Source organism: Anguilla rostrata, chromosome 4 (genome assembly GCF_018555375.3).
Source record: "Anguilla rostrata isolate EN2019 chromosome 4, ASM1855537v3, whole genome shotgun sequence".
In the NCBI taxonomy this organism is placed as follows: Eukaryota; Metazoa; Chordata; class Actinopteri; order Anguilliformes; family Anguillidae; genus Anguilla; species Anguilla rostrata.
In genome coordinates, this window is record NC_057936.1 from 30212553 (window position 1) to 30322315 (window position 109763).

Sequence of the window (109763 nt, forward strand, 5' to 3'; positions counted from 1 at the left end):
CGACTGTTCTTGATACAACCTATGCAAATTATCCCATAACTGCTCTAAAGAGTTTTCGCAGCCTTTTCTCACCTCCCGACTAATAGCAAATCCAATGTGTTTGAATTATTATTTTCCTTTAATTTTGCTTACGCACACTAAATCACGAATTTTAGATCGATGCCTACTTGCTATAGATAGGTGATAACAAGCGCAAAAATACATTCGAAAATCTAAGCATAAATTAAATAAAGAAAACATAATTCCGGTTGACTAAATCGCATTCTGTGAAACTTTATGTAGAAATTCAGCTGGCTCATGTTTAACAATTAAACAATTAAACAGAGTACACATTTACCCTAGTACTTACTTCGCATAGTCGCGTTTGCAGTAAAGTTTCTTCTCTTTCAGAAAGCAAGTGTTTTGGAGCGGTTCTCTGCAAGCCGCACAATGGACACATCGCTCGTGCCAGAAGCCGTCATTGACGCGGAGCAGGTACTTATCACGGATGAGACGGTGACATCCCTCGCACACCGCTTTCTGTGTCAAATCTGAGTAGGAAATGCGGAAAACTTAACTTTGAGGAAACTTTCTATTTTGTGTGTGTGTGTGTGCGTGCGTGCGTGTGTGTGTACGCACGCACGCACACACAGTTCTAAATGCATTACCACTTCAGCACAAACAAAGCTAATTCGTGAGTAAAAAATAGAAAATTTTGGCTAATATGGTTATTATTGGTAATTTGACCCAAGCATTGCCGCACCATTGCTTGAGTATAGGCTATGTGGTTGAAAAGTTACAACAACAAAAAAAAATTATCACCCACTTTCCGCCTTGAAAATGAAAAAAATAAATAAAAAATAGAACCAGTATGTTCAAATTTACGAGTTATTCTGCCTTTTTAAAATTGTTTTTAAATTTGTTTTATAGTTTAAACATATTTTAACGCAGAAACTTCAAAGTCTTACCAAAAGTTGTATTAATTTTTATCCAGCCAAATGTTAGCCTATATATTGTTCCTGAGAAAAAGCTCAATGAAAAAGCCAATTACCTCAACGCTACATGATAGAACAACAAATAGGTACGTACTACCGCCTAACGTTATTTCATCTTTATATCTTAATATTCGTACTCACCGATAATTGATGTTGGCATACTGTCGTCCATTTTACAACCCAACATCTGTGAAATCACACATAATAACTTCCGTTAAACGATTAGGCCACTGATCAAATACAACTATTCTATGGAGCTTATTCTCACATTATGATTTTACATATAGGCTAGGCTACGCAATAAAACATCAGTGACAGCAACACAGCAATATTGGGGAAAACATCGCATAGGCTATATATACGCTAGAAGAATTCCACCACATTGTGCTCATGCTACAGAAAGCGTTTTTGACATTACCTGTGAACGATCCAAGTTCCCCAAATTTGTTCAGAAATAGTTATTGAGATTCATCGCCGTATTAACGCAATGGTGAGGAATGTTGTTTAGCGAAAAGATGAAGTTCATGAAAAAAAAAGTTTTCACTCTGACCGATGCGATTAACTTCCTGGTCCTCATAAAGCTATTTATTGACCACCTATCAATTAACCCATTAGTCCACCAGAGCGATGACTGCCCGCGTCCCCACCTAGAAGTAGTTTGAGGGTTTTTCCTCATTACACCAGTACCTCTCCACTGCTGCGTTCCCCTCCCATCTCTGCTACAGCCATCGTATGCTGTGCCAGTGCAGGCTAAAACTTCAGATAACTCGCTCGACCACAAAGTCGCATCTTTAAAAGGGTCTATACGATAGGATTTTAATAGCTCTGTTTAAGGAACAACGTGAGTGTTCTATTGTCATCTGAGAGTAATTAACCCAAATGTTACTTGTGAGCATATACAATAACGGTAAGTTTAATACTTGCATGTTCTGAGAATTGATGAAGTCATAAGCCTTAAAACAAACCTTAAGAAGCCTTCAGAAAAAAGTTCATCTGAAATTGGCAATTAATACGTTCATAGTTCAGCTGAAGGATAATAGTTTTTGCCAACTCCTAACATTTTAGTAGAGTATGGCAAATTTTGAAATTTGTGTATATTATACTATTATTTTTAAGTAGATGATTGAACTACTACAGGACTAAATTGTGAAATACGTTATAAAGGAAATACGTTATAAAGACAATAGACATTTAAACAAGGAGGAGACGACTATATTAACTCAAATTTCAATAATCGGTGTATATACAATATAACATATCGAATGTCTCGGCTACTATGCAATAAAGCCGAATCTTTCAGGTCCTAGGTGAACACTAACTGTAGTGATCTGAAGGTACTGGTATTACGCGTCAGAAATATAGCACATACATAGCCGTTGAGGTGTAATAAAGAAGAATGTGGGATACAGTTGCATAGCCAGCATTTAATCCTGTGCAACCTAAAAGTAGCTACCGTGCCCGATTAAAATATGTGGCCTACACCTGACATTCATATGGCATACACCGACTTATATATACAGATCAGTATTAGGTTTATATCTTGTGCCAATTGTGTCAATAAGCGAGTGAAACCACCTGTGACAAATACATGGGCCCCTATTTACACAATAGTCAATACGACTATCTGACCTCTTCTTTAAAAAAATAAAAATAAAAAACACAGGTCATCTGTTGTAAGCGTAATTGCAGGACAGGCTGAATAGTGTTACAGCTGGCCAAAATTAAACACATTGGTTATGCGGTGCAATTTCTGAGATTCACACATGAAAATACTCGTGAGACAATTTTACGTGGTGTGTGAGAATTGGGACCAGGTTCGCCATGGGAGGTTAGGCAAGCCTCATTGACCGATGCCAATCTGGTGTTACTGGTACGATTCCCGTTGTCACGAAGGACATCAAATCATACACTTTCTGTGAAGTATTCCTTGTTACAGACACTTCATTGGATACGCTTATCTACAGGGACTCATACAGTACTGTGCCGCTTAAATAATCTTTAGCCTACTTAATGCAGGTACAAACTTTTGTGGTAGATGAGGGTTATCTAGCGTTAACTACAACTTATTTTTAAAACATAATTCAATAATGTTAACTTTTTAGAGTATGAATGATCTCTCGATCTGTGCAACCAAGAGACCGTATAATCTTGTCATTTTTCTGATTTACAAAGGTTGTAATTAGTACAATTACTAGTAGTGGAACTTTGGGTGTTATAGTTTTTGAAATACATTTCCTTATAGTGGATTGCCTCATTCCTCATTTTTTATCTTGGTATTTTTTTTGTTTTCCCAACAGTGCCATCTAGTGGTGAAACTATGAAAGTGTGTGGGTATTGAATAATTATCATTTTGTTTTATATTCGCAGCGGAAAAATGATGCTAAAAAACCATTTTAAATTACTTTATTTTGACAGAATTCTATTGTATATTTTCAAAGGTGGTGACAGTTTCTGTATTTACCAATTAATAAAATTAGATTTTATCTTGCAGAAGGTAGCAGTTAAATTGAATATTTGGAATGACCTATTTACAGCAAAAAGAAAGAAAAGAATCTTTGACATTTCTATTAAATTCATTTAGACAGTGTACCTTTAACCCCCCACCCTGCCTGCCCTCTCCCATACAAATTTTTCACATTAATAATTGTGCTTGGTACAAAATATGTAGTTTACAACTTAATCATTTTTTATCTTTATATCAATTACATGGGGTTGGGATTATTTACAAAGGGTGCCAGCTTGTGTCATGTGATCTGGTGCGGAGCCTCGAGCATTTCCATCAGGAAGGTATCGATGGGAGTGTCTCCAATCAGCTTGAAGAAGAAGAGGTGCTCCAGACACTTCAGCCCAATAGAGCGGAGGGCTGGCAGGCGGAGCAAGAGTTTGGCAAACCTGGGGAAAAGGAAGAAAGCAACCAGTGTCTGTCATTGATACTGTACTCAGAGTAGGCATGGAACTAATGTCAGGCATTACACTGGTCAAAGGCAGAGGGACACTCTGAGCTACTAGAGTGAAGAGTGAAAAAAGCTAGCGGTTTTAACGATGACGGGGGACGAGAGTCCGAAACCCACCGGCCAGGCTGGTCAGGATATTTCTGCTTGGTGTAAGATTCCAGGGACGCGTAAACCTTTTCCCTCAAACCCTCCACCTCAGACGGGTTCGATAAACCCTTCGCATCTGCAAAGAACATATATTTACCCCATTAAGATGCTGTTAAGCGCAGTCATTAGGAAGCAACTAGAGGGAGAAACTGTATACACACTAGCTTACTCATTCAACAACAGGACTGCGAGCACCAAATAAATACCAAAAATGGCACGACCAAGTGACCTGGATTAAAGAGGACAATCGCCCGGAGACAGCCCAGCTCCGTCTTATCCATCTGCATGTCTTTCATCTTGGACACCAGCTCTGTCAGGACTCTGCAGAGGAATCAACAAGAAAATATCCCTTTTTATGACAGGCACTGTAATTTTGACCACAGAATGTATGCGTTATATCTTACTTTTATCTCTTTAAAAAGGATTATCCATAATTATAACGCAGTGGCGCATTCGTTTAAGTCGTCACGCTGTGGTGAAAGGATGAGCCCTGTTTCATCACTAGCGACCCCTGCTGGTCAGGCGGGGCGCCTGCAGGCTGCATGCTGAAGTCGCATATGAGATTCCGCCGACTCCACTCGAGTGCGTCCCCTTACTTTTCATTCCTCGCCTCCTTTCCTCCGCTCCCCCACTACCACTCGTCTCCCACCCGGAAGTACGTGGAGGAAAGGAGGGGAGGAAAGAGTTTGAAGCCGCTTCGCCCATACAGTTCTGCACGCTTCGCTCGTCTCCTCCAATATTGGGAGACTGGAGGGAGGACACTAAGATCGGTTTCTGGGGCACGGAGGAAACGAGGCGGCGGGGGGGGGAAGAAGGAAGCCTTTCTCGAGTGTCGGGACACACCCTGTGAGGGCTCGGCTGTGGGCTGCACTGCAAAAAGAAGCGCGCTGGTGACACCATGTGTTTAGGAGGGGAACTGCGCATGACTCAACTCTCCGGAACCAGCAGAAGATTTTGTGCGTGAACGTGGTTGCGAATAGCTGGACATACCAAATTAGCATGGGAATTAGATGGCCAGCCCCACGTTTGAAACTGATATTTATTTTCTTTCATTTTAAAGAGGTGAGAAAGCAAAAGACACTTTTCAACACACTCGCACTTCATTTCAACACGCTTGCATGTCGTGTTCAATACACTGAAGGACCACCGGCTATGTCAGAGACATAATAAAATTTTTCGGACATTCTGCACATTCTGCACTGTAACACAAAGCATTTCTAACAGAAATGATTATATAAGGCTGCCACAGCGAAATACTGTAGATTCACTGTGTTTGGCCATTCTTCTATGCGCTTTATTATCATTTTACTTTGAAAATAAAAAAAAACTGCCCAGGATATCTGCCTTCTGTTCACACAAACTAAAATATTCATATCACAATAGATATCCTGACCTTATTATGGTGCAATACAGTGAGGACTTTCTCCTTTTATTTACCAGTGTCACTGGAGCTCAGGCATTTGCTTTGCAAAACAGACGTACAAGAGATGTACTGTCAGGAGTAGACAGGAGCATGTAGCTCCCCTCTGAGTGGATAAATTTCAGTGGCACAATTGTGATGTTTTGTTACATTGAAGTGTTGAATCAGTTTGGGGAATTTGTACCATTTTCTGTGTATAATGTACATCCACAATAGACTGCAAAAGACTGAATATCTACCAAAATTACTGCTACCCAATTTGTCCTTGGGAAATTGGCCACAGATATGTTTAATTTTTTAGCTAGTAGTATTATTCACACGTTAAAGGGCGAGAGCAGGAATTTGACTGTTGGTCCACACATTCCTTTCCTAGGGAAAATTTATTTACTGCCTAACTTTTATACTTGTTACAAATTGACAGGAGGAACATCCATGTATTCTAATTCCAGACATAATTTGGGATGCCATTTTTAAATCCACACATGGCACACATCCACACATGCTTAAAATGTGTTTAAAATCACTGCCTTGATTGCTTTATAATGTGTATTTTTCTACGTGAGCATATGTGTGTGAGTGCATAGGTTATTTGATTGGGAGGAGGGGTGACAAATTGAAGGGAACCATAAACATTTATGTAAAAAAAAAAGTCACATGACCCAGGGAATTAGCAGGGGGGTGTGGCCAGGCTGACCTGTCAAAGATGGAGCCCACCCCCGCACTGTGGGCGCTGCTTCGATGGACGTGCAGGCCGGTGGCCAGGAGGATGCCGTCTTTCACCGTGACCGAGCGGTGAGAGAACGAGGCTATGAGCAGCTCGTTCCAGCCTGAAACACACCCACAAACACTGCGGTCAGACCCGGTCCCTTTTCGGTCACACACAACAGAGAACAGAACCACACTCCCGTTCATCTGTTCAGGTCACTGGGATACTCCTTCACTTTCTCATGTGGAATCCATCTGGACATTTCATAGCACAAAAGCCTAATCTTGTCCGCTTCTGGAGTCCCCTATAAACTTGCACTTCACGGACGAAGATAGCAGTGGGTTGAAGGAGATTGTACTGACTTCGGGCAGTGTTTTTCATTAAAGCACACATCTTTTTTCAGCTGACCTACGTTATGGGAAGCGAGCGCTCTTTGACTGGGCCGGTGGGCTAGCGTACCTGCCCGTAGCAGAATGACTTGATCGTCCAGCGGCAGCTCAGAGAAGTGCGGGATCCTCTTTGCCCACTCCACCAGGGTGAAGAGCTGCTTGTCCGCTGCTTGGCAAATGTTAGTGACGGGGTCGTTAGTCTGCCGGAGAGAGAGAGAGAGAGAGAGAGAGAGAGAGAGAGAGCAGCGTTACCAACAGCAACTTCAAAAGCTTCCCACAATCGACGATTGCAGTACTATACAGTGTATATCTTCAACGACCTGGGAACAATGCCATACGTGATATAATAGTAAGTGTGATTGTACAAAATCAGTTTGAGCAATAAACGTTTAAATTTTTCAGAATAAAAGTCCTAGACTAATTTGCCAAAAAGAATATATGTTCAGTCGCTACATTGTCAGATCTTTAAAGTGGGATTCCTTAATTTTTTCAAATGAAAAAATGCCATATTTGATATGTCATGCTGACATATTTGTATCAATATCAATGCAATGTGTGTTTGCATTCTGAAATTTTTCCTCCATATGCTATTTCCCGCTGGAGGTGTCGGGTGTGAAAATCCCACCAAGTATTCAAATGTAATGACACGCGCACAGGAACTTGAATGCCAAATATGAAAGAGCAAGCGACTAAAATGCAAAAAGCATCTTTAAAATCAGGTTTGATATGTTGCTCAATATTACCGTGTCAGACAACATTGTTGGTTGTCTCTTGGGTTCTTTCTCCAAAATATGCTATCACTGGATTATCTTCCAAAAAAAAATAAGAACTCAATATTTTCCAAGTAATAGCTTCGTTTCGAATGGAACTCTGGTACTTGGGAGTGTGAAGACAAACCTTTGTGACCACCGGTCACCACAGATGTTGCCAAATCCACCAAAACTAAAAAATTAAGGATAGCCACTTTAAGGTATCAATGAGGTTGACAATATGTTGTATGCTGTGCTGTGTCACATTATAGTATCAGTGTTCAGGTGTTAGGCAATGTTGACAATACGTGGCCAATACTGTGCTGTTGCATCTCGGACCACACCAATGTTCAGTAGGGTCAATAACCCAGCTCATACTGTGCTATGTCTCAACTGGCTACACACCCAAGTGTAGCTCCAGCACCCAGGTGTTCAGTTAAGAGTGCTCTGCGTCTGACCTCACACCCCCAGCTGCAGCTCTAGCGTCGTAATGATCAGACGGTACTGCAACGCGCAAGGCGCTAACCGAGTTGCTAGGGCTGCCGTCGACGTAGGTCTCGGTCTTTGGCTCCACGGCCAGCTCAGCGTCCAGGATCTTGTCCACAGGCATTTCCTCGTTAAAGCAGCTGGTGGACTCCACCTCGCTATCGCTCCGCTCCTTCCCTCTCTGCCTCTCCTCCTGCACCGCTGAAAACACACACACCGCATCAACACGTCACCTCAACACAGGGCGCACAGGTCACTGCCCTCAACGCAAACTCATCAGCAGATATGAGAAACAAAACCATATATGACATTCACAATAGGCCTAAATATAGTAATAATAAAAATAAAAATACAAATAAAAATGTAAATAAACGGTTGTGGGACTTGGTAATTGGTAAATGGACTGCATTTATATAGCGATTTTATCCAAAGCGCTTTACAATTGATGCCTCTCATTCACCCATTCACACACACACTCACACACTAACGGTGAAAGGCTGCCATGTAAGGTACCAATCAGCTCAATGGGAGAAATTAGGGGTTAGGTGTCTTGCTCAGGGACCCTTCGACACGCCCAGGGTAGGGGATCGAACCGGTAACCCTCCGACTGCCAGACAACCGCTCTTACCTCCTGAGCTATGTCGCCCCTGGCAAATATGAAAATATCTGCCTGAGGGCAAGGCGGGATTTGATCCTTCAGTCTCAGGCTTACCAGTCTATAACTTTGTTAGTGCACCACCATGACTGTCTTATTGCACTAATTTTAATGGGTTTGGCAGTTGCATGTGTCATAAAGTCGAGGAACTGGAGCTTTTATAACTAAACCCTATCTAACAATGGAAAAGCAAATAGGTACTGAACCTGTTCTTTCTTAATGAAGAAGCTTTCATTAATCACAAATTGTATTTAGACTGCATACATTAAAACACATTTGTGCAGCAGGGTTTGAGGATATAGTGCTAAATGTAGGCTAGTAAACACTAAATTAAGGTGAGCGTTGGTTGAAGCAAGAGACAGTGTAAACAGGTGTGTTTTCTTTCTGAGCCAGAATTGCGCTGGTGCAGTGACTGGGCTGTCCTTACAGAAGTAGAGAGCTCATTCCACCACTGGGGGGCAGAGTAGAGCAGCAATGTGCAATGTCCGTTAAAGGAGAGGAGTAAATGGTGTGTGTGTGTGCCCGGTGAGTCCCTCCAGGGTGTAATCCTGCCTCTCGGCCAATAAATGCTGGGATAGGCTCCAGCATCCCCCTGCGACCCAGGAATAAGTGGGTATAGATAATGAATGGATGGACAGCAAAGCAATTATAGAATGTGGGGTGTTTATAAATACAAACTACTACTTCTTATTCTAATTATGATTATTACTATTGTTTTGGCACATCCTAAGGTAATTTCGGATACTTTTTTCCAGTGAATAATTTCAATGTTTACAGCGATTCTGTTGATTTAACCAGCTGAGTCGTCAAACCTGGCGTTGATCAGCGCCCTCAGCCCCCCCCTCCCCACCACCAGCTCACCTTCCCTCTTCATGCCCATGGCCAGACACTTCTGGTAGCGGCAGTACTGGCAGCGGTTGCGCTGCCGCTTGTCGATCAGGCACTCCTTGCTGTCCCGGCACGTGTAAGTGAGGTCTTTCCTGATGGTGCGCTTGAAGAAGCCTTTGCAGCCTTCACAGCTGTACACGCCGTAGTGCTTTCCTGGTCGCCCGCGGAAACAGAGCAGCTTTCACTTCACGACCCCCGACACTTAATCAGAGACTCACGGTCTAGTGGAGTAACTCAAATGTGACCAATTCATTGAGACTCGTTTACGTTTTATTCAGCCATCCTAAATAGCAAACGCTTGAATAAACAGTGGTGTATGGTCATGTATGTCTCTCATTGTGCGCGTGTGTCTGCGGTTGTGCACAAAGGCTGCATAAAAGACAATTCATTGACCATTTAAAGGTACAGGAAGTTGTGTGTGAATTATTGCCCTTTTCACAAGGCAGCGGAGTTGCTGAGGACAGGAGGAGTGCCCTGTTACCTGAGGAGCGGTCCCCACAGATAGCGCACAGGTGCTTGGACATGGACCCTGGGCTGGTGCACTGGTAGCTCATGTTGCCCAGGCCCGTCAGCCCAGGGGGAGGTTTGATGTCCTCCGTGCTGCTCACATTGTTCATGGAGTTCATCTGTTGGACAGAAGAAGAACAGAGCATCGAGACCACTTCTTTTACACTTTTACTCACCCTCACCCCACACCCACCCGCCGTCAGCCATCACCCCCGCACCCCCCCCCCCTCACCCGTCACCCCCCAACCCCCCTCACCCTCTTCAGCGGTCAGACAAGCCGGCGAGCTGCGGACGTTCCCCCGTTTGGAGGACGCGCAAGCGACTGTGTCACGGGTTATATGAACTCCTATTCAACTGCCAAGTCAGCGACTGTTAACTCTCCACGTGACGGCCCGTGTTATGCATGTTGAATGTTGAAACGAGAGGGTGTTAAGTAAGTTCATCTTCAAGTAGGTCGTAGTTCTGCTTGCGGCCAGTAGATGGAAGCAGGTTCATTATGGACAAAATGCTTGTACGTCAATTTACCACTGAACTGGAGGAAATGCACTTGGCTCGACACTTTTTGAAGTAAAAGAAGTCATCCACGATTAGCCTGTACTTGTAAAAAGCTACTTCAGGTTAATTATACATTATAAATTGCCCAGGTTAAATTTACTTTCTAAAAATGTTGAGGTTAAATCATAGACTGTATAAAAAGGGTTAAATGTGCATTATAAGCATATCCAAGTTAAATCAACATAAAAACAAAAGAATCTGGGTTGAATCTACATTATAAACATGTCCAAGTTAATCTACATTCTGAAAGGCCCTGGTTACATCTAAATGATAAAAATCTATATATACAGATTAAATCTATATTAACAAGTTTAGTGTAAATTGACATTATAGATATGCTGATGTTAAATCAACATTACTCACAACATTACTTTTAACTCCTTCTGAAGAGCCCCCCTTTTTTGAAACAAGCCTGAAAACAACATACACAAAATACAATAGGTTACTATTCTTGAACTCGTTTAACTACAGGCATAATCCTGATCTCTTTTGAAAGGTAACCCTTGGGAGTTTGTTTTCCAAGAGTCTGAACTGTTCTACATATTACTGAAAAAAAGTAAAAGAAGCTCAAACACAGTGGAAGTTTTTTCTCACCTAAAAGATTTGTTTTGAGTGGATACAGATGCCTGTGGCTGGTGGGCTCATAAACACAATGGAGCCACAATGCAGGACAAACCCTGGTTCAAATTTGATGACAATACCACCAATAATGAGTATTCTGCATTGTTTTGCTAAGCTATGTCTAGGTGGATTTCCAAAAAGGCAATTTGGAGACTCCAAAAGGACATCTGGTAACCAAATTATATTATGGGTCCTTAGAGGTGTAAAATACTAGCCTATACATTATACTCTACATTCTTGCCTGTAACCCTCCACCCCCCTTGCCACCTCTGTCAGCAGCAAGTCTGAGAGATTAGAGAAAATAACCACATTAGCCATCTAGTTTACAAATCCATTGATTGAGGTCCAATGATTGAAGAAATACCCCACCCCCTTCAACATATTTCACATGCCACCTTTATTGTTCAAAATTAAGCCTACTGCTCATTTATAATCTTACTGAATAATGATAAAGATAAAATATTTTCAGAATTTATTTAAATGCACACTGATATAACATGAGATATAACAATTCCTTCATTTAACATGCCCTCTGCTGTGGAGTCGACACCATTTTCACTGTCTTCCACAGAAATATTCACTCAGGCGAGTGATTTCTTCCAAGGCTTCCAAATGCTGAATCTTATGTTTAGACTTAAGCATTGCTAAATAAATTTTTGTTTTAAAACAACGACCTTTAGGCATAAATGTTCAAGAACTTTTTTACCGGAGCATAACATTCTCAGTATGCATACTGAAAAAGTAGTGGTTTGTTTATGCAAGAGAAACAATCAGTGAGTTTACATGCACAGTTGATATTGAATATATTAATAGCTTGATTTGGCCAAAGATGAGATTTAATTGGACTTGATTGTCGTTGTCCCAATATACATGACTCGGAGAGATTTATTGACCGAGGTGTGTCTGAAGAAGACTTTCTTCCGGTTGACCTTTTGCGTCAAATAGTGGAACCAAAACAAAACAACAGGTAGCTAGTAGCAAGTGGCGCCCTCGTCAAACGGCGGACTTTAGTTGGTTTTGTCTGTGCCTGGACTATTAAAGACAAAAAATGGACAACTTTACAGCGCTGTACATTTCGTAGGTTCTATACGCTTCAGTTTTGGTACAAATGAGATGCACACTATCCCTGGTGCTTATGGTGATTTCGCCATGATACCTCCTCAACTGTGTGCTCGCTGTTCAACTTCCAGGTTAATTATAACTGTCGCAGTGGAACCTCTAACCTACGGAATATGCGCAGAACGCCTAGGCGTTTGGCCTATTTAAGCGTATATATGCCGTAGTAAATCGACCCCCAACGGCATTATCTAGGTATGTTATTCCGACTCTGAAAAAATGGACTCAGTACGATTTCAGTCGGACTAAAACAATAAATCGACTTTTTAAAACATCATGTAAACCCACTGAATGAGTGTCCTTTTATGCAAGCCTAGCAAACTATAAACTATTAGAAACATAATTTAATTGGCTAAAATGCTTCTCAGTGGTCATTATAATACCTTGCCATTGGCTGGCTGTGTCTGGGCAGAAGTTATACTGTCCATGACAAGTCGTTGCTTAAGCATGGTGGGTCCCATCGGATATACTGAGGGACTGCTTGGCCAGTACTGGCCAGAGAACTATGTAGGTGGGCTCATCTTGTTCCAGAGAATCTCTACAAATCGGAGATAATAACATTCGTATGTACACAGTACTTTTGGTGTGCATGCCACGGCAAAATGGACAACAACAAAAATTCCTCCGGGGAATTGCTAAGCAAACAAAGGACAATCCATCAATGTTTTGCCGAGTTAGCAAGTTTTTGCGACTACAACTACAGCTGATTTTGCTCACTGGACCCTTGCCATGATAAGGACACTGCCTTTACCATGATTTGTGTTGTCTGTGGATTTCCTAAACACACAGAAGGTGAGGAATCCCCAAGCTTGTTTTTGCCTCCTCATATGTTGCAAAATAAGGAACCATTGTCACTAAAACATTGGCATCATTAAATAGTTTATAGAGATAGAACCATGCGTTTTAACACTTTCAAATGTTATAACGTGTGATCAGAATGAATGCAAATAAACCCACTCCCAGCCGAATATCGGCTGGTGCAACTTAAGGGGTTAAATCCACATTGTTGAGGTTTTAAATTATTATTAAGGGGAAGGATAAAGTCTCAATATCACCATGTCCAGATTAAATCTATATTAAGAAATAGGCAGGAATCTATATGTAGTATATAGCAACAAAAGAAGATGTGAGATTTACAATAAAATCCAAGCAGTAAAGTAGGGGTTCCCAAACTGTGGGTCGCGAGCCCATGTAGATTCACCTGATTAGAGGATGGCTTCCACAGAAAATCTTGGAAAAAATTTTTTTTTTTGTCTCTTTAAAATTTGTGAGTGGTAGGCTACTACATGTCAAACATCACACCAGCCCACTTTAATAAAGCAATAACGCTTAAGAGGTCACAGTTTACCACCAATATAGTCATGACTAGAGGGTGTTGTTGGGCATGAGATGTATGCGGGGTGTTGGGGTAGTGTAAATATGTGGACATTCATTTGGGGTCACATCAGATAAAAGTTGGGGAACCCCTGCAGTACAGGGTGTATAGCACACTCTGCAATAGAATAGGGATGTAGCGGCTGATGTCTGTAGGCTGTTAGACGTGTCCTCCCTCAATTAAAGAGGGAGGCCCACAGTTCACAGGTGCAACAGACTTGAGCCTGTCCATCTCCCTGACTCATTATGAAAATCTTATCAAATATAGAACATCTACATTTGTTCTGAACGCAGGAAAACACCAGCATCCTGTTGAAGAGGGAAATGAGCAGCTGAATTCAAGTAGCATCATGCCAAAAACAATGCCTGTGGGTTGTGCTCCCACATTTCCATCTCAGGGTTGGCGGGTGAAATATTTGGGTCTTTTTCCAGCCCTGCTTGGAAAAGGTGAGCACTGCAGTACATAGAACAGCAGTGAAAAAAGGGGGGGGGGGGGGGTTTGTACGCTGTGGCCTTGAACACGAGTGACCTACATACCGACACTCTCCGGTCCACGTGTCTCATACCGAGCACATCAGCTGTACATTATGGATGCTCTGCTGAATACTTCATATAGTTGATTTACATTCCTGTGGTCTGTTAGGCTAAAATTCCACTATGGAAAAGACACCATATGGGACAGCTGTAGCTGAAAGCTCAAGGAAGCTCTGCTACGGGCTTACAATTCGCCTCTGTGCTTTTAAAACTAAAAAGTGCTCCAATGTACCGTGGCTGTCCCTCACAATACAATAATATCTGCCAGCACTTCAGCAGAGGTTCTTTAGATTACACAGCCAAGCTCAGTGAAGTCTCTCCCTTTTAGTCAGACTGTATTCAAGCAATAGGGCCCTCTGGGCGAAAGCTAGGGAGTGGGCCGCTGTCGCAAATAAATGAGCATCCCATTTCTCTGGTGCGGCCACAGCGAGTCAATGTGGCGTATACAAGTGGCCCACCCACGAACAAATACCACGCCATTTTTTATTATTTACCAAGAAAGACTACTAGAAAGCAGAGATCCACAAAACAAACCATAAATACCAAAGATTCGGCATTTATGTTGCTCAGGGCAGCTCACAAACCTGGCAGTGACAGAAACCCAGTATAGAAAGCGGTACTTCATGCTACAAGCATTGCTGTGAGGTACTGCGGAGAGACCGGGACACAGGTCCATTAGTCGGTGAGCGCCATTGTCCCATAGGTGCTCTCTGTCCCTGCTCGTCAGCAGGGAGTCTCTGAAACGCCTCTCTTCCTCGCTCGGGGGGGCGCGTTTGACACCACGTCGACGGCGGCTTCTGATATCAATTAAAGGCTCACATTCCGCCCACAGCGGACTGTGCTCCGGAGGGAGCCAATCAGGCCCTCGGTAAGGAGTTCACGGAAGGGTAATAGCTTTGTTTTCAGAGCAACGGTACACAGACAAACTGGTGGAATTCCAAACGCTTGGAAAGCTGCATATATGTAAACAAGCCTCCTCATTCCACATCTGCGCCTCATTTCCTCATTACGCTTTGCTGAGGGGGTAACGCTGTTCCACAGAGCGCCCGATATCGCGCGCTGATCTAAGCGGGCAGAGAGAGCTGGGAGAGCAGCAAAAACGCACAGGGATGAATGGAAACCACACGTCCTTCACCACCGGCAGCCTGGAGGGCGAGCTCCTACCTGCAGAGGACTGCTGAGGGCTCCGAAGTTCATTCCCGGCGTGGGGGGCATGGAGATGGTGGGGGACCCCAGAGAGGACGAGATGACGGAGTAGGGCGAGGCCAGCCCGTTCAGTGGGGAGCCCATTGTGCTCATCGGGGAGGGGAGGGGCCGGGAGGGGTTGACTGAAGTGCTGATGACGGAGGGGTGTCGCGCTACGGAGTTCATCTGAGGCTGAGACGAGTTCATGGAAACGGAGGAATCTGCGAACGCAAGGCAGCACAGCGGGTTAAGACAGACAGCAACGACGCCCCCTTTTCTACACCGCGGGGTTCAGATAAAACGAAGTCGCATTCCATTAGAGCCGAGGGTGTTTTCCAGCCCATCCCCCGCCGTCGTCGAGCCGCCCCGCCCCCCCCCCCTCCCGCCGCGTGACAGGGCCCAGGCTTGTCCAATTCCTGCGTGGTGGATCCTACCCCACCAGGGGAGAAAGGCATTCTGTGATCTCGGTCCAACAAGCAGACCTGGCCCGGAGTGACCCGAGCGATGCCATTCTCATGTCGACACGCAGTCCTTACACTTAATTAACCAGCCATAACAGAGCCTTTACACTCCATCTGAGTACCGGCTATAACAAAGGCTTTATTGTCAATCAGACTGTCGGCCATATAAAGCCTTTACACTAGGGATAAACTCGCTAAATGTTTTTTTTCACATTTAAACGACAAGGTTGGGGGAAATGTTTCTCTATACTTATCGCATTTCAATTTAAACCGACGAGCTAGCCAAACCCGAGCCACGATGGTGCTTTTAAATACAACGTTGCGAAAGCAGCCAAAGAGCGGATTTTAAAAGCAAATACTCCAGCCCAAGAGGAAGGAAAAGCACCGTATGATGGGTAGTAACAGGAAACACTCTGAATATTAAACAGAGAAGTCAAAGTTTTCCTCTAATAAGAACATCACCACTTTTTCTCTTCCTAGCAAAGCAGTGTCAGTTTAATTTCGCCACGCACTCAAGCTGACACCGAAGTTATCACTTGACAGTTGATCAAGGAACATTTTTCGATCACTTGACATGTCGATCAGGACTTATACTTTTAACCATGAGCCCACGGCAATCAGTGAGAACAGGACATTGGAAGAGCAAATTGTTAGTGGCGCTTAAAAATGCGTTTAATCGTTTAGAAATGTTCCTTTTACATTTTTGTTAACATCGATTAAACATTTAGAAGTCACACCCCAACTTTATACTCAATCAGTATCAGCCATAACAAAGACTTCATATTCAATCAGTATCAGCCATAACAAAGACTTTATACTAAATCAGTATCAGCCATAACAAAGACGCAGTAACGCAAGCCAAAATTCAATTAAGCACATTTTTGGCAAACAGAGCATTTGGCAAAATATTTTTATGAACGTTTTTTTACAAACAAAAGTCAAGCAAAAAAATGTAAAAATGTAAAACACTTTTTTGTTCAGGCTACCCCTGAAGTAGGCTAAGTTACAGGCGCCACATGAAATTGTCTGCTAATTCTTGTTTTTTATAGCCTATGTATACACCCACACACACACGTTATATATATATATATATATATAATTTTTGCCCCCTTCAAATGTTAAATGACAGTCTGGTATTTACATGAAAAAGCACATTTAGGTGATCTGTCCATCAGAGAGGTAATGGGACGTGACGTTTATGTGAAGCAGAGCCAGCTCATCAGAACGGCCTGAAGCCACACAGAGCGCTCTCACATTACACAGCATGTTCCTCAGTGGGTCGGCCTGGATGTCAGCGGCTTCACCAGCCAGTGTCATCAGGGGAAGACAAGCTTTCATAAATGCAATGGAGCATACCAGAAAGCCAAATCTAATTAATGTGTTTCCTTAGACAACAGATTCTTCTATCCATGCTTTCTTATCCGTACAAAGATCTGACGCAACATTTGTGTAACCTTCAAACTGCATCTCTGGAGCATCTGCTGCTTGCCATGTCTACTGACATTTTGGAATGTTACAAATAATTTGAATTTACAAAGGCAAATTTGGAATCCAGTCAATCACCACAGCAAAGGCTATTTTTAGTCTGAATACTGACACCTCGCTGACTGATGAAGACTAACGGTCACTCGTTATTTGACCAAAGCTATGATGAAACAGGAAATAAGGTGTGCCCAGTACTCACAGTCTAGGCCCTTTGGACACGTTAAGAGTGGTGAACAGGATACATGTTACTTTTGTACATGTTGGATTCATACACAGCTCACCCTTGTTTTTTTATTTTTTATTTGGGTCCACAGCTCAAGTTACAACACCCATGACTCTCTTCTGGGAGGGTACAGGCAGTAGTTAAATGGGGAAACAAACAGCTAGTGATTATGAGTGAATGTGCGCGCATGTGTGTGTCTGTGTGTGTGCATATGTGTGTCTGTGTGTGTGTGCATCCATGTGTGAGTGTGTGTGTGTGTGTGTGTGATTGGGTGAGTGTGTGTGTGTAGGTGTGTGTGTGTGTGTGTGTGCATATGTGCATGTGTGTACACACACTGGAGTAGCCTCACAAGCAGTAAAGTAACCTCAAAACACACACAGGCACACAGGCACACACGCACAACGCTCACACAAACACACACACATGTACACACACCGGCAGCGACACGACCATAATCCTCCACCGCTCTCCGCTAAATGTCACATTCCGACATTCCGGCGAGGAGAAACACCTGCGCCTGCAGCCGCGCTGAAAACGGCCGGAGAGGCCGGCGGGGTGCAGGAGCCACGCGGCACTGCCGGGAAGTCCACCCTCCGCAGCCCGTCTGCTCTTTAACCGAGCGGCCCGGTCGGCCTTCCGGCACGAACCCGAGCCGCGCCAACCACGGTGCTCCCGACATCCGCGGGGCCGCCGTGCGAGTCCTCGCCTCCCTGGCCACCGCGGCGGTCGGCGGACGCCGCAGAGGGCCACGCGCAATGTGCTTAATCCGCAGCGCGCATAGCAGCGGAGAAACTGAGCTCGGCGCGCGGCTTTCCTCCTGAAGGTCATGTTTCCCTTTTGGGCTGACCTTTGCCGGGTCAGAGCTGAAAGGTGCATTTTGTTATTTAAAATAGCGCTTGCTAAAAGTAAACAGACCCGCAAAACCCTGTTCTAGCAAATTCTGAAATAAATTAGTTGCAAGGCTTGTGATTGCTGCACGGAAAGACCTGATAGATTTCAGCAGACCATACATTTATGCACTCATAATGAAATATTGATGAGAACACTGTATTCGGTCAGGAGAAAAACAATTACTCTTGTAGATATTCCTGTCAGTGTTTTTTGGCTCGATATCAGACACACTATAGTAGCTGCATTAAACACAATTGTATATGCACCACAGAAGAATTGTTCATTCATTGTAGAGGGAAATTGATGCTATTTACTCCTTTATAATAACTTTCCCTAATGCTATTATTAATACTGGAGATGAGCATGGTCTTCTCTAACTCTCATTGCCAATCAAGTATTTATTGAGTTTGGCAGGAAAAAGACAACCTGGTTTGTCAGCACTTTGGCATTTAATTTCCAGGGGAATGGTCTTTAAAAGCCATGTCCTAATGATAGACCGAAAACACAGGCAAATTGGGGAACGGGTCCACCTCGTCAGCAGACAACAAGCTCTGAACTGCCCAGCCAGGCCTTGGTGAAAAGTACGCCAACAAAAAAAAAAAGAGAGTGCTTGGGAGGGCTTCCATGGTCACAACGCGGACAGAGCAGGAAACACGACCCCCCGCTGAGCGGGCCGTGGCGACGGGCGGCTATCTGCTCGGGCGTCGGGCCAGCCCAGAGGCGAAAAGCTGCTGACCGTCAGCCCAGAGAGGCACAAATGTGTGGGCCGAGATTTGGCGGCGAAAATTCTTGCAGCAGCAGCCAAGGTCACAGGACAGACGGTGTATGGCCTAGATCGAGAGGGAACGGTTCACGGTAATGGTCCAAGACAGTCACAAGCGAATGTGAAATGCTAACAATAGCACAGGCTATACTGACATGATCATTAATATTATGGTTTAAGAGGTCCTTGGCACCTCTTTTCAGAGAGCCCATTCTTTGAGCTGTATTACAGAACAGTCTGAAAACTCTCATTTCATCAGGTGGTCGAAAGACTTGAGTTATTAACTTAATGGCAAGGATACGGGTTCGTATTCGGAGCAACAATCTGTACCTAACTTTTCATTCTGTCTGACCTTGATTTTCAGAACCTCACTGATGTTCTTTGACCATCAGGGTTCTAACTGAAAAGTCAGATATGCCATGTACCTCAAAATAATCCATATCAGCATTCAAGTGACACAAGACCGTCTCCCTGAAGCATTAGCAATATTTTCCCTTATCATTTAAAACAAATATTGACACGGAGCTTGAAAGGAATCAGAATTTTCCTGGAATATGCTTCCCCGCCCCCCCCACCCTCCAACAAAACCCAGTAAACAAATTGCTGGTTGTGCCAAAAACAATTAAGCAATCACCTTTATAAGCCTCTATTGCACTCAGCAGGCCTACATCTATCTTCGCATTTCTTATGTTCCACACACTTAATATGGAAGAATGTCCTTGAATGACATTAAATAACTAATAGACCTTTGGCATTCTTGTTGGCACATTGGAGGTTCCTGAGCATCTCGTGAATAAAAACAATAGTGCTTCTGTGGGAGGACAGAAACTGTTAAGCAAGGCAGTGCTCACACAGCACTCTAGAATCACCACAGCACTCTAGAACCTTCACATGAAACGCCTGTCTCTAAATGAACCCCTCTAGAACCTTCACATGAAACGCCTGTCTCTCAATGAACCCCTCTAGAACCTTCACGTGAAACGCCTGTCTCTAAATGAACCCCTCTAGAACCTTCACATGAAACGCCTGTCTCTAAATGACCCTCTTTGATCCCTTCACATGAACTCCGGTTCAAAATGACCCCTTTGAACCCCAATGAAGTGTTCTCATGAACTCCTTTAAAAACTATGACATTGAACGTTCTGTCTCTGAAATAACCCTCTTAACCATTTTCACACTAAAACGTGTCTTCTAAAAACCATCTAAAAGCTAATGGATAACGACTCTCAAGATGAACCCTTGCACATTCAACATCACACACAGACTGTTTCATACACGCCGAAACCTTTCTCCGTCTTAATGACATCTAAACCTCACAGTGAAAATTCATGTTTAAATGAATAGAAACCTTCAATAAACGCCTGTCTCTCAAGGAACCCCTCTAGAACCTTCACGTGAAACGCCTGTCTCTCAAGGAACCCCTCTAGAACCTTCACGTGAAACGCCTGTCTCTCAATAGGCCTCAGAAGTCGTGTCGTCATTCCCTTCGGGTTCGTTAGCATTTTCGAGACTTCCGGTTCAAAAAATAGATGCCCCTATGGAACAAATGAATGGGGATTTCCGAATTCCTTTAAAATAAATTATGACATTTGGACGTTTTTTTGTATATGAAAAAATAATGCTTTTTACCCATTTTTTATCATCTAAAAAATTCTGTGTCATTTTAAAAAGCCAATTGCTAACGGCTAAGTGGATAATCACCCGAGATGACCCGTTGCACAATTACAACATCACACACAGAGCTGTTTCGATACACGCACGGAAACCGTTTTCTTCCCGTTGTTAATGGCACAATAAACGCAAACACAGTGAAATTAATTTCATAGGTTTAAAAAAAATGAATGAGAAAATTTTCCTTTCTTTAACTGTGGATCACTGGATGCAAGGAGCTCACCCACATGCTGTAATACAATAAGCCTGTGCCCCAGAAACTAATAATATCCAGTGACTTTAGCCTAGGAGGGTAAGGCAGACCGAACAGCTCTATGGTAGATGTACCCAGCTCCCTCAGTCAGGGAGGTGCGATTTCTAAGAACTACCCACATCAACGATAAAAGTCTCAATACCATCAACAGTAAAAGAAGATTTAAAAACATTTAAAGCGATTACGAAACAAGAAATGGAACTACTTACGATACAGGCCTATTTCATTTTTAGGACTGTAATTTACCCAGGCACAAACCTCGTGCTATGGCTCAGGCCTCACTGCCCCCCCCCCCCCCACACACACCCCAGCCCCTCCTCCCCAAGCCCCTCCGACCCCCACAGTCACAAAATGCATTAATTCGGTCCCTAAATGAGGTTGATGTCTGATCAATCGTGGCAGTAAATCTTCTTATCCCTGGTAAGTATCTCCAATGAGTTTATCTGTCGGCAGGCCAGCTGTCCCAAATGGGGGGGGGGGGCATTGTCCCAGTCAAAGCCTGCCGCCTCCCTAAGTCCCAGGAATGAAGACATTAAACCAGACCTGATTACACATGTGCCTCTAAGCCCCCCGACAAGCTGGTAACATTATATCATAAAACACAACAGCAGCTTGTGTTCTTTCACACTGCTCCTACAGAGCAAACAGGCCGAGAGTGGCACCGTCGCACGGGCATGTGAAATAAACACTGCAGATTTACAGGAAACCTTGGAATTATTCATAATATGACTCCATATTCAACATTCAGAGCTGAACGACTGCGCCCGTTGTTTATCTTACCAGATGCTATAAGGTCACGGCCAGTCTGTCTTTGGTACAAAACCAGGAATTATGGTAAAGGAAATGGACTCTGAACGAGGTGGTTCAAATCCAATGTGGGGTGCCACACTGGAGTACCCTTAAGCAAGGTACTTATCCCAAATTGCTGAAGTAAGTACCAAGCCTAAATGATTACATGCAAATGTAAAACATGCACGTTGATTGGAAAGAGACATCTGCTTCGGTATTTAATAATGAAACTATTGTATAGTTTGTAAAGAAAAGTATAGTTTTTTTACAGTTACCGAATCAAAAAAGGATTATCATCATCACTGGTCTTCACAATAAGACAGCCAATATTTCTTCTTCTCCTTCACTGCATTGGTATTGTAGTATATTTCTGATTGCCCTCAACAATTTTTACTAAATTTGAATGGGATATAAAAATCTAATCATAATAAAACAATGTAAAGTGTCCATGTTCTCTTGGCAGCGGTCACATGTTTCCTCTGGCCCAGTAGACTGCGGTGTCCTTAATTCACCTTTGTAACAGCTGTATCAGTAAAGAAAAAGGAACTGGAACTTGGCCATGCAGTCACGCATGCTAGCGTGACAAATCAGACAACATGATTAATATTCTGAATAACAATAGTCTTAATTCTTCCAATTGCTAGACATTATTTTAATAGTAACGTCTACATGGAAACCTAGATACAGAAAAATGTAATTTTGAATACTCAGATCAAGATTCAACCAAAATAATTTCCAGCTTTAAGCAAACGAAAAGCTAATTCTCTGTATCAAGTGGAACCACAGGGTTGCCATTATACTTCAACAAGAACCTTCTGGCTTCGAGTACATTTTAAAAATGAAATGAGGGGCTGTTGAGTGGCTCATTATGTTAAGCCACTGTTCCAGTGCATGGATGGGCCCCATGGTCTGGTATCGAAACTATGGCTAGCAGCCCCACAAGGAAACACAATTAGTGACATGCGTTCCCCAAAGAGGGCAGGTTTCAGCCGGCCGTGTTGACATCTTATTGCCCACCAGCGACCCCTGCTGGTCAATAAGGTGGTCATATTCCACGGGTTGAGCTGAAGCGGTCGAAACCGGGCTGCGATTTTGAAGCTCGCTTCCTTGACGTTGCTCACTAGCGCCACTGCGGTTGGCTCCAGTATAGTGCCAATGGCAACAATATGGTCAAAATACAAAGTCAATCATTTTTTTGCGCAAGGAAAAGTAGTAGCAACAGGTGTTTTTTCTTCGTCTAATGTCACCCCATATGCCGATTTGTTATTTCATTGTGCTATTTGAAATAAGCTGGTAATGTTTTGTGAACAAATCAGGGACAGTATCACTACCGAGTCACTGTATCTCACATGCTTAGTGGACGACTGGACTACTGGCTCCAATTTGCACAACATGGCGTCGCCCACAAATTACACTTCCCGGGCTTCAAAACCCTTTTCACCAAGCCCATGGGCAGTCAATAGGGTGACGTCACACTGACTTTGTCCATATTTTTATACAGTCTATGGCTGAGCTGCACATGAAAGAAGCAACGGGGACATCATGTACTTCATATTGTCCATATTTTTATACAGTCTATGGCTGAGCTGCACATGAAGTGCACATGAAAGAAGCAACGAGGACATCATGTACTTCATATTGTCCATATTTTTATACAGTCTATGGCTGAGCTGCACATGAAGTGCACATGAAAGAAGCAACAAGGACATCATGTACTTCATATTGTCTATATTTTTATACAGTCTATGGCTGAGCTGCACATGAAAGAAGCAACGGGGACATCATGTACTTCATATTGTCCATATTTTTATACAGTCTATGGCTGAGCTGCACATGAAGTGCACATGAAAGAAGCAACGAGGACATCATGTACTTCATATTGTCCATATTTTTATACAGTCTATGGCTGAGCTGCACATGAAAGAAGCAACGGGGACATCATGTAGCCTACTACAGGGCAGCACATGCTTGTCTTCAGCCCTCACAAATTGCAACGAATGTTGCAAAGTGAGCATGATTGGGTGATCCAAATTGAGAAAAAGCATTTTTAAAAATCCAATGATAGTCTCAACAACACCAGAGCTGCGCTCCAACTTGCAGCGATCATCCGTCTGTTTCAGCAAGGAATGGGCTGTTCCGGACACGTCTGAGAGGCACAAACATTTCAGCCCATAGATAAGGCTCACCGCAAATAATGGCGAAAACAAATGCCGCAGTACAAACGTTCTGAACAAGCAGCTGCGGGAGCCTCTTGTTGCAGTTCTCAGAAAGGCTGAAGGTTGACGTTTGCCAGGGGGTGGGGGCTATTGGGTGAGGGTGGGGGTGGGTGGGCGTGAAGAGAGCTGATCGATTGGTAGGTAAAACAGCATGAGCCATGGCTGGAATTGTACAGAGACAAACCAGCCCCGCTCTCCACCTTCCCCCACCCCTGTACACACACACACAGGGCCACCCCACTGCCTGTCAGCGACCTGGGCTCGTGGTGCATCCGCAGCACCCCACACGGGGAATAACATGAGAGGACATGTGCGAGAATGTTCCAGCAACAAAACAGGCCAGTGATAACTGGAAACAAAACCCAGAATCCTGCTTGACTGAGTGTCACAGAAACTCAGAACTCCTTTCCCAAAAAGCTGTGTTACCCTCGATTTAAAATTCTGAAGGCATTGTACAGTAAACCTAATGCTTATAGCTTTAAGAGGATACACCCCAAAGTAAAAGTACTGAGAGCTGAAATAATGCAATAATGCAAGCAGTGTAACTGAACGCACAAGCTTTCTGAATTCAGCTATAAAAACCTGAGCAAGTGCCATCACCTTCAGATGCAAGGAAGATTCTGGCTCCTCCTATTCAGTCAGCTTACATGAGTTAGCCAGTGAAATAAAGAAGCCACCAATCTGCAGAATTTCTCGATTGAAGGCATTTTTTGAGATGTAGAACTGTAGCCATTTCAGCCAATGTGCAAATGTTACAGAACAAAATCCAAAATTGACCAGTCAGTCCAAATCACACATAAGGTCTTCATCAGCCAACAACAATGAAACCTATGAGCAAAAGAGTGGGAAGCAGAGAAAGAGGGGTGCTCTTGAGAGATCAGAGAGTGGGACAGGCATTTCAACAATATTCTATGGATCTGCGTATAGCCCTGGGGCTAACCATGGCTGAAGCTGGAAGACAAGTTCAGCCTAATTTCTCTATATCAACACTGTCCTCCAACATGCAAAACAGGTAAGTAAGTTCACACAGTACAGAAATACTGTCAAATGTGCTAAATCTCACATCACTGCAACCTCTGTACTCATGTACAGTATTTTGCAAAGCCAGTAATGGATCATTTTTGTAGTCCTGGGACCACAGAAGTCTCTAGTCAACCTGGTGGAAATATCCCCAGGTGTGTTGCCCAGGGTCAAACTTGTGTCACACACCACCGCGCACTTGTAGGTCCCTACAATTTAGACTAATCTCTGAATTTCCTTAGTAGTCTTTTACAGAAGCTCACGGAAACAGTGGTGGAGGAACAACCTCGGAACAACCAAACATCTGGGACAGTGTGGGCTTCCACAGGGATTGTGTATTCATGTGTAGAGAAAAGGCTAGTGACTGAGCCAGGTGTGTCAGTGGTGCTCCCAATACCAGACGCACAATTCCTGACTGCCGCTGAAGAACCTTCTCTGCCTGGAGCAAGGGCACCACCACGGGCCGCATGTACAAGCTTCCCTCCGTCAGGCCATGAATCGAGCCTGTGAGGACATCTATGCGGATGCCTGCTGGGGCAGGAAAGGTCTGGTCCAAGAAAATAAGTTTGGTGGTGTGGATGAAAATCTGTGGCTAGATATGAATATGTACACACTGCCCAAAAGACCTTTTTGTTAGTGCAATTTCAAATTTCAACCACTATTATTTTAGTGCTGCAAATTCATTATTTTGATGTGATTGAACAATTTGGAGGGAATAATGACTATTTTTGACTGCTTGATCAAAGAGATTCCCCTTTTTGAAGCCAATACCTACTTTTGTTAAATGCACTTTTGAAAAAATGGTTAAATTTTGCAAATGCAAAAAACCACAAAGTTTGTGTCTTGTATCAACTATTCTTATAAATTAACCACATAACTTCCTAAAATGATTTCAAGCAAGTGAGAAATACTGTGAAGATGCAGGGGAATGCAAAGCCTTGCTAATTGGGCCCCCAGATTAAATGGGTCAGATGTTGGGAGCACCGCAAAGCCGGCATTAGCACTTCACACCACAACTGGCAGGGGGGAGGGGCGGCGAACGAGGAACACGAGATGGAGCCGACAGCATCCATCACCGCCTGGTGAAACGGGAATTTCCACAGAGGGAGACGCCCACATTGAGTCAGTGATGATGATGATGCATACTGCAGGCCTTCATCTGCTGCCCCTTCAGAGCCATGGCAGTAGATTCAAACCTAGGGCCACAAGAGGCATGGGACCTTTGCTCATTATCTGCATGCGCCAACCTTCCTCTGCCCCCCCCCCCCCCCTTCTTTATGAGGTCACAGTGAAGTGATATTCAGGAATACAACAACAGGGTCGGAACAGAAGGGACAGGTCCAGACATCTGCTTCCTGCTTCAAAGAAAACATCGTATCGACCCCTATTTTCATTACTGGCAAGGACACCCATTCGCAATGCTAAAACACAAGCATATCCTTCAACAGCCGAATTGTGCTAGCAGCAGACAAACTCCTGCTGCAGGGGTGAGTGGGGTGGAGACATCATTATTAATGAGAAAGGGCCTTTCACTGCAGACAGAGCGCACAGTGTAAATGTGGGGCAGCGGACTACAGTTTCCTGGTTCAATGGTCCCCCATTTAATGTAAAACCGAGAGGGTCGCAGAAAGGAAGACCAAACCCGAAGATTAGCCCTCACCTGGGCGCCTCCGTCATTTATACCCATGACTACATTCAGAGCTGTGTACCACCATTCATTAGAGCCTAGTCCAGGCAGGGCACTGGGAACACAGCCAGGGACGAGGCTGCTTTCTCTGTAAACACTACGGTACATCTGTGAAATGGTGAGTGAAAAGTGTCAAATGGCTTTCTAGAGAGAGCAGCATCTACAAAATGATACAAGAAGCATCGGTAAGACATGAACTACAAAAAAAAAAAAAAGATTAATCACAAACTGGTCAGCCATGTTTTCCAAATGCTATTATTAATGTGGTCCACCTGCTATCTGAAAACCAGCAAAACACACCACTTGAATTACATTTCAATTCCAGGCAAACATACCAGCATATTTGTTCAAATACAAAATGGAAACAAAAAAAGCAAACTAATGGAAACAGAAATACAAGTTAGAGTGGTTGGATGGCAATCAAATACTTTTCGAAATAGGAAGAATTCAAATCAAAGAGTAAAAGGGACACACATTTTCCTCCTCCAAATAAGTGTAGATTTGACTACCCAGCGATTTCAGACTAATTTTTAAAGGCAGCTAAAAGCCTGTGGTCTGGCATGGGTATACCACTCACAGCGCCCGTAGCTGATATCTTCAGCGGGACTTTTACCAGTCGGGGACTTGCCCGGGTGCCACAAGGGCCCTCAACCCCCGACAGGTCCAGCAGACAGACTCCGCGACAGCCGTCGATGGAACACAGACGAGGGAGGAGGTAGGAGGTGGGAGGAGACCGCGCCCTTTACCGGATTAGGGAGATTATCGTCAGATCAGTCCTGGAGGAACTGCGCATTGGCCCGGATCAGCTTATTTTTCAGAAGGCTAAGGGTGTCAGTAAAACTATCTGGTCAGGAGCACCTGTTGCAGCAGGGCCATGAGCCTGTAAGACGTTAAAGGAGTCTGCTATGCACCTTGCATATGATTAAAAGCTCCAAATGGACAGATTGCGAACTAGGCTATAACCAAAACGGACTTCGCAAAAAGCTTTGGATTTTGTCTCTCGGGGATCTGGGTGCTGAAGTACAAAGTATTATTTACAGAGAGGATTAGATGTGCTACAACTGAATCAAGGCCCTCTTTTGTAGACGAGAAGGGTCCTGCTTGTTGCTGATATCCTCGAGCTGGCCAGCTTAAATTGTAGCAAACAAATCGCCCGTTAAAAGAACCAAATCAAAGTGCGTTCTTTGTCTAGCACAACGGTTCTAAACCTCAGGGCACATTGTGCGCTGCATGTTATCTAATGGGCACACACTGCCAGGCCTGTCTATTTCTGTCTCTGAAAAGAACACAAAGTAATAACCCTCCCACCCCTCAATAATGAATAATAATAATAATAATAATAATAATTATAATAATAATAATAATTATAATAAATCAGGAATTAGCCTAATTTATAAATTTATAACCTGAATTTATAAACTTAGAGCACACTGTAGTTCACATGAGTAAAATAAAAGCCCATTACAAAGCAGTGTAGTACTTATAGATATTCTTAAATTTTAAATGGGATGAAGGCCACAACAGGTAAAGATTGGAGGCTGCTTGCAATGTTTATTACCTGTTTATGTCACAAAGAATGAAGACAAGGAAATACTACGACACCCCTGCTTTTCAAAGCATCAAAGCTGTCCACTTGAAGGTTTTTTTTTTTTTTTTAAACATTTTTTGTACATTTACATACGCACAAGGTGCACGCACATTCATTGAAAGCAAGCAATGTGTCATGTGGATGTTAGCCAGGAACAAACAAATGCTGTGAGGCCATTCAAGGTGCAACACAATCTCCCTGCCGATGAATCCGTTTATTAACCGTGCGCAGAAAGAAGCTTTCGATGTCAGGAAAACAACACAGGCTTTGTGGGTCCTGTTAAAGGACATCATTAAAACAACTGCTAATGAAACATGAGATACTGCTTCAAAGAGAATAGTATTACCTGAGCACTTCGTGATTAGGCCTCTAGAGAGAATGGCAAAAGCACAGGGCCTTACACAGGCTCATTTCAGACTTAGCCTACATCCGTCCCTAGCTCCCACTGTTAAGACATCACTGGGAGCCTTTTAAAATGACAGCATCCCTTGCTTATCAATACAATAACACAGGGCTACATAAAAGGGCATTAATGTTAATTCTCAGGCCACAGCATAATAGCCATAAGAATTCCAAATCTATAGCGCAGGCCTAGTCAAACATTGCATTAAAAAGTAGCCTGTAGAGTAGAAAACAAGTAGAAAGAGAGATAGAAAGAATGGCTCAACTGTGTCTACAATGAAAAGAACAGAACAAAATTAATTTACTGACATCTATTAGCCTGAAGGCTAATTGTGACATAAAAGAGGAACACAGACCGCTTGACGAGGTTCAGTGCACCAAAATGACACACTGAATCCTAAAAAAGACATCAGTCTTTGAGATTCTGTTTGGGGGTGGCTTAAGGGAATACAACGTGGGTGGCGTGGGTGCGAATAGCAAATTATAACTTGCACAGGACATTTTTCAAGAGATGGCTGCTACACAGCTAAGCATTCAGCTGTTTACTGCACATTTGATGTCCAAGCCCAGCTGAGGTGATTCTGTCTGAAATCACCAAGCTTTTCCCATTACCCCCACACCATACTCCAGTCACATGGCACAATGACCAACAAGGTTTTAAAGAGTGAAAATAATGAAAAATGAAAAGACCATCACAAGCGGTCTCTTTTCAAGTACCAACTATGCTACCCATACATAACTAAATTACATTTGATTGCAATATTATAACTGAATATTACTTTATTCAGAGTAGCTTTAGTGCTCCCCCATTATACATACACACATTAATATGTTGCAAAACAGGTAAAAAGGCTACGTGTCACAGACTTATAAAAATAAAAATAGATGTTGTGTAACTAAATATTTCAATAACACAAGACTGATGCATGTTACTGACCCAGTAAATTCTTTGAATTTACCAAACAATAAGGTTACTCTTTGTGATTGAGGCTAGTCGTGACCCACCTAAAGGGAGTTGTTTTTGCTCTCAATCAATCCAAGACGCAGCAGGAGCCTAGATTCAAACAATTTGCAAGACCAAAGCTGGAATTAAATCAAGATGTTGACCTATCCACTAATCGGTAATTACAGAACATTAGCTTACCAGAAGTCTCCTAACCCACTTTCATCCCAGGATTTTAAAAAAATAAAATAAAAACATGGGTAGAAATTGTCATAGAAAACATTACATGCTAGTAGCATACACAATCTGATGGAAACCCTGTGAGAATTTACATAACATCCATTTTGGGGAAAAGCCTCCCCCATGGTAGTTTCCATCTTAAATATGCTGTTAAGAACAGTCTACCCTATACATGCTGACCAAAAAAATTCTTATGGCTACTTTGAATATATAGGCCATAGCACAATTCCACCTCCTGAGATTTTTGGCTGACCAAGCTTATTTTACTTTCAGTAAATAATAAATGTCCTCGTTTGACCAAGTAACCACCAAGGAACTACCACAATGTACGATGTAGACGGAGAGTACATTAGTGTTCCCCCCCCCCCCCCTCACACATGGTTACTTGGAATAATTTTACAATATATCAGGAATTATGACTGGGATTTTTAAAAAAACTGGATTATAGGTTACTTGTGGGACATCTACAAGCAAATTTATTTTATGCACAGTGTTCACAGAAAACTGTTATTGACTATGGGTTCTTCAGCTACAGGAGAACTAGGCCTATGTGAGTCACAAATTAAAATTAAACAGATGAATTCAAATTAAGCAACTCTAAAATGATAAAGAAACTAAACCACAAAAATAAAGTCAAACAAATCCTTACATTTCAAGCAAGCAACCAAGCTTTCAGGCCTGTATACTAAAATTAGATTAAAAACAAAACTTGCTAATACAGCCTCTATTTCGGAATAATTTTGGATAGGCCAAGTCACAATATTATGGTGTAATGCATGGCTACAAGATTCTCTCACTAACACGTTGCTAACGCAGCTCCAACTCACAGAAGCCCTGGGCCCTCCTCCCAGAACAAATTACTTTTGTACCATATCTTTGCAATATCCATAAACGAGCAAGGTTTAAAAAAATTAAAAAAACAATCCTCAGAAAATAAGTGCAGACTGCACAGGCCTCCAGATCTTCAAACAAAAGCAGGAATATTATTGACACTAGAGGCCAAAGTCCAGAGCATTGCTCCCAAACGCTGGAGATTAACCCAATAGATGAATTCCTATGGTCTCTTCAATCATCAGCACAGCACTGAGCAGAAGGATAACATTTCTCTTTGCTCTCAAAAACAGTTGAAAGAACAATGGAAAATAAGATAAAAACCTGAATATTTAACGTATTTAATATCAGTTGAGTGTGGTGACAATGCAATCGGATTTACTGAATAGTAATAGGCTATTATATGGAGGACTTAACGTGCGAAAATGAAATAAAATTATTTATTTATACATTTATTTATAATTCCACATTTATTTATTTAATTTTTTATTTTGGCACATTTAGTCCAGTATACTATTACATGTGCAAAGAAATATCACACGCACACAGCAACAACGATATCCTGTTGCTACCCTGTGTCTTTTTTTGGAAAAGTGTTTTCATCGGACTGTAAGAACAGTGCTGCATAAATAAAGATATAGCACCCATATTATAGGCAAACGGAAGTATTACGATGGCAAAGTTATATAAAATTGCTGCATGCCACAGAGTAACCTGAAATACAGAGAACGTAAGCCACTGCAGACAATTTCTCAGGCTATTTTAACAAGTGTGAATAGCGCACTCCTGTTTCTTCAGTTCAGGTTTTAAAGGAGTGCGCTATATTCTAAAAGCAAATTGTTTACCATTTCCAGTAGTAAGTAGGGCTATTTTACGCTTCCTTTATAGCAGTGCAAAGAATTTCAACTATCATTTGTCCCTCTGAATGGAACATGTTCAAACACGTAGGCATGCTTCGAGCTTTGAAAAATAAGTTTTAGCGTGATCACATAAGAAAAGCAGGATATTTAATAACAAAAGAAAATTCGTTTCGTATTAATAAAGAAGAAACTTTAACCAAACTACAGTCAACATATAAAGAAACACTTCAATTCCCATCGATTTGCTTAGGAAATGTGTCCAGAAGTGATGAAGTAGGCTAATGTTGTTTTCATTAACACGATTTAAACGGAAACGAAACCAAAAAAGGTTAATTAGCCAGCTAGCTTGTCGGATGGGATCGGGCTGGATCCTTTCGGTCCCACTCCCGATCGCCAGTAGCATACACACGTTGAAGTCTCTCGAGGGACCAAGCCAAAATCTACAAGTATATGTTGTCCTTTGTGGATCACCATTCCAGACTAATAAATAGTCGTTCGGATGCTAAGACTTTAGCAAGAGACGGGCTAGAAAGGCCATAAATTACATAAGCGCAATTAAAGTGCCAACCCCTGACCCTGTCTGAGAGACAGAACTGTGATCACCTGACTTTAGCATTGGCACAGCCTTCTTGTCAATAAACATTGCTGCACGACAAGTGCAAACTAAGCAGATAACGTCCCCATTGGATTTACATTCAGTCTAAAGTTCGCTGGTCCCATTTAGATTTCTAGGCATTGGGACTACAAGAAATACGCCATGTAGCCTACATTAATCCATAGGTATAAGTTAAACAGCGAAACAGCAATGCGCCTAAGAAATAACATTACTTTAATAAAGAAGAAACACTTACTTAGATGTAAATAGGGGTCATTATTATCCATAGTGTGTGAATTATTGCCGTGTCGTTTTCCTATGATTGCTCTAGCTGCGCCGTCCAAGACAGCAGCATCTCTCTGAATTCCTCTTCTCGGGCCGACTGCAACTTTCCCTACTGCAACAACGCTGGCAACAACGTAGGGGCCCCGCTAAGGGGGTGGCGATAGCTCAGATTCTCCCAATGACACCATTATTCAGTATCGTGTGTGTGAGCGGAGGAGAGCAGTTACAATCTTTGGTCCCGACGATGAGCAAAACATAGAAAAGAATCAATTTTTACTAAGAAACCAAAAAAGAAAATCCAAAATGGCGTTCGTAATCCGTCTTACAAGTGCACTTTTTAGCCTATCACTGTAAAATGACGTAGATATATGCGCCAACCTCTTTCTTTTCCCTATTGAAACTGCAGTTGCAGCGCAGCCACGGGGGAATTATTCTTGCATTTGGGTAAACCGTGTATTGTGAAGATGTTATAAAACCCTGGCTGCAGTTTTATAATATAGCTGTGATAAATATTTACGTTTTCTCATCAAGTTCTCCGCAACGCATATCACTTTCTCAAAAGCCTGTTGCTTACAATGTAAACAATGGACTAGGCTTACATAAAAATCGGTTTTTGGCGGTCTGTCTTCGAATGCAATGCATGTATCTTTTTTAGGCCAGTTTACCATGCCAGTTTAGGTATAAATAATGATTGGGAAAATATTTAAAAGCCAGAAAACCGTTTGTTACAATATCTAACAGGTACAAGAATCGTCGTTTGCAAACGCGCAGGGATTTAATCAAAGTCGATGTGTGTGCACACAAAAATGTATAGGCCCTATCAAACACATCGTCTTTGATTAATCCCTGTGCGTTTGCTTCGAGGTAAAAGTTTATATGTTCCTCGAGTTTTGTGAAATTCCGTTTGTAGGTCTGAAGACCCCCTGGAAGCCCCCCAAATCTTTCTTCAGAGTAAGGGGTCATTTAAGGGTGAGCTCTCAGTACCTCAGGAGGTTACACAGGAGTCACCAGCATTCACAGTCTTGAACTCTTGTTGCGGCAGACACTCTGTTAGTGTTGGAGATGACCACTCAATGAGTCTCCCCGCTCTCCAATCTAATGGAAAAGGCTTCCCCTGGCTCCCCTCCTTGTAAAAACGGCCCATAAAAGAACACAGGAGGATGCTAACAAAGATGAATAGATTTTTTTCCAACTCATTCCACACTAATAAGCGCTTTTCATTTGAGTCCCCCATTAGATAATGTAAATTCATTAAAGTCAAAGAAAAGGACTAAAATAGCAATTCATCAACCGCTCCTTTGTATTGCCCTAATGGAGACACATGGTTCTGGGCATTAGTATTGTTTTAATTTTCTCACAATATTTCAGAAAAAAAATCTTTAAAAGCTGCTTAAATATGAGAAAAATATTTCCTATCTGCTGAAAAAAGCGATTATAAAACAAAGCTCTGAAAAATCTAGGCCTTTTTGATCATGAAAAATTGCACATATGTCCATTTTAAATAGCAAATATTCAGCAAAATGAGCAAAGCCACCAACAGTATTGACTTTACATTTCGAAAAAATTTGAATAAAAGCAAAATATCAATTAGAATAACATTGCCATTTGACCACAATAGTTGATGAATGATTCAATATACTGTTTTTTTTAAACCCCTCCCTCACAGCATCCATCATCACCTAAAATCCAAAACACCCTCCCCCACACCACAGTCAATGAGGCGAACCTCCTGCAGTAATCCCTTTGTATTCACAACACCATCCCCAACAAACAATGACCACAACCCTAATCCCTCATCCAGCACAACAAACCTGAACCACCTGCCAGAGGCTAGCTGTGTGGAGCAGGCCAGAGCACAGAGCTGCACTGCTCTCTGCTTGTGCATGCACACAGACACGCACACATACAGACACACACACGCACGCACACATGCACTCACACACATGCACGACCCCATGCACATACACACACACCCACATTCACACACATGCACAAACACATACTTGCAGGGCTGCTTGGGACTGTACACAATAATAAAAGTCTCACTTGCCTGGATCCCTTCTGTGCCCATCTCCAAAACAAGAGATAAAACTATACTATCAATATCTGTTCCTTGATACATTTTCCTTTATTTTGCATGAACATTTTGTTCAGATCTTTTGGTTGTCTGTGTAGTACTGTTGACCTCTTTTCTTTCAGGAGGTAGTGCTTTCCCACACTTCTGATATGACACCATAGTGGCTTAACTAGTTTTCTAACGTCATCATCAGAAAAGGTAAAGGCATAAGTACAGGGCAATTTTACCACTTTCAGAGAACAGAATTTTAGTCAGGTTATAGTTCAATAGAGTTTCAGTTACACAAAGTGCTAGTATGTGTACATCCTACCATATGAAATCACATGAATCTAAATACATTTTACAGAATGTTACAACATATTAACAGGAGGAAATGAATGAACTTTAATATTAAATCAACTTTACAATCCAGCTTTTGACTGTCTCATTGTTAAAGCAATGCTTTTGTCACCAATTTTTTTTATTTAAAGATGCACAATATATGGCAGTGTGTGAAAGCCTTATGCTCTCTCTCACATGCAGTTGGCTCTGGGCAGAAACCATTTTCTCCATCTGCTTTGCACTCATTATTTAGGCCCATCATGCATTATCAAGCCTCTGCAAAAGCCAAGATGATAAGTGAATCTCTGCTCTATGGTCGCTGGGACGAGACACCCAGCACAACGATGTTGTGAATCATCAATCTTTGCAGTCATCAGTCTTGAGGACAAAAGATGAAACATGTTAAGGCCTGCATTGAGGGATCATTGTTTGCGTATATGCACTTTTGTCTTTCTTATTTTTATTTCCTCATAGAAGGTTAAAAATGACAAAAGGTTCCTTTGCCATCCATTCCGGAAGAAGAGCACATTACAGTAAAGACTGTTGTCATGGAATTGTGATGACAGGCTGGTTCAGATCCCAATTTAATTTTTTTTCTCTTGCTCTTCTCCTGGGAAGAGAATCTCTTTCATTTATTTTTCATTTGAGTCCTGACAGCAGTCTGAAGAAGGCTTTTCACACAGCCAGTGGCTGAGTAGGGTTCATTTTTTCTGTGGGACACAGAACAATTAAGAGAATACCCCTCAAGGAACACATCATGGTTAAACATTGGCTGATCTAAAACAGAAAGTTGTAAGGCCGGGTCTACATATCCACAACACATTTTGCTTTGGGGTAGTCCTACTGGTAACAGAAGTCTCATTTAAACCATGCAAAATCATTATTGTCATATGGAAAAGCCTTGTTATTTTGTCTTCAATACAATCACTGCATGTGACACCTTCTTATAAATGCTTGGCATTTATTTTACAATTTCAATAAAATTAAAAAGGGTAGAACACCCAGAGGAATCATCCCAGAGGAAGCAATTAGGAAAGTTACTTGTGTGTTTCTTATATACATATATATATATATATATAATATATAATTTAACTGGATTGGTATAAGACAAACATATTTTCTTAGACAAGAGGCTTGCAACAGGAAGGACTGCTTCGTACTGGTTTGTTGGCACAGGAAGAGAATCGTAAATCATACTCAACAGAACTGACAGTCAAACTCCAGGGACCTGACCTCTGACATTCTGATCAGATCATCTGCAATCCATAGAAGACCAATGGCCAAGCAAACAAAGAATTGTTACCTAAAAGTAACTCATCTCTTTTTCTGAGGAAGGTGGTGAATAACTGGAGAAAATAGCTTGATTTCTGAGACCTAGCTAGTTTTACATGATTATGTAGATAAAAATGCTGCTGTGACTATATTCAGCTAATATACAGAAAGGTGAATCAGCAAACCAGGAAACTAAAACAATAATTGGTGAACATAGTGCACCACATACACTCATTATTGAACACAAACATTTGTTTAGCTATTTTTGAATGGGGGAAACTCAAAGGCAAACAATTGATAAATTAAACAATTAAACATTATGAAACTCTTCAAAAATAGGCATATAATACAGGAGTTGCTAAGAAACACAATTTTGGACACATTTTTTTTACATTAATATATATTTATATGAATATCAATGTATCACCCTCACATGCTTGTCATTTAAGCATATAAACCTGATTTCTTTCTAATTTGATTTGTAAAATGTGACAATGGTTGAGGATTATATAGCTAATGTTATTAAATTGTTTTTAGAGCCTTAAATGATGTAACAAAAAGACATGGCCTTTACATTATATTAGCTTTAAAAAAAAATCTTCAAAAAAAATTTTGTTGCATATTTTAATCAACAGCCAGTGTAAATGTTTTTATTTAATAAAAAAAGAGAAAAAATCACCACCTCAGCCAGCATCATCTGAAACCAGGACAGAACCTTCAATGCGAGGCTGTACACAATGATTGCAGTCATTTAATCTTCTGCTTACAAGATGTTAAGTCACCCCGTGGGAACAATTAATACAAATAGGCTACAAGATATACCATTCTGAAATATTTTAACACTGGCTATTACTGAAGTCAGAATAGCCTAGCATAAAATTACAACTAGACAATCCTTACACAGGTCCACAGGGATATTGTGAAATACTTTTTTACTTTTGTAAACAAACAGTATCTTGGTCAGGCTCCAAAGTTATTCAGTCAGTAAAGGCAATCTCTGGATGTGTATGATTATTGGTAATCTGGTATGGAAAAACAGCCATAATCTAAAGTGCAACAATCTGTTTTAGAGTCAGGACACATTGGCTGTATTGTGGAGCCTAGTCTGCCCACTAACACTGCTTCAGTTATTTTAATCCAGAACTCCAATACTTCACCTTGCTGAAATTTGACTGAGTGAAGCATTGAGTAAATTTTATCATTGCAGCACTGAAACTGTAGAGGAGAGCTTTTGTGTTCAATAGACAAAACAAACTCAACAAAACAATGTCACAGGAGCAATGCACTTTCACATACACTGCAATACTACAATGAATTATTCTGTACTATATGAGTCATTTCTTAAAATAAGAGTGTACAACTGAAAACAAAAACTAGTTTATGCAATTTCCCTATGACAATGCTAGAGTTAATGTCAGAGCTCTTTTCCACTTCATGTAGATGTTTTTATTTATATTTTTTATAAAACTGTCTCTGTATTGCATTAACCTTTTAATTTCCTGTTTGTGTCAAGTATATTGAGGCATATTGAACATATTACACAAAACCTCTCGTTATGATCCAAATATGCTTTATACCTGTTCTATGAGTGCTTTATTTCTCAAGGTAAATTAATTTTGCACTTCCTATTAGATACAGAACAATACATTTGATTTTGTTGCTTGCTGAAACTGAATAACATCAAAGTACATGCGAAAGGCAAATCCCCTTCAAGGCCAAAAAAGATTATATCTCTATCTACCTTTTTGAAAATCTAAATGGACCATGCCTTTGAAGCAATGTTGACATAAGTAGGAACTGAATTCACATGTATGGTGCACACACAACTTCACCATGCAAATATAACACTGTGTACAATCCCTATATTAAATGTATTTGATAAGGAATGGTTACTTAAGTCTTAGGACAATCTCAAGGACTTAAAGAAACATTTACAGAACGTTAGTAGATCAGTCCATGAGAGATTCTGGGAGGTTAAACTGAATCAGAATCAGAATCAGAATCAGAAACACGTTTATTGCCAAGTAGGTTTTCACATACAAGGAATTGGCTTTGGTCTGATGATGCATAACAATAAACATAAAATAAATATACAATAACAAAGTGCATTAAACATAGTGCAAACAATAAACAATAAACATAGTGCAAGGGCAAAAACAGGCAAGTATACGGCAAAATACAGTAACATAAGTGACAAATTAACAATAGAAGATATGAGAAAGTGTTATCAGACTAAGTACAAGTACGTCCGTCGGGGTCAGGATAACAATCAGTGTCAGTGGGGGTCCCGGGCCTTGTTGATGAGGTCAGCTGCAGTCGGGAAGAAACTGTTCTTGTGCCGTGAGGTTTTGGTCCTCATGGACCGCAGCCTCCTGCCAGAGGGGAGTGGTTCAAAGAGTTTGTGTCCAGGGTGGGAGGGGTCGGCCACAATCTTTCCTGCCCGCCTCAGGGCCCTGGAGACACGCAGGTCTTGGAGGGATGGCAGGCTGCAGCCAATCACCCTCTCAGCAGAGCGAATGATACGCTGCAGTCTGCCCTTGTCCCTGGCAGTGGCAGCACCTTACCAGATGGTGATGGAGGAGGTGAGGATGAGCTCAATGATGGCGGTGTAGAAGTGCACCATCATTGGCTTTGGCAGGTTGAACTTCTTCAGCTGCCGCAGGAAGTACATCCTCTGCTGTGCCTTCTTGGTGAGGGAGTTGATGTTCAGCTCCCACTTGAGGTCCTGGGTAATGATGGTGCCTAGGAAGCGGAAGGACTCCACAGTGTCAACTGGGCAGTCACACAGGGTGATGGGGGCAGGTGGGGCTGGGTTCTTTCTGAAGTCCACAACCATCTCCACTGTCTTTAGAGCGTTGAGCTCCAAGTTATTTTGGCTGCACCAGGACACCAGAAGGTCAATCTCCCACCTGTAGGTGGACTCATCCCCACCAGAGATTAGCCCAATGAGGGTAGTGTCGTCTGCAAACTTCAGGAGCTTGACTGACTGATGACTGGAGGTGCAGCTGTTTGTATACAGGGAGAAGAGTAGAGGGGAAAGGACGCAGCCTTGAGGGGAACCGGTGCTGATGGTCCGGGAGTCAGAGACGTGTTTCCCTAGCTTCACGTGCTGCTTCCTGTCAGACAGGAAGTCAGTGATCCACCTGCAGGTGGAGTCACGCATGTGCAGCTGGAAGAGCTTGTCCTGCAGCAGAGCCGGGATGATGGTGTTAAAGGCGGAGCTGAAATCCACTGAAATCCTGGCGTAGGTTCCTGCAGAATCCAGGTGCTAGAGGATGAAGTGGAGGGCCATGTTTACAGCATCGTCCACAGACCTGTTGGCTCTGTAGGTGAACTGCAAGGGGTCCAGGAGTGGGTCCGTAATGGTTTTAAGGTGGGACAGTACAAGGCGCTCAAAAGACTTCATTACCACAGAGGTCAGGGCGACGGGTCTGTCGTCATTGAGTCCTGTGGTCCTTGTTTTTTTGGGGACCAGGGTGATGGTAGAGGTCTTGAAGCAGGCTGGGACGTGACATGTATCCAGTGAGGTGTTAAAAATGTCTGTGAACACCAGAGACAGCTGATCGGCACATTGCTTCAGGGTGGAGGGAGAGACAGAGTCTGGTCTAGCTGCTTTGCAGGGGTTCTGTGTCTCGAACAGCCTGTTATCGTCCCTCTCCAGGATGGAGAGAGTCGTCATTGTGGTAGATGAGGAGGAGGGGGCCTCTGAGGTGGGCAGTTGTGGAAAGTCCCGGGCCCCTGCTGAGGTGGGTGAGGAGGAGCTGGTGGTCTGAAGCTGGTGGATGGAGTCATGGGGGATGGTGTCAGGACTGTCCCATTGTCTTTCAAATCGACAGTCGAACTCATTCAGGTCGTTGGCTAGGCGCAAGTCATTAGTGGAGTGGGGGGCTTTCGGTTTGTAGTTGATCTGTGTTGAGGCCCTTCCAGACAGAGGCCGAGTTGTTTTCTGAGAACTGCTGTTGAAGTTTCTCAGAGTACAGTCGTTTAGCATCTCTCACCGCCTTACTAAACCTGAACCTGTCCTGAGGATACCTACATGATTATATTTTAATCACCGGCTCTTAATCTTCAGGCATCAGCGTGACATGTTTATGTGCCACTTAAGAATCATAGCTTGGTCCAGGGAAAGGACAAAAGAGCAGTTGTCTTCTCACTACCATTTAAACTGCAGTTGCAACACATAGCAACATATTTTAAAATACTTTGTCAATGGATATATAAGGTCAATGTCATCAACTGCATGTAGAATTATAGTAATTAATCCTATCTGTGCATTTTATAGTTCTGCTAAATTGGGCTAGTATGAATAAGTTTCACTCTATGGAATGCACCAGTCCCAGGTTAAAATACTGGGAAGCATTGAAGAGTGCGCTCCCAATTTGAAAGGAATACTTCCCACTGAGTTGACTGCAAGCCTTGTGCCTTGTGTTAATGCATGCATGTGTGTATGTGTGTGTGCACATGCGTGTTTGTTTTGCTATTCAATATTGCAGTATTAAAGTATAAATTAGCAAAGAAGATTCCAAAACTGGAAGAGCAACTTTAAAGGCTAAGGAAGTGCTCAGAAATTGATATCCCACAACAGCTAATGTCAACAAGCAAACTGGCACCCAGGCTAGTTGAATGCACTCAAGCAGGCCAAGATAAATGTTATACCTGAATGCACATCACATCTTATGACATACACCCTTCAATGGTACTATGACAATAAAAACATTCATCAATAGTGCACACCATTTTTGGGAGCGACACAGATTGCACAAAAGGTAATATAACAAAGTACATTAGTGCTGACCCTAATTGAAGTTTGAATGATTATGGTCTTTCAAAAAATTTCGGAACAAAAATGTATAGGTCAGTGTTCAGACATACAGTATATACAAGATGGACATTTTTCCTGCTTCGGGTTTAGTAATTCTAATAAATGAATGCCAATACATGGCAAAATACACTACACAATAGTGTATTGTCATGTCAAAAAGTGATTGGTCAATATACAAATGGTTAGAGCAATAATGAAAAGGGTGAGGAAACTGTTGAATACATTTTGTAAAAAAAAAGAATTCAACTTTTAATTTAATTCTAGCTTTTGGTAATCACAAAACATTCTTTGGATGTGACTTTATATTGCAAAGACACAAATAATCCTGGAGAAAAAATGCTTTCGGACCAGATGTTTCACACCTGTGCAAAGAATACTTTACTACCACCTTGTGGGAACTACATATAACATATTAGAGACTGGTCTGTAGGCTACTGAACTATAGAAAGCCAATCTTCCCATCTCAGTGACTGAGTATTTGTCTTCGGTGAGTTTGTTCATGTTGGCTTAAAAGATCTGTACAATTCCTTTTGATTGGCCACCGCAGCGTGACGTCGGGTTGCGTTACGGCAAAAGTCGCTTCTAGTTCTACTTCCTGCATGTGGTTTTTTTCTGCACCCCATGCGGTCCCCACTGCCGCAGCCTAAACACACAATCCCCTTTCTGAGGAATGGGAAAACTGCCGTTTTTCCCGTATTGACTGATCTGGTCTGAATGCAGCCTCAATCTGCATGTTGCCCTTTCAATAGCCTAATGCATATTTAGGCAGAGTTGGTTGGGTCTTCAACCACCATAATTCTTAGAAGGGGAAGAACAAGCACGTAACCGTCCAGACCCACGGCGCAACTCACTTCCACAGACACATTTAAGCTGGCACCACCTGCGCATGTGTCCCACAAAATGTCCCTCAAAGGTCATCCATGAGTGAGTGATTGACCACAATTTGCTTTTCATAGCGCAGGAACTGTCGCCGTGGGGAAAAGAAGCTGCTACTATAGAATCAGACATGAATACAGCTACCAAGCTTGTTCAGCTGACTAGCTACAGATGAATGAATGGGATGTTGAATAACAGTAGCCCACCATATTGCAAAAGCTGCAAATGTTGCCACCTGCTGTTCTGTTATGCTAACTTTAGCTTGTAAGTCATTGATTGGTTATGGAATCCACACACCATGTTCTCATCAAGAACTTAATTGGTAGCTGATTTAAAGGAAACCACAAAAACCCGTAGACACGGTGGACGCCTTGGGATTCAGTTCGACACATTCCGAGTTGTAGAGCTCTGACTTGGATGTCCTCGGAAAGGGAAATGGGGACAAGAAGACTAGAGACTTAGTCTGAATGTCAGTTCTTCTGCCTAAAATATTTAACTTCAGACATACCAGAACCGCCCTGTAAAGCAGGTTACCTTCTGAAAACCGAACTACATTTTGGTAACACGCTGCACAGGACTGGCCCATTCTGTCTGGCCCAGCGGGTGCAGTCCAGAGCTACATTTTTGCCATCTGTCCTGGGTGCGTCTTGGGGAATCAGCCCGTTCGCAACTCATAATTAGCAGTTCTGTTTCTTCACAGCAGGTTCTCTTATCAGTATCGACGTGCCAGATGCTGGGGCCGGGTACAGTTAATCTTTTTCAATGGAGTTAAATTCTCTTTGGCCATCTTTTAAACAAAGAGGCCCATTTAATTCCTGGAAAATTAAGTAGCACAGCGCTGCGACAGCTGTTGTGCAAACGTCTTAATATCGCTCTTATACTCCAATTGCATGGACCCAGCAAGATGGTAACAAAGGGCAAATAGGCTAGGTCTGCTACTGAACTGTTCTGTGGTGAATACGCAAAATGCAGCCCGAACTGAGGCTGTCACGCCTACCGTTGAAAGGCTCTTCTGTGCAGCTGGTAAAACTGCACACCGCGCACAGACAAACACCTGGTTTATCGGTCATCCGAACATTTCGCATTTAAAACCATAGCGTTGAGAGCATGGGTTAATGGGTTTAGCATAGCCTAGCGTCTAAAATCGGGTGGGTGGGTTCTATTCGCGTGTTGCCTTTTACTCGGTGAGAAACATGCTATACCGTTTCAGCGAAGTCAACAGTTTTTTTTTGTTTTTGTGTTTTCTTTTCTCTCTCATCATTCTCATCAACTCGTTCGGGAATTGCACCAATAACGTCCAACCGAGAACAGCATTCACCGTAGCAGCGACAGTGAATCATTATTAATTACACGTTTCTTGTAAATCACGCTGTTACGTAACATGAATTACACACACTATAATGATTGACAAACTAGTATGAACAATTGTGGGCACTCATGACAGTCCCGGTTGAAAGTTATTCACAATGGTCTGATTGCCCTTCAATCTATCGATCTCCAATAGAACTCAATCGGGTACTCAGATTTGGAACGGTGTACAGGGGACCTGGTCGGTATATGGGCCCCTTCAGCAATTCTGGAGGGTTTTCAGGGATCCCTGAGCCAATCAGAGATGCAAGTGGCCTGTAAGATCACAAAAAGCATACCCTATATCCCATCAAATCTGTGTTCATGCAGTGAAGCCCCAAGTTAGTTGATCAAACAATGTTCATCTTGAAGTGTTCTGAATGAATAATCAGCCTATATAATTTTTTCTTTCTTTGTTTTACCAGCATTTTTTTCCCCAAGGATAGGTCTCAAATGTTTGGAGCACTGAAGGCTGTCAATCCCCCAGCTCAGCAGCAGAACTGCATTTCTTACCTTTCTTCCCAAGATGTACATTAAAAGCCATGGACCTTCCAGTATGACTTTCTATTTTGTTTCTGTGCTCCATTTGGTACATCTTTTTACCATAAACAAAAAACTGTGCATCTCTAGTGCAGAAAATTTTGTCTTTGCTTTGGATAATGCTATCAGTCTAGAAAATAAATAATAGCTGCCATGCAAATGGAAAAATAAGTTCAGTCGCCAAAGTCACACTGTAGGGATAAAACATAGTTTTTAGTGGATAGATCGCAAAATACAAATAATTTCTTCTCAAACCACATAGCTGAATTATGCTGTTTGCAATCCACAACAGACACTGAAAAAATAAAATAAAAAATAACAATTTTATAATTCAAATGATTGTCATTAAATTATTGCTTTCAACATTGCAGTTAATAACTATGTTGTTTGTTATTTGCAAACCACTAAAACTTGTATGATTGATAATATTGCATAAACCATAGATTTTAAAGCAAAAAAAACATCATATTCATTTGATTTCATGAACTGACCATAACACTTTTATGTTTGTAATTTGATTTAAATCAAATAACATTGAAAACCGAGCACAGCCAAAAGCTTTCTTTTTGTTGGATTATGAATTTTTAAAGATAAAAACAGAGAAAATCTTTTTTCCTGATTTTATGTGGATCGACAATATGTGATTCAAAACAAAGGCAGACTCCACTGTAAAAAAATATATATATATTTTGATTTGAGAAAACCTTTACCCATTTGAGAAGGGCAAACTAATATGTTTAGGACACATATTCCGCGGTCTTAACATTATGAGTTAAACTCCTTTGTACTTGTATTTAGTCAAAACGATCTGTTCTATTCTTTGAGACAACTCATGTCAAACTTCTGATGTAACTTTGTGAAATTTCACTTACGGTTTACAAGGCTAACTGCTTTTACACACACACACACACACACACACACACACACAAAACACTGTTTGTCCACCAGAGCTTTCCGTAGTTTAATGAAAAAACATGACGTGTATTATTTTCATCAGAAACAGGAACAGCGTGTGACAGATATGGTCTGGCTGTAGAAGAGATTTAACTTAACAAGTAACGGTAACAGTATACTGAAATTGTATTTGTACCTAATGTATTCAAGAGAGAATGGCGTCAGATTTAATGTTAGACTTCGAAAACCACGTAAACCAACACCACATTGGGATGAATAGCGATACAGGAGATATTTGTATCGACCAAGATGGCGAATGGGGTAAGTAGCACCGGAGGTTGAGGTTATATAACGTTAACGTTTCCTATTAGATTGTTAGCTAGCTAGCCGATGTCTATTTACAGTTTAAGTGCTTGAAACTCGGCTCATCAGTGGCCAACAGCATCCACACAGTTATTAGCTTGCCTTCGTTAGCTAGGTATTCCAAGCCCTTTAAAGTGTAAGATCACAAATATGTGATTATAATTTTCTTAACTGAACGTTATAATGCTGGTGTAACAATCACTAGTGGTAATGGAAAGCAAATAAGTTCTAGAACACTGACTTGGAATGTTGAAAAACATTCCAAAAAACGAACTGTTCACCGGACTAGCTAAGGATAGCTAACATTAAATGACTAGCCAGCAAGATACAATATGGATAATCTAATGTGACACGTAATATTATCCATGTAGCAAACGCTAGCAAGATAACCATCTTAAAACAAGCATTCGAAAATAATAGAACAGTGGCTATATTACCAGTTTAGTGGGAGGTGGCTGCCTATTATTGCTACAAAAGGAAATTTAGTGAGCTTGGCGTCAATGAGAATGACTGTTTTACTGAGTGACTGAAATTGAGGACTATTTTGGAAACATCATGAACCCTACGCAACAACCCAGGTACAAAACGCGTCCAGTTTATGATACTGGAGAATGTGAACAGGTGTTACGAAAGTAACTGAGGTTAACGGCTAGAAATAGAATAAACCTGCAAAGTTGTTGGCTACCTGAAAAAGGTTTGTGTAGTTTATGGATATTTTAATCTAGGTTTCGGAATAAAGTGGAGAAAAAAAACTGATAACAAAATTACAGGGGGTTGGGAAATGGCCCCGGTTGAGTTGTCATTCGATAACCCATGCATATGAAGAAATGTAACATGGGAGTCAGTAACAGTTATATTAAGTAGTGCATTGTGAGATTGCAATGAAATAGCTTATAACACCACCTTTAAATAGCTTTAGATCAAATATAAACGAGAGTATGAAAAACGTGAGCTCATAGACCTGCACATGTTTTCTGGACCCATACTGATATCCAGTACTTGTCCAACGGTATCTGAAGTACAAAATATTAATATTGATTAAGATTGAAATGTAATTTGTCTCAGTTCCCATGCTATTTTATAACCAGGCTATTAAACTGTATCCACTGGGACTATATAATCTATGATAATCCATCTAAGGAGCGGTTTTAAAATCTGGTATGATTTGGGGGGGAGGGTATTTGAATACAGAAGTGCTGAGGAGGAGGTTGTTGTTTGAGAACCAGGTACTGTCAGATGACTGAGAGTGTGGGAGCTTCAGTGGTGAAATATCAAGAGGTTATCAAAGGAAAGTTTGTATTGTGATTTGGGATTGTGACAGTCGGTATAACTGAGAATAATTAAAATATAATTATTACTGAATTTTACTTTCTTTTCAAAACATTATCAAGGTGCATTCAAGATGTTCATTTACTTTGCACCCCATTTATTAAGATTTTTCTGTACATTAAAATTATTGTGCCTTAATAAGCGCTCTTAGATTTGTATGGTACTTTTATTTTTTAGCTGTATTTCCAAATAAATCTTTTAATGCTAGTTGTTGCTAAAACCCTTGACCAATGACTTTTGCAATGCATACTTTATGATAACATTGTGTGGTTTCTGGTCGTCTCTTGGTGCAGACCTCAGCCTTTTTGATGAGCTGGAGGACATGGGGGATGCTGATGAGCTACTGCGAGCCTTGGAGGATGTGGCCTACGTGAGTGTACCAACCACTGAACGCGGTCACAATCTGAGCCCACATGCTTTCAGTATTTTCACATCCGGAATTAAGAATATTTCTCTAATTCTTGCTCTTTAGAGTGCCATCGTAATTTTCAGTGACATTGTACAAGCAGCTTAAGATAACTGTGTTTGATTTGGGTGTTAGAAATGCCAGCAAGCCAACCAGAAAGCAAGCTTCAAACAAAAGAGCAAAACTACATAAATAAGTGTTTGGGTAAAATAAAAACCTTGCTGGTCTCCTTTAGGCTCTGATTATTACAGCTGACAATGAAATGCTGTATGGATTTCTGTATAAAGCAAATTGGAACCGGTATTAATCAGAAAAGTCCCAATGCATTTTGGGATTTGTTTGAGTCCTAGAGAGCATAAAACAGGCAGCAAAACCACCAAAGAAAAACAAATATTAAATGCATTAAAATAAATACATTTTTGGGTGAAGTGTTTCAATGCCGAACCCTATTTTAGAAGAAGTGAGGAACATTTGTTTCTAAATTTATGGTGAAGTTACCCTTGCCTTTATTATTGAATTTGGGTTTTGGTAGTAGAATGAACTACACAGATGCAGGGAATACATCATTTTGTGTGATCTGTAAGGATATCAAAGGAAATAGGACCAAGATTTGCTTGTCCCTCAGGTTGGAGAGGTCCCTGATCTGGACCTGGGCCTGGACCTGCCTCTCTGGACCTCGGGCACTTGTGGAGACACCAGCAGCAGCTGCACAGGTAACTCAACCCCCACCTGCGTAAAACCTGACCAGCGCAGAAGTGGCCGATTGACTGGACTCCTGGCAGCTGCCTTAAGCCGCGTTTCCACCGCAGGAACTATACCCCGGAACTAGGAACCTTTTGAGGAACTCAGTGCGTTTCCACCGCAGGAACTAGGGTCTAAATTTAGTTCTGGGGGCTTTGTTTTACCCCCCAAAACGTTCCTGCTCGGGGGGTAGTACTTTCCGAAAGTACAGGAACCTTTCGGGTGGAGCTTGCAGCGCTGAACATTTCTGATTGGTCGAGTACTCGTAGCATTTGTGTTGTATTTATTTTCCGCCATTACCCGCCATGTTTGAAAATATGCAGCGGCAAACCAATTTATTTTCATAATAACTTCAAATCAAACTTGTATGTTATGCGGCGCAGTAGCCAAACTTTTGGTTATAGCCTGTCAACGTCTTGGAATTATAACGTGTGCTCTTCTGTTCTTTTCTTGCTTTAGTATTCGTTTTATAAAATGCTAAGCATTCGTGCTGGGACAGCATATTACGTAGGCTACCAAAACATTCAAACGGATTAATTCGGTTGCTGAATATTTTCTTCCGGATTTTCTTTGTTAGCCCGTTGTAATTGACTCAAAACGTTTGATACAGTTATGTGATGTATGCGGTAGTTCTGCATAATTAACATTGGTGATACAGTACAAGCAAACTGGAAATCACCATCCGCACTTTTTATCCGGGTAAAATAACAGGTTAATTCAAGTAATCTTCCCTTTAGCTTTTTCAGACTGCCGTAATTTCACTCAATTTTACTGCCATTTTTCAATTCCACGAAAAGACCAGGAAGACTATGGACTCATTTATGGTGCATGGTTCGCATCTGGAGGGCACACTTCGCTGCTCGGCTAGCAGTAACTTCGAAGGAAAGCAAACGGTGGCTGTACCACTACTAATTTACATTTTCACGCAAGTCCGAGTTTTCGTTCTATTCTTGTCATTCTGCGATTAGCCTATATGGAATTGACGACGAGAAAGTAATAAAACAGCAAATTGTTTACAACGTGTGAATGTTTTCTGCTGTTAATGAATGTGTTTGAGAGGATATATGAAAATCAATAAATACAAAAGTAACCATATATAGTCATTGTTGGTAACCCGTTGTATATAAGCGGAATAAACCCCTCCGGGCTGTCCCGGTTATTAGAAAATAATGTAGGCTACTTCGGTGGTAGTATGGGGTTACAGAAGAAATCATATGACAGATGGACCGACGACAACGTTAGTGGGCTAATTTGCCTAATCTTCGCGGTACTTTAGACCCCGGTGGAAACGCAGACAACCATTGGCTGAAGGAACCTTTTAGTTCCTGGTAAAGTAGTTCCTGGGACTGAAAGTTCCGGGTAATTTTGGTGGAAACGCGGCTTAAGACGCACAGAGCCGCACCTGTGCGGGATAAGAGGTGCAGGCCATTGTCCAGTGTTTTATAAGCAACCCTTTAGTGTGACCCAGGAAGAGCTGAGGGAAAGGTGATCTGTAAGGCAATTCCACCGCTGCACATGTTCACAGATGGTGCAGTTGTGAATGTGCTCTGTGTTGCATGCTTCTTGTCTGCTATTGTGTGACTGTTCCGTAGCATAATCAGTAGATAGTGTGCTTGTTGTACACTCTCAGATTTCTAGATTAAAGGTGAGTACTGAAGCTTTACTGTGTAATTAAAAGCGGACTGACGGTTAGGACATGGGAAAGGGATTTCAGTGGCTGACCCCACTGATGTTAAAGAGTAATTGGAACAAAATGTTTCAGTTAAATGTGTGGATGCCATTGAAAAACACTGTATACAATTAATTTTGCATCCTTTTTTTTTGTTTAGGTAAGCTCTTCGTATATCAGCGAAGATAAACATTTTTTATCTATATGCAGTATTGCTACATGCAAATACTATTCAGAATTTACTGCAAGAGCCTCATTTGCTGTCCAATTATAGACGCTTAGCCCTCTTAATTGCATACGCACAGTGACGGTTTCCTCGGTCTCGTTTATACAGATGCCGATATGAGCGTGGGCTCCCTCTCCCCGAACCCCACGCTGAGCTCCGTGTCATCCCCCAGCTCAGTGGAAGCTCTGTCCCCCTGCAGCCTGTCCGTAAGTAGAGCCGCTCCCTCTCTGTCACGTGGCTGTCAGTGTCACCGCCCGCTGGCGAGGCTGGCGTCCTCCAGGAGCCCTCCCAGATGGAGCCCGCCCAGGATTCGCCGGCCTCTGCCAGCTGCTCCTGCGCTCGGAAGGCGGGCGGAATCTGTTACAATGCCCACTTGGTGAGAGTGGCTAATTAAAAGTCTTTGCGCGTTGATTAACGTCTTAATATCTCCTCAACGTATCGTCAGACTAATTAACCGCAGGCCATTTGAGATGTGCCTCCTCATTAATAAAAGGCCTTTGACAACTTGGACAATATTAGCATAATTTGGCGACCAGCTGGATTCGCAGCCTTGTCAAAAAGAGATGATAAAAGCGCGGTCTTCCGGGTGACCCGACCAAATGTGCAGTTTCTTCTTCCCATGCTGTCCAAACGGCCCCGACAGTGAGCGCACAATGACAGTGGTCTGTAAAAGCCTTACAAAGGCACTTTTGAGGCAAAACCATTGGGCCCTAATGAATGTGGACTGAATAGGTATGTTTGTGAAGGTGCTGGAGCAGGACTCTGGAACCGGGGGGCGCTCCTCACGCTCTCTGTGCCCTGTGTCGTGTTCCCACAGGACGAGCTGCTGTCCCCCCAGTCCCAGCCGTTTCCCTCCCAGTCTCAGCCGTCCCCTGCGTCCATGTCCCCTGAGTCCTTCAGTTCCTCCGAATCTGCCCTGGGGAGGAAGCCTCAGAGAAGAGCCGGTCAGTCCAGAGGTGAGGGACATGATGTCCTTCCATCTCCAGCTAACCCTAATCTGCACCACCATCGCTGCTAATGCTGATTTCAAATGGAACCTTCCAGAACCATTTTCACTTCTATCTCTGTTACCCTTATTCTAATTGTTTATGCAATATGAATTTTCACATGCAAGTTGTTTGAAATATGTCAGTACGAATAACCGTGTTCCTTGAAGTGAGCGTAGCCTCATTTCTGGGTCCATGTATCTCAAGTATTTGACCATCAGGTATATTTGTTCGCACAGCGGAAGTCCTCATATTTTCTTCAGAAACAATCTGTGTCAATCTGTGATCGTTTGATTTAAAATGTTTTTGTGCTGTTGCAGTCAAATCCTCACTGCCTCAGAAACGGCCCATTCAGCTGACCCCCAAGGTGTCCATCCGGCCCAAACCGGTCATCATGGCCATGCCCATCCCCCACTCCGCTGCCCCTCTCCAGGCCAAGACCTTCATCATCCAGCCCCTCCAGGCTGTGCTCCCTGTCGCCAAACCAGCCCCTGTCAGCATCCAGCCAGCGCCTCCTGCTGGTAAGAGCCCGCACTCACCCTGCTCCCAGTTCTCAGTCTTGAGGCATTTCTTTGGGAAGAGAACTGAAAATGACGTGGTGTAATGAAGCGCCGGTCTGTCACATACTGCAGTTCATGTCATGCTCATTTATTGGAAATTCTTGTGAACACTCTACTGCTTTTATCTCCTTATTTTGTTCACCGATCCCAGTACTGCTGTCAGGTTTTTCTTGTGGATACCTCTCGTAATGGAAAATGTAACGTACGCCTTATTTTGAAAATAATTTTAATCTTCTGCCTCATGGTGGATGGTGCTTTAGCAGTTAATGTTTACACAGACCTGCCCTCATTAAAGAAAGCTTTATGCTCAGTTTACCATAATTAAATACGGATGATTCTATCTGATTTATTAGTGTATTTGGTATTGTTATTAGTTTGCACCAAAACAATTTAATTCTTGAATTAGTTTGTTTGAGGTCTTCTCATTGAAAGGACATGCTTGTAAGGAATGAGTAGTTTGCCAAACCTGATTACTTTTAGACTGCACTTCTATTACTATGACACTCCTGAGCTCAAAACATTTTAGCTTTTTCTTAGGCAGTGACTTTAGTTTCATCCAAGTTGCTGTGTAACTCTTTCAGTTGTTATTACCAGAGTGAGATATATTCCCAAAGCCACTGCACCGCCTACAGGTAGGCAGAGGGAATTAACAATGTGAGTGCTCATGAATGACCAGTAGATGTCACTCCAACATCTTTTTAAAATGAATTTTATATATGTGTGTGTGTGTGTGTATATATATATATATATATATATGTGTTAGGGTTGTCCTGTTACCAATGATATAACGTACATACAAAATATAAACACATTCATTGGCATTCATGGCATAATAAGTTATTATTCAGATATGAAAGGCCAAATATGTTTGTACTGCCCGTGCAAGTGTGTTCCTGTGTGGCAATATGCTTAAATCAGGCTGATGAAAGATTCTTAAAATCGTGCCATATTCGGGTCAATGAAATGTCGAGGAGGGATGTTGTATAAATATGGGTGTAACGGAAGATGAAAGTGTTCTTCGTTTGGCTTTATTTCATAAGCTTTCTCGTGGGAGCTGATCCATGGATTGTATTTACTCTCAACGGTGAAATAAAATATGCCCACAGAGCTCCTATCATTGTCCACCAGTGATCCAAGTGAGACTGCCCTTGACATACACAACGTGTGTTAGGTTTGGAAGGGTTTTAAAGGGAAATATTTTCTTCAGCCATTTTAATATATTTCTTCTAATGGTGCTGGATATGTTTAACCTGGCCACAGCTCTCCTGAGTCATCAGGGCATTGGTCATAAAGAAAATTAAATTTAAAGCTGTTGTTTTTGACACTTCACATTATTATTAAGATTTACGGCCAAAGAAAAACTTGCTTTTCATAGACACATTTGAGTGGCTCCTTTTCTGCGGAACATTGGCTTATCTTAAAGCAGAGAATCAGATTATATTAGTGTCTGATTCTCTATCCACTTTAACAGCCGAGACTTCTCTTAAACACACACTAACCTCACCTGTCTATACAGCATGGGATCTCCCCACAGTAAACCGGACTCAAAGTCACCTACAACAGATCATGCAAAACGTATCTCCCGTCTCGATCCGGCTACTTGTGAAAATGCGGCTGACAGTTATTTCCTGCTGAGGACCCTTAAATTAAAATAACCTTCTCTATTTATTATGCTTAGGACCCATTTGCCTTTCATTCTGAATGTTGGTAATGTTCACTGGGAGGCAGATTGCGCAGTGTTGTCTGAGGGTTAGTCCCATGTTTAAGGGGATAACCCATTGTGTGGGCTCCTGTAATACCACACAAGGGTGCCGGTCTCGGTCCTGGCCTCGGAGAAGAAAGCCCAGAGCTTAAGCGTCGAGCAGCTTGCGTCTCCAGGCGAGCCAGCGGGTCCGGCGCATCAGCTGCACTTGATTACCGCGTTCCCAGCAGCCCCGGGGCTTCCTGCGCTGGTCCGCTGCAGGCAGCGTTTGACCGAGGGGACGCTGGGACAGGGCCGCCAACCACATGACTGGGGAGAAGGCTGCAGCGCAGCTGCTGGGGATGCAGGGAATTGGGCCGGGAGGGAGGATGCGTAACCGTGGCCACGGGCTCCGCCCCTTCTCCTTTTGTGGATCGATAGCACAGCGGCGTCCTGTTAGTATCGACTGTTCGTTTGAGCATGGGAGTTAGCAGCCTGAGCCAAAGGCTCTGCATGTACCAGGAAGCCTAAAACAGGTTTGGCCTGTGGAACGCCAAAGCCAAATCTTGTAGTGTGTGTCTGTGTGTCGGTTAAGTAGGTGGGTGGCCAAGAATGCTTACGTAACTGCATTGACCTTCACATTAACATCTGTGAGGCTTTGAGTGATTTATTTATTTATTTATTTATTTATTTATTTATTTATTTTCCTTCTCAGTATCCTAAAGTGGGTACAGTCAGCCATTGCTCTGATCTAGAAAGGTGAATGCAATGCGAATGAGTGCTTAGTTGGGGTGTGCACACTGACTCAAGCACTTGTGTGGGCGCTGTCTCAGAATAGCCATCACTGGACACCTGGGGCACCTGGGGGGGGGGGGGGGTGTGGCTTGGTCGCTCGGTGACAACGAGCGCGTGGCACATGGGAGCCCTGACCCTGTGCAGAGTTCCCCTTGCGCTCTCAGAGAGGAGGCCTCCTCCTCCTCCTCCTCCTCCTCCCCCTCCCCCCCTTCCTGCGCGAGCCTTCTGTTCTCCGGGCAGAAAGGAATCTTCGCTTGTGATCCGAGTAAACTTTCTCAGCGCTCCTCGCTCGAAAGGCCGCCTCCACTCCGGGCCGTCGGGGAGGCGACATGCCTTCCATCGCCATGGGGATGGTGGCAGACCCTGCGCACCGCGCTCTTTGTCCCCCCTTGCCTGTTCCCACAGAGAGGAGCGGGGGGAGCCCTTTCAGCGGCGCGCACTTCCCCGCTCCTCTGAACCTCGCTGTACTGGTGCTCCATACAATGAGCCCCACTCTGCTCCTTACTTTTGTCTGTCGGTGTCCTTCTTCTGTAACATCTATGAAATAATGAATTCATTTTTTTACTGCAGGAAATCACTACTTTATAATGACATTATGTTCATATTTAATCATTTATTTGATGTGTTGTTTAAATAATTACTGAGTTTAATCGGGGCTGCCCAGTCCTGTTCCTGGAGATCTATCATCCTGTCAGTTTTCATTTCAAACCCTAACAAAGCAGAGCTGATTCTGCTAATTAGCAGCTCAAAGAGATCTCTGGCTGCTGAATGAGGCGTGCTTTATTAGGGTTGGAGTGAAAAGCGGTTGCGCTCCAGGAACAGGATTGGGAAGCACTGAGTTGAGTGTAACTGAAATGGTGTTTCCACTGCTCTATTTGTGTGCATTCTGATCTGGTATTTTAATTAAGTGATGCATTGCTTTTGAGCAGGTACTTGTCAGAAGGCAGTCAGCGCTGTCATAAAGGGAAGTGTTTTAGTGTCTAGTTGACCTCACCAGCCCGGCTGAAAGGTGAAGTGCTGTGAGGTTCGCTCTGGCTGTGGAGACAGAGGCTGCGCTGCCGTTTCCCTGACCGCTCCCTCCTTTCCGTAGGACGTCCGGCGGTGCTACCGCAGCCGGCCGGCGTGCTGCACCTGCGGGGCCCCCAGATCGCACCGGCCCCGCCCGTCCTGTCCTTCCCGAACCGCCTGGTCGCTGTGCCGACGCTCTCCCCCGCGGCAGCCGTCACGCGTCCCCTGACGCCTACGACCCTCAGCGACGCTGCGATGGACGGAGATGTGAGTGTGAGCGCCGCCGTGTGGTGGACCTGCATCACTGCACTTGCTCTGTTCTCTCAGCCCCCAGGTTGCAGCAGTGTGCCACAGCGCTGCTTAGTAGATGGTAGTTGTAGTTTGTGATGAGGATAAATGATACCAGCACGCATTCGCGGTTGAACAATAAAACGTCACCTTCAGTTCAGTAGCGACTGCAACACAGATGCCCTTTCTCATTAGTCTACTGTACACCTGGCATTACTTTGGATGTGCGTACTTCCTACTTGGAACTTGTTGGCACCTGCTCTTTGGGAGGTTTGCATCTCTCGCTGTGGAGCTCATGGATGAGTCAGTGCATAGCCGGGCCTGAGGGAGCCCATGAAGCCCCCTGTGGCATTTCCTAATTGAGTTAGCGCATAGCAGCTCTGTGGACACGCAGCAGAACTCCCAGGCGTAAGGGGCCTGAGGCAGGCCGGATGCGAGCGCGCGATCACGGCCGCCCGTCGCTGTACGTGAGCCACGCCGCGCGTGTTTTTCTCTCCGCCTCGTACCGGGAGCGCGTCACGCCGCGTTCATCAGGAAGTTGTGAGCCGGGCCCTGGTTGGCTTTAAGCTGCGGTCGGACCCGTGAAACGCGGGCTGGGTTTGCCGTGCCGTGCCGTCTCCGTGTTAATTGTCGTTGGGTGGGTCTTGGCGCGCGAGCTGCAGTTCTGCGTGTGTTTGTGTGCTGGGAAAGGGCAGCTTTTTCCATCTCGCGCTGATTCGTTCCCGGCAGCGATTGCTTCACAATAAAAGCTCTCAGATCCGCGCAGTTATCCCCCACTGAGTATACACTGCGGATTCCATTCCATTTCTCATTATGGCTTTTATGTGATCCAAGTTGAGATCCAGTCATGAAAACGGTTAGCTTTGATCAGTTCTGTGAACATCTCCTTCCTATGGAATGGGTAGTTTCTCAACTTTCAGTAGTTTTGTTGAACAAAAATGAAGATGATTAAATGTAGATAATTTCCTGGAAGGCAATGAACAGCACGGTGCAAAGTAATATTGTCTGTCTTCCCTATTTCTAAAGCCACTGGTAAAAAAATACCATTTGCCATGTGCTGAAAGGTAAAAATGGGCATGAGATGAGGTGTGCTGGACAAATGTTGGTGATGTGAGTTTTCTCATTCACTCTGATGGAAGTGTCTGATTCGGTCAGTGGACACTTGCATTAAGCTTGCAATTTAACTTTGCAGAGAAACATATACAAGGTTGGCCATTTATAATATGGCATAGTTAACAGGGAGTAGAGCATCTTTCTTGTTTAGTTGTTGTTCCTGTCATCAATAACTGGGACTACCTCAAGCCTCATATGGTAGAGTTTTTATATTAAGTGGTTCAAGGCTGCCCATTTGGATTGAATTTAAGCTGCAAAAATAAAATATGAAGGTCTGTCTCATTCTGAGAGAAGTGTGGAACGGGATGGCAGATGTTGTTAATGGGCATCCCATAAAGTCATTCATTAAATACCATTTTGAGGCAAATAGCCAGTCGTGTGAAGAACTCTAGAAATAATATTCATACCATGTTAATGAGATGATGTACCATTTTGATCTTTTTGTCGGTTTGGGATCCCAGACAGTAGAAATGTATGAAAGCCAGAACTGACAGAGTGGTTATAATGACAGTCGTGACGCTGTTGTTGAGAAAGTACTGTCTTTATTGAAGAGGTAGGCTTACTGTGCCTGTCAGAATGTATATTCCTTTCCCTTATTTGATCAAGGTTTTCGGCAGATTTAGTTCGCCTGTCCAACAGTGTTCTTAGGCAAGGGGATTATCGTACAACCTGAAACTCTTAATACTGTATGTTCTCTTTGGCATCTGTCAAAAAATCGAGCCAGCCAATTCCCAGTTTAACGGTCTGCGTTCACCAAACTGTCCTAATGAAAAACAGTCGCATTCCCCTGATATGTTGTCATAAAGTAACGGTACACCCCAGTGGCTGGGAGTGATGAGGTTAGTGTCTCGTTTGTGTTGTATAAACACTCTCTGACCCTCCTTCCTCCAAATTCAGCGCAGCTCAGACCGTTGGTTTTTGTCTTTGAAATACTGAAGGAAAGACAGAAAGGCACTAATCTTATTTAAGATGCCAGGTGTCATTTCTCAGTCATCGATGCAAAGACCACACCAGGCTATAGGTCGTTATTTCATTAGCACCAAGCTTCATTCCTCTCTCAGTTGTTCTTGCACGCTAACTGAAATTATACAGAGAATAACATGCATTTAAAGAGAATTTGGGAAAACTGGTGACTCACCCTGAGAAAGTTTGTTTTTGGAGGGATTAGACATTGTCTAAGATTTTCATTGTATTTTTCTGTAATGTTTACAGTCCACCTACTCAGAGCTGGTTGGGTTGCAATCTCCTTTATTGGGAACCTGAAGGCTAGCATTTCTTTTAGAAAGAAACTTATAGCATGATGCTGTTATTTGGAATAGCGTTCAGAGCACTGTTTAAAAGCTCACTGATTCACTGCCTTGTTTATATCAAACAGTACTGCATGGTAACATTAGGTTTCATATAGGCTGAAAATATTTTTATTTAGTTGGATGATGATTTTCATTTCACTACATTTTTGCTGCACTGCAATTATGATGGGACATTCTCAGCATTTCAGCTTTTATATATAGTTCTATTATACATTTTTGTTTGATTTGATTGTTATGTAAAGGAAAACAATTCACTGTTGGGTTAACTTGTTTGTTACACTGGCTGTGTATTTTCTGATGGATGGCAATTGTCGATCCATCTACATGAAAATATAAGCATATCACCGCTATTTCATAAATGATTTATTTATAAGGAACCAGCCTCAGTACTTAAACATGTTTTACAGTAATCGGTTGAGACGCTTTTATGCTTTAGAATTACATTTCAGGAAACACAACATCTAATGGCTGAGTCATTTGATGAACAATGCCTTTAAAAAAATAATTCATGTGTTTTCATAGAGGGGAATGTATTTACCTTGGATACAGCAGTTCACTGAGCAGTTCCCTGGCCATGTGCAGTGATTTTGAATAGAAGTTGTAGTGACAGATGGGGGGTGTGTCTGCAGCTCTGCTGGGGTGATGTAAGGGCATCTGCAGGGACTGATGTTTTAAGTACGCTCACTGTGTTTGTTATTTTCTTACTTGCCTGCTGGGTTTACATAATTGTTGCAACGTAATGGCATGTATGAGGCCAGTTTAATGGGGTCTGGGAAAGGATTATATAACTTACAGTTACTGTCCAAATACCCAGAAAAGTGAAAAGCAAAATAAGATTGTTTAAAAATCGCAATTATAGAGGGAATTTGTTTTTTTTTTTGTTTTGTTTATACAAGTTGGTGGTTTCTCAACATGCAAAGATCTTTTGTATGTGATGACCTGTTTGTGAAGGAATTTTTACTGTCTTTTGTAAAGAACTAATGTGTTATAAATTTTTGAGAAATGTGTTTTTTTTATCAGATATGTATTGTATTTTGGATATAGACTATAATTGAGCTGTTGTGGAAAGTGTCCATTCGAATTTCAACTTAAATTGTAGGTTCCTTAAAAATATGTATTCACCACCACCATACACATTGGAGACTGTTAAGTCAAAGAGCTATAGAATGAAGCCAACTGTTTTCTAGTTTTCATTTATTTTTTATTACTTATGGAATATTTCATCCTTTTTTCTGCATTTTCTTATTGTCCTCCTCATATCTGTTGGTTACGTGGTTCATATGACCTTTGTATAAAGTTTTACTATAAAAAGCCATAATGTTGATTTATGAAAGTACACTAAAACATGTCTTGAAACACTTATCCGCTCACAAATTCATTTAACATCCATCATAATTGTTGTATTTTTGTTTGTGGCTGGTTCCTCTTTCCAATTGACAGTTTTCAGAGCATCGGTTGTGTCTGTTATGTTTCAAGAGACATCCTCTTGTGGATTTCAAAGGGCCTTTTGTTTTAAGACTTCATAGTGAAGGCTTTGTGCATACGTGGCAGAGAAGCAGATTAATCCTGGCCAGTGGGAACAGCTATATCACAGTGGGAGAAGGCAGATTCTCCTGACTTGAGCCGGCTGGAAATGCCTGTTAGATTTGGTTAAAGCTGCGTGTGCATTTTTGCAGTTTGGGTCGGTGTCTCTCAAAGGTCTCCAAGAAACATGTTTGTTCAAAAGGCTTACAGCCAGAAGTACAATCGTACCACTGCCTTGCTTACATCCCCGCTGAAGGTCTAGTGATCCACAGAAATGGGTCTTGCGGTAACTTTCTGTCATGTGTCACATCATCATTTAGCTTTATGAAATACATTGTAACATTTACGGCTTGAATATTTTAAAGGTAACCTTATTAATTGGCCTTAATGCTGACCAAAAAAGTCCAGATTGAGAAACTGCCAAGGGTGTGATGAAGTCTGTAAAAGTGAGGATTTGTGCCAAATTTCTTGGACGTTGGCTGACATGGTGAGATAAAGGCCAAAACAAATGTAATGCTTGAATGGATGGAAGATGATAGAATTCCCCAATTTGGCTTGTGCAATATTACCAGAGTAAGCCTGTAGGTGTTTATTGAATTTGTTGCTTCATCCTATGACACATTTTAACAGGTGATATATTTAAAAAGGGCCACTTGCCTAAGATGAGTTGGTCCGAACAGCCTATGATTATTACATTACGAACAGTCGTGCAGGTAGTGCTGTGTTTCTTTGGCGGTCCTTGTGGGATATCATTCTCATGCAATGAATGGAGCTCTTGCCCCATACAGAAATTATCATATGAAAAGCTACTGCTTACATCTGAGAGATTTGTTCTGTGCCTTAAAATAAAAATTGTAATAAATAAAAGAATACACGCTGAATTGTTGGACACGATAGCTTCAAGGCTGCTTGATCTGTTTCAGTTTACAGCACGAATCCCCAGAAACCCAGCTGCAGTTTTGTGAGGGCTGGCTCCGTGTCCCCGAAGCGCACCAGCGGGGATGTAAAATGCCGTTAGCTTCAAGCAGCTGGTGACGGGTTGACATTTGAGGAATTTGTAGAGAACCGCCAGATGTAATGGGTGAGAGATTTAGTCAGATGCCCTGGGGGGTGTAAACTAGTATAGCATAACAGGCTGAACCAGACCTTAGTGCATAGGACATTTGACAGCTTTATAGAAGTCAAAACTGCTTTGCCTGTGAAACAGTGCAATGTTGAAATAACTGTGACAGAAATGTTTTTTTTTATTACGTCAGTGAGTCAGATGCATTTAATGTGCATATAATGCAGTTAAACACAGTGCTAACGATGAGACGTAGAGAGGAAGCTGAGGGCCTGTGGATCCGCAGGCACATGGTCTCGACGCTGTGTTGTGATGTGTTCTGCCGACTCTGTCGAGACCGCTGGAGTGCCGCGTGGGATGTTTTTCTGTAATTTCGCAAAGTGCCATTTTCCCATTATGGGACCCCGGTACCCGTAAACCCTGCAGAGTATGGTAACTAAACAGTCTTCTCGTTCCCAGGACCTCATAATGGCAGGGCTCCCAGAGTGAAGAGGTTTCTTAGGAGACAGAATTAAACACTGTGCTCAGAATCCGAGTAATCACTGGGGGGGCGTTGCGTGCTTTAAACTCTTCTTACAGATTGCCCTCAAAACATGGCTAATGCAGGACTCCACTGAAGCCGGAGGTTTCAACTGCTAAAAATATGGAAAGGTATCCCTCGCTGTTTGTTTGCAAAGCTTGGGTTCTATGGAAAGCCTGACTGTGGATGAAAAAGTATTTATTTGTCCACCATACAAAAAAGTATAGCTCAACTTTTGATAGCCACAGTCCAACTTTTTCAAAAGCTTAAAATACCTGTTTTTGTGAGGTCCTACAGGACTGCTAGAAAAAATGTGTATTTTACACTTTTGTGCCACACCATTATATTTAGGTTAACATGTTAAATCAGATTGTTAAATCAATTTTTCTTTCGGTTTGTTGTTTGTTTCATGGTTTTTTGACATCCATGTATACATTTTGTGTTTGTGTACAACACGGTGGTTTTGTTCGAGGGCGAATATAAAAAGACGCGGAAAATACTTTGCACAGTTCAAGGGCAACCTGAACATCTGAAGTGCACAGGACCCGCAAAGATAATCAAAACATTGCCTTTCTTTTCCCCTTTGTGCCTCAGTCATCAAGTGTTATTCATTGGTATGGTGTGCCAGGTCCTTGGTTTGGGTTGTTGTCTCCGGTACTTCAAAAGAAGCCTTTGTTTCAGAAAAGATGTTTTCCTTCTGACACTCCCTCCACCCCTTCATTTCACTCAAGCAAGCAAGCGAGCAAGCCTGATGACAATTGTGCACACAAATGCCATATTTTTACTGGCCTGGAACATTTTTAATAGTTACATTGTGGGACGAGCAGGTACTCATGCATGCCTCATATTGAGCTTGTCTATTATTCTTGTCAAGTAAAGGCACTCTGTTCCAGTGAGGACTGATGAGACACTATAGAGTGCTGATACTGGCATGTGCTACAAGTTCAATTTGTTTACTTGAGCCGTTACTTCAGTTTTGTCTATGGCATTGTTTTAAAATGTAATTGTTTCCAGTCTCAGGTCAGGGTGCAGACGTTAGCTGAATATGATAAAATGATTTTGGGATATTTTATTGTGAGGTATTTTGGCACATCATGCTACAGCTATTATTGGCATATCATCTGTGTGGGTGTGTATCTGTTATTAAATGCCATACGCCGTACCTCATGAGCCACACCTATTATGTGCAGCTGGACATGCCAGTGCTGTGGATGCCAAGGAGTGTAACATCTGTGAATTGAGTGGTACCAAGGTGCCAGAGAATGTTCTAGACCTGACTTTTTCCAGATTTGGGCTAATCCATAAACGTGCGTCATCACAGTTACACTGTCCAGTATAGGCCATGAACTACAGCCACAGTGCTTTTCCAGATGCTGGCAGTTCCAGCTCTTTAGCATAATGATCTGGCTTCTAATACCATGTCCACTCAGCCACATGTGTTCTGCTCTCTGCATTATTGTGTATGCTGGCATGAGTGTGAGGTTATTGAATTGACTGTCTTGTGGTTTCCATATGAGATTTTTAAAAAGAAAATCTATGAGGATGCTTTGGTGAAGTAAAGTTAGTAATTTTGATGGAGTACAAAATAAATCCTAACCATTCAGGATTTATTTTGTATCCTGGGATTCAGTCAAACATGGCTGCAATGGAGAAAACAAGTGCTTGTTCCCCAGGTCTCTCTCTCTCTCTCTCTCTCTCTCTCTCATTCTTTATCTCACTGTCTTTAAAGGGTCAATTCATCAGTCCCTCCTTGTTTATGTCAGCTGTTTAGATGAAGCAGACCTTGTTTCAGTTCTGCATGCATAACCGTTGTGCAAGGACCTTCACAAATCCTTAAAAAGCCCCTGTTCTTCCAGATGAATGTTGTGAGTAGGCAGCAGCGCATAATAAAAAACCGTGAGTCGGCCTCGCTGTCTCGGAAGAAGAAGAAGGAGTACCTGCTGACCCTGGAGGCCAGGCTGAAGGTGGCGCTGTCCGAGAACGAGAAGCTTAAGAGTGAGAACGGCTCCCTAAAGAAGCAGCTGGACGGTGTGGTGACGGAGGTAAGAATGCTGACCCCACAGCACGATGCAGCTGTCTGCACACAGGCCTGAGATCTGTCAGTTGAGGCCCGTGTCACGCAAGTTATTTTTCCTGGATTCTCCTTAATTCATGTGGATGACGTACGACTTAATGTATAGGATGTAAACGTAGACCAAAATCTTCAAAAGTGGTCTGTAGAATGTTCATTTGACAGCCCGTCACAAACAGAAATCAATCAACGTGATGGATTGTTTCCCTTTCTTAACCTTCTAGAACAGTGTGCTGAAAGCTACAGCCCCCAAAAGACGAGCCGTGTGCCTCCTGGTGGTCCTCGTGTTCCTCGTGATGAATGTTGGCCAGCTGAGGTAATTAGAAAAGTCATGTGTTATCAGTGAACTGTTTGGATTAGTGACCTCAAGAGCCGCTAATGCGGATTGTTTCCTGCTTGCGTGCATCTCCTTTACCTGTGGCAGTATTTGAATTTATTGTCCACACATTTGGACTGAAGTGCAGAGATTGGGCCAGTCAGATTAGGCACTAACAGGCATTGAATAGTATGCTGAAAACACTGTGTGACTGCCATTATTACAGTATCATTCTTCTTCTCTCAGAAAAAGGGGTTCCAGAGGGCTCCTTTGTGTCTCCGTATAGGAACTCTGTGTCATTCAAGGGTCCTTTGTTGGGCAAAATGTTTCAGACTTGGAGTTTTTACACTTTTCACATCTATCATAGAGGGTTCCATAAAGAAGAAAAAAGGGTTCCCCTATGGAGACAAGCCAAAGAACCCTTTTTTTGAGTGTACAGGTACATTAGCGTGTAAATGCTCACATTGAACCAATTTTTGTAACTCTAGACCAAATTAACTAGCTGTTGTCGCTTCAACAGACTGTAGTGCAGTGTTCAAAGCATGCTGTCATAAAGAGGAAGTGTAGTCTTTTAAGTTGTTGACATCTTCAGATTGAGTTCATGTCATTTTCAAAGCCAGCCTTAAATGTAATTACAGCAAATACATTTTTAATTTTATCTAGAAGGCAGGTGCCAGGCACTAAGATCTAGAGGGTGCCTTCTGCTTTTCAACTTTTCGTTCAATTGAAGCGTTTTCTCTTTGGATTTTGCAATGCTGTGTAAACATTATGATCTATAAAAGACACAAATGTTAGAAACCGAAGACGACTGGCTCAGAGAAATAGGAGTAATTATTTTGTTGTGGTTAAAGTCTGGATCATCGCCTTTTGTACTCTTTAATGAAAGGTCCTTGGAATATCTGCATTTATAGAATGCAAAAAAAATTTTCCCTGCATTTTGGCTCTCGTTTTCTGTGTTGACAGCATCTCTGTTTTATAAATGATGTGCTATGCAAACTCTTATAGAGTTTGCTGTCAAAATGAATCTACGTCCACCAGCGGCTAACATTGTTCTCATTGATGTCTGAAAATAATGTGAATTTCTGTAGCCTCAGATGGTATTTCCAAATGAAGCACATGGCTGAACAACTTGTTACCCATGGGTACATAGCCTGCCATTGTTTTCAGACTTTGATGCTAATGATGATAGCTGTTGGGTGATGTAGGTTCATGTAGACAGGCAATTCATGAAAAACAATTGGCTCTTTAATGACACAAATAGTTTTCTTCATATTACTCGTTGCTCATGTACGGTGCATACACGTTGCAGTGGTCTAATAGTTTCCCCAGGATGCTGTTTGGTTGGCCTTTCTTTTTAATGGAAACCGGGCTTGACCCAAATGGATCTGATTAAGTGCAGGACTGGAAAGTTGGATGAGAGCGAGGCAGCCTGGGCTTTTCCATGCTCTCAGCCTTTGAAGGACTCAAAATGTGCAGCTTTACGTCCAAGCTGAAGAAATACATTAATTTATTTTATCAAACCATGGTGGATGAATTTCACAGGTATGCACTGAATTACACTGTTAAGTCTACTGTGCCCTGTGAACACTTTTTGGCACATAATATTAGTTTGGTAATAGTTCAGGATTGTTCAAAACTCAGTTTGTTTGGAAGCTTGTAGCAAGTTTATCCCTGGATTTGCATACTTTGAGATTTTCCTGAGCTCTTTTCAGATCCTTGGAGGTCCACAGTTATTTCAATGCTTGGGGGATTTGCAAGAAAAATATCCTATCAACGTCGCCAAAATTGATATCTACGACTTTTGGAAGGATGTGTACCTTCCAAAAGAATGATTTAATAGTGTATATTTGGACCCAGTTCAACATTTGTATTGGTTTGTTCAAGCATATGAGCAGAAAGAGAGTCTTAATCTTCACAAGTTTGAGGGATAGGGCATCTCCTATTTAACTTATTCTGGGTTTGAGAATTCCTGTATATTCCTTTTTGTCTATTCCTATCTATCTCAATCTCTCAGTACATTGTCATATTTCATATGAATACATATGTCTATACATCTGTAATTGAATAGTTTGTTCAAAATTTAAGAATGCTTGCTACTACAAATCAAGTAACCAGTTTCACTGGAGAGATATTTCCAATTCCTTGTGATGAATATCAAGCCCTCTTGTTATGGCGTGACATTCCCTGCTTCTAATGCATGATGATGAATTAATCTGTAATGCACATCTAAGCAATGTGTGTTTGTATAGGTGGCTGTCCTAGACCATAAGGCTATTTGCTTTTTATTTAAATGCATGGAGACATTTTGTGTAAACATACGGTTAAGTGATCATAATTATTTATTGAAGGTGGTTATCTCTGGGGCTTTTGTGAGGGTTAGACAACATGCAGGTGGTTAAGATCCAGCCTGAAGTGTTTCTATGTTTCGCCCAGGCTGTTGGATGGAGACTCCAGTTCCAAGCTGTCAGCTGGGACCATGAACAGTGGCAGACATCTGCTGGGCTTCTCCCCTGAGAACCTCATAGGCCAGGAACCACCTGAAGGTGCCATTCCCCAAGCCCCTGACAGGTAATTATACGACATGTGAGTTTGTTGCTGTGCTCCACCCACTAGAAGGACAAGTAGTCCTTAAAACGTGGTACAGAGTTTCATTCCTCATGTGTAAGTTGGTTCAGAAGCCTGGATTTGTTGTGCTTTGCTGCACGGTTGTGCTCTGAAGTCATTTCCTCGGTCTCTTTGATTTGTGAAATGCTAAATATCAGTAACTATTTCACTTTAATTTGTACCATTTGAACAAGGTCATTGCATAACAAAGCCAAATGAAATCAGCACAGCTGGGAAGGAAGACTGTCGTGCACAATGACTAAACTGGGTGGGAGGTTATGGAACTGTAGAGATGTGGTGTTGCTTCTATGTTCTGGCAGATGCCATTACTAGGGTCTGTTTCCAGACTAACAAAAAGCTGTTTAGACTTATTCTGATCACTTATTCTTACGGTACACGAATGACAATTATTATTTTTACGTGTCAGTACTGTTACTGACTGGGACTGCTTGTCTGTTGGTAGCAGAATGGCCATTATTAAGGCAGTAAAAGGCCTTCGTAAAGCTGAGTGAACATTGATTTTGAGTAAAAGAGTAAAGCCACCCCCGATGCATGGGATAAAAACCACCATGGTTTTTGGGTTGCACCCGGTGGAATTTAACAGCATCACCTGAAGAAAAGACGTGACCTGACAGACATAGCAGGGCAGGCCGGAGGCAGCAGAAACTCAATCGGCATCACGCGGCACTCTGGAACAAGTGCATCCGCATTGTTTCTGTCGATGTAGCAAAAGCATCTGTTTCCAATATTTGTGTGTTACATGGAGATAGTTGTTTTTAGAGCGTTTAGTCTGTGGTCTGCATTTACTTCCCCTATTTAGACTCAACTCGCACACCGTTAAACCTCTGTTGTCAACCCCTTCTTCTGAGCTCATGTGTATGTCCCTGCTAAAAACTCCCAAAATTGTCGTCTTACTCTGAGAAAGGCCGGTACAGTACAGTTTAAGGCCCAGCATTGGCTCTGATAGGAGTAACTATGTTTGGCCCCAAGACTGTAAAACCAATTCACTGGATCTCCCACGTGTCTGATGTGTTAAAGATGTTCTCGATTCCACATGAGGAATTAACATGTTTCATTGTCTCCGTATCTGGGCTGTGCATAACGGGATAAAATCAGCACTGGCGAGTTCATGCTGGTAGCTCATAGGTAGTTAGCTTGGTAAATTCTTAGCGGGCAGTGGTCGCGCTAGCCCATGGGAAGCTGCGTCTTTGGAATGCAGGCTATTTCAAATTCACTTGCATTTTGATAAAAATAATTATTTTGCCATAATTGGCGACTCCAACAGCTGCGCAAATATTGTGATTTTTGCAGAATCCCGTGTTAATGTGACCACTAAAGCAGTCTTTTATTAACAATTATCATAACCTTATAGCTGTAATTAATAACTGTAATGAATCACCAGATACATAATAAAAATGAATGTGTATTAATCTCAAAATACACAAATGAGCATTAAATTATATCGTCTGACATTGACTGTATTATTTGGTCTAAAGTTTCTCAACCCAAGCGTGGTTGTGAAATTGTTTGTAAAATTATTATGGGGCTCACCAGGCAGTGCCATGTAATGCTGCAGTGTAGGAATAAGGAGGATGTTCCCACAGTGGCTCCTCTCAGGATGTGGAATGGGTCTCATTACACTTTGGCTTCTTTGCTCTCCTTCCCTTAATCTCTTCTTCCTTCTCTCCCTTTCCCTCAGATACGAGGACTCCACCCCGGAGAAGAAGGCGCTGATGGTGGTAAAGAAGGAGCCCCTCTTCCTCGAGCCCTCACCACCATGCCAGCCCTTCATTAACAGGACCAAGTCTATCAAGTCAGTGCCCCTTTGATTGGCTTAACCCATTCCCAGCATTTGTGCTAACCCCACCCTCCTTCTGGCCAATCACCTTTTAGATAATTCCCCTATCAAGGCCTCCTCCTCATCAGTTGGCTCACATATGGCCAGTACAAGCAGGTCAAAGCCTTGTGGCTAGTCATTACATCACAGCCATCACTTATTTTATGATTTTCTCCAATCACATTTTTGCCTGCTTCGTTAAGTGAAAAAAACAACAGAGGGAGGGTGTTTACAGTAATGGTGGTTAATTCCTTTGCATCTGCTTAGCTTTAGCAGCATGTGTATGAAACAAATTATTCAGCATCTTCTTAAATTATGTTTCATTTGTAATAGGTTTAAATTACAATAACCCCCCTTCACAAGAACTAACCGCCAGCATGACCGACTGCATGCCCTGCATGGTCAGAGTTCTTGTTTGTGAAGGATCCGGTATAGCCTGTTGGCTGCAGTTCTGTTTGAGTGACGGCTGTTGTCCAATGCAGGATGGCCCACGAGCTGCGGGGGTGGGTACATCGGCATGAAGTGGAGAGGACGAAGTCCAGGCGGACGACCAACAGCCAGCACAAAACCAAAACGATTCCGGTAAGATGGTGAGAACGGTCGATGGACTCGTTCCGGACTAGGCCTCTGCCTCGGCTGCTCCTCACACCTTCGCCCGTGCTGGAAAAGTCAGCATCGTGCTTTTTTCCCACCGTGCAAAGTGCTGTAGGCACCACCAAGTGCGATACACGCAAAGTTTTCACACTGTCAAAGTGTTTTGGCACCTCACAGTGTTCTTTATGTTTATTGAATGATACTTAAAATGTGTATTAAGCTCTTTGGGTCTTGGCGCTGCTTGGTGTCTGTAAATAGGTTTAAAAGTCTGTTTAGCTTTGACCTGACAATGCATGGACAGCGTGCGGATAGCTCTCTGTGAGATTGAAAATGATCCAGCTGCCCTGGGAACGTATAAACAGTCTTGCTGTTGAAAAGATTTTTTTTTTTTTGCGCTTAGATTCTCCTGCTTTGTCTCGGCAGCCTGGAATCTTCTGAAAGCTTTCAGTGTCTGCTGTGACACTGACAGATTGACGCTAATGGGCTGCCACAGAATATTTCGGCGCTATAGATTAATCTCATTTGTCATGGAGAGCTCTCCTCTTGGCCCCACATTGAGTTTCGGCTGAAGAATGTGGCTAGTGAAAGAGAGGATTTGTCTATGTCAGTTTGGAGCCTGTAAAACATGATCTGCTATTAATGGATCTCCATGAGTGACAGTAGGTGATTTGGTACTCGTGCACAGAATGCTTACGGTTTTAATTATAATATTTAAAAGGTTTTCTTTTTTTGTGCATTTCAATGTGTTGGAGTTTTTTTTATTTTGTTGTTATGAATACTAACATTTCTAGTTTCCAGTGAAGCTGCTTGCTTTGTTGTTGTGAATAGAAACAGAGACTTATGATTGAGGAATATGGGGTTCTGAAGCAGTAAGACTGAAGCACAGGTCAAAGTCTTAGATCTCCTGTGAAAAAAGAAGGAATGGCACTACCCTGTTCTAGGGTGTGGTTGTCTGGAAAGATCTCTCTTCCTCAGGTTTCAGGGTGCTATCAAACTGAAATCCACCTGCTATAGATTGCACTGGAAAGGGAATCCATGTCGTAAGAGCTTCTGGAGCTTTGCACAGGAAATGCTTTGATCTGTGGTGCAGTTCCTGCCCTGGAGGCCGCTGGTTTCCTGTTCCTGTTAAAGTCCTCTGAAGGAAGTAAGTCATTTGGGGAGTTGTTTGGTCCCGTGTGGATCATGTCAGCACAGGGCCCCTTGAGCTTCAAGAAAAGGGGAGAAATAGGGTGGCTGAGGTGGATTGAATAACAACTGCAGCCTGGTCTTTGGCCATGCTTGCTTTGTATATTTTGTTTCACTGGTATTAAGTGGCTTTTGAGCTCAAAGGCAAAACCGTTTAACAAACAGATGTAAACACTTTGCGTGGCCCTGTTTTCAGATCTAGATTACGAACAGGCGCTGTCTCCTGCCCAGCATGGCTGCAGTATTCTCAGGGGCGATGGGAAAGGTTCTGTCCATGTATAATTTGACTGGCCTCCAAATACTAAATGAACACTAGTCTTTAGAAGGAGGGGAGTTTGTAGAGATAATAAAATACTTTCTTCGTAGGTATAAAAGGACAGTTGAAACCATGTTTTTATGATAAATGTTTGGATAACAGTTTGAAGACCGACCATCAAAGCAGCTTTTTTTTCTGAGCTTAGTGCAGAATTTCATCTTTGTGGATTCTGCAGGTTAAGCATGTATTGGTTTAAACAGTGCTAGCATACTCTATATTTTACCCACTAATGTGTGAATGTGAAGTTACCCCAAAAGCACTTTCATAGTGACAAAAATCTTAGGAGATTGTTTTTCTTCTTTTTAAAAAATAACATACTGGCTGCCAAGGGGTGTTTGTATCTTCTGCAAAATGCATTAGACCCTGCAGGTTTTTAACGCGGTCGCCTCTGTCTGTCTTCAGGTTTGACCAGCATTGTGCACAACACTGACCAGCTTTTTTAGTCCCATGACATTGTTAATAAGCAGTCAGCCTTAGAAATACGCACAAACACACACACACACACACACACACACCTCTCCACAGTAGGTTCATGGAAACCATTCCCGTCCTCACTGACTGTTCCCCCTGGTCTTAAGACTCAGGGCTCATGCCGTGTTTCACAGTAATGGGTGGAGAAAAAATGAAAAACACCGGCAGGGAGAGAGCTTGTTAGAGTAAGCTCGAAATTCCAAACTCCCCACAGTCTGTGGCAGGGCTTTCCCTGGATTTACACAAAGTCTAAAGTGGTCAGCATTTCATCGGGTGGGGGTGGGGGGGGGGGGGTGTAGGGGGGATGTTTGGTGGGTGGGAGTTGCCCTCTTTTGAGGATTAAGCCACAGTGTCTTGCACAAAAAGCAGGTCAGTTGGTTTTAACCAGTTGAGACTGGCATTTACATCTCAGCACTGATTTTATGATGATTTTCTGAACAGCGAAACTTTGATATGAAGCACTGATCAGGAATAAACGCATTCTTTAAATGTAGACTCCAAAGAGAAAAAATAGAATTTCTAAGGTGCAAAAATTTCCTTTAAGTGGAAGCATCACAGTGGATTTTTAAAAAAAAGTAATAGGTAAAATTAAAAAACAATTTCATTATGTTATTATAGAGATGAATGTGTAGCACAATTCAGCCATATGCATTCCATAACCTATCCAAACTGTTTATGTAAAATTCAGTAAAAACAATTTGGACAAAAAATTAACTGCAGATTATAATGAAATCAACTCTAATGGAAATGTAAACTTTTAATTGTGTATCCCTGGAAACAAACTCAGTCATCTGCCTTTATTTTGTGGACAACTGGCCATTGTTTTGGTCTAGAGTGATCTTCGTTTTGTTTTCCTCATTTTAAGTTACACAAATAAACTAAAAAAACATTTTAATGTTCAGTGCTTTTTAAAATGCGGACCACGCTTGGATATTTTGATGGAAAACTCAGGAGAGCATAAATTCTTTTGAGTCTTTATTTTATTCATCTTGCCATTAGACAACACCATGCCTGCATAATAGCTTTCATAACTCACAACATTCTTCCTAATATGACTGTATATTTGAAATGTTTTTAGTGTCAGGCAATGCTATGGTGTGAGCCTTGGCTGTTAGTTTTAGTTTATTGCATGCAGGTTGACATTTCAGTGTTCTTTGGCTTACAGAAATACACAGTGCCCAGTTTTGAAAAATAACTTGTTTGTGAGAGCTGGCTGTTACGCTAAGTTTAGCTTTTAGACCTTACAGACATTCTAACACACCACACCACAAAGGCGAACCGCAGAATGTTGTACTAGGTTATTTTTTGTAATTCTTTTTAGACTTTAAATAATGATTAATTTGTTGGGTCTAGTTTGTATTGATGGTCATTTTTACAGATGGTGCTTGAGTAAGTCTCACAAGCTTGCTATTATGCTGAGAAGACCATGGGAAAAGCACTTTTAACTAGCGGGAAGATTCGTAAGCAGATGTTTATAGTCATAGCAGGTGTTACATTGAAGGCAGTCTGAAGGTTTCCTGTCATTATTTCTCATGGTGTACGTGCAGATTGGAGTGTACGCTGGGATTTTACGGCTGATTGGCCTGTGACACCATTATCACCCCTGTCTGATAGTTAGCTCTATTACAGCTTCCCCCTTTGAACTGTTGATTTTGGAGCCACACGCTTTTCCGGAGGATTCCCTTTGGTTCTCCTCATTGCAGAGGGGATGTTCTGAAAGGTCTCGCTCCATCACACATTTCCGCCGATTTGAGTGATGTTTGTGTGAGAGGACGTAAGCTCTGGGGGAAAGGAGGGCAGGTGGATAAAACAGAGTGGAGTCACTAAACTTCCTCCTCTCCCACTGTGGACTGGGACGGAGTTTTCCAGGGACCTTTTCTAGCAGTCCCATCCCTCATTCTTTAGAGCTCTCTGAGGACGGTGTCTGGCCTCCTTTCAGTCCACCAACTGTTGTCGAGGGAGTTCTGTGAAGCACTAGTTGAATTCACCAGTTGTTCTCTTGGTTCTCAAGGAACTTTTTTTAAATAGTAAAATCCATGGAGACAGTGTTAAAACGCAGCCCAAGAGCACAGCAATGCGGGAACCCGACCCTAGATCTAGTTCCGTTAGTCCCAACTCTGTTCACATATTATAACGTCATTCTGAGTTGACCAGTAGAGCGTGACTACTTTCTCACCCAGCCAGCCAAAACGGTGTGTCGGAAGCCTCCATCAAGCGCGTTACGAGATGTGTGGGATAATGATTCCATCGGTCGTGTATGCACTTGGCTGATTTTTGACGTTAGCCTCGCTGTGTGTGTTCAGCTGTCCTCTGTCACACACATGCGGACAGCAGATCTTTTCTGTTCTGAGATTCCCATTGTCAGTTTTGTAGAATGCACTCCTTGTAATTTGCAAGCTTTCTTGTGGCCATAGCTCCACCATTGGTATGAAAATGCGATGAAAGTAAGACAGTTGATCTGCCTGTATTTTTTTTTTTTTCAAATAACATTTCTACGACCACAGTGTTGCTAAAGCGGAATTCAAAGCATATTTTGTAAAACATATTTATTTATCTTGGGATAAGGCTGGCATCTTCTAAACGCATGCTTAAATCCATTTTTTCCCTTATTCTGAATCTGCTACTCCAGTGGTTGATTTTTGCTGGAAAGTGGTTCCTTAGCAGCAGAAGCGTACAGTGTGAGTCTGTCCTCTGCACACTGCGAACAGGCTCTTCACAGTTCTGACCAGCCCTTCTCTTCTCTTCCACAGAAATCTCCAGATGAAAAGGCTGAGGTTGCTCAGATCGTGACTGTCCAGTACACCGATATGTCTGAAAAGTGAGTCTTGTACCAGCACCCATCCTGTTAAACATACAAGCAAACCAACTTTTAAAAAAATAAGCAAATAAATGGGAACAAATATACCTTTTTATTGAAGTAATTTCATTTGGGCGACGTCCATCTCATGTGCCTTGTTGTCATAGTTGTGTATATCAATGACTGTTCAGGTTTTATAGTTTGTTTTTAAATCTTCCACATTCTTACAGTGCTGTGGATGTGCCCCGCCCCTCTCCATGAATCTGTGTTTGTGTGGATTTAATTTACTCCTGGCCTCAATTATTTTCCTCGGGCAATGTGCCCTGCCATCACTTCTGTGCTATAATCCTACTGTTGGCCTACAATGGTGCCCTTTTGCTTTTGGGTAAACAGGCACTTCTGCTGAGTGCCAGTAAGGCTCTAGACCCCTGTGATAACCATTTCCTCCTCATTATTTCTCTATGGCTACAGTCAGCATTTAGCTCATTGCTGGTACAGTGTTTTGTGTTGGAATGGAGAGGATGAATGGGGTGGGGTATACTTCAGCAGAAATAAGTTGTGCACTGAAAGGATTGAGTTACCTTTCCAAGCAGCGCAAATACAGTGTGAAGGAACGGGTCCATAGTATTCACAAAATTAATCAATTAATACTGAAATAGTGTAATTTATTTTTTATTTTTTAATTGAGAATATGTTAATTTGGCAGGTTTCATAGTGTTGATGATTTCACAGCGCTGAACTCAGATTGGTATAAGATCTGTTTTCCACATCTTTTTGATCCGGCATGATGTCATTTGGCATCATTTGATTTTGAAGGGTTCTGACCAGTGTGGCTAGGTTGCTGACGACCATTTCCTCTTCCCCCCCAAGGAGTCCTGGTAGTGAACTTCAGGTGTACTACGCCCCACACCGCAGCCACTACGACTTCTTCGAGGAGATCCACCGCAGGGGAGACACCTTCTACGTTGTGTCCTTTCGCAGGGTGAGCATAGCGTGCATACACAAAAGTTTATCTGTGTGCAGAATCACACTATACACAGTTATGCGTAGTAGGCATACTTTAAAAACACTCCACAGAAAAATGTCAATTTAGGAGGCGTTTTAGTTATTTAAGACTCTCACATTGCTGTTCAGTTTGTAAATGTAGAATTTAACCGGAGCTTTTGACCTAGCCAGCTATGTGGAATTTATTGGTTTCAAACCTGAAAATATAACCCTGGCTATGCAGGAAGTATTTTGGTCCACATTTCTCAGATTAAGCAGAGATTTTACATTTGGTGTCCTCTAATAAATGCATAATATGGGGGGGAAAATGAGTACTGTGACTTGTTTTCCCCAATGCTGAAGAGGAATCCACAGGGATTGCTGAGCTTTTGCACCTGTTTTCTTGCACACTGTTCCTAGTACCATAAAAAATCACATGGTATTCTTAAAACATCTGCAGTGAGAGGAAATACTGACGCGGTACGCCATAATGGTCATGCACATTTGCATTGTGTTATCTACATGAACCTGAACACCAGTGACTCATTTTTATTCACATGGTGCTCAATTCAGGGGATGTCCAATTCACCTAGATGACCGCAAATCACAACTCGCAGTAAGCATGGATATTTTAAGCCATCCTGAAACCTGCCGGTAATTTATTTAAAAGCCGTGTGTAAACTTGCCAGTGACCATGGCAACTGTTCTTGTTGCAAGACAAAGACACGGCATTTTAGGCATGCGAACGAGCGGATATTCCCTAGAAGGGTGCCCCTCTTTGGGTGAACAGGGACAGAAATTATTTGTTTGTGCAAGCTGGCTCGTACAAAGATGCCATTGGATCTGCCAACTGTGATCGTTTTCTGCTATAATTTAAGTACTCTGTTTATGGTACAGTGACAAATATTTAGACCTTCCCCCATTTGTCCTTTAACCTTGTTAAAAATCATTCGGTCAAAATGGTCCAGTTCTATGAATTTGACATGGCCTATTAAGTTGATCCATGGAATACTGAAGAGGTCCATTTGCGGGTCATTCAGCTGATTTATGGCTCTATGGTTCCTTTTTGTAGCCATTATTATTTATGCGCAATTATGCATGTGCCAAATTAAAACATATCCCTTATCTAATGACCGACGAGTTTCAAATGATTGTTGTTGAATCTGTGCCTGCTCTTTTGGAAAAAAACAGGTATGAGTGAAAGCACTTTTTTAACTGGCTGATTGTATCGAGTCTCTGCTCATTTGGAGGACCCCCACCCATTCCTGATGACTCATTAATAAACCATTTTTCTTTGGTCCTCCTTTTAGGATTGTTCCATCTGTTTTTAACATGCGCTTCACTGCACCACCAGCAACTCTGGCCTTGTGTGCCAGTCGGTTCCAACCTTTCTGTAGCTGCTACATTTCTCTAATTTAGTCTTTGCAAGTTAACATTGACCGTTTATTAGTGTCATTATTAAGATTTAAAAGAATTGCTTTCAACAGGATACATTTTTCCTTTGCTCCCTATCATGTAAATATCTGACTTATTTATTTCTACATAACTAATCTAAAGTTGCTTAAGTTGTTTCATTATTTATTTTTAGGTTCACTTTCAAGTTGACAGTTGAGAAGACCTGAAAAAAATATAGCCATAACAAATTGAAGTAAAAAACGACATATAAACTTCTAAATGTTTTAAGGAATTACTGGGGTGGCATTTATAGAAGACAGGGGGGTGGAGTGTTACTTGACAGAAAGGTGTGATGGAAGCGGCCTGTTTTCTAAAGGCAAGGTCGGAGCTAGCAGTCAGTTGTCACGACATTGTCCTTTGTGTGTCTCTGACCTCCTGTCACACACCAGAGCTGGCTATGCATCACTCTAAATAGTGACACTGTGGCCACAGGCTCACTCGGTAACAATGGCTCTCCCTCCAGAGGTCAAGTATTAATGCAGCAGCCTTCAAAGGCCCTGAGCGTAGCGCTGTGCCATTGTCAGCCTCTTCTCTTTCATTCGCTTGTGCTTGAAAGCCGTTGACTCCTCTGCAACCAGCGAACTCCAGCTTCCAGCTCTTTGCTTTCTTCTTGGTCAAGAGAAAACCATTTCTGTTGAACTCTTGGTCCACAGAAGGCCAGCCCTTCTGAGGTTTCTGGACTCATCCTAAGTGTTATTCCAGCCCGCTGGCTAATTGTGAGAGAGCAAGTCGGCATTCCTTTGATAGGGTGCCAGAGTCAGGGAACGCTGCCGATCCCAATCTCCTCCCTCCCCTCTTCATTTCGGTCATCGGCTCTGGCTGCTCTGATAAGGTTCTTTTGTGCGGCGATCAGCCCTGCGCCCGGGGCTGTCGTGTGTCCCCGGATCACATGTCCGCCCTTGGCCTCCTCCGCCGGGTGTTCCCTCTGACTCCGTTTCCAGGGCTCCGATCCAGTCACTCCAGCTCTTCTGGACCTGGAACCGCTTTACGCCCGAAATTCCTCAAATGTGCTAGCCTGCTAACATTTCTAGGGCCTGGACACAAATACGATCTTCCGTTATACGTGGAAGTTTGAAAGTTTGGAGTCAGCAATATTTCAGTGTGATCTCGCACAAATGTTATCTGATTTTGCGTGGGTGGTTCTTGATATTTGGCCGCCTTATTAAGCTGAGTTTCGTTTCCAGTGTTTCGGGGCGTGTGTTTGTCATTTCGTTTTCTATTAACGATGCGATTTTTAAGCCTGCCAGTGATCCTCGGTTGACTCCGGATGTAGTGGTGACTCTCAAAGCGTCGTCTGGTCCTCGTTTTATTGCAGAGCACTTGGAATCTTGACTGCAGTTGGGTTTCCCATCTGTGGCTGAGGCGGATCATTGAAGCGCATTTCCCTGTCCTGCAGGCTAAAGCTCTGCTGCCTGTTAGTCACGGGAACAGTGATCATGGCGAGCAGCAGCAGCTGATCTGGGCGTGCGCTACACGCCCCTTTCCCCTTACCTGCTGCGTCCTGCCTGCTTACCCCAGCAGCCACTGCGCAGAGCGTGCTCGCTGAGTGGGTCAGGGCTGCTTGGTCTGCAGGGGAGAGCAACCCCTTTCCCCAATGCAGGTGATTGGAGCAGGGCTAGCGTAAGGCTCCATCCTCCTCCATCTGCTTTGGCCGATGGGAACAGCAGTCCCGAACTGTGGGCCAAGTTCTGCGCTCAGGGACCTAGAGGTTTCATCTGTGAAACTGATATATTTTGTTTAATGGTATTGACAGTTCTCGCTGTTCGATGCTTAAGTTAAACTGAAGTTATGGAATTTTCAAACTGCATGAAGAGATTTTGAATTCAAGCCGTGCTGTTGCTTGCAGGTCCAAACCTTAACCCAGCAAATATTCTCAGCGACAGTAAAAGTGTTCTGTAAATTATTTGGCTGTCGGTAACCTCTCTCTGCATGTCATATTTGGCTGAGATTGACGAGATGTGGCCTGTGTAGACAATCAGCATGTGGTGCAACTCGACAACCCTCGGATGAAGCCAAGCATCCTTATTAAATTAACGTGCTCTGAAGCCCAGCTTGTCCTGAATTGACTGTAGACGAGCTGAGCCTTTTTGTGTATTAGGCATTGCTGTCTCGCACATGTTTACACACCACCAATATTCCGCCTCTGTCAGCTTTTTCTTAGACGGGTGCTTTCTTCTGTTCGAAATTAAAATCAGTATTCTCTCTGTTTGAACTTTCTGCCGCAGTTGACCTCTGTCATGTGACAGGATGTCCGGAATGCACGCAGGTGTCAAACAAACACAGTGCGCGGTTCTCTCAATCCGGTGTGCACACAGCTGTGAAATGACGCGTAACGCGGGTTGACTTGTGCCCCTGCAGGGTAAAGCAGGGTTGTGTCATCACCCTGTGGGATTGTCATCAGAGTTTAAATTGACCAAAAACCTGCCGTCCCACCTCAGCTTTCGAGCTTTGTGTCAATACATGTAATAAAGGCTATTGGTCCTTTGAAGATTCTGGTGCACAGTAGCTTGTCCCTTTAATTTGAAAGGCTTTGTGCCAAGCTCCAGTGAGTAATTTATATTTTTTAAGGTAGCTTGTTTTCCCTCTTTATTTTATTACTGCTAGGATGTAAGTAATTGTTTCCTGAAGCTGACACCACTAATTAAATCCTAGCCCGTGTAACAATAAGAAAAGCCCTAATTTGGACTTCATTTGAATTCAACACATTTTTCTCAGGAAACGGACCCTTGGAAAGCCAATTAGACCCTCCACTTTTGGCACTTGCAAATGCTTGTGTGTGTGGCCCTAATTAAAGTGGTGGGCTTCATTCTGTCAGGCAGACTTTAGACTCGGTGTTGCCATGGAGTTCAGAAGGTGGACTCCATTGTAATCATGGGAATTGAGTTGAGCTTCTACCTTCAGGGCAAGAGATTAGCCAAACCGTTTGCGGTCGGAAATCAACACCAAGTGTAGTGTGATTTATGGCTGGATATAGTCTGAGGTTCCGTGGTACATTGAAGCATTTTTTGCTATTATAGTGAATTTATAGTATAATTTGTGAACTCAGTATTTCTTGATTGCAGTGTGAATTCCTCAGTTAACACCCATCATAATGTTCTCTAGTCATAAATACTGGGTGGTGAACCCTTCATAAGGTTAATTTCTGGATCTAGGAGATTTTCAAAATCTTAAACATGGATGAAAGGATGATGTGCAGTGAGCTCTAGATCAGCAACTTTATAAGCATCATTTGTATCAAGTCAGCACTAATGGAAAAACTTCAGAGCTCAAAAATGTTTTTGTAGCTTTCTATCAACCAGTGGTTCTTAGATGTGCTTTGTTTCTTGTGGTTATAACATCTAAAACTGCGTGATACAGGATATTCCCATTTACCGAGTGGAGTCCTGTCATTCCTGAATCATTTGCTTGTTTGCTGACTTATTAAACTGAGATATGCGTTCGTATGGCTTTCTGAATAACTTTTTTGATTCCAACTTTTTCATTTAAATTCTAATTACTTTGCTTAGGATCACCTTCTGCTTCCTGCTACAAACCACAACAAGCGGAGCAGGAGATGTCAGTGGTGTTACCCGCAATGAACATTAATGGTGAGTAAAATGTTTTATATGCTTTTTATTAATTTCTTTATAAATTTTTATATTTTTTTTTTTTTACTAATGGAGGTGACATCTATTCACGCCATGTATATTACTTATGCAGAAAATTATAAACATCACCAGTGAGAGCATGTTTTAAAAAAAGGTATCTCTGCATATACTTTATGAACAATATTGCATGGTGCCTAATATTCTGGCAGCCTGTTTGATAAGTGCGTACGTGCTGCGCTCAAAGCTAGGTGATACAGTGCATTTAACAATAAAACATAATGTATAAGTTCAGTATATTTAATCTCAAATTGTGTTCTGTAAGATTTGCTTGTCTAAATGGTACCCCCCCCCATTGGCTCATCCGTCATCACGAATGACCTGGAAACCACAGCCTACGTACCATTTCAGTTTTGCTCTATCCCCCTCTCTATTCTGCTGTCATCACCGTTGACCCCGCAATGACAGCTTGTGATCTGAGGAGCCGGCCGTTTAGCTTCTTTCACTGGGGTCATGCTGGGACCACAGTGTCAGATCAGTGCAGAGCCCGACGGCTTCTTGCAGGCAAGATGGCAGTTCAGCCATTAAGAGGCAGGTGATACCCATCCAGAAAAACAGCTTAAACTTGGGTTCAGACAGAGGGATGAGGTGGTTAGTATTTTCTTTAGGTAGAAAGTCTTAAAGGATGTCATCACTTAAAGAAATAGCTTTGCTCAAATCTTCTCTTTTTCCAATATGTATATGTATTTTACAAAATGCATTGAAATCAAATACTGTACTGACTGATTTCTGCATGAAATTCAATTCAAAGCACCCTTGAATTATGACATGCAGTAGTGTCTCCCCTTCCCACACACTTCAGTGCCAAAGCGAACCGTGTGTCTGGTGGAATTTTCATTGTTTTAATTTTCAGGTTGAAAAATTGCTACTGTCTCAATAGGATGCAGATGCATTTTATTCCTGACTTAGAAAACGGTGGTGTAGCTCTACCTCTAAATTCCATGTGGATCCATGCGATTTATTTTTTCCACCATTAAACGCATGGGATGGTGTTTGCATTGACTGTCTATCTCAAAGCCAAGGCTGTTTTCTCAATCCCAACATGCCTTTTATGGTAGCATAGATTCTGATTAGATGTCTGGTGGAATTTTCATTGTTTTAATTTGCAGGTTGAAAAATTGCTACTGTCTCAATAGGATGCAGATGCATTTTATTCCTGACTTAGAAAACGGTGGTGTAGCTCTACCTCTAAATTCCATGTGGATCCATGCGATTTATTTTTTCCACCATTAAACGCATGGGATGGTGTTTGCATTGACTGTCTATCTCAAAGCCAAGGCTGTTTTCTAAATCCCAACATGCCTTTTATGGTAGCATAGATTCTGATTAGATGTTTTGTTAGGTTGTTTGTGTTTGAGGGACGTGTCAACCAAGATATTTCAGGCAAGTTCAAAGCCTTTAGTGAGGTGTACAAATCTGGCCTGAGTGTAGAATCGATAGCCTCAGACTTGAAAGGATTTGAAGCTATTTGAAAAGTTGGCATTTCAAAAATCATAACCAGGTGATTGGTGAACTGCGTAAACACAAAACTAAAAGCAAGTATACTGAACACTGATGGGGAATGGCTTAGAAACACATTTTTGTTATTCTATTTTTGAGATGTTTGCCTGCAAAGAAATTTTTTGGATGAGTAATTTATGCACTGGCATACATTTAGACTTATGCGTTTATCTACTGTGAGCAAGAGTTGTTTTAATGAGCTTTGGGTCAGGGTTTTCCCACTCAAAATAAGCAGGAGAGGGAGTACATTTATACACAGTCTTTTCAAGTGATTAAAATAAAAATCCTTGTTAATACCAGTAGAGCACAACTGCTGCTAGTTAGCATGCAGTATATTAGGTGCAAGACTGCATGGAAACATGCTCCCTTGCCGGGCAGTAAATCCTCCCCTCCTTCCTCCCATGGGAGAGTGCAATTTGTTAATTTATTCATTAGCTTTCAGGTTGCTGGGCAACATTACTTGTATGTGGAGTTTTGGGCACGTGGTAGGTGGACTAGAGAACAATTGTGCTCAAAGAAGCAATTTTTCTTCAAGCGAAACAATGAAGCATTCTTGAAGCAAGTAAAAATAAATTCTATTTCTGTAGATTTTATTTTGCCTTTCATTTATTTCAAGTTGTCATGGATGGGAAGAATAGCTCGATATTTAGCACCTAGTAATTTCACACCAGGCATTTTGAACATGTTGCCATGTGTCTTTACATTTTGTCACTTGTAGCTCAAAAAGCATGGGTCCATGCTCAGAAAAGGGTATAATCTCCATAGATTTATGGACAAAATGAAGACCCATTAAAAACGCAGAGGGTGTAAGTAAATGTTTTGGCTGTTAGCCTTTTTCAGGGGGCACGCATCATTAATGGCGTCCCCCTGTAAGGGAAAAATCATTAGTCTGCAGGACGGTTCACTGCAGTCTAGCGTTGAATTTTTGCTTCCCACGGCTAATAAAAAAGGTTTTGCTGCACAGAAGAGTGCAGATTGCTGAGCTCTGATGTGACAGTGTATTGTGGAGCTGGATAAACTCTTGTGTGTTTTGCCCCTTGGGTCTTGCTCATTGATATGCAATCTCCTCGGGTTTGGCCCTCATCTTAGCATTATATTAGATTTGCTTTCAGCCTGGGACGAATGACTGTGTTGAATATGATACTCTTTGGATGCAGACAAGAATAGGGCATTGTGTTGGATGTCTTGGGCAGCACTGTGGATAGGTGAAAGCTGTTTTCAGGCTGTATTTGGAATGGGGTGCAGTAAACAAACAGTGTAATCACATATTCACGGCTGACTAAATGCTCTTGAATCACAAACAATGATTTTATTGAGGAACTCATAAAAGATATACGTGTTTTGTTGTTTGAGTATGCCCCCCTCTCTTTACAAATAATATGCCATTAAATTGTGCCAGATGTGTTGGACCACTTATTTTAGGGTTTTTTTCCCCCCTTCTGAACACTGTCAACCTCCAGATAAATGAGTGTGTTGAAGGATTATGCATGAGAAGTGAACTCCACCCTGATGAGCTTTTCACAGAATAATTGATTTCTTTCCAGTGCATTTCATATCTGTCTTGAGAAATCTGGTAATTGGGGTGTGCTGGTTGGGTCAAGCCACCAGGGCACATGGTTAAGTCCTCACAGACAGGACCTGCCAAAAAGCTTCTCGCATAAGCCCATGAGATTTGCCGCTCCAAATTTCAGAAACTGCAGAAATGGTCTTGCTCCAGCCCCAGTGAATATGTATTTGAGTCCTCATCAGTTTGGGCAAGGTATTCTCTTTGTTCTTTTTTTTTTGTACATAATATACTGATAAATCTTTTTTTGCTACAGAAAGGATTTTCTTTTGTGTCGTCTTGTACATGATGAAAATAAATAGGCAGGTGAAGGTTTTGTATTAAAAATGTCTTGACAAAAAGGTTTTTCTGATCCGTAAGTAGAGTGGAGGTAAAATAAGGTTCCTGCTGCTATGTCTTGCCGTGTGGCTTCAAGCACGTTCACATACATGCTGTAGTGCACAATTCCCAAATGACAGTTGTATCCAATCATAATTTACAATGCCTCTAAATCTTTTGAGGTATCAACCGTGTCACTGATTTCCAGACAGTGGAACTGACCATTGGCAAATACTTTGATCTTCATGATTTTAAATGGCCATTTCATAAATAGCCAATGTGAGAGGTGTATATATATATATATATATATATATATATATATATATATATATATATATATATATATATATATATATATACATACATACATACATACATATACATAATGTAATTCAGCCTTTTGGTCCATGACCACCAAAGACAGTGACAGAACCTTACATTGCTCCATGGCATCAGTGTTTCCCTCTCTCCCCATATCTTTCTCTCTCCCCCAATATCCGTATTCATCCCTTTCTTCCTACCTGTTTATGCCCTCCTCCACATGCCTTTGTTATTCTCTCTCTCTGAACTCCGTCCTCTCTTTCTTTCTGCTTGCACATAATAAAAGGCCAATTTATGGCGCTATGTAATGTTGAACATTTGGAAAGAGTTTCAGAAATTAGATATTGCCATGTAGTCCTTCACATGTAATGGAGTACAGATTGCATATGAGATTGACATAAACTGAAAAGTCGCAGTGAAAATAAATTTTGGATCATGAGATAATCTCATCTCTTGTTGGAATCGCTCTTTTGAATCTTTTTCACTCTCTCTAATTCCAAAGTCTGTTCCAATACTTCGTAGCTTCAACATGTGTTCCATACAGTATTTGGACCATCTGGAGAGGTTTTTTTTCAGTATTTCTAATTGAAAATGAAAATGCTGGGATATTTCTGTCTTTTATGGCCATGTCCATCTGTTTTGCTTATTGCTCAGATGAATCCTCTCTGGGAGCGGAGTCCAAGTTGACCTTTATGGGAAAAGGATGACATTATTTTCCCCTGATTTTCCTGATTTATGCACAGTCAGCCAGTCGGAAATGATAAGTTGAAAGCAATTGGAGAAATAAGGAAAATGTTTATTTAGCATTCTGACTGCACAATGTCCATTGTTAGTTCAACACAAACAGTGTTAATTCAACTCTAACACTTAACTTTTGGTCCCAGTGGAGAACAAATGTTATCTCTTAAGAGTTGAATTAACACTGGACATTTTACAATGTATGTATTTTAAGACTCATTAACCTGCATTCTTGCTTAGCCAGTGACCCCCTGGGAATTCAGGGTTGGGATCTGAGTGCATAGGGAAGTGCTAAAGTACATGCAGCCCAGTTCTATTGGTGTTGAGCTCTGGGTTTTCTGTTCCCAATTGCATGAATGAAGTGAAAGTCTGTGATAGACGACTTTGGTCTTTTTCCCTGCCATTGGGAATTACTGCAAGAGCACAGACAGCACCTGGGGGAGCTAGCCTGTACATCTCCATGCTTATTGTAGTTTTGCTAAGGGCCATTCCAGTAGCTCTTATCGAAAATTGTGTATTGTCATTTTAGTTTATTGTAGTAATAACCAGTAGCTTGATTTTTGGAAGTTAAAAATTGTAACCTTTTCAAATTCTGTCATGCAAGAAACCTACGATTTTTTGTATTGCAATAGTTTGCATCAAGATTTCCAACAAAATCTCACAAGCAAAGATTTAACAATGAACTGTGGGAGCTTGAGGCAAGCACTGAAAGGCTGTGTATACTCTCTTTCAAGGTAAAATATCAAAGAGGACTATAGTATTGACATGCCAACATGCTTGATAGACAGAGGAAAAGTACCTGTCATATAAGTGGTTCATTTTGAATTGGAGTTCTTCCCACCTGCATCATGAGTAATTTGCCTTAATCTTACTTGCCTGTGTCTAAATGCGTAATGCCTGTCAAACTGGTCTTACATATACTATGCCCAAGAAAGTTTAATTTTTTAAACTGATCTAAGCTTGGCCATTGAAATCCTATCAGTACCTTCAGATGTTCAGGGTCCACAATAGCATGGACTCCCACTCTGAATTGAATTAAAGGAATATATGTTCTTCAGCTGCATGCCATGAGAACCATTTGGGTATTTTGCTTTGGCCCAGCCTGACAAATCCAGCTAACTTGTTCCTCTCAGAAACACAACACATGCTGTTCTGATTTCCCCCCTTGGCAGTTAGCTTACACGAGCAGTCAGCAGAAAGCCAGAACATATTCCCTCGTTCTCTACGTGGCCACCCAGCCCAGGTCCATCCTGCTATTGCCGTGTACAGTACAGCACATTAACCTGCATCTGAATGTGTACTGGAGGTCCTGAGATTACAATCAAAATAAAAACATCCCCCTGTTCTCTGTTGTTCCAGTTAATATCAAGCCAAGATCTTTTAGTTTAATTTCAGGAATGACTTATCAAATTGGACTCGGTTATTAACTTGTTTTCTGATATGATTTGCCTTTACTGAAATATATTTCATGCTCTGAAATGTTGAAATAAACACTGGGAAAATATGATATCAATGCTTATGATCAGTTCGTACTGAACATTGCACTCTGCAGCTCATTTGTCATATGGACTACTGTATTTCCATACATGTCTTTTTATCATTCACATTTGCAGAGCAAATGAAGTGCACCCTACATTGCACACCTTCACATTCATTTGCATGCATATTCTATTAGTGAATTCATTGTACACTATTGTGCTGTAGCAGGAAAATTTTTCCACACTTCCTCCTTAATGGTCCCCTTGTTGCATTGTGTGTTAATGTATATGTTTTATGCATGGGCTTTAGGCTTCTATATGCACTGTTAGGCTGTCCTGTGTTTTTATGCCAGTATTTTTAGGCGCTGAGTTCTGATTAAAACTCAATAGAATTTGAGCAGAAACCGATTGGCAATAGCTTGAAGAAATGTTCCCACATCATAACAGCAAATCCTCTGGCAGACGTGGGAGGCTCAGATTTTTATAATTTCGGAATTGGCAGTTATCTCGAACCATCGCGATGTCAGGCTGTGGCTTGGCCGGGGGTTGAAAGACGGAGCGGGCTTGTCCCAGAATTGACCCAGCCCACTCCGGCTTGGACATTATTAACAAGCTGCACTGAAGGCTGCACAAGGTTCAGATGGTGATTAGGGATCAGCTGTTGGAGAGGCAGTGTTTCCTCCGCAGTGGCGCTCCTGAATGGGGTCGACGGCCGTTGCGCGAGCCTGTTTGATTAAACGCACCATGTACAGTACCTAGCGGGACAGTCTGGAAACACGTCAGGCTGGGGGAATCCCAGCGACACGGTTTCCAGCAACGGAGCTATTTTAGAGCCATTCTGTCAGCATGGCCTTCTACCTGACCAATCACAAGGCACAGTCTCACAACGGCTCTTTGGATTTTGCCAAGACTGACAAAACGACAACCACTAAACCAGTAGCACTCCTCTGATCAAAAGTAATGATCTAAGATCACGCTAACTATTTAGCAATGTAGGATACATTTTGAGTTCTATAACTGCATTGCCTCATAACATTTTTATGTTTTTATCATTATGATTTAAAGAATTGTTATGAGTAAAATCTACTCAAACACTTGTTAAAGATGCCAAGAAAAGTTTTAAAAAGGTTTTTTTAATTAAAAAGTAATTATTACAATAAAATGTTCTTGTAAATTTAAGAGCATTAGTAACAGAAGTGAGGCACGCAATCAGTGCTGGTTTGAAGGACTGTCTCAGCAGTTCAGCAGATTCAATAACTGGCAGAAAGCTGCCAGAAGTAAACCCTGCTCAACAAGTCATGTTTGACATGAGAAAATGAATCCTTCTTTAGCCCAGTCTCAAAGTCCCTAATCCAACATCATTTTAATGTGTGTTACAGTGTTGGTCACGGTAGTTAAGCGATGTTTCCCCACTGACATGTCCCCACTTCATTTGAAATGATGGGTAGCTCGACCTGAAAACTTTCAGAAATCCCTCTCTTTAATATGCTGAAGATTGAAAATCTTTTGATCAACCCTACGGGGTATGTTGAGTATACTGGATTGTATTAGATAATGTCAGCAGGTTTTTCAGTAGATATGGAAGTTTGCCCTCCGTGAGAGCTCTCTTTCACCTTCCCTCAGGTTGGGTCATTCAAACAGTACAGCATTTCCCCATGTAATGCATGTTGCATTTTATATGATGTATTGTAGGAGGGTGTTCTCCGCTCCACAGGGGAAGCCGTAATTGGGGATGAATCATCTGCTGTCCCGTAGTTGTAAACGATGAGTACTTTTTAAGGCGTGTTATTTGTTTTGGGTTGAAGTGAAGGGTGAAGGTTGAGCGAGCAGTGAGTCGATCAATCCCAGACAGCCTTCCTTCTCAAGCTGAACGTGTGAGAACTGCTCAGCCCAAATGCGTTTGAATTTTCTTATTCGTTTAGCCGTCAGGTTGATGGCCCATTATTTGACGTGTGACCCGCAGTTAAAATGGATGGCAGATTTTCTTTTTGCCTCAAAAAACTGAAGAAACATCTTTGTTTTGCGGAACAGTAGATTTAATCTGGTGCTTCTCTGGATGCTCACTTGCTGTGACCATTAGGCTGTGTTCAAAGACCAATCAGATGGAAAAGTGCTCTGTAATTAATCATCCCAGACTCTTAATGTGCCCGGGCTTGTTCTAAACGCGAGATTCTGTTTATCTGGGTGGAGGAGCTCCAACTTGTGATTCACTTCTGTTCACCATCTGTTTTTGCCCCATCCTCCCAGTGCTGTTTAACCCCTCATAATCCACATCACAGTGAATTCAGTGACCTTGAATCAAAAGCATTAATCCAGCCTTTCAGTTGCCTAATAAGGAAATAATTCCACTAAATCCAGTCGTCTCCTCAGGTTCAGTTAAATTTTTTTATTTGATTGCAGACTACGACTAGCATTATGCATCTTCACTGAAATTAATCAGGACTGGAATGTTGGAGGAACGAAATAATATTTGAGACCAGTTTTCATTTACTATTGACCAGAACAGATACATGCTCTAAAGTCGGGGGTGATGTCATCTTACTGTGGCTGATATTTTTGCTTGTCTGCCAACAGTGTCTTTGCATGCATATCTGAAACAGTTGTTTCTTATTACAGACAGTGTGATTAAAGACAAGGAGTATGAAGTGATGATGCAGATCGACTGTGAGGTCATGGACACCAGGATCCTCCACATCAAGTCCTCCAGCATCCCACCATTCCTGCGTGTCAATCACACCGAGCCCTTCTATCACTCGGGCCCAGTCCATGGCCAGGCCACACCTCCAGTTGGAGTACTGACAGGCTCTGCCTAGACGTAGACACACTGAGAAAAATGATAACAGGAAGCACGGATATATTTATTTACAAATGAATAAAAATTCTACTTATTTTAACTGACAATGCTCTGAAAAACATTGCCTTTTTTCTTATGTTGTTTTTTATTTATATTATTGGAACCAAATGCCAGAACTGAATTTCAGGTGTCTGTTCACTTATTTGGATGGAAAAGATGTTTGAGTCAAGCTCGATAAGAAATTAAAATCTGAAAAATACAGAGTGTTTCAGATGGGGTCGGTCAGCTGACCGTGCTCTTTTCAGCTCCTGTTTTCATCACGGTTGCTGGGAGGAAGGGCTGCGCGTGCTGTGTGGCAGACGGGCCCTTCTCTGGCTACCACCCCAGACTCTCCTCATCGGGGTAATTGGTAAATAACAGTGGGGGTCCCAGCATTGCACACCGAGTAACCCCTTCAAAGAACGAATCATTTCAAGTTACGGCTCACTCCTGCTTCCTGTTCATGAAGCCATCGCGGGCATTCCAGATTTTTACTTTCTGGAACAGCCTAATAAAATCTAATTTAGGGTAGGTTTGCATACAAAACCTGATAAGTGAGAGAGGGTAATTTGTGTTCTGATTGAGGTTTTTTGTCTTTCAGTTTCTCTGGAATGTATTATGGAAAATTCTCCTTTGCAATATTTCCACCTTTTTAAGCAGCAGCTTCTGTCAGAATGCAGGATCCAGCTTCTTAAACTGAAGTCACCATTGTTTCACATTGTTTATTTTAAGCTGTAGCTTGCTTGCAAAGACTGTGGCCTCACCTTTTCAGCTTTTGCACTGTTTTTCGCTAATGAAAGTTAAATATTTCTGTCAATATTGTTATTTATTTATTGTAGCTTTGGCTATAATTCTAGGTAGAATTTTTGTCTTGAGTGGAATGTTCACGAAAACATGGGCATCAAGACAGTTGAAGTTATGAAGAATTAAATTGCAGAGTCGATGCATGATTTACATTACCATTCAAGCACTTTCATGTAGCATCTGTGATATTTAAAATGCATTTTAGCCACTGTCCAGTGAATCTAAATACAGATGTTCTGGCTCATAATCCTAATGCACCGTATAGTGAGAACTGTTCTCATGGTGTCCTAAGGTGCACCCTCCGTCAGGAAAGCTTCAAAACCCGACAAGAACAATACTGGCGTTGAGATAAAGTAAGAAACATGATAACAGTGTTCTCAGACCTATCTATCCAAGTGAATAATCAGGAGATCTCGTTCCCTTGTCATCTCGTGGAGCACATCTTATTGCATAAGAAATTTTAGGATGAAGAAGATTGACTCAAGGAATTAAATTTAAGTTGTGTATTTAATGCCTCTGGGTATTAACGTTTTTTACAAATTGGAAGAGACTGAACTTGATATAGAATTGTCATTCAGTACGTCAGAACCATTTTAACTGGACAAGCGCATTTAAATGAAATAATTTTGAGAAACAAAGTCTACAGAGCTTGTGCTGTATGCATTTGAGATGGGCTGCATAAGATTGTATTTTTAAAGAATGCGGCTTGAAAATTAATTCGTTTTAAAAGGGGTATTAGAATTATGGTAAAATCAGTTTTGTATTCTAAATGCAATGTTGGTTATGTTTTTTTGTCTGGCTTCTAACTAAGCTTCCCGTATTTATATTTATATGAATCCAAACATGGCTATATTGTTACATGTTTTATTATCTAAAAGACTGCAAGGTAATTGTAAATAGAAGTATTTTGATTTGCTATCAGTAATTGGATCTACAGGACCTGTTAGTTGTAGTACACATAGTATGTTACAGTCATTGCGGGTGGAAGTTTTGAATGGAGGACCAGGTAAAAGTTCATTTCTGTGAAATTCAGTTTTTGATTATGACATTGTAACAACTGGATGATTTAAAAACAATTGTTCATGCATTTTGAAAATGAAGCAATTTAGTAGTCTAAACTCATGTTTCCTGTGATCATAATTTTGTTTGTTAAAATGTTCCAGCAACTATTTATAATTTACTTTTCCTTGCGTTACTTTAACTGAACTTTGTGTTTGGATTTTGAGCTTAATATCTGATTTGATTCTAATGCATTTGAGGTTCATAATTATTGTCTGTTACAAATTTGGATATTCAGGGAGTCGGGCATAAGTAACATATATAAATAAATGAAATGTACATAATACATAATAATGGCAGATCAGATTTTTGTTTGAAATTGCGTAAGTAAGCAAATAAAGCACTGGAAGAACACAAAACTGTTGGGCGTATTTGTGTTTCACGTCATCAAATAAATAACATGACTGAATATTAAGCATGAAACACAGATGGGAAAGTGAACTTTTTTGACAATTGAATTCCAAACTGAAAACACAGCCAAAGAGCAGCGTTCATTTTGCTTCAGAGGTGCTTCTAAATTGAGTGGATTTGCGTGTGCAGAGGGATCCCAGCATGACAGGGTCCAGACTGGACTGCAGAGTAAAAGGCAATTGTATCTCGGTCTGATTTATGTATGTTTGTTTCTACAGTGTCTGACAGGAAAGAGCCCAACAACTGCTGAAGGATTTAAGACATTTTTAATGAAGGCTGCTCAAAAAACTTATGAAACAAGTATAGCCCAATGCAAAAGGAATAAGTGCTTTCACAACTTAAGGAGATATCATAAAGCATCTGTTGAGCAATGTTAACTAGATAAAAACAGAAATATAGTATGTATAACCAGTTATCTTTTGATTCCAACTTTGTTACATTGTTACAGCTAAATAATGGTCTAAGATTTTATGTGTTCCAGATTTGATAGTTAATATTTATTATTTATTGTTAATCTGTACTTTACTTTACTGTGTAGTTTTCCTGTTTAAATGAAATTTCTAAGTCACTATTCCAGTAAATTTCTCTAGCTATTCATGTTCTACTGTCTCCATTTTACTCAGACAACAGTCATTCAATTCATGGTAGGTTGTCATTTTGAATACCAGTATATATAGTATATACTACAATGGAGCCAATACCATAAACGTATGACCATTATTCAGTGACTGATTTAATTTGCCAGCCCGCCAAGAGGTAAAAAAGCAAACATTAAATAGTTTATGAAAAAACTAAAATTGAAAACAAAACATTTACGGCAGAACAGTTAGCTATACAAATGGTTGATGCATGATACAATGGGTAGACTGATCTACAATCCACTCACACATAGAATTTATTCTTTTTTTCCCTTTAGTCTTTTTTATACAAAAATGTGCTGGGACTTTTCAGATAGCTATATTTTTCCAGCTGCCCTTCTCAGTAGGCAAATATAACATTGTATGTAACCTGGTGACCATTGTCCCATGCATATAGAATTCGATCCTTGGGGTTATAGTCGATTTGCGTGGTGTAAGTGTAGTTGTTCACAAAGGGGAACCTGGGTACCATCTGCGTGTTTGTGTGGGTGTCGTATGCATACTGGATGTTGGCGTTCATCTCGTTGTAGCTGTTGACGGCGTACAGAACACCACAGACGACAAAGCAGTTGCCAAAGAAGTTCTTCCTCAGGCCCGTCCTCCAAGATGTCTCCCTCTGCATGCTCAGGTCGCTGGGGTTCAGCTTACTCAGGATGATCACCTCTTGATGAAAGCCCTCGTCGTCTATTGCCGAGTAGATGACCCACAGCCCACTCTCGTCCACCGCAAAGTCGACGTTGGAGTGGCCGTTCCACCTCCAGGGTGCGGTGTCCTCGAACATGGCGTCGTGTAGCATGGTCCACGCTGCCACAAGCCGCCTCCGCAGGTCAAACTTGATGATGTCACGGGAGTGGGCACGGTTGTAGTAGAAGGCACCATTATACACCACATGGCCTGTGCCAAACCAGCTGTAGGGCAGTTTGTAGGAGTTGGTAAAGCGCCCTAGAGGTGAGGGGGAAGGGGAGTGCAAAAGAAAGTTTGTAAATATATACCTAGACCCACCTGATATACTATAATATGAAATGACAGAAAAAGAAATAATGTTCACCTATTAAGATAATCAAACAAGTCAAAGATCAAACTACCTTGTTTGAAAATCTCCATATTGCGGAATTCCAGCAGATTGTTTCCGTAATAGTAATTTGTAACATAGATCTTGTCGTTGAGCGCCTTGGGGTCCTTCATCCATGCACCCTCATTTCGGCCGTACGTATTCTGAGTAACAGGGTCAGATATCATGGCCAAGGTATCCTTACATTCCTCTGTGAACAACAAAACCAGTTTAGTGGGACCCTCAGAAAGGTTACTTAAACAACGCTTGTGTGAAACACGTACAACTTCTCCCTGCTGGCTCATATTATGCAAAAAAAAATCAATGTTCAGGTTAAAGTTTCCTTTTTCATGATTGCAAAGGGCGTCTTGAACAAAACATTTATTTTCAGTGTTGCACAATAAAAGACCAAAGAGAGATTCATATATGTTGATGCATGGGCTATTTCTACATTTACATACAGTTTACATACAGTCTGTGTAGAATGTTCTTCCAGCTCCATGATAGATATATTCTTAGTATGTGTGTGGACTACATTATGAAAAAGTTCATCTATAAGCACAAAAAACAAGCATTAATCGAACTATATATAGCTACGTATTAAATGAACTAACAGCATGGGCGCAGGGTTTTCAACATACCTGGACTGCTGACCTGTGGTTCCTCCCTGAACTTTTCTTCAGTCAAGCTCCCAGTCCAGCTGATGCGGTACTTTCGTTTAGCTGTTGGTCTCTGGTGGGTGGCTGCCGTAGTTAGAGCAGCAGAGGTGGAGGTTTCTCTTTGCGTTAATACTGGGGATGTGGTCAACAGAGACAAGGTGGCAGATTCTGTTCTTATGCTGGTTGTTTGTGGAGTAGGTGATGTGGTGGGGTTGGGAGAGGTGGTGGGTGTAGGCGTAGTGGTGGTGTGAGCAGTAGTGGTAATAGTAGTGGCCACTGTGGTTGTGGGAAATGTCAATGGGATCTTGGGAGCGACTGTTGTGATTTTAGGAATGGGCGTTGTGAGCTCTTGAATTATTGTTGTGGTTTTGGAAGTGGTTATGGTTGTCATAGTAATGTCTGTTTTGTTTATAGGAATGGCTGGTGTGGCCTCTGGAATGAGTGCTGTGGTGTCCAGAATGGGTGCTGTGGTCTTAGGAATGGTTTCTGTGCTCTCTGGAACGGATGATGTGAACTCAGGAATGGCTGATGTGAACTGAGGAATGGCTGATGGGGACCCAGGAATGGCTGCTAAGCTCTCGGGATTGGTCACCGTGGTCTCATTCACAGCTGCTGTGCTCATGGGAATGGCCTCTGCACTGGTGGGCACCTCAGTGGTCCTGGATGTCTCCTGAGTGGTACTCCCCAGGGTAGACCCTGTACCATTGATTACAGTAGACCCTGAAAAGCTCTCAGGGAGGGTTGCTGTAGGTGTGGTGGCAGTCTCCTGTGTGGGAGGGTTTGTTTTGGGCACCTGGACAGACCGTGGACCCCAAGTCCCTCCTTTATCTGTTCTGGCTGCTGTGGGTAGAGCAGCCACTGACCTCAGCCTCCCATTGGCCCTGGGGTGTGGGGGTTTGTGCTTGAGCAGCTGATCTTCAATCAACAGATCAATAGAACCATCACCACTCAGAAATTCCTCCTCTGGTACTGCTCGGATAAAACAACAAATCAACCTCAGATGTTTACTACACAACGACATACAATAGCTGCTCTCCAGTGATAATTGCTCAATTACTGTTTTTCAGCCCCCTTACAATAAGCATTGGTCTTCAAACAAATGGCATTTGTACTTTAGCACTGAAATGTGTAGAATGTAAAGTGCTGTTTTGCAAACAGATTATACAAAAAAGAAAACACCACAGAGTTTACTGTAAAAGTTGAAAAAAGAATGTCCTGTCTGAGATTTCAGCTAGAAAATCTTGGGCACAGAATACCAAAGCTATAGATATTAAAATAGATGCACTCATTCTTGTCCTACTGTTTTACTTGCAAAGTACTGATTACTCTACAAGGACCATGTCTTGCACTTAATTTTACTTACAACAAACATTCTTCCTATTTTCACCCAAATTAGGAATCTCATGGTATGCAGAAAGCACTATGGCTGAAGACCACACACTTCTCCAGGGCACTTACCCATAAGCCAGTTGAATCCCTCATCCACTACTGCAAGCCGAATTATACAGTATCATACATGGTAAGTAAGGGTAAACGCACCCAAACTTCAAATGATGCGAGACTCTGGGGTTGAAATAAGAGGCAACCACTGCCTTCATACTTACACTCATCCTCATCCCCGTCCTCCACAGTGTTAGATTTATAATAGGTAATCCCTCTGATGACTGTCCCTTGTGGACCTTTCTTAGCCCAGCTGGGTATCCGCTGTCCCTCCCGATGCTTCTGGGGCACTGTTGGGGCTTGGGGCTGACTTCTCTTCAGTGAGGGTCTGGAGAATCCCTGGCTCCCAACAAACCTCTCTTCAAACTTCTATTGTGGGGAAAAAGCACACGTCTCACATTTGTGCAGAAAGCCACAGCGACTGACACTTACATTATCGTATTCATTGTAGTACAGGGCCTGCCCTGAAAATGCATGAAAACAAGACTGGCCCTTATGAAACCACTGTAAAGTGGTTGCCAGTTCTCTCAATAATGTTGGATCACATTTCCAGATCATTTCTGTAATTCACGCCAGAGCTGTTCATCACTTGTTTGGACCACTTTGAGCCAACAACTCATTCTTATATAAATTACCTATTAGACTTGCCAAGATCCAAATTACTACACTAATTATTTTAGCATTTTTGGCTATGTTTTTAGACAGTAAGTTAAACAGAACAAAAGCAATGGAAAAAAACACGAATTGGACACTTGGTCTTGATAAAGTAGTATGCTTTGAGTCTACCATTTGTATCCAGTTTCAAATTATGAACTGAAATGTCATTTATTACAGCTGTTGCAATATCTCAATCTGACCAAGACAAGGGATTACAAAACAATTGTTAGTGAAAAACCAATCTTCATGACTATGAGCTGTCTATTAGCAGCTTGAGAGGTTTATGAACAAGAAGCATGAGGGAACTCCATTAGGGTGCTCTTTGTGAATAACGTGTGGTGAGGGTGGGTGTCGGTACATGAACCTGAATGCAGCCCACCTGCGCATGTGAGTAGGCTGCTGCAGCCTCTCCCAGCTCGCTTAGACGATTCTTCTTCTCGCCGCGCTTCGGTAATGGACTCTCCTCTGCGTGTGCCTGCTCTTTAAGGCTGTTCTTCAGACCGGCTCGCTCCTTGGTGTGGTTTTGAGAGACGGCCTATTCAAAAACACAAGCTGATCAGAATGCTACGAATGCTAAGGTCACAGAGCAGTGAGTCTGCAGCCAACTGAAATGGGTGCACATCTGCAAAGAAATCCCAGAGTAAAATTCCAGAAATATGTAACAAAATAGAAAAAAACTGCCAAGATATGGGCATCTGCAAAGTGATTCAGCAAAGCAATGTGCATTATCAGTTTGGATAATGAGCACAGTATTGGTTTTTAAACTAAACTAATGAGCATGCCTAATTTAAATAGGAAAGCTTAATCATGTATGTAGGCCAGACAAATGGCTGCCACTGCCTCAAATCAGGCCAATAGAGCAGCATGCAATTCCTCTGCAGTGTGATCTGCCAGCTCCTGCTCCATTCTATTCCTCAGCCCATCAGCAGACATTGTTGTGGAGGACTACGTTTCATCTGCAGCTCACGCAGGCACACTGAACATATACAGCTGCCCAAACCAACCTGAATTAAAACCCTGCCAACTGAACGTGGGTGAAGCTATGGCCATATATGTCAGAACTCCACAGTCAGAACCAAAACCCAGGGTAAGTGTTATGGCTGGATGTGCCATCCAGGAGTCCTAAGAGTTTTTTTTGTCTGAAATTCTATAAAACACATGAATATTGTTCAAGTAAACATGAATGAATAATTAATATTATTATATTATTCAAGTGTTTCGTTAATGTATTTGGACGCATACTGACAGCAAAGCTTCTTGGCAATATAATGTTATAAAGTATCAAGACAGAATCTCTCATTTCTAAAAACTATACACAAAAACATTTACATTGCGAAAGCTATCATAACACTGCAATTTTAAAAAGGCATGCATTTTCAGCATTAAAATAAGTACTGATGAACAGTATGATCAAGGGTCAGGGTCCATATCCGTAGTTACCTTGGTGACCAAACAAACTTCTCTGAGTAAACATCAAATTATTCCCCGTTGAGTTTTTAAAAATCCAAAGCCTGATTCTTATTTTTGTCTGCCGGCTGGAGTCACCTAATGTAGCAAATAAACAATACGATCATGGTTTGATATTTCACCAAGACGTACTTGGAAACTTACATCTTGGGTGCTTACGTGAAACAATAATTTAATCAGTTTAAATTCCCTGACCTTGTTCTGAAAATTTTAAATGTACTTAACAAGTTAAGAAATGCAAGACTCACCTTTTCTATATTCTCAACACGACCAATGAGTTTCGTTGTGAGTGAATGCAACTTCAACAGATCCATTCCATAAAACGAGCCTTCAAGTAAATCCATAATTGTTGAAAGCTAAATACAAAAAAGAATACATAAATAAATCTGTCAGATTTTTCCCAAAAAAGGCAAAAAATAAAACATTCTCAAAAATCAGGAAATACTATTTAAAAAATGACTTGGGATCGATGAGCAATGAGCTGCTCTATGTGTTACAGGGGATTTTGATTTTTTTTTTTTTTTTACCTTAATGTTCTCTTCGCCTGCATCCTGGAGTTTTTTCAGCCTGAAATCCCCCTCACAGGGGTTCAAAGCCGAAGGGGGGGCAATACACGCGCACTTGCAGTCCGGCCCCGATGTCACAGTCTCCACTGTGTAAAAATCTTGTGCCTTGGCGCTGCCTTCCTGGATCCGCCGGCAGGCGCTCCTGCTCAGGGGTCTGACAACACATTTACAGCGACAGTCAGAGCCTTCCGAAAGCGCTTTCACTTTGTCATAATCACCCAGCAGCTACAACGGAAAGAAGACGAATGCGTTTTCCACAACTGCACAACAAGTCAACAAATTAAAACGTTTCAGTATTTATTATCCTCATAAATTAGGCTACCTTTAGTTAGTAATGTCATTACAATGAATTTTGCAATATTGCAATTAAAGCACAATGCATTTATACATTAATAATATATGTTTTTCTTGAAGAGTGCAAATTAGTGGAGAAAAATCAAGGCTCGTGAATACAGGCTACTGTAATTCACAGTCATGACAATATTAGTCTTATAAAAATGTATAACAATATTAGGTAGCTCAAAAAATTAACTTCAGACATATATCAACCTAAAGAGCAAGTAGTTTCCTGCTTGAATGCAGTGTGTCTTTATTAAGACAGTACAGTTATAATTGTTTGTGCTGGGAAAAAAGCATTGCCATCATTAATTACCTGTGTAAGGATATTATCCTGCTTGTCCGTCTCCTCATCAAGAATCACATTTCGTTCAATATCCTTTTCTTTATTTCCAGGTTTGCCATCTTTCAATGTACTGGCAATTGACTCAGATGGCACGGCTAAACTAGAAGAAAGAGCACACCACACAACGCACAATAATTCCAGTTTACACATCACAGGTCCTAGCAGGCGAAACGGATGAGATCAAGCAACAGGGGTGAAACAGACGCTGTCCTGTCCCTTTTAACGATGAAGTTTAGTATAAATGCACGTTTGGTTGATTTTATTAAGATTATTGCGTTGTATTTTCACTCAGGGACCCGGTACATTTTGTAGTTCGATATTGATTGATTTCTTGACAGACCAAAATAACCTGACAACCAAAAAATGTCTTCTTGTTTTATAAGAATCCAGTTTGGTAATGCCCGGTAACAGTAATCCCCATGCAGTATATGAATGCTGGGTGGATGGAAACTGCAGTATTGTTTGAATGCTCTTGAGTAGCTGGGGAGGACCTGTTCCAAATAATCAAAGCAGGGAGGAGTTCTATCACACAAGTCCTTCAGGAACCAGGACCTTGTCTTCTCTCACCCTCATCTTCAAGGATGGCAAGTGTCATTCAGACCGAATGCCATGAGATAACATCGATAACTATTTTGTCTATCGTACACGCGCCATGCAAAAAACGCGCACGTGAAAAGATTAAAGATAAACAGACGGGGAAATTGATATACGTTTAAAAAAGATGAAAGTATTGCAAGTAGCCTATATGTGTATGATGTTTCCCGTAGACTGGTAATCTAGATACAATGCTGTTGCTTTTACTGTCCAGTAAATAGATTAAAACTATTTTGCACCCACATCCTCAACAATATTATTGTTGCTAAAATTGGTACGATACCGCCACCTGTGGTCGTTTTTGGTTGTTATTCAATTAAATTCACTTTTAAAATAAACAGCCTCCTCTGTCGCGTTATTACATTACGCGTTTTTTAATGAACAATAACTTCTAGACTGTTCACTTTTCTGCAGGAAACAACATGGAATTAGGCATGTTTAACATTTACCGCCCTTACCTCTAACTCAAAACCAAATGTCGACATTTAGAAAATCAAGGGAAACATCATAACATCTCCCAGGGGTGGGAGGAATAGTAGCATTTTTATTAATTTTAAAATATAAATCTCCCTGTCAGCGGCAATACCAACGCGTATCCTGTTCCTGTTGAATGGCTGAAGCTAAGCAAGTGCAGGCTTGGTTAGAACCAGAGGACCAGGGATTGCCATTCTCCGTGAAGCTCATAAACTCCAGTGGATACTCAAGGTATTACAGTTTAATAAGCCTCCTGGTGCCAAGAAGCGAATTTCCCCCATTGAAGTCCATTCAAAACTACGAATTTACCCTGGCCAAATGAAATTATTTTGGGCAGAACTTTTTATAACGTAATCATATAAATAAATAAATAAATAAAATAACGAGAACAGCTATATTTAATTTGCTCGTGTCGTAAATTATCTTTAAAATGATGCTGCATAAAATGAAGTGGTGATGAAGATAATGAACATATAATTTACGAAGATGAAGATTGCATGAATATAATACATAAGCCTAATTTATGATTTTACGTAAATTTTTTGCATTTTGCCTATTGATTTATTATTTCTTGGCTAACTCCTATTTTTTTACAGTCTCTGGCTAACTCATAGTTGTGCGCTCAGTAAGCTCAGTAATGTGCCTGTGCTGTGATACGACCATCACGTCAGTGGCTACCGCTTTTTGTAGAATACCACTGTTTTAGAATTTGCTTCTCGGTTCCCTTTTTATTGAAGGCTACTAGTTACTCATCGTTTTTCTAAGGATACGTACGTTCAATTTTCAGTGGATTTATCATATCTTAGCGTGTATTTCATGATTTAAAAAAAAACCCACAGACACAAAGCACAATTAACCAGGACGGTTTTAAGTGATAGGGTACATTTATCAGCACTAGGCAATGACATCTTGAATAATTTCCAACTACTGCTTCGATTGTCTACCTGAGTTCAGGATGGCATGACTAACAACATTACTACAGCAAATCGTATCGAAAGGTTGTCGTTGCCCATATTGTCATTTTCCAGTAAACAATGAACGAACCAATATTGCAGTAACTAGCTAGATAACCAGATATAACTTTTACATAAGCTGCCTAATTAGCAAGACAATGTTTTAGTTGTTGGTTGTTACTCACTAGCTAGACATTAGACAGCCTAGCTAGGCAGCGCTGACTAACATCTTTCAGATCTAGGTTACGGCAAAAATGATTTTTATTCGGACTGGACAATGAACAAGAAACACGACATTAAATTAATTCTTTTTTTACAGTCTCTGCATTAAACCCGGTCAACATTTAACGAACACAACTGTGTCAAAATTAGGTGACACGCTCACAAGCGCCCGATTGTGGGACGCGGGAGCGGTGTACAGTGTGGCTTCACTGTGATCAGTGACATTATACGATATTATGTAGGAATTGTACGTGAAATGAGTGTCCAACAACGATTACACAGCTGTAAAAGCAACATTTTTTACGTTTGGGCAAAGAGATTCGAATACCAAGAGGCGACACTCAGGTCATTTTTCTGTAACCGCCTGAAGAGCGCGCTCGCGTAGCGGCGCCGCCATTATGGACTGAATCTGCCGAGTTCTCAAGCTGATTGATCCAGTCAACAACGTGAAGACTAACATATCAGCCGCGGGGAAAAAAAATGGAAAAACCTAAAACAGTGTTCAGCAAAAATGCTAACGTTAGCTAACGACTAACGAACGTCGTTCATTTATTGCTGGCGTGTGTCTGTCCATTCACAAACGATTGGCTAAATTGGACTAAATTATAATAGTATTGCAGAAAAAATCCAACTAACGTTAACGTTAAGACAATCCGATTAAGACAGGGTAAACATTGCCACGGTCTTAAGTGACCCTGCTCATGTTCTCCCTGATTAAATAAAAGTCAACACAAATACTGTCATTCCTCCCCTGAAGAATGACTACAGGGTACGACAGCAAAAAATATGACATTTTATGAATGATAACAAAATATTTATTTGTATTTAGACTCACGTTGCCACCTTTAATAGCCACTGGAAATGTATTACATATACTCGTACAGTGATGATAGCCTAAATATATTAGTTTTTACTCTCAAAATGACAACGGGCAAAGTAAATATTCTGAAGCAGTTACTACGGCAAGCCGTTTTAGCTTTAATTCATTTCTAGAGGATATCACACATACAATTCTAACTAGTTAGAATGCAAATTCTTGATATCAGAAATTCAATTGTAACTAGTTATAATTAAAACTAGTTAAAATTCTATTATTGATATCAAGAATTACAATTTTAACTAGTTACAATTGAATTCATGATATCAGAAATAGGTATTTTAACTAGTTGAAATTATATTGTTGATATCAGTCATTGATTTTTTAATATCAGAAATTGGCATTTTAACAAGGTCGAATTCCAACTCCAATTGAAATGGATGAGAAAAACGTTTTCAATCTGACTAGTTAAAATTGAATTTCCGATATCAAGAATTGGCATATTGACTAGTTAAAATTTTATTTCCGATATCAATAGTATGCATTTTAACTAGTTAAAATCGAATTTCTGATGTCAGAAATACACATAACTAGTTACAACTGAATTTCTGATATCAAGAATTTGCATTCTAACTAGTTAGAATTTGAATTTTCGATATACTCTAGAAATGAATTAAAGCTAAAACAGCTTGCCATAAGTTACACGTTTCAGTTGAGATCAAACTCTGCTCTTGCCATTATCTTTATATAGACTTCGGTGAATAAATTGCAAATTGGCGATGCATTTTTATTTTCAGCAAGACGTTGACTTTAACTTTACAGCAGCGGCAAAAAAAGTCCCCGATTTTATTCTATGGGGCCGTGGACATGGCACTTAAGAAATCTGGTCACCTTACTATTTGAGTGATTTTCTAGATCTGTTTCTCCTGTCCAGTGTGGTTCAATAATTGCAATGTCATAAAAATGCGATCGTAATAGGGGGAATGAGTGATGATTTATTATTTAATAAACGCAAGTGTCAACATGAAAAGGTGAGCGTATGACACTGACCACTAGAATCCAACAGCACAGCAACATAAACAATCAATTTACAGTCCAAAATGGCAGCGGCCCGGCTCAGGAGCTGGGCATAGATGTTACATTGCACAACCAATGGAGTGTCGCCTCTTGGTATTCAAATCTCTTTGGTTTGGGTAATTACTATTAGCTAGCGAGCTAGCTTCCATTCCATTCCTCACAACCTAGATGGCAACCACAAAGTTCCTAGAAAGTCCCTTTGTTTTGCAATGTGATCAGATTTTGTAATTGGCAGATGCAGCTAAATGTTCAATAGGGAGAATTGAGCTCTTTGTGATGTTTTAATCAGCAAGAAATGTAGCAGAAAAAAAGCAAAATCCCCTAAATTTGGGGCTTAATTGTATGAACGTGTGGAATTGTTTGTGAATTCTGTCTGTTTAGGTCAGAAGGTGTCGCTAATCTCCAGAATGTTTTTTGCGGTCAGAGTAGGCTAGTTAATGACTTTCAAATTTCTGACCCAGGACCTATTTTTACACGGTCTATGCCCAGGACCCAGGTCTACAAGATCGATTACTTGTTTAATTCATTTTAGCAGCAAGTCCCACATCCTTCAATAACTTAATAGTTCTTAATAGTCAAATAGTTAACAAAGTTACAAAAAAAAAAGTGCATTCATTACCACAATGGTAATTATATTTAGCATACTTTCATGGACAAAACCACCAATTACTCAATATTTGTTAATAATGCTGTTCTATGTATAGTTACAAAATAACGCCACATCAATGCAAAAACGAACATGGATGGAAAAATTGCTCAGTATTACCAAGAGAATATGAAACAATTTTCCAATAATTTACTTTTCTTTTTCATTGCTTTTGCAAACAGTGTACTAAAAGCAAATAGTCACGTTACAGGGGTTAGGACCCAGGTGCAGTGGGAAAAAACACGAAACTCAAATGTAGATACAAATAAAGACTTTACTTACAAGACAAACAAGGCCACGAGGGGCAATTCCAAAAGAAAACTAAAAAAACCAGGAAACACGTAAAGGAACTCAAAACAAGCAAAAGTAGAAACTCAAACTCAAAAGCACAGCAGACACAGGGAACAGAAACAGTACCAGTAGAACACAGACAAGACAACACAGGCAGATGGAAGGCAGGCAGAACACAAGAACACAAGCAGATAGATACATAAACGCAGGCGGAAACACAAGCAGGAATGCCATCAGAAACACAAATGAAATGCAAGGAACCAGCACCCGAGACAGGAAACAAAGAACTTAAATAGACAGGGGTAACAAGACACAGGTGAACTCAAAGAACAATCAAACCAGAAAAGGAGGGGATAACAAGACACAGGTGGGAACAATGATAGAATAATTAAAAACAATAATACAATTAACACAGGGAGGGAGAACAAACTGAAACACAGAACTGAAGTGCCGTCATCTGGTGGCTCTAAGGGGAAAAACAGAAACAGAAAATACAGAACCATGACACAAATAAAAATGTTGTCTAACTTGGCCACTTAGCTTTTCTAATTAAATGACAAAATCTTGGCTGTCATCTTATATTTTGTTCTTAGTATAGTGTACTGTAGGCTGTATATGTATCTCAATATGCGGGAAGCAGACGCGGAAAATGGGCTACTGAAACTAAATAAATGCACACTGCACGATATGGGTAACAAACAGTAGACTTATTTCACGTAGTTCTTTGACTAACCCAGCTTTCTGGGTTAGTCAAGAATGTGCACACACACATACGCATTTAAAAAAAATTTAGCCATCGGATATTACACCAACCAAATATTAATAACTATTCTAATTTATTTTTATTATTGGACTGAATTATTTCCATATTAACAAGTCATATGAAGATGGTGTAGTCAGCAATGGCAGGTTCTCTGTACAGAAGAACGGGGTGCTGAAAGTAAAAAAACACATCAGTCCACATCCAGGCACTCACCTGTGTTTCACTGGGATTAAAGGGGTCTGTATGTCTAAACTTGAATGATAATTACATTGCTCCCTGAATACTGCTCAGAAGTATAGAGCTGCCTGTTCTGTAAGGAAAGGAGACGTCTCCGGTCTTTATGACACCATTAATGCTACACAAACGCACCTGATGAGGATCACGTCTGATCAGGGCTGTAGTAACAGTTGCTCCTGTTTACACAGTGGAACAGGACACACAGTTCCTTGACCCACAGGTGTGGAATGAATCCTGGCAGACCTCGAAGGGGTGGACAGGCATCTGGAGAGCCGCTTTCTTACAGGTGTGCTACCTGTGGGAAATGTTACACACCGAGCTCCCACATGGTCACACAGTCAACTGCACTGACAGACATCATGTTGCCTGGAGAGGGAGACCAGGAGAAGGTCAGGTTTACAGGACTGATGGCATCTCTGCTAAGACTTAGCTTTACAATTTCCTAATTGGAGGACAGAGAGGAATAGACAAACAGGCATACCCCATTCTATCCTTCCACAGGACCCACAGATCCTTGACCTGTGGACTCTTGGGGGACCACAGAGGGGTGGAAAGGCACCTACACATGACATGCTGGCAGTGCAGGAGGGCGTGAAGTAGCTGGTCTATCACTGCCCGCGCTTGCTGTTCATCCATCACACTGTTCTGGGTGTAGCAGAAATCCACCAGGTCCTTACAGGGGTCAAGCCGCTCTAGCACCATCACATAGCGGTCTGAGGCATCGAACCACTCATAGAGTTGCAGGATGTTAGGATGACCTGTGTTCTGATTCACAAGGCCCATTACCCCACCTCCCGAGGTCTTCTGACTTCCTGTCCAGGCTGTAGAGAGAGGAAGTCAAGCAGGTTGGTTAGAATGTGCATGAGCTGGGGGATGATTATAATGAGATATAGCAGGCCGTTTATGAGCTGGGTGTGATTATAATGAGGTTGTAATGAGCAATTAGCTATGAGCTGGGTGTGGAAATAATGAGGTCATATTGGGCAATTGTTTGAGCTGGATGTGGTTATAATTAAGTTCATATATAATTTATATTCTATATACATATATATATATATTGGGAATTTGTAAGAGTTGGGTGTGATTTGAGGTTATACTGGGCAGTCAGTAATGAGCTGAGTGTGGTTTCCAAAGCCCATTTGCTTGATGTGTGGGTCATGAAAACACTTTTAACCTACATGTGCCAAATTTGCTCGTTATTTTAGATCGAAGTCCTCAGAAAGAAACTTAAGAGGCACAAAAGAATAGCTGACTCCACCAAGCAGGAGAACAAGGAGCTGAAGGTAAGATGCTGTAATGGGCAGTCGGTCCATCTATTAACACTGCTGACCAGAGCCAACACACAACAGAAATATCAGCCAGAAATACATTCAGAATTGTGCGTATGCAATTCATAGCGGAAATAAGTCATGTTTGTGCCAAAACTTCACAGACAATTTCATTTTCCAAAAAGGCCTGCACAGCTCAATGCCTGAGAACTGAAGAGGAAAACAATGAACTGGAAGATATTATGGAGCTGGTTAAAAAGACCTTTGAAACGAATAGAAAAAGCCTTGAAGAGAAGCTGGAAATTACCACCAACCAGCTTCGTGAAAAGGAGCAAGCTCATCAGCAGTAAGTATCAGGCTGAGAAAAGCCCACGACAACATGGGAGAAAAACAAGTCCAGGATTTTGTTCCATCACTCGGAACCAATAACTAAGAATGATATAGGTAAATACAATGGACACACAATGTCCTTATAAATGCTAGAATAGTCTCCACTGCAGGTGAAGCTGTACAGCATGTCAGAAACTGCATCTTTGCACAGCAATTTGTTGAAATAAGCCAGTGGAGGATGTACTTGGTTTTTGGATGTAATCGTGGTATTATACAAGCACTGGAGTCAATTGTCCAGTGCAGGGCTGAAGCCCCAGTGTCTCTGTATCTCAGGAAACTGGCTCAGGAACGAGAACTTCAGGAGAGAGAGACCAAATTCCAGTCCCAGATCAGGGCTGGTGAAATAACCATTAAGACCATGTCCACAGAGCAAAAGAGGAAGGAGGAATGTTACAAGACTCGGGTGAGCAAGTCCAGCTCATGTTACTGCAGTACTTCTCCCTTTACCAGAATCACTTTTCTCTTGTGTCGTGGATTTTGATTCTCTATCGTGTAGATCTTGGGAATAATTGTCATCATGGTCCCTTTCCTTGTCCATTATAGATAAAAGATCTAGAAGCACATTTTGCCGAACTGGGAAATTCCCTCAGCTCGAGCGAAGCGGATGAGGTGCTAAAGGTGAGGGGCTGAAATGCATGCGCCAACATTATCAACAAAGCCTGAGGAACACCTGTGATACAGCAGCACGGCAGACAGAAACACACTGAAAATTGTGAAGTTTGCATGTGTTCGCAGTTCAGCAGGTTCTCTTTGCACAATTTCTCATTTCACAAAGGCATCTCTGAAGGCTCACTCGAGGAACTGAGCTGAAGAGATTTGCAGTCGCAAGAAAACCATGGAGCAGGAGCGTCAGGTCCACCAGGACGCGCTCAAGTCCCTGCAAAGCCAGCTGGAGAGGAGGACCAACGAGTTGAAAGAGATGGAGAGCACTCTAAAAAAGTAAACTGTCAAGAAACATGTGCAAGATGGGCTTTCATGTTACAGCCGTGTGCGTTATAACACCAGTGGGTAAATACAATGGACTGATAAACTTTAAAACGCATTGAACCGAGGTACGCTGGTCAGAGGAGACTCATTTTTTAACATATGGCACCCAACACTAGAAGATCATTTTTTGAAGTTACCAATATATTTTTAGGTTTTCATTTTTAGGTTCTGAATTTTGGGCTTAAAAGAGTTGTGCAGTAGAAGGTCGCTGAATCTCTTGCACACTCAGTGTTACAGGGAACTGGCTCAGAAGGAGGCCAAAACAGCCAGAAAAAGCAATTTGAGAACAGAGAGCGGAAACTGTAAGTGATAAAACAGCTCCAGATGGATGAACAAAGTAAGCAACAAAGTAAGCAAATTCACCAGCAGAAATAACAATGCTGTAAGACTGTAATAACACTTGCTCATATCTTTCCACTCCAATGTGACTGTTATTGCTGTTTATTTCACTGTATAGTCAAATAAGGGAAAAGTACTTGAAAGTACTCTATAAAGTACTCAAAAGTATGCTACAACATTTAGTCACTTATACTCAACCAATCAGGCACTATGAATCGATCCCTCCACTGATTTCTCTTTATGGATTTTCTGCTAAAAGTCAACTCGGCTCTCTCTCGCTTCTTTCTACAGATACAATTTAATCATACCAAGGCCCATAAGAGTTTGGTAAGGACACAATCACTCTTTCACTCTCAGATTTGTGATTGAACATTTTTAACCACAGCAGAACGCTAACTCCTCTTTGCCTCCAGGTGGCTTACCATCAATCAGAGATGGCGCTGGCCAGGGAGAGGAGCAAAACTGCAGACCTACACAACAAGTAGGTTTAGCAGCCACAGAAAATGACTGAAATGGGTTACTGACAAGCACTAGGTTTTTGCCCAATCAGTGACATGGGATACACATTTGTTTACATCCTCATTGCTGAGCTAAATGGACTAAACGCGCTGATATTGCTTGGAGGGGAGAGACTGAGGGTGTCTGAATGGCTGTATGTTTATTGGTTTTCAGGCTGGAAGAGCTGAACAGTAAGTCTGCAGTTCCCTCTGGGAAGTCTCAGCCACCCCAGAAACCTCAGGCAGCCCCTCATGAAAAAGGTGAATCCTGGGTCCCGCTCCGCTAAGATGTTGGGTTCCAGGTTATGGATGCACCCCATGGGCTGGTACACCCACATCGCAATACAGGGGACACAGGATCTCCTCTATCCTGAGTGACACCAGTTTCACACTCTTCCTCTTGTACTTTGAAAGATTACCATTTAATTAAAGAATTATCATTTAAGATCTGATCTCATAGGTAATTTTATTTTCTCTTATAGATGGTTCTACTTACAGCGGTCAACCCTCTGCTCTCAGCAGTCATCGGCCAACCTCAAATGGATGGGTAAGTTTAAAATGTCTCAAAACATTCAAAGATAGTATGAAAGCACGGCAATTTGTGTTTTCATAGTTGGCACCAGTTGGGTTTTATTTGGGTTTTTATCTGAAAATGTTAGTTATTAGCCTGCTCACCATGAAATGTCTAATTTTAGATCCCTGCTTGATTTCTCTGATGATGATCTCTGTAACTCTGTAACTCCTCTCCCTTCCCTCTGAAAGGCTGTGGGTCAGGACAGGGACAGGAGACAGCGGGATGGGGGATGGTCTACTGTCAGAAACCGCAGAGGACACAGAAAAATCCCTGCTCCTGACAAATGATAGGAACGCTTCAAATATGTTCAAAAAACTCCTCCTTAAGTTTACTGAGGAAATTGTTAAAAAAGTTAAAAAATCACAATCATTTTTAATGCATTTAAATAATACCTCAAAGATTTGTTTTATGTGCACACAGATCTTATTTCTCTCTAATTTTGCCCAGAAATCTGTTTATATCACTGTTAGATAATTTTGACAAAGGAGAAATACTAGCTATCTCCTGCACAGGTGTGGCATATCAAGATGTTGATTAAAAGCCATGATCACTACACAGGTTTTCCTTATGATGGGGTCAATAAAAGGCCACCCTAAAATCTTTTTTTTTTTTTTGTCCAACACCATGTCACAGATGTCTCAAGAGTTAAGAGATCATGCAGTTGGCATGCTGACTGCAGGAATGTCATGTAGAGCTGTTGCCAGAGTAGTGGGTGTTCATTGCTCCACCATAAGATTTAGTTTCAGAGATTTTGGAAGTTCGTCCAACAGGCCTCACAACCGCAGACCAGGTGTAACCACGCCAGCCCAGAACCGCCACATCCGACTTCACCTGCGGGATCGTTTGAGGCCAGCCACGTGGACAGGTGATGAAACAGTTGGTTTACACAACCATAGAATCATGATCACTACACAGGAGTTCCTTATGTGAGTAACTTGACATTTTTGTACTGAAAACGTGTTTTTTTTTTTTTATGAGATCAAATTTATCGTGACAGTGCCAACAGCCCTTAGTCAAACAGGGAGTGTATCTATGTTCCCAGGGTCCTAGGAGACCCTGGGAGAGCACATATGTAGAGCTTGGGAACATAGGACCCTTTGTCATGTTCCCATTATGTGCCATATAAATCGGGGGAACATAGGAACCTGGGAACATAGGAATGACCCCCGTCAAACATGGCTGTGTCTATGATTTGGCTTCATGCGCCTTTGAGCAGCTCCCATAGGAATCCATGGAACCGGTCAACAGAAGCTGTCTCCAGTTCTTGTATATCTCTCTCATAAAAACATGTTTTCAATGTACAAAAATGCCAAGTTACTCACACATACAAGCAGGGCCGCTGTCAGGGTGCATGGGGGGTTTGGACCCAAACGCAGAGGGGGAAAAATACAAAACTCCAAATGATAAGAACAAAAGACTTTACTTAAACAAGGAAACAAAAGGGAACAAAAAGCCTCGCAGGGCAACTCTCAACAAACGAAGGAAAACTTCAAAACAACACAGGAACAAAGAAAATCCAAAAACACAAGGAAACCAGAACATGGGCAGGAACACATGGAGCCGGTACATGAGTTGAGGCTTACGCACAAACACAACCAGACATAACCAACAGCCAACACTACCGACAAACCAACAAGGATCCAGCACCTGAGTCCAGGAGACAGGAACTTAAATAGCCAGACACTGACGAGACACAGGAGGGCACCATGAACAATCAGGCCACGGAAGGGAAGGGGAAACGAGACAGCCAGAAAACAATGATTAGACAATTGAAAACAATCATACAATTAACAGGGGGAAGCAGGACAGAAAACAGAAGTGCCGCCATCTGGCGGCCCAACAAGGGAAACACAGACAGGAAAACACAGAACCATGACAGCCGCATTAAGAACACAAAGGGCCCTGGGGCTACACCTAATCAAAGGGCCGCCTCAAAATTATCACGCAATATTTTCAGGCTCTCTCAGGTCTTGGCCTTTTAAATGGAAAACAAACGAAGTGGCTCGGACCGAGCCATACACTATTCCAGCCAATCAAGACGTTGCTTCAGGAGCACGGAAGGGAGGGGTGTAATTTGATTGGCTGTTGAGCTCAATTATCAACAATCTTTTGCCAGAATCGAGGACTGTACCTTTAATCTGAGTTGAAAACACAACAATATTAAGAAAGATGTGTAGGTATGATTAATTAGTAAACAATGTATTTTGTGGAAACAATTATTTCTAACCTGAGACAAGGACAACATCAAGGCCAAATGTACAGGAAACCACGGCACAACTATAACATAAAGAAGTAGAGCCTGACCGATGCCGGATTTTTGGGTCTGATGCCGATCCCGATTTTGGAGAGTCCTAGCCCACCGATTACCGATGTTTTGACCGATATTTTGTCAAAAAGTGCAACATTTTCAAATCAATTTGAAAAACTTATATTTTATTAAAGTTTCTATATTTAAGAACATTTAACTTATAAGCAAACAAATAAAAATAAACACACAAATAACTTTTTAGATAAAAAAATGTAAAAGATGATATAAAATTAAATATATATATTAACACTATCTTTAAGTGTGTGTCAAAATCAAAATAACTCCACACCTTGCTTTTACTCCTTTCTTTTCCAGCCATCTATAAAAAATTAATTTAAAAAAATCAGTTTTCCAGTTTCAAACATGTATTTTTATGAATATTATTATTATTGTTGCTGTTGTTATTAATTTGTTATTACTATTTCTTAGTATCTATTCTCAGTAAATTAATTATATTTTCTTATTTTATTCCTACTACATGATCTCAAAGAGTAAGACTTTATCTAGCGAGCTTCCCTGTCCATAAGAATTCGGTGGTGAAAATAACTACAATGTGCTCTGACGCGTGACTAGATGACACACTCGCTCGCAATAACGCATTAGCTATTGACACAGCCTCATTATTTCTTATTATATATCCTCAGTAAGTTAAATGAATTATATTTTCTTATT

The 109763-nt window shown here is 41.7% G+C and overlaps 3 protein-coding genes and 2 long non-coding RNA genes across 7 annotated transcripts; 3 read left to right on the top strand and 2 right to left on the bottom strand.

The window, feature by feature from the left end:
- Nucleotides 1-3362: 3362 nt before the first annotated feature.
- On the bottom strand, nt 3363-32811 carry rxrgb (retinoid X receptor, gamma b). 2 transcript variants are annotated; one of them, XM_064332159.1, is made up of 10 exons: nt 32435-32811; nt 15240-15481; nt 9850-9994; nt 9342-9521; nt 7866-8026; nt 6661-6790; nt 6190-6322; nt 4305-4396; nt 4046-4151; nt 3363-3866 (listed from the first exon to the last, which is right to left on the bottom strand). In XM_064332159.1, exons 1-10 carry the CDS (start codon nt 32463-32465, stop codon nt 3719-3721), a joined length of 1368 nt encoding a protein of 455 aa, XP_064188229.1. In that variant the 5' UTR covers nt 32466-32811; the 3' UTR covers nt 3363-3718. The 2 variants fall into 2 exon arrangements, with proteins under 2 accessions (XP_064188229.1, XP_064188230.1); XM_064332160.1 differs by lacking the exon at nt 32435-32811 and adding an exon at nt 17685-17757 and having other exon boundaries at nt 15240-15460.
- Nucleotides 32812-42010: 9199 nt separating this feature from the next.
- On the top strand, nt 42011-43732 carry LOC135254284 (uncharacterized). The gene is made up of 2 exons (XR_010329812.1): nt 42011-42471; nt 43604-43732. It is a non-coding gene; the product is annotated as an uncharacterized LOC135254284 (long non-coding RNA).
- Nucleotides 43733-44658: 926 nt separating this feature from the next.
- Nucleotides 44659-89442, top strand: atf6 (activating transcription factor 6). The gene is given in 17 exon segments (XM_064332163.1): nt 44659-44933; nt 46598-46674; nt 47336-47423; nt 49455-49552; nt 50164-50302; nt 50653-50853; nt 54459-54643; nt 62051-62236; nt 62490-62581; nt 65015-65149; nt 66885-66998; nt 67505-67604; nt 72339-72406; nt 73256-73367; nt 78331-78373; nt 78376-78411; nt 87004-89442. Coding segments are annotated over 17 exon segments (1977 nt in total). The 5' UTR covers nt 44659-44827; the 3' UTR covers nt 87201-89442.
- A 255-nt stretch (nt 89443-89697) lies between these two features.
- On the bottom strand, nt 89698-97426 carry olfml2ba (olfactomedin-like 2Ba). Of its 2 annotated transcripts, none has more exons than XM_064332161.1 (8): nt 96625-97426; nt 95934-96197; nt 95655-95762; nt 94319-94474; nt 93447-93651; nt 91825-92811; nt 91218-91394; nt 89698-91074 (listed from the first exon to the last, which is right to left on the bottom strand). In XM_064332161.1, exons 1-8 carry the CDS (start codon nt 96802-96804, stop codon nt 90473-90475), a joined length of 2679 nt encoding a protein of 892 aa, XP_064188231.1. In that variant the 5' UTR covers nt 96805-97426; the 3' UTR covers nt 89698-90472. The 2 variants fall into 2 exon arrangements, with proteins under 2 accessions (XP_064188231.1, XP_064188232.1); XM_064332162.1 differs by having other exon boundaries at nt 95934-96126; nt 96625-96799.
- Nucleotides 97427-103630: 6204 nt separating this feature from the next.
- Nucleotides 103631-104789, top strand: LOC135253186 (uncharacterized). Its single transcript, XR_010329550.1, has 3 exons — nt 103631-104011; nt 104182-104342; nt 104660-104789. It is a non-coding gene; the product is annotated as an uncharacterized LOC135253186 (long non-coding RNA).
- Nucleotides 104790-109763: the final 4974 nt, after the last annotated feature.

What these genes read in the sequence shown, in the direction of transcription:
- rxrgb (XM_064332160.1), bottom strand. Translation starts at nt 17,742, where the DNA reads ATGCACACACACACACACACACACCTACACACACACACTCACCCAATC. An exon ending in CCCTCAGCAGTCCTCTGCAG is followed by an intron (nt 9,995 to 15,239) that starts GTAGGAGCTCGC and finishes TCTGTCCAACAG; the next exon opens with ATGAACTCCATGAACAATGT. An exon ending in GTGGGCTCCATCTTTGACAG is followed by an intron (nt 4,397 to 6,189) that starts GTCAGCCTGGCC and finishes ATTCCTCTGCAG; the next exon opens with AGTCCTGACAGAGCTGGTGT.
- olfml2ba (XM_064332161.1), bottom strand. Translation starts at nt 96,804, where the DNA reads ATGTGTAAACTGGAATTATTGTGCGTTGTGTGGTGTGCTCTTTCTTCT. An exon ending in GTGTTGAGAATATAGAAAAG is followed by an intron (nt 94,475 to 95,654) that starts GTGAGTCTTGCA and finishes GTTTTTGAATAG; the next exon opens with GCCGTCTCTCAAAACCACAC. An exon ending in CAGCCTACTCACATGCGCAG is followed by an intron (nt 93,652 to 94,318) that starts GTGGGCTGCATT and finishes TCCCCACAATAG; the next exon opens with AAGTTTGAAGAGAGGTTTGT.